The 144,179-nt window shown below is 42.3% G+C and overlaps 1 long non-coding RNA gene across 1 annotated transcript; it reads left to right on the top strand.

Moving 5' to 3' along the window:
* Positions 1-29,279: 29,279 nt before the first annotated feature.
* LOC309555145 lies at positions 29,280-85,243 on the top strand. Its single transcript, XR_014225253.1, has 5 exons — positions 29,280-29,422; positions 61,283-61,370; positions 74,987-75,058; positions 75,270-75,326; positions 84,790-85,243. It is a non-coding gene; the product is annotated as an uncharacterized lncRNA (long non-coding RNA).
* The last annotated feature ends 58,936 nt before the right edge of the window (positions 85,244-144,179 follow it).

Below are 144,179 nucleotides of genomic sequence, written 5' to 3'. Positions count from 1 at the left end.
AGAATAGGGCCTTGGGGGAAAACTGAACGTGCTCAGTTTGGTGTGTATTGCTAGAGAGCTTTTTCTTTTTTCTTGGGAGAGTTCATGTGATCAGCACAGGGCCAATCAGCACTGTCCAGACAGAGGGTCGGAGGTCCTGCAGCCTCGTAGGACAATCAGGGGTGAATGAAAACCCCTCCTACAAGCTTTAACTAGTGCTTGGCTGAACACTGATAGAAGTCACAAGACTGCTCTAACTACTGATGAGAAATGGTGTTTAGCAGTTTGTATTTACTACTGTAAATCTATTGTGTTTCCATGTTCTGTGTACTGTGGGAAGACCAGATATAGTGAATGCAGGCTCCTGGGTTTAATAACACTTTAAGTGGAGAAATAACTCAAATTCAATTATATGGACGTGGGCAGAGCCTACACAGAAAATGAGTCAGAATCAGACATATGATCGCATATACTAGCACATTATGTTAAACTTACCTGAAAATGAAGCGTTCCAGCGATGAGATGCCATTGCTGGAGGCAGCTTTCATCTCTACCCAGCCTTCATTCGGGGTTCGCGGCCCTGGGTCTGTGACTGGCCGGAGCTGCGATGACGTCACTCCCGCGCATGCGTGTGGGAGCCGCCAGTCACGGCGCACTGCTCTGAAGAAACGACACGGGTGGCTGTTCCTTCAGAGCGCATGCGCCAGCGACGTAACTGGCTGCTAGCTCAGTAAATATCTCCTAAACGTGCATGTTTAGGAAATGTTTACACTACCTATAGGTAAGCCTTAATATAGCTAGGCCTACCTATAGGTAAAACTTTAAGATGGAAGTTTACTTAAAGTTTACTTACTGCCTTAAAGAAGCGAATTGTAGCTTTTTTACAGCTATTAACCACTTACCAACCACCCTATAGCAATTTTACTGCTACAGGGCAGCCACACTGCGCAGGATCACGTATAAATATGTGATCCTGCACTTCGCTGGCTGCTCATTCTTGCTTTAATTCTACACAGCGGGTCCCACAGACCCGATGTCTACCGGCACCGCTGATCATTCAGGACAGAGGCAGAACAGCAATCTGCCTATGTAAACAAGGCAGATCGCTGTTCCGTCAGTAGGGAAGGCATTGATCCAGTGTTCTTGCAAAGCAGGAACCTGCATCAATGGGGACACCTGTTTTGGTGACAACTGTCTATAGTTGGAATTTCTTATACACTTAAATTAATTTTAATGCACACAAAGAAAATATAATACCCAATTTTTGGATAAAATATAAAACATGATGTTGCGTCCAGTCAAGTAAATAGATACCCAACATGTCAAGATGAAAAATGATGCACGCCTGTGAAATGGCGACAAACTAGGGTACCTAAAATTGTCCATAGGCGACACTTTAAAAGACTTTAACCACTTTACCACCGGAGGATTTTGCTGTCTTACGTCCAGGCCACTTTTTGCGATTCGGCGCTGTGCGACTTTAACTGACAATTGCGCGGTCGGGCGACGCCGTACCCAAATTAAATTTACGTCCTTTTTTTCCCACAAACAGAGCTTTCTTTTGGTGGTATTTGAAAAAAAAAAAGAGCGTTTATTTTGAAAAATAACAATATTTTTCACATTTTTTTTATATGAAATTCCCCCCCAAAAAAATGTAAAAATCAAAATCAATTTGTTTTATGCTACCTATGTTTGGTAAAAAAAAATCACAATAAGCGTATTTTGATTGGTTTGCGCAAAAGTTATTGTGTTTACAAACTAAGGGAAAGATTTCTGTCATTTTTGGTGTTTTTTTGTTAACGCATAATGGCGGCGATCTGCGTTTTTTTTTGCGGGACTGCGACATTGCGGCGGACAGATCGGTCCCTTGACTGACATTTTTTACACTTTTGGGGGTACCAGTGACATTACTACAGTAATCAGTGCTATATATATGCACTGTTACTGTAAAAATTACACTGGCAGGGAAGGGGTTAACTTTATTGGAGAGGGAGGGGTTAATGTATGCCTGGTGCTTACTAACGTGTGTGGGGGGAGGTGACTGAGTGACACAGGGACAGATCGCATGTTCAGCTATGCTGATCCATGCTATCTGTCCCTGCCTGTCACTTAGGAGATCCGCCCGCTCTGTTTACACAGGCGGGCAGATCTCCAAACTAGATTCCCCGACGATCGGGGAAGAGCAGCGGGAGCGAGCCTCCGGCGGTGCACGCGCGCCGCCCACAAGGGGTGGGGTCCAGCGACGTAGGTGTACGTCGCTGGACGATAACGAGCCACATTGCTGCAGTAGCAGCAATGTGAGCAGAGTTAAAGTGGTTAAAGGTTATCAGCTTAGAATTAAATGTAAGCATTGGGACTAGAATTATTGTTCTCACTCTAACATTTGGGGCGATACCTCACATGTGTCCAATCACTTTTTTATATGCATGCCAGACCTACATGCATGTATGTATTTGCGTGTAAGGGGTGCTTTTAATATTTATGTATTTATTTTCTGTGCATTTTTTTTTACATTTCTTTTTCTTTTTTTTTTTTATTAACTTTATTGCTATTACAAGGGGCCAATCTTTGTGATAGCATGGGGCAATAATAGATACTATTTATTGAATCATCAGGGGTCTATGAGATCCCCAACATTCCCCCTTCACTTCAAAGGATCTGATCAAACACAGATTGTTCGATCAGATGCTTCCCTGGCTGTACTGCTCAGAAAAAGAGAGCACGGAAATGGTAAGTGAAATAATCCTCAATGCTTCCAGCTTCATTCTTCACAAAAGAGATATGAGAATGGATGTTCTACCACCTCCCCTGTAGGCAGCCGACCCAAATTCCTAGGAACAGCAGCGGGCGAGGGGGGGGGGGGGGGGTTCCAAGCACTGTAAAAGTGATTGGATGGCTGAAAACCGTTCGCCGGATAAAAAACAACACCAGTATAATAGCTGCAGTCATGATCCTGGTATAACCTCTTGCTGCTAATGCTATATACTTTATACTGTATTTAGCCTCTGGGCCAGGGACGTACGTTCAGGGGTCGCAATTGGGATCCAGCCCCCTATACACCTGGATAGGAGGGGTGATGGAGGCGGCATATAGAGGAACCAATACCCTCCATTTTCCTCCTGCAGCTTTCAGCCCTATATGCCGCCCTGCTGCCTCTCCTATCCACCTCCTGCTGTGATCGGGCACCTGTGCTCTCCCCAGGCCTCCAGTCATTCCCTCATCTCCTCTCCTGCTGGCTGCTGCAGGGGATGTTTTCAGGGTGGGGAGCGGGGAAGGGGCCGGTAAATGTGTTATTCACCGACCCCTTTCTTGTCCTAATGAATAGAGTCAGTGATCCATACCGATCACTGACTCGGTTCATTCATAACCAGGGCAGCTGCCCTGCTTTAGCAATTGCTAGTTACTACAGCAGCAGCAACTAGAGTCTCGTTGGTTGGGGCCTGGATGACTGGGCCCCTCGGAATGATCCCATGTAAATGAGCTGTCCCCCCTGTTTATAGCTGAAGCATAGTAAACTGTGTTTGCTATGCTTCAGTTTGTGAATAAACGGCAAGCTCTGTACAGAGCTATTCCTGTCCATTCATTCTCTGCTGCTGAGACTGCAGAGCTGGAGATTGAGGACTGTGTCCTCAATCTCCTTTCTCTGTCACTAAGGTTAAACATCAGAGGTCTGTTTAGATCCCTGATATTTAACCAAAGCCCCTCAATGGGGCTCCTAAAAAAATGGAAAACAAAATACTAAAAAATAAAATTGTAATAAATAAATAAATAAAATGGTGGAAAAAAATACAAAAAAAATTAAATAACAAAAATAAAAAATTATTAACACCAGTGGCGGAACTACCAGAGTAGCAAAGGTCACTCTTGCGCTTGAACCCGGGCATTCTGCCACTGTGGGGGGGGGGGGGGGGCTGGCCAGTGGTGCTTTTTTACGACTCTGCTCTGGGCAGCAAGCAGTTAAGTTTGTTCAGGATCCTGATATGTTTTCCGGAATAATTATACATTTTTATTCTTCAGTTATAATCTGCAATAGCATATATAATGTTTTTTTCATTTCGGGTGTTAAGGGACACAAATAAACAATAAACTGTTCCTAGGTGAATTGTTTCATGTTGATGACAAGTAGCTGGTGAATCATAATTATATCCGGCACTGATGTGTCAGATATAATGCCTGCTTCAAAGGAGTCATCATAAATGCACTCCTAAAACAATAACATTCTATTGCAACACATTTGGGAGAAAAGCCTGACATTTATCATTCTGCACAATCGTTGGCACACTGGGAATAAATCATGGGTTACTGCAAAAAGTATGATGCCATGCCAGCCTTAAAATAAATAGAATTCTATTTAAGTGGAAGCAAAGGGTATCAGGGTAAGTAAAGGGTATCAGCACCCTGGAATTATTTGCCTAAGAAGATGACAGAAGCTGGGTTAATGAGCTTTCTGAAGCACAACTGACCTTTCACCTAAAACTGGCTAAACGATTATCCAATACATCAAAACTAGGGTGACCAGAGATTCTCGGTTTCTGAGGACAGCCCCCAGACTGAAAACACTGTCCCCGGACCAAGTCTGTCCCCAGTTTTGTCCCGGGACTCAGGGGCAGATTAACGTAGACAGGGCATCCCATGTTGGCTCAGAAACAGCCTGGTGGCTCGGATGCCACTGGCTGGACGATCTCACTGCTGCTCCTGATCAGTGGAGGAGAGGCAGAGCCAAAAATTGACTGCGTGGAGGGCTAAGACGGTGAGATAAGTAGATGGGGGGGGGGGGGTCTGTTTGTACACAGGTGAGGGCAGTGGGGGAGCAGGGGTCAGCTGCATGGAGAGATGGAGATTTTAGCTGTTGTGGGGAAGGGCTAAGAGATAGTTGCAGAGATAATCTGTGAGAGAAGGGTGCAGAGGTGAGCTATGGATGTGGGGGTAGAAGTGTCCTCTGTGCATAGCAAACCTCTAAACCTTGTACTCTATGCCTAACCCCCTCCTGTATATTATGTAGTCCTGAGCCCAGCACTCTGTGTATTATGCAGTCCTGTGCCCAGCGCCTCTGTGTATTATGTACTCCTGAACCCAGTGCTCTGTTTATTAAGTAGTCCTGCACCCAGCGCTCTGTGTATTATGCAGTCCTGCGCCCAGCTCTCTGTGTATTATGCAGTTTTGTGCCCAGCGCTCTGTGTAATATGCAGTCCTGTACCCAGCGCTCTATGTATTATGTAGTCCTATACCAAGCGCTCGGTGTATTATGCAGTCCTGTGCCCAGCGCTCTGTGTATTATGCAGTCCTGTGCCCAGCAATCAGTGTATTGTGTAGTCCTATACCCAGCGCTCTGTGTATTATGCAGTCCTGTGCCCAGCAATCTGTGTATTATGTAGTCCTATACCCAGCGCTCTTTGTATTATGCAGTCCTGTACCCAGCACTCTATGTATTATGTAGTTCTATACCCAGCGCTCTGTGTATTATGCAGCCCCTTGCCCAGTGCTCTGTATATTATGTAGTCCTGTGCCCAGCAATCTGTGTATTATGTAGTCCTATACCCAGCGCTCTGTGTATTATGCAGTCCTGTGCCCAGCAATCTGTGTATTATGAAGTCCTATACCCAGCGCTCTGTGTATTATGCAGTCCTGTGCCCAGCGCTCTGTGTATTATGCAGTCCTGTGCCATTTGTCAATTTAAAAAAAAAATATGTTCATTTAAAAATCTGGTCACCTTAATCAAAACGAACAAAATGTGTTCAAAGTGTCACAGTGTGTTTTATTTCGAAAGCTGCAAACAGCATGAGTAGAAAAGCCGTTCCCCTGCCAGCATGCTGCTAAATCTTGCTCTCATGGTGGTGGCAGTGCTCTTCTCTGCAGGGATCCAAAGCTTTGTTGATTGCAGGGCTATACGTTTGATTTAGCTGAAAAAGGAGGGGGGGCATAAGACTTCCGCTGAGAGACCAAAGTTTCCACACAGAGGACAGTGTCATTCTTTACAGAATGCTGGCAGGGTTCAGGATTTTTTACTCAAAGAAAATGAACTTACCTTTGATGCATCTGCAATGTATTTAGCTGATTTATATGGAAAGCTTAAAGAGCAACTGCACTTTTGTTGAGAACAAAAAAAAAGCATTTTTCTAGGTGAGCTATATACATTTCAGGGATTTTATTAACATTTTTTGTAGGTTTCTACCTTTTGTTATTCTGAAGAAATAGCTGTTTGTTTGCCCATGTACAAGTGCAAAATGAATTTGAATGGGAGTGACTTTATAATTATCAATCAGCTGCTGCACTTGCAGATTTCTAGGAAAGTTGCTGGGTCTGCATCTCTTTAGATGTGATTACCCTTTGGGTGTATCTCACCAAAAATGACATTTTTGTTGCAGGGATGCCCTAAAGCTGACTTTTTTACTGCAGACTTTTGGGAAAGTCTGTAAGCCAATCAGTAAGTCAATAACACAAGCAGGAAATTACATTTTGGGGGGGGGGGGGGCATTCTGTACAGAACACCTCCAAGTAGCCATATTGCATTGCATTATACAGAAAATTTTAGTGCTTGAAAAAGGAAAACATTTTTTTTAGTAACATTCAATTACAGTGTGACTTTTGTAGCAATTGTATGAGTTATATTATATTTTTTCAGAAGTTCTGCTTACCTGTGTTGAGACAGTGATTCAGTTAGGCCTTGTTCACATCAACGCATTGAGCAGTCCCACTAAGCGATTTTGTGTGTCGCATAGGGCCAGCCCACTTACTTGAATGGGCTACCCTACGCACCTTTATTGCCTGAAAAACAGCTCCTGCTCCTCTTCCAGCGACAAGCTTCACAAGATTTTCAAAAGCGGATAAGGGATAATGGCACCCAAACGGGCCTTGCACAGCGATTGCCACGTAATTTGGGATTATAGGCTGAATTGCGATTCTGTCTGCGATCCCAAATCGCGAGATGTGAACAGGACCTTATAATAACAGTTGATAATAGAAATACATCTTTTTACAAGCCCCTACTTTTGCCACCAAGAACTTGTTTCAATTTTTCGAATGGCCAATATGTATTCCCAGGACTTATTTCTCAGAGAATAGGTGAAGGAACTCACCTCTCCCAAGTCATCCTTTGTCCCCGCCCCCTACCCACCTCCAAGCACTTCCCAGTACCACCTATTTTAGAGAAAACAGAAGGTTTGTTCTGTGGTGCTAAGTAATCTGTATGGAATTTGGAAATTATAAAAAAAGAAGTAAAATGGATCCCATGTAGTCAGCAATAATAACCCCCACAAGCAAAAATAGACCCCCCCTGCATTAATATACACCTCCAACAATAATAGATCCCCCCAGCAACAATGGACCGCATGCAATAAAATACCATTTGACAACAGACCCGCCCCAGTAACATCAGACCCCACCAGCAACAATAGATCTCCCAGTAGCCAGCATTAATAGATCCTCCAGCAGCCAGCAACAATAGACCCCCTTCTCAACAGTAGATTGCTCCCAGCAACAATTGACCACCAGCAACACAAGACCCCCCCAGCAACAATAGACCCCTCCCTCAACAATAAACCCTCCCAACAGCAATAGATCCCCTAGCAGTCAGCAACAATAGATTCCCCCAGCAGCCAGCATTAATTGACAGTCCAGCAGCCAGCATTAATAGACCCCTCCTTCAACAGTAGATCCCTCCCAGCACAAATTGACCCAGTAGCAATTTAAGATGGGGGGGGGGGTTCTTATGTTGCTAGTGGGTCATTTCTTGCTGGGGGAGGGTCTATTGTTACAATAGATCCCCCGGCAGCTGGCTTCATTGGACCGCACTATCCCCTGCCACTGCATAAATTCAGTGCTGGAGGTGCCGGAACTGCATTGCCCCGTGTTCCCGCTGGAAAAAAAGCCCTGTGTATTCCATATGTCATTGGCTACTGATGAAGCATATAGCCATGATGCATAGCACACCTCCTTTTCAGGCAATGGATTTAGCAAAATCCACTGCACCATGCAATGTGTCCATGTGCACTGTGCTCTATGTGAATGGTACAGCTTTCCCCTCTAAAGTGTGGCCAAGGGGGCCCCAGATTTTTCACAATCATAACAACTTATGTTAACATCATGTCATAAGCTGAGATTCCCCTTAGGCTCATAACAATTGCACTAACGAAAAACAAAAACTTTGTTGGAATCATCATTTTATTTTACATTACATAATTGGATAACCTTGCGAATCTCCACAAACTAGGCCAAATCTCACGGCCAGTTGGATTGTTTTGCTCATCATTATTAAAAAGCTATTTTACACCATACATTATTTTCTCCAGAGAAAATAAATCCATTATGATTATAAAATAAAACCTTTTAAAAATAAAATTAACATAACACCTGATTTGTTTTTTTCACCCTAAATGTTTCTCATACTTTCTCCTGTCCTCCAACACTCTTCCAATATCAGCAATGTTTTTCTTGGTTGCATGTCTGGCATTCATTTTACAGAACATTTCACAAAATGTTATTTAAATGAAATAACTGAGCCAATATTATGTAGTTCCTAAAAGATATATTGACTAAAAATAAGCTTGTGGTTAGAAGACAGAAAAAAACTTGGCACATAGCTATACAGATTCCTTAGAGAGGATTAAGTGATCAAAGAACAATGCTTCAATACAAGTTCTCATGTTTAAGATCCAACTTCAAGATTTTCCTAAATGATCTATTTCATAATTGTTGTGTAATATTTACTACATTGAGCAAGCACATGACTAGGTACAAAAGATGTTTTCTCCCAGACTGCCTGACCACCACCCCACTGACCACTATAATAAATTAACCAGACATGACACCGACTGGAGTTTTAATGGCCATAGCAGCCTTTTATTAACCAAATATAAATAACATATTAAACATATTAACATATGAACACACATACAGTATTCCCAGGAGCCCCAAGGACCAGAGGTGGGGGACTTGAGTCACATGACTTGACTTAAGTCAGACTTAAGTCACAAGTTTGAGGACTTGAGACTTGCTTGACTAAAATTAATAAAAGACTCGACTTGACTTTGACTTGGTATTCATGACTTGAGACTTAACTTTGACTTAAGACATATGACTCGAAAAGACTTTACTTTTTTAAGTTATTAAATATTTGCATTTTCTCAAGATGTTTTAAAGCAAAATTAATGTGCCTGTTATGTTTCTGACACCACAATCACTTAAAACACCTCAGTGTGTTCTGATTTTTAGGACACTGGCTGTTTAACAATAGAAATACTTAACATGTTTTTAGTGACTGTGGTGTTGAAACATGACCGGACGAAGGATTTTGAGCTGTTTTGGCATTCAAAGTGTTTCTTTAATATGCCAAGAAAAAAGCACTAAGCAGTTTTGTTAATGTTGAAAATAAAACAAAACCTTTCCTGACCACTGACTTTTTACTGATTTAAAGGTGAAAATTGGGGAAGATCAGTATTTTGACTTGATTTGTGACTTGACCAAAATAAATGACTTTACTTGACTTACTTGACTTCTAGCAGGGACTCGACTTGACTTGCTTGCTTTTCACCACAGTAACTTGGGACTTGCTTGAGACTTGAAGGTTAAGACTTGAGACTTGCTTGTGACTTGCACATGTGTGACTTACTCCCATGTCTGCCAAGGACACTCTCAAGTACCTGCAAAAAAACACCATTATAGGCCTCCAGCAGCAGAAACACCAGCTCGGAGACAAACCAATATCGCAGGTACCACCAGCCAGAATAATGTATCCATGTCGGGTCCCTACAAATGTACCTTTTTGCACCTAATCATAACACATCCCAGGACCTTGTGCCTGGCCAGCCACTATGACAAAAATACCAAAAACCCAGAACTTGTAAATGACAAAACAAAGAACGAATCGTTATTAAAACCTTTAACTCCAAGGAGGGTGGGAAGTTGCCCTGTCCAGGCTCTCTCTGACTCCTCCCAACTACTTCCTACGCTTCCAACTTCTGAAGTCCCACCTGCTCCATACCTTCCACCAATCTGGTAAGTATCACCTCATTATTTACTTTTTCGCCCCAAAACTCCTTCTATTTCCAAACTGCTTTTAACCCAGTCATGCCGACCCTGGGTCTAGGCTTCTCTCTTCTACTCTGGGCCTAACTTTACATTAAGTAGTTGTAGCACTGCCCCCTAGAGGACTGCTGAGTATTTCAACTTTCTTGATTCCCCTGGGTTACCCTTAGCAACAGATAGCAGATAATTAGCATTAAAGTCCTTGGCTCAGTCAATAATCAATCCAGGGGATGTTGTTTTTTTTGTGTTTTTATTTGGAACTGGGATAGGAGAAGAGATGAGTGGAATACTCCAACTATGAACTATGCACAATCTTGAGGACAACTAGCTGTAGTGTGTGGCAAGGCCACTGCTTCACCTTGCCACTGAAGTGAAGATAGATATTGTTTTCCAGTTTGAATCACTCTTCAGGGTTCTAACTTGGCACCCCCTTTCTCACTTGCTGAGTGCGCTTACGCCTGTCCACTGACTCTCCACTGGAGTGGTCCCCTTTCTGGGAAGACCCCCGGCAAGCTTCCCGGTACTCACGGACACTGTTTTTCCCAAGGTTGCTCTGCCTCCAACTCCAATAGTTAGTTCTCCTGGACCTCCTGGCTCAGCTTCATGGTTTACCTTCACAAATTATCCTATTTTATAGCTTTTTTATATATTCTCTATTTCTACATAGCCAACATAGGTCTTGACCCAGGGGCAGCACTTGGCCACCCACAGGTCATGCTGCTGATGACTGCCATTAACGCATGCTGTTATTAATAAAAGGTTCCAGACCCTAATCCTGCCTATCTGTACATAACAGCTGGGTTCTCATTTTTGATGCCCCTCCAGAGTTGGCACATTTTTATTGGTGGAATAGTGTTCTGTGCATCTACATATTTACATTTTACCGCAGGGGTGGAAAGATAATTTATTCAGAGTGTGTAGCTGGGACTAAAGCCGGGTACACATAATCAGAATATCGTACAAAAAATATTGCTTTTCGAAACAATCGTACGATAATCTGATCGTTAGTACACAGCTTTCGTACAAAATTTTCCGAAGAGACAAACACCAAACTTTTTCTCATACGATACCAGATCGTACGATTTTCATTTAATCAGTACAGTTTTCATCTGAAAATACAATACAAATACATTACATCACTTATAAAATTTTGATTCTGTTGTACGAGAATTTTCATACTTTAGTAACCTATTTGTTTTGGAGACTAGTATGAAAAAGAAAATGTACGATCATGCGTCGCATAATCTCATTGTGTGTACTAGGCTTTTGGGATCTATATATATAAATGTGTCATGCAGCCTTGGTCACTTCTTGGCAGGTGAGAAGAGACAAGCATTCTTTATGATGCTCTAACTGGCTTGTAATTTCCAAGTGGCGTCAGGCAGAACTTTCTCTTACTTCCATACTGACTGGCACTGATTGATTCAGAAAGCTTCTACCATTTTCCTTTGACACTGTTTGGACTGAAAGAAAAGTGGTTCTTGTATACCACAATTTTATAGCATTGACCATAAAATATATCAGTATATCACAAAGGCATTTTTTCTATTTATGTGCTTGTCTATGTATGTGCTTGTCTATTTATCTATACACAGTGTATAAGTGTTGGTAGTTGGGCAATGATTGCATGGGGGGGTCCAAAGGTTGTTCCAACTGAAGTGTGAACGGTGGGATAACCTCTCGCCTTGGTCTTCTAGTAATCAGGTGTAGGTGCTAAGCCTAAACAGTGAACTGGGATAGGACAGTACATGGACAGATCTAGGCAGGGACGTGCGGTGAGGTCACGTGCTGGTGAGGCACTGGCTAGTTTTAGAGCCAGATACACACAGGTTACATATTCACAAGTTAAGTCCCTTTAAGATGGGCGCACCGCCCGATGGAGTCCGTTCTGCTCAGCGGGAGATCGATCCGCCGATCCACGCTGAGCAGGCAGATGACAGCTCAGTCTCCACTCTGTGTGCAGAGACGGAGCTGTCAGATCTCGGCTCTCCTCTATGGGGAGATCGGATGAGAACAGACCACCTGTCCGTTTTCATCCGATCCCATCCTCCAGACGGATGGAAAATAGGGTTTTTATCCGTACAGATTTCATGGACAGGATTGGAATCGGATAGCAGCGGGTGTCAGCGGAGATGTCAGAGCATCTGATCAGGTCCACCTAAAAAACTGACAGGTGGATCAGATTGGATCGCCCGTGTGAAAGGGGCCTAACCCATTTTTATTCTCATTATGTAGGCGATTGCAGTTCTACTAGTTATACTCATTTAACAAAAATATATACAAACGCTTTCCCTTTAATATGTTTTTCAGTCACCCTTTTTGTTGATGCTGGAAACAATATTACTAGCAAAGATGACAATAAAGATTTTAGAAAAAATAAAACATGTCTCTTCATTTTCTGAAGCCAGAAATAAAACAGCATTATTCAGTAATAATAAAGTATATATCTGGACACAAATTTGTCAAGCAGGATATCTCTGCGCTTGTTGGAGGAGTCAGTTCATTAACTGCTAAACTACAAACTGCTGCTACTTCACCAAATAACGATATATATTGGAAAACATAAATAAAAAGAATAGTAGCGCAAAAAGTCACTGGATGTGACTTTAGAAATGTAAAACAATAAAATCATACATAAAAAGGGTGTTACTAAAAACACTCTCATAAGGGTATAAAAGTCCTTTAAAGTCCATAAACCGTCCAGGAATAAGTGATGTTACTACTGGATCACCTTTTTTGACCACCACCAAGTGTCACACCAAGGGGTCAGCAGAAATGGCAACTCACCAGATAAAGTGGCTCAGGTGTTCTCACACAAGAGCAAAATGAGCAGATATCCAAGATACAGATGATGGGTGTAGACAAACGACCTGGATATGTCACCGCTGCACACACTTAATCAGACCTCCTTTCCCCAAATTCCACTCAGCATAGTGATCACATGCAAGGCAAAATAACCCCAATAGTGAAGTATTGTAAAACTCAGCTTTATTGAAAGATAGATTGCACTTACATTTGTAGGAAAAATCAGGCTTCTAAGTAGTAACAAAGCGGCCAGGAAAGGATCCACACTCGTGTAATTGCCCGGGTTGACTCCACGCCAGCCCCGATACTTCCGGGTGGGTTCTCTTCCGTGCCACGTGATGTCGGATGCATCGTCTGGTCACGCCCGCCGCGTTTCGTCATTTCCGACTTCAACTGGGGGCGTGACCAGACGTCGCCATCCACCATCTAAATACCTCCGCTGGAACGCACCGCGACCAATCGGCACAGCGGTGGGACGGCCGGAAGATAACCAGCGCTCACAACGGCGGAAGTAAACAAACACATCCCACTTCCGTGTATCCTCTGCATAGGGACAATCATCATGGCACCGCTGAGAAATTAAACAACGCCAGAAATGTCCAACCTAATATACAGAGGACACAAAGATGCTCATATATAAATCAAGCTTGATAGTGACAATAAGCACAATTGAAGCATTAATTTAAGGGTCTCCCCTATGCCGATCTTAGGTCTGCAGAGCATTACCAGCCGCATAACACACATAATACAATATCAGCAATTGAGCACATAGCAAATAACATAAGAACATGCATAAAAACTAATCAGTATATGTTAATATGGAATGACCCATATCATATAAACCCCAAATATACAAAGATAACACCCATATATAAAAAATATATATATAAAATATATATATAAAATATATTACTACAAAGTCACACCCATATAACATTGTAGTAGAGCTAAATAAAAAATCACTAACACCAAACATTGGTAATAATGATGATAATCCACAACCCAATAGTAAACTGGGGCTCACACACATAGAGGGTGACCCCAAAAAATAGTAAAAAGAATAAAAGAAAAGGATCTAGGCGAAAAGTCTCACGAATCACTAATATAGCAATTCAGATCCAATTCTATGTTTAACCCCATCGGGGCGAGGGCCTGGGTGAGGAAAATCCATTTGGTCTCACGCTTGGACAATTCCCTCACCCAATTCGCACCCCGCCACGACGGGGTAACACGCTCAATCCCCCAAAAGTGGAGACTCCTTGGGTCCCTCTGATGAAACTTTCGGAAATGTGCGGACACATTGTGTTCTCGCAAACCTTTCAAGATGTTGGTGATGTGCTCACCTATTCTCACCTTTAAGGCCCGCTTAGTGCGGCCTATGTACACCAGCTTGCAGGGGCACATTAATCCATAGACCACATGTGTAGTATCACATGTGATCAAACTTTTTATCTTGAATGTTTTGTCAATTGCCGGAACTGTGAAGGATTCTCTTCTCCTGAAGTTGGTCGGTGTAAAAGAGCAGGCCCTACATCTGCCACAGGTGAAGAAACCCTTCATGTCTGGGAAAAAAGAGACATTCGGGGGGTCTAAAACCTTTTTGACGATCTGATCACCAAAATTCGGGGATCGTCGATAAATAAATGAAGGTTTAGCAGGAAGAACTGGACCTAAAGTTCTATCCATTTGTAAGATGGGCCAATGCTGTCTAAAGATCTCCTCTAGCTTTTTATAGTCATTGGAGAAATCTGACAGAAAGCTCCATTGTTTGGGATCATCATTAACATTTACAGGTTTCACTGAAGGCCTTAGAGGTCTGGGAGCATTCTTGATTTTGATAATCTCCCTATCCAGACAAGATTCATCATATCCCTTGGCAATGAACCTGTCTTTCAGGACCTCTGCTTGCTCCATATAGTCAGTGACAGAGGTACAGTTACGCCTGACACGGACAAATTGGCCTCTCGGAATATTCCTGAGCCAGTTCGGATGGTGTCCGCTCTGGATCGCCAAATAACTGTTCCTGTCCGTGGTCTTGAAAAAAACTTTAGTAGTGAGTCTCTCACCCTCTCTCTTGATTATAACATCTAAAAAGTTAATTTCGTTCAGACTATAATGGAAATCTAACTTGATAATTTTCCGATTGGAATTTAGGTGTTCCGTAAAGCCAATCAGGCCTTCCTCTGATCCCTGCCAGATGAAGACAATATCATCTATGAAGCGCCTATACAGTAATAGCTCCTGCCGATCTTGATTGAAGACAAACTTGTCCTCCCACTCCGACATGAACAAGTTTGCCAAGCTCGGAGCGAACTTGGCGCCCATAGCAACACCTGTTTTTTGGCTGAAGAAGTCGCTCTGATGCCAAAAATAGTTATGGCTCAGACAGAAATCTAGAGCCCTGCCAATGAACACTTTCTGTTCCCTAGGCAGATCGTCCCTTTGACTGAGTGCCCAATTAAGGGATAATAAGGCATCCTCGTGCTGGATGATGGTGTACAGGGACGACACGTCGGCCGTAACAAGAAAGACCGACGAGTCCTCCCCCAGCACAACACCATCCAGCACGAGGAGAAGATCAGCAGTGTCCTTCAAAAAGGCCTTTGTCTTGACCACACTCTTTTGTAGGAACTGGTCCAAATATTGGCCCAAACGTGTACTCACCGAACCAATCCCATTGACAATTGGGCGTGGAGGTGGGTTGGTTGCGTCCTTGTGGACTTTGGGAAGCGTATACAGGATAGGGATGCGGCAAGCACTAGGTATTAGATAATTGCGTTCTTTTTTAGTTAGAACACCATCCCTAAAGCCTGATTCTACCAGACGTTTTAAATCTGCCACAAAATCGTTCGTGGGATCTCGAGATAATCTAGTATAAGTGGAGGTGTCACTCAACATGGTTTTAATTTGGTCATGGTAAAAACATTTATCCATGACTACCACTCCACCCCCCTTGTCGGCAGGGCGGATGATAATCTCTTTACGAGATTCCAATGAATCAAGGCCTTCATGTATATGCTTGTACTTCTTGCTGACCTCATACCCAGGTTCCAAAGATTGTAGATCACGCAAAACTAGACTCTTAAATACTTCCACATAGTGGTTGTTACTCACCGGTGGATTAAAGGTAGATTTATTGCGCAATCCACTATTGATCATCCCTCCACTACTCCTATTGCTGATGGGTGTAATGGGATTGTTTAAAAAGTGTTTCTTTAGATTCACTTTTCTTATATATTTATGTATGTCGATATAAGTATTGAACTTATTGACAGGTCTTTTGGGGGCACATTTAAGCCCTTGGTTCAGAATATGGAGTTCACTTTTGGTTAAACTTACACTGCTTATATTAAATATTCCCTCGTTTACCAGTCTCTCCTTCTTTTTTTGGAACTGTATCCTTCTTCCGGCCCGTACTCCTCTTCGGGGCGCGGATTTTCTCGGAACAGTTGCCTGTCGGGTTGTGGATATTTGTATGGTCGATTCCGACCCCTCCCCCTGCCCCTGCCCCGCCCCAAAAAAGGCTGCCTGGGTGGATTTGAGGGGGTTTTCGGGCCAGTGTCCTCTGTCCCTCCATTGGATCTATTGGCAAGGACCTGGTATTGGTTATGGGTGGGGATCCCAGTTCCCTGGAAATTGCCTCTTGACAGGCCCCTCTTGGTTTTATTTCCCCTATTAGTACCCTTAATAGGGGGTCCTGTCCATTCTAGCACAGGTCTAATAGGAATATGTGATACACCTGCCCTAGGGCGCACCACTGGGGTCTGATTTGAGGGAGCAGGTCCTTGACCGCCAACAGCTCCATTACTCACAGCCTCCATAGGTTCCTCTCTTACCGGGGCTTCTACAGGAATAGGTCCTGGTAACGTTGCTTGCCAGCAAAAAACCTGACCATTATTGAAATCCTGTCTGTCCCTCGTAAACTTTTTAACCTTTTTGAGGTGTGTTTCTTTATCTATTTTATCTAATTTAGATTTGGTGTTATTACTAAATTCTCTCACCTCAGGGGAATCACTTTTGGTTTCTATTTTAGTTTGTAGATCCTGGATCTTTTTATTCAAAAGGTCCATTTTCCTTTTCTTTCTTTTTAGAACCAAAGACTGTAGGTCGAGCCCCACTCGATGGAAAAAATCATACCACTCTGTCACAGAGAGGTCATCGTTTAAACCATCTTGTGGTGCTACATCCCATCGGAGACCCCGACTAATGATCCCCTCTGCTATATATGCCTCCAGGGTGGTGATATCCCACCATGCTCTCACTTGTTTTTCCAAAGTGAGAGATAGTGTCTTAAGTGTTACACTGATATCCTCATCCACTGGGGGTAAAGTATTATTGACAGAGAAAATACTTTTAACATCCAAAGTTCTAGTACTTAGAAATTTGATTGCCTCCATAGCTGCAAAGTGAGTAAAAAAAAACAATAAAGTATATATCTGGACACAAATTTGTCAAGCAGGATATCTCTGCGCTTGTTGGAGGAGTCAGTTCATTAACTGCTAAACTACAAACTGCTGCTACTTCACCAAATAACGATATATATTGGAAAACATAAATAAAAAGAATAGTAGCGCAAAAAGTCACTGGATGTGACTTTAGAAATGTAAAACAATAAAATCATACATAAAAAGGGTGTTACTAAAAACACTCTCATAAGGGTATAAAAGTCCTTTAAAGTCCATAAACCGTCCAGGAATAAGTGATGTTACTACTGGATCACCTTTTTTGACCACCACCAAGTGTCACACCAAGGGGTCAGCAGAAATGGCAACTCACCAGACAATAAAAAGAACGCAATTATCTAATACCTAGTGCTTGCCGCATCCCTATCCTGTATACGCTTCCCAAAGTCCACAAGGACGCAACCAACCCACCTCCACGCCCAATTGTCAATGGGATTGGTTCGGTGAGTGCACGTTTGGGCCAATATTTGGACCAGTTCCTACAAAAGAGTGTGGTCAAGACAAAGGCCTTTTTGAAGGACACTGCTGATCTTCTCCTCGTGCTGGATGGTGTTGTGCTGGGGGAGGACTCGTCGGTCTTTCTTGTTACGGCCGACGTGTCGTCCCTGTACACCATCATCCAGCACGAGGATGCCTTATTATCCCTTAATTGGGCACTCAGTCAAAGGGACGATCTGCCTAGGGAACAGAAAGTGTTCATTGGCAGGGCTCTAGATTTCTGTCTGAGCCATAACTATTTTTGGCATCAGAGCGACTTCTTCAGCCAAAAAACAGGTGTTGCTATGGGCGCCAAGTTCGCTCCGAGCTTGGCAAACTTGTTCATGTCGGAGTGGGAGGACAAGTTTGTCTTCAATCAAGATCGGCAGGAGCTATTACTGTATAGGCGCTTCATAGATGATATTGTCTTCATCTGGCAGGGATCAGAGGAAGGCCTGATTGGCTTTACGGAACACCTAAATTCCAATCGGAACAATATCAAGTTAGATTTCCATTATAGTCTGAACGAAATTAACTTTTTAGATGTTATAATCAAGAGAGAGGGTGAGAGACTCACTACTAAAGTTTTTTTCAAGACCACGGACAGGAACAGTTATTTGGCGATTCAGAGCGGACACCATCCGAACTGGCTCAGGAATATTCCGAGAGGCCAATTTGTCCGTGTCAGGCGTAACTGTACCTCTGTCACTGACTATATGGAGCAAGCAGAGGTCCTGAAAGACAGGTTCATTGCCAAGGGATATGATGAATCTTGTCTGGATAGGGAGATTATCAAAATCAAGAATGCTCCCAGACCTCTAAGGCCTTCAGTGAAACCTGTAAATGTTAATGATGATCCCAAACAATGGAGCTTTCTGTCAGATTTCTCCAATGACTATAAAAAGCTAGAGGAGATCTTTAGACAGCATTGGCCCATCTTACAAATGGATAGAACTTTAGGTCCAGTTCTTCCTGCTAAACCTTCATTTATTTATCGACGATCCCCGAATTTTGGTGATCAAATCGTCAAAAAGGTATTAGACCCCCCGAATGTCTCTTTTTTCCCAGACATGAAGGGTTTCTTCACCTGTGGCAGATGTAGGGCCTGCTCTTTTACACCGACCAACTTCAGGAGAAGAGAATCCTTCACAGTTCCGGCAATTGACAAAACGTTCAAGATAAAAAGTTTGATCACATGTGATACTACACATGTGGTCTATGGATTAATGTGCCCCTGCAAGCTGGTGTACATAGGCCGCACTAAGCGGGCCTTAAAGGTGAGAATAGGTGAGCACATCACCAACATCTTGAAAGGTTTGCGAGAACACAATGTGTCCGCACATTTCCGAACGTTTCATCAGAGGGACCCAAGGAGTCTCCACTTTTGGGGGATTGAGCGTGTTACCCCGTCGTGGCGGGGTGCGAATTGGGTGAGGGAATTGTCCAAGCGTGAGACCAAATGGATTTTCCTCAACCAGGCCCTCGCCCCGATGGGGTTAAACATAGAATTGGATCTGAATTGCTATATTAGTGATTCGTGAGACTTTTCGCCTAGATCCTTTTCTTTTATTCTTTTTACTATTTTTTGGGGTCACCCTCTATGTGTGTGAGCCCCAGTTTACTATTGGGTTGTGGATTATCATCATTATTACCAATGTTTGGTGTTAGCGATTTTTCATTTAGCTCTACTACAATTTTATATGGGTGTGACTTTGTAGTAATATATTTTATATATATATTTTATATATATATTTTTTATATATGGGTGTTATCTTTGTATATGTGGGGTTTATATGATATGGGTCATTCCATATTAACATATACTGATTAGTTTTTATGCATGTTCTTATGTTATTTGCTATGTGCTCAATTGCTGATATTGTATTATGTGTGTTATGCGGCTGGTAATGCTCTGCAGACCTAAGATCGGCATAGGGGAGACCCTTAAATTAATGCTTCAATTGTGCTTATTGTCACTATCAAGCTTGATTTATATATGAGCATCTTTGTGTCCTCTGTATATTAGGTTGGACATTTCTGGCGCTGTTTAATTTCTCAGCGGTGCCATGATGATTGTCCCTATGCAGAGGATACACGGAAGTGGGATGTGTTTGTTTACTTCCGCCATTGTGAGCGCTGGTTATCTTCCGGCCGTCCCACCGCTGTGCCGATTGGTCGCGGTGCGTTCCAGCGGAGGTATTTAGATGGTGGATGGCGACGTCTGGTCACGCCCCCAGTTGAAGTCGGAAATGACGAAACACGTCGGGGCGTGACCAGACGACGCATCCGACATCACGTGGCACGGAAGAGAACCCACCCGGAAGTATCGGGGCTGGCGTGGAGTCAACCCGGGCAATTACACGAGTGTGGATCCTTTCCTGGCCGCTTTGTTACTACTTAGAAGCCTGATTTTTCCTACAAATGTAAGTGCAATCTATCTTTCAATAAAGCTGAGTTTTACAATACTTCACTATTGGGGTTATTTTGCCTTGCATGTGATCACTATGCTGAGTGGAATTTGGGGAAAGGAGGTCTGATTAAGTGTGTGCAGCGGTGACATATCCAGGTCGTTTGTCTACACCCATCATCTGTATCTTGGATATCTGCTCATTTTGCTCTTGTGTGAGAACACCTGAGCCACTTTATCTGGTGAGTTGCCATTTCTGCTGACCCCTTGGTGTGACACTTGGTGGTGGTCAAAAAAGGTGATCCAGTAGTAACATCACTTATTCCTGGACGGTTTATGGACTTTAAAGGACTTTTATACCCTTATGAGAGTGTTTTTAGTAACACCCTTTTTATGTATGATTTTATTGTTTTACATTTCTAAAGTCACATCCAGTGACTTGTTGCGCTACTATTCTTTTTATTTATTATTCAGTAATAAACAAGTAAACAATAAAGGGTTCAGGGTTATTTACTAAAAGGTGAAATGCAGGAGAATTTAAAACAAATGGTAAAACAGTGAAACTGTCCAGCTAAAAAAATATATATAATGTTTGGGGGGTTCTGAGTAGTGTTGAGCGAACACGGACTGTATTGTTCGGGTCCGTACCGGATAATTGGATTTTTGTTACCCGGACACGGACCCGAAAACTATACTGTATGCTCGGGTTTAAAATCTTATTTCCTGTATGTAATGGCGCGGTTTTAATGGCGGGCTTTCAACAGCCAATCAACAAGCGTTTAACTGGTGTGCCTTAGAAGCCATCCCAGCCATGCCTACTAATGTATTAGTAGCTGTGATTGGCCAGCTGAAGCATGTGACCTAGGTCTTTATAAGCTCGAGAGACACAGCGCGGTGCATCAGTCTGCTGTAGTGTAGGGAGAGAGCACACAGAACGGTGCTGGCTGCTGCTGATTAGGGACAGACAGGGAAAAACAACATTGTGCCCGAAAAGAATGCAGGGACAGGTCGGAGTGTAGGCAGGGAAAGATATTTGAGCATTTTAGGGACAGGCTGGAGAGATTAGGCAGGGAGAGATTAGGAGACACAGGACAGAACAATCGTCCGTTAGCGATCTACATCGATTTTGCTGTGTAGGGGGTGGTGCAGTGAACAATCTTTTTGCCCTCACTTGAGACCACTGAGGAGGAGGGAGAATTTTTTTTTTTTTAACAGTCTGTTGTGTGCAGCGTTCAGCTATATTCTACTACAGAGTGCAGTTTTAATCTGCTATTTAAAAATTACTAATTTAAAGGGGAATTTTTTTAAGAGCACTTGGCATGCTCTTAACTACATTTTGCTGCCATTTGCAGCACTCTAGCCCTTTCCATTGGTTTTTTAGAGCCATTTTAGTGCCTTAAAGTTCGGCCGAACCCGCCGAACACGGACATCCAGGTGTCCGCTCAACTCTAGTTCTGAGTAATTTTCTATATAAAAAAAAAATGATGATTTTTACATGTAGGAGAGAAGTGTCAGAACTGGCCTGGTGGCAAGTGGTTAATTACCATAAGTAAATAATATACAAATAATTAGTATATATTGTTTTTAAGGTATGTTACTATATTTTTAAAAACTGTACTCAAGCAGGTGGCTTGACTTAACGGACAAAGTACTGAAGTTTGAAGTTATAACGTCAAACCAGTCATTTCACAGTAAATAGATAAATAATAAATTATGTTATAACATATTAAAATATTATATATAATAAAATATTATATTATATATAATAATATATAAACATATAATCATATATTATTTTCCTTTATTAAAAAAGTACCTTTTCAGCAGCAGCAGCAGACACTCTTATCTGTGTGAGAAAAACATGGGATAAACCTTATACCCATAAACCCATGTTTTTTCCTTGTAGTTAAGAGGACTGGGCTGGAAAGGAGCATTTATCTTTTAGACACATGCCCCCTTCTATGACACTGCAGTGAGAGGAGAGCCTCCACTGCAGCATTTTTATTGGACAGCTTGGACCAGAGGTGCTTTACCCTTGGTCCAAGGCTCCAAGCTGTCCATTGAGCTCAGTGCCTCTGACAAGAAGTCAGAGGCACTGTGAGCTGATTGTATTTAATCTGGCCGCGCTGTATGTAGCTTCTGACAGGCTGTGCAAGGAGCCCAGTATCTCCAGAACCATAGGTGCTAGAAGCCCAGTGGTGGGGTAGGACTTCAGCTACCTACCTCCAAAATTTGGGTCCTAGCCTCACCTGCCTCCCCTGACTGCACATATCTTTGATTTCTAAAAATCACTTTACTGCCTGTACTAGTGAAGCTTTGTGATACACATAGAAAAAGCAAAAAGGAGCAAATCTTTTACCTTTTTTTTATCCTTGCTCAGAAAAAATGGATCTATGCCTCTCCAACTCTCCTGTCTTAGACCTCATGCACAGTGGTTGTTTGACCATCTCTCCTAGATGCCTTTCCTCCTGGCAGCAGTGTTTTGGCAGAAAAAACACTTGACGCTTGCAAACACTTAAATGCTTGGGCGCTAATTAATTTAATTGGTCATAATATTTTATTCTGTCCTTTGAATTGAATTGATGCTGAAGCGTTCTAAATGTGCCCAGGGTTAACGTGTGTTTAGATGTGTTTACATGCATCACGCATTTGCTCCTGGAATCGCTGGCAGTGGGGTTCTGCCTCTAAACACCCCTGCCTCTAAATTCCTCTAAACGCCTCAGTGCGCATGGACATATAGGCTAAAATTCAGGGGAGTTTAGGGGCAGAACAAAAACCCCACCAGAATCAGCTAACAGCAGCGTTAAAAATGTCCAGTGTGCATGAGGCCCTATTGTATTTTATTTCCAAGGCAATGGGAAGACCACTTGCTGCTTTCCCTGCAAAGATTGGTGGACCACCATGCTGCTCTGGCACAGCTCCTATTTAAAGGGGTCAAAGCCCTTGTCCCCAAATGGGAAAGGTTCCAGGAGTTTTATTGTTTACTTCCTAAAGCCAACAGGGACACCTGACCCATACTGGATCTCAAGATGTTAAACAGCTGGAACATATATGTCAGACATTATATTTTTGTCATAGTTTCACTTTAATTCTGCACAGCTCTCAAACTATGTTTGTAGCACCCTCCTAGATAGGTGCTAGTGTTGGTGTATAACGTTTTAGGGTTCTCTGCTTAACAGGGAGACAGCCAGGTAATTCTAGGCACTGTCTGCCTAACAGAGAGCTATGATTCTTGTATAGAACCTGCACAGTGTGCTCTGATGCTGCTAATCCTGGCTTGATGTTTCACACTTATCCAATAGTAATACAATGTATTGGACAGTAAGGGGAAACCATGCAGATGAGAGCAAGGGATATCTGTACAGCCCTGGCCAGAAGGCACAGGAGGTGCCTTGGTGCATGCTGGGTGACTGTATTTATATCTAAGGGTGCACATGAGGCACCTGGTCTTCGACTGTAAAGCAGGGTCCAGGTGAGGAGGGGGCTGCTGCCTCTCCCCAGCACAGGCTGCGATGCGACCTCAGGTGGTCAACCTGAGGGCCAGAAACAAAGATGCTGAAACCCAGGTACTCTTTTGAGGGCTGACTGAGGGAGGATGTCCATGGATCTCATCTGGGAATTGTAAGTATAGACTTCCCACAGGGATCCTAGAGGCTGTTGCTGTTAAAACCCCCCTCTTGGTTAGAATCTAGAAAGTCAACGGCTGGGTGTAAGCAAAAGGGGATGCTTGATAGTGCCCTGAATATACTAAGTTCACTGAGTCTGCTGCTAACACAAGCAAAGGGCTTATTTTTCCCATGCAAGTCCTGTATGGTTCAGCAGAAGGTCTGCTATTCAGTTCCACTAAGTGAGGCCAAGTGAGAGTTTTCCTCACCTGTACAAAGTTGAATTTGGAGTATCCAACTAATCCCTTTTCCTATCCAAGTTCTCCAAATAAAACACCAAAAGCAGTGTGTAAAAATGCCCAGTATCTGGCAACAGGATAATAAGAGGGAGACCCAAGATAGTTCTATACGCAGTGGCCCCCTACGGGGGTAGTGCTACATGTTACAGAGATGTTTGTCTGTACAAATTTAGCTTATGTTTGAGCAAACTTCTGTTTGTGCTCTACCTGTTTGTTAAAAGTTCTATATACTAAAGTAATATCACAATGAAAAAGCTTGGTGGGGTGTGCTACTTATGATATTCCAATATAGTGTGGCTGTGCTGTGGTTCCTGTGCTGTACATGAAATATAACTGTGAATTTCCTTTAGATGTGCTTTAAAAATAAAAGTGCACTTTTTTTTAAATTTGAAATTAAGTTGCATATTTTCAGTATGATGCTCACATTCTGACATTGTATCACAACAAATAGCACTGGAGTCATGAAGTTTCTGGAACAATCACATTGCTGGTGCTGTGATGACGAATGACTCATCCACTCATCCACAAGGACTCATGTAAGAGGCTTCAGTCAATAGACATGATTGTCTGATATCTGCAGGTAATGGTGCGAATAAGCCTTCACAGCTATGTTATGACATTTATTACTAGGAGAGAAATAAAGGGCTTCAGATTGCTATCAATAACTTGTTCATAATCAACAGACTACATTAGCCAGCAAGTCAGGATTAAAGGTAATTTAAATGTATACAATTATGGGTAAGTAAAAAAAGGTAGCACTGCGATCTCTATTATAGGAAAGCTATACTAAGTCTGATATTGCTTTTTATATCATTTTAATTACCACTGCCTTCCTGTAAAGTCTTTTCTTTTGTTTTATTTCTTCAATGTTCACCTTGCAACATGGCTGGCTTATATCCTTCATTCTCTTTTCCTTGATTCCACCACTGCTCACCTCTGCACCCCAGACACCCATTGAATATTACTGCTTATCTCTGCACCCCTTACACCTCTTCTACCCCTCTACTCCACCAGAAATGTTAAGGCTTGAAGCCCTCTGGCCCCTCTCCCCACAGACAGACAGAGATAACGACAGACAACTACATAATGAAAAGCCCCCTGCAGGGGCTATTGTGCTGGATGTTTATAAGTGTAGGAAGGAGGTCCTTACACTTACAAACAATCCAACACAGAAGGATCCTGCACCTACATGTAGTGCCCCCTGTGACGGTGGCAGGTATCAGACCCCTGGCCTTTTCATCCAACTCGTGACCAAAGACCAGGCAATCTCACACCCTGCCGTCACTTGCGTAACAATGCCACTCTCAGCTGCACCCGCCACAAAGATTTTTTCAGCTTGCGGGACCACAATCTAGATGCCAGCAGGCTGAGAGCGATTGTCACCAGGCTAATTAAACAATTAACAATTTCTCTGCCACAACCGCTACGTTTAAGCCCAGCGGACGCTCGTAATTTTAGAAATACCAATTATGACTTTAGAATAATCATCTGTAACAGGTGTCACCGCAGACAGGAGTGTCCAGAGGATTTATTGTACACAGTAGCGCTCTTCAAGAGACAGGTTCGTTGTTAGCTTGCGTTAAGAGCTTAGAGAAAATTAACACTTTTCAAAATAAGGTTTAATTATAAAAAAGGTTAAAATTGGTGCAAATAAAAATATTTACAGAAAAATGTGTTACAAAGAAATAGAGACACAATTCAGCAATGTAGAAAAATCAGATAAAGAATTAGAAATGGAAATACTTGCATTCAAAGTCCCAAGTGTATCTTAGGTTCAGAAGCTGAGCATGTGTGATTGGTTCTCCAGCTTGATGTTTCTCCTTTGATGGTAAAATGAGAACTGAGAAACTCATCAGCTTCTCTCTTTTTCTCTGACCCGCAGGGGGTGTCACCAGAGGTCCTTGACCAATAAACACTGGGGCCATGGGCGGCCCTGAGGCTCAGCAAGATGCAAAGACACCTCCCGTTTAGACAGATTTATAACAGAATTCATATCTCGAAATATGTAATGGTTACATTCTTGAAACTGATATTTTATAACTCAGCACGTTATTTGCTTTTAAACTATATCAAACATGAATATATCTATCAGATAGGAAATATCTTATCGCTTTTTCTATCCTATGTGTGATAGGGGGATCATGCATGGTCTCGTTTCGTTCAGTATTTTATTTGGCATTCAAATATATACTTTCTAGAGACATATCTTGTTTGGGTTTAAAGCTCTGAAGTTGTGTGTAACTGTGGTCATTTTCCTAATGAACCATTTGCTGTGGAATACAACACAGCCTGTAGTGGACATTTGCCAGGATGTGCTTGAGATAAGGTTTGCTTCGTTTATGACCTGGCATCTGCCAGGATTTGTTAAGATAAGGCTTTCTTTTGAAGCTCTGCATACTAATGTTAAGTGACCCAGGGAGTTAATTAGCTCGAGGAGAGAAAGGGGGGGGGAAATATCTCTGAGTACACATTTGCTTGCTAGACTGTGTTACTGAACAACATGGATTCCCGTGGTGACAAAATGGTTGCTTGCGACGCTTTTAGGATACCCAGTGCACGATACCATTACACCCCCTAGAAGTCATGGTCAAGTTCCCCCAGGCAGTGGTCCACAGTAAAATCTGCATCATAGGTTCAAAGGTACAACACAGGAGCCAGGTTGTTAGGGCAGTTCCTGGTCCGAGCATTAAATCAGCTTTTCAGGGAAGGAGCAGCAAAGCCCAACCCCATCCCACTGGCTCTATTACAGTGGCAGGTTCCTAGCACATTGGGCCCAGGCCTGGTTTGTAGCATATATTATTTCACTATCCAAGTTGCAAGACCTTATGTTTTTGGTGGTTCCAGGTCTGGTCCCTAGGCTAGTCCTGCACCATACATTGCAGTAGCCTCATCATCTTAGTAAGTGCATCCATGAAACCTAATAAGCCACTCCAATAAGTGAACTACTGTCTCCAGACCACCACTGGTTCCTGATCCAAGCTAGTGGCTCCATGCACTCCCTAGGTATAAGCTGTGCTTCTCCTATCTCCAAGAGGCCCAAGACATTTTTCGCAGTATGTCACTTTTCCGTACGTACTTGCATCTATAGTTGGTAAAGAGGCAGTGCAGTGACTTTTATAAAACTTTACTGAACAGTATGTAAAACAACTCAAAGGTATGTGGCTGCATTGTGTGCAATACAGTCCCAAATAATTTAAAATCATGAGTCCAAATAACATGGCAAAACATCCAGAGACTGATCTTAAATGAGGTAGAAAGGTCCCACCAACTCTACTCAAGAGAGGATGCCCCCAGAGAGGGTTCACACAAAAGTTCACAAGATGCAACTTCAGGCCTTACGCCTCATGGTCTATTCTCCCCCCTCAAAGGGGGGGGGGGGGTTCTCCCACACCATACCTTCTTTTTGACTGCTCTCTGTAAACACGCATCCTGGTACAGCTTTTCCCCCAGATCCTATAGAGAAAGGACAACTTGCCCTGGGAGGAAGAAACTATGCAATAAAGGGAAACACCTCTTACACATCAGTCCAGGATTTTCCCAAGGGTATTATGGTGGACAGGTAGGTTGGAAGGTTGCCACAGCGGTCAGTTGACGTCCTGTCAGAAACATGGTTGCAACCCATAATTTTAAAAGTGCAGCTGTTAACAATTACATTAGGATTTAATTATGCCTTTTTATGGAAAATTAGCTCACAAATCAGTAAACCTGTGTTTACCACCAAATGTAGTACTGACTATCAAAATATGTTTGAGCATTCCTTTTTTCTTCTTCACATCCCATAAATAATTGTTCCACCAAAACAGGACACAGATATCATGTTACCCAAAAGATTTACAGTATGGGGCAGCAAACCAACATCAACTCCAAAATGCAAAAAAAAAAATCAAGTTAAGAAAATGGACCTGGACTGAACTGGGGGGTATTTTTGTTTGTTTTTCAGTCCTGATCACAGTGTTCATTCTTCTAAATATAAAAAGTAATTGATCATAAAATGTAAAAACAAAATATAAAAAGTAATTGATCTTAAAATGTTAAACTAAATATAAAAAGAAAAAATATATTATATTTATTTATTTATTTCAGGTACTTATATAATGCTGATAGTTTACGCAGCGCTTAACATATATATTGTACATTCACATCAGTCCCTGCCCTCAAGGAGCTTACTATCTAAGGTCCCTAAATCACATTCTTACATACACATAGTAAGGCCAATTTATACAGGATCAAATTAACCTACCAGCTTGTCTTATGTAAAAAGTAATTGATCATAAAATATAAAAAATAAATATAAAAAGAATAAAAAACTATAAAATGTAAAAGCTAAATCTAAAAAGTAATTGATCATAAAATGGAAAAAAGAAATATAAAAAGAAAGACGCTATATAAAAATGTAAAAAATAAATCTAAAAATGAATTGATCATAAAATGTAAAAACAAAATATAAAAAGAAAAAATCTATAGAAAATGTAAAAACTAAATCTAGAATGTAATTGATCATAAAATGTAAAAATGAAATAGAAAAAGAAAAAATCTATATAAAATGTAAAAACTAAATCTAAAAAGTAATTGATCATAAAATAAAAAAACTAAATATAAGAAGAAAAAATCTATAGAAAATGTAAAAACTAAATCTAAAATGTAATTGATCATAAAATGTAAAAACAAAATATAAAAAGAAAAAATCTATAGAAAATGTAAAAACTAAATCTAAAAAGTAATTGATCATAAAATGTAAAAATTAAATAGAAAAAGAAAAAATCTATAGAAAATGTAAAAACTAAATCTAAAAAGTAATTGATCATAAAATGTAAAAACAAAATATAAAAAGATAAAATCTATAGAAAATGTAAAAACTAAATCTAAAAAGTAATTGATCATAAAATGTAAAAACTAAATATAAGAAGAAAAAATCTATAGAAAATGTAAAAACTAAATCTAAAAAGTAATTGATCATAAAATGTAAAAATGAAATATAAAAAGAAAAAAATCTATATAAAATGTAAAAAACTAAATCTAAAAAGGAATTGATCATAAAATATAAGTGTGCCATGATATGATTACAGTAGACTATAGCTCTTCATTCCACTAGTCACTAGCTTAGGTGCACATTTTCAGCAGTAAAAAGATCATTGGAAATGACTGTATAAAAGTGTGATGCATTGTGCACTTGCGTGATGTGTAAAATGCCATGTGGCACTGCAGGTGTTAACTATAGTAAAGCCCATTGTGTTGGTTGGCTTGAAAAGGCCCACGTGACAGCCAAGAACCTGCCTGTGCTGTCTGCCAGCTGTATGCATAGCAATCTGCAAGAAGAATGCAGAAGAGAGCCAGCTGGAAACCTTAGGAAGAGCTCACTGACAGGTAAGGATGATCCAGGCACCTGTCACTACAACCTACCCAGTGGAAATGCTAAAGGAAACTGCTATAGCAATCACAACACAAGTCATATATAGATAGGGAATAGACTTCTTTGTTTGGGTGTTTGCTGACTTGTGGATTGCTTTTCATTCATTGTCACCAAATTGAAGACTCAAAGCCGTTCCATAGTGCAATCCATAGCGAACGCATATAGACAAGGCGAGCTGTATTCATTTAGATGGATACAGTCTAACATCTTTGTGACTGGAATGATATATGTATCACTTCTGATGATTTTTCTGCACAGCCCTGGCTGGGTCTGGGAAAGACTTTCCATCCCAGTAAATTAACAAGCAAGCATGTCATCTCAATTTATAACAAGCAGCCCCTCTATTAGTGCAACCGCTCACTCCCCTGCTGTTACTTGCGTTTGCTGGAAGATTAAGAAGAATGCATCAATTAGCATTCTGTAAGCTTCAATCTAGTTCTGGTTTTCGAATGGGATTGTATTCTTTTCTGTATCTGCAATGTCAGTTATAGAGTATTACAGAAATGGTGCGTTTTAATGCCTGTGGTTTTTCTTTTCACTGAAACCCATGCAATGATTTCTTCTAGAGGTAAAGTTTTTCTTTTTAAATGTATGTTATATTTAAAAAAATAAATAAATAAAAAAAAAATAAAGAACAGTTAAAGTGTTAATAATAAATAAATAAATAATAATAAATAAATAAATAAATAATAAATAAATAAATAATAATTAAAGTGTTACTAAACCCAGACCCTGCATTCACTATATCTGGTCTCCCATAGTACACAGAACATGGAAGTGCAATTATTTTAGTAAATATAAACCGCTAAATACCTTTTCTCATCAGCAGTATATAGCAATAGCATAGTCTTGTGACTTCAATCAGTGTCTGGTTAAAGCTTGAGAACAAGAAAAAAACAGGGAGCACACCGGCCTAAGGCATTATCTCAGATAAAACGGCTTTTTTAAAAGTAATTAAGATATACACTCACAAACAGAGATAAAAATAAGTCGCTACAAAGGACTTCATCACTGTGATAGGACAATCCAGATGCTGCGACTACATTATTGTTGATATGCCTTATTTTTATCTCAGTTTGTGAGTGTACAGCCTAATTACTTTTAATAAAGCCGTTTTATCTGAGATAATGCGCTAGACCGGTGCGCCCTCTGTTTTTGTTTTTGTTCTCAGTCTATCCAGACATCCCCAGTCTTGAGAGGACAGCAAGACAAGCGCGATTCTGGATGACTAGCATCTAAACCCTGAGAGCCTTGGTGTGTGAGGCCCACCTTCCAGCACAGGAGAGTAAAGTGTTTGGTCTGGTTAAAGTTTGTAGGAGGAGTTTTCATTCTCCTCTGACTGTCCTTTGGGGCTGTTGGACCCCTGACTTTCTGTCTGGACAGTGCTGATTGGCCCTGTGCTTATCACATGCACCAGCCCCCCCCCCAAAAAAAAATAAACAAATAAATAAAAACAACTCTCTAGCAATACACACTAAACTGAGCATGTGCAAAGTGCCCCCAAGGCTGTGTACTATCAGTAGATGGATTGGGGCAGTGGAAGAAGGGGAGGGTCAGAGAAGACAGGATCAAACATCCTTTTAACATAATGCAGAAGATTAACCCCTTAGGTTCCACAGTAAGTATAACAAGCATGCTTTACTGCATATACGGACTGATTTAACTGTTGTGGGTTAGTAACACTTTAAACTCCAATCTGAATATAAACTGTTCTGTAGTTCCAATGGCAGAGATATTTGCATTTCCAAATATATCATTTTCTCGAGCATGCAGGCTGATTAACAAATGATTTGATCTTCTAAAGCAGACAACCAAAATAATGTACTCTAGGTGTGCTTCCTCTGCTTAAAGCTCAGTGGGTTTCAGAAAGGAGGCATGTCGTGTCTGTGCCAATCACCTACAACTGTATAGAAGGTTGGAGTGACCATGCCCATCTCTTGTTTGAATGAGGTGAGTGTGTGATTGTTAAAGCGGAGTTCCACCCGTTTTTGTGTTTATTAAAAGTCAGCAGCTACAAAAAGTGTAGCTGCTGACTTTTAATAAACACACACTCACCTGTCCCACGGTCCAGCGATGTAGCCGGCGGGAGCCTCAGATCTCTCCCTCTTCTCCCTGAAGTGCCGACATCTCTAGTGTGGGCACCCGGCTGTGACAGCTTGTGGCTTCACAGCCGGGTGCGCACTGCACATGCGTGAGTCACGCTGCATGTCCTGAGTGGACGGGTAATCTTCTGGGACATGTGACGTGTCCCAGAAGTTTGCAGGGAGGGAGGGGGAGAACTTCTGTTTTAGCTGCCTAGGTGGCCCGAGCGGAAGTGGGAGCGGGTACCTGTCAAATCTAGGTACCCGCTTCCCCCCCAAAAAAAATGACTGTCAGGGGGTCAGGAGGCCTTAAAGCAGAAGTTCCCCAGCACCCAGAGAGCATAGGAAAAAGATTCACTTACCCGCTTCCCTGCACTGCTAACCTGGCCCTGCTGCGTCTTCTGCCTATGCTCATAAAATGTTACTAAACCCAGGATCCTGCATTCACTATATCTGGTCTCCCACAGTACACAGAACATGGAAATGCAATTATTTAAGTAAATATAAACTGCTAAATATCTTTTCTCAACAGCAGTATATAGCAGTCTTGTGACTATCAGTGTCTCTTATTAAAGCTTGTAGGAGGAGTTTTCATTCTTCTCTGACTGTCCTATGAGGCTGCAGTACCCCTGATGCTCTGCCTGGACAGTGCTGATTGGCCCTGTGGTGATCACATGCACTCTCCCAAGAAAAAAAAAATTCTCTCTAGCAATACACACCAAACCGAGCATGTGCAGAGTCCCCACAAGGCTCTGTACTATCAATAGATAAATGGGGACCGTGGAAGAAGGGGAGGATCAGAGGAGGCAGGATCAAACAGCCTTTTTACACAATGCAGATGATTAACTCCTTAGGTTCCACAGTGAGTATAGCAAGCATGCTTTACTGCATATGTAGACTGATTCTACTGTTGTGGGTTTAGTAACACGTTAAGGCCTTGACGTCACCAAGATTAATGCAAGTTTCGTAGCCCTGCATTGGACAGGATGACGCAAAGAGACAGCCCAACATCAGAGCATAGGGGAGAGCTGTTTGCCAGGGGAGCAGAGAATTGGGTAAGTAAAAGAGCTTTTACTCTCCCCTCAAATAAATGAGGCGTAAGCCCTTTCAGTGAGGGAGAATTTCAGATTTTCCAGGGTCTCACTTATGCTGGCCAAACACTATATGAAAAATCCGAAACTCTTTCATTTGAACAGTTAATGGGCATGAGTCGGTAATCAGTTGTGATGTATTTGAGCCGAAAATCGACGGACAAGTTTGGAAATTTTCTGCCGAATGAACGATAAATTGAAAGGTTAATGTGTTTCTCGTCCAAACTGTTTGCACAAGGTATATGTGACAAAACTAACAAAAAACGGTTTCATTTATGTCCATTGAATGAGTTATCGGTCATTACATGATGATCACGATCATTTGCTCTCACAGCCAAGTGTATGTTTTTCGAAAATGAGTTTTTGTATCTACGATTTTTTGTATAGTGTATGGCCAGCATTACTTTTTTATTTGTTCCTATTCCCCAGTGGACAAAGTCCATTTAGTGACGGTTCACACTGCATGTTCACATTGCATGTGATCTGCACCACACTGTTATGCAAATCACATGCAATGTCTTTGCGATGGATATTCAGCCATACAGATTGTATGACTGAATTCACATTGCATTTGGACCAAAGTCGTGCAGGACCTTTTTTTTGGTGCGCACCATAATGGGATCACATGGATGTGAATACCCATGTGATCCGATTCTGGTGTGGACCAAAAAAAAGGGTCCTGCACGACTTTGGTCCAAATGCGATGCGAATTCAGTCATACAATCTGATTCCTCGCAGAATTGACAGTTCGCATTGGAATATGCAAACTAATCTGGAGGTTTCATTAACTTTGTATTGACACTCCCAGCAGTTGGCATATGGCAGTGTGAACTGCCTGCGAGTTGGATGCGATGCGGGAACCCACAGTGGATTTGCCGGGGTTCCCGCATTGCACCAGTGTGAACCGGCACTTATTCCGTTCTTTCTAAATGGGTGCAGGGTGTACTGCTTGCATATGCTAGTTGCATGGTTGGACAGCATGCTCCCCCTCTTTCCACCATTGACTTTGTTTGAAGGGGCTTGTCTCCGGCTCCGTGAGCTTGTGCAAGACACGTGCTGTCACTTCAGGAATGCAAGGTAGTGGTTGTGTCTAATAAACCCTTCCAGGCGTGCTCACATTAGCTGTCTGTATAGATTATGGGGAAGGCTGGGATATTAGAATGAGGCTTCCTTCCACCGGAGGGAAGCTATTCAATAAAGCAGGCATTTTCTTCTAAAATACGATGAGGGATGTTTGTATAGACAAAGGAAGGTATCTGTACATGCACTTATGCATTAGTATTCTATTATTTACTAATCATCAGAGATCTTTAAAATACAGACTAAATGCACTAATAAGCCAGTTACTTTATGCATTAAAGGCAAGGAGACTCTATCAACAGTATTTGTTTTCACAGAAAAAGCTCTTTTTTTTCATGAATTGCTTTGGATTATTTTATGGGGTCACTTTAGAAATCTGTGAATGCTCTTTTTAAAATTAGGATAATTATGTATCAATAAATACACCAATTCCAATAGGGTTTCATTTAATGTCACTTTTTATATAGAATATTCAAAAGTAGAGAACTAGAACGTAAAGAAGAGAACTAGTAAATCAGAGGTAGGCAACCTTAAAGAGGTGGAGATCTACCTGTACAACATGGTAGAAGTCAAAGATCATGGTAGAACGTGTCACCCAGTGTCACCTCCTCACACCTAATTTAATTTAATCATTTATCATAATCATAAATAAAATAATAAATAAATTTGCAGATCGCTCGCCGCAGATGTACTGCGGCAGGCTGGCTCGGCTGCGCAAATCACTGTACCCATCTGTTCGCAAAAGGGGAAGCTGATCTCTGCGGGGCCGGCGGCTGCAATTGCTGCTGGGTACCCACGATCGCCCCCCGAAACCCCCCCCCCCCGGGAAGACAGAACGGCGGTCTGCTGTTGTAAACACGACAGACCGTTGTTCTGTCTGCAGGATAGGTGCTGTGAGACGACGGAAACCGGAACCGGAAGCAGGAACTTGTGTGTGTGTGTGTGTGTGCAGGCAGGCAGCGTGCAGTGCGTGCTGTGTGCTGAGAGAGGAGGAAGAGAAGGAGCTGCGGGGGGGAGCCGGTGCGGGTGCGGGAGATCTCGGGGGAACCGAGGTGACCGGTGACTGAAGGGGAGTATCATCTGAGCGGCAGCGGCGGAGGACCCAGAGGGACTGAAGGAGGACCAGGACGTGAGTAGGTGACCGATCAGCTAATCGGCCGCTGGGGGGAAGTCAGGGGGAATTGTTTGTGACTATAACTGTACTGTGACTGACTGTAACTGTACTGTGACTAACTGTACTGTGACTGTAACTGCTGTAACTGTACTGTGACTGTAACTGTACTGTGACTGACTGTGACTGTAACTGAACTGTAACTGACTGACTATAACTGTGGGTGTAGAGTAGTACCTGCGTATCTGTGAGTACCTATTACTACCTGAGTGTCTGTGAGTACCTATTACTGTGCTCTGTGACTGACTGTGCTCTGCGACTGACCATGCTCTGCGACTGACTGTGCTCTGTGAATGACTGTGTTCTGCCACTGACTGTGACCTGCGACTGACTGTGACCTGCAACTGACTGTGTCCTGCGACTGACTGTGTCCTGCGACTGACTGTGTCCTGCAAATGAACGTGCTCTGTGACTGACTGTGCTCTACGACTGACCGTGCTCTGCGACTGACTGTGCTCTGCGACTGACTGCTCTGCGACTGACAGTGGTCTGCGACTGACAGTGTTCTGCAACTGACAGTGCTCTGCGACTGATAGTGCTTTGCGGCTGACAGTGCTCTGTGACTGACAGTGCTCTGAGTACCAGTGAGTGTCTGGGAGTACCTGTGAGTGTCTGGGAGTATCTGTGAGTACCTGAGTGTCTGGAAGTGTCAGTGAGTGTAGCGGAGTACCAGAGGGTGAGAAAGCAGAGTTAGGAAGCTAGAAAACAGCCACACAGGATGGACTTAAATTACTGAATCCCCATTAGATTAGATTAGTGGGTACAATGCCTGGAGGGTGTGGAGATGCGATTTGGTGTACGTCTTGTGATATGTATGCGTTCCTCGATCATGCGATCGAGGGCGAATACAAATGCACAAAATGTAAGCACGTTGGTTCTCTGGAAGCTCAGGTCCTGAATCTAGGGAAGCAGCTGGCAACACTGAGACGAATGTCCATACCGAAGGAGAGCTGGGATCGTACCCGTCAGGTGCAGGCAGGGGCCTGCACAGAGGTGGGCAGAGAAACTGAGGTGCAGGCTTCAGAGCAGAGTAGATGGGTGACAGTTAGGAAGGGTAGAAGGGAAAAAGGCAAGGAGGCCGATCCTGGGCTGGAGCACCCCAATAAATACGCCCCGTTGCGTGATGTTGGGGAAACCAGTCAGGGACCAGCATTGCTGGAGCAGAACGATGACCCTGGCTGCTAGGGGAAGAACTCCTCCAGTGAGGCCGGGAGAAAGGGAAAGGAAAGACAGGTGCTGGTGGTAGGGGACTCAATCATTAGAAGGACAGACAGTGCAATCTGTCACAAAGACCGTGAGCGCCAAACAGTCTGTTGTTTACCGGGCACTCGGGTTCGGTACATCACGGATCGGGTGGACAGATTATTGGGTGGGGCTGGGGAAGACCCAGCTATCATGGTACACGTGGGTACCAATGACATAGGCAGAGGAAGATGGAGAGTCCTAAACAATTTCAGGGACTTAGGCGCTAAGTTGAGGAGTAGGACCTCCAAGGTAGTATTTTCAGAAATACTACCTGTACCTCTAGCCACACCAGAGAGGCAGCAGGAGATTAGGGAAGTTAACAAGTGGGCTGAGGAGCTGGTGTAGTAAGGAGGGTTTCGGGTTCCTGGAGAACTGGGGCGACTTCTCAGTCGGCCACCAGCTCTTTGGTAGGGGCAGATTGCACCTAAATGGGGAGGGTGCAGCCGTACTAGGTGAGAGGATGGCCATAAAGTTAGAGGGGCTTTTAACCTAGGTGATGGGGGGGAGGGTACAGATGTAGAATTAGCCAGTGGGGAGCAAGATTCAGAGGGCAAAAATGGGGACATTAGCGGTAGGGTGTTCAGAGCTCCTATACCCAAGGTGGGTATGGGGAAAAATCACAAGAGCAGCCTAAAAACAACATCAAACGAGGATATATGCAACCGGTCAGAATTACAAGGTTTGTATACCAATGCCAGAAGCCTGGTCAACAAGATGGGAGAGCTGGAGCTGCTGATGTTTGAGGAGGACTTTTGTGGGGATAACAGAGACTTGGTTCGACAGCTCTCATGATTGGATGGTGACCATTCAGGGGTATTCCCTTTATCACAGGGATAGAGAAGGTAAAAGGGGGAGGGGTATGTCTGTATATTAAGAACAATGTACAGGTAAATATGAGGGATGATATTAATAATGGAGCTATGGACGAGGCGGAATCCCTATGGGTAGAACTTAAAAGGGAAGGCACTGTAGGGAAGGTAATATTGGGCGTATGCTATAGGCCCCCCAACCAGAGGGAGGAGGGGGAGGCGGACCTCCTTTTACAGATAGGATTGGCAGCAAGGATGGGTAATGTCATTATAATGGGGGACTTTAATTATCCAGATATATATGGGCAGAAGGAACCGTGCATTCAGCCAAGGCTCGGCAGTTCCTAAATGTTTTGCAGGACAATTTCATGAGTCAGATGGTGAACAAACCGACAAGAAACAATGTGGTACTTGACCTACTGATTACCAACAATACAGACCTGCTCACGGATATAGAAATATGGGACAACTTAGGAAACAGTGACCATAGGTCAATTATTTTCAGTATTAATCATAGTAATAGGAAACACAAGGGTAATATAAGGACACTGAATTTCAAAAGAGCCAATTTCCCAAAACTGCACTCTCTGCTAGAAAATATCAAATGGGATAGAACCCTGGGAACAAAGAACACGGAGGAAAAATGGGAGTGCTTCAAGAGCATACTAAACAAAGGGATTGGCCAGTGCATTCCAAAGGGAAACACATTTAAAAGAGCAAAACTGAACCCTGGGTGGCTAAACTCCATCATAAAAATGCATATTAAAACTAAAGAAAAGGCCTTCAAAAAATACAAGGCTGAGGGGTCATTGGCAGCATTCAAGCATTACAAAAAGTGTAATAAGAAATGTAAACACAAAATCAAGGTGGTTAAAATAAAACACTAGAGACATATAGCGGAAGAGAGTAAAAAGAACCCCAAGAAATTCTTTAAGTATATAAACAGTAAGAAAGCGAGGCCAGAACACATTGGCCCCATAAAAGACGACAAAGGAAATATGGCCACAGAGGACAGAGAAAAGGCGGAAGTGTTAAATAATTTCTTCTCTTCAGTCTTCACAAAAGAATCGGGGGGGCTACACTAACCCATCTTGTAATGCTAAACTAAATAATACACCTCATGGCTAACAGAAGATAGACTTAGAACTAAACTAGAGAAACTTAACATAAATAAATCACCGGGACCGGGTGGCTTGCACCCGAGGGTTCTTAAAGAGCTCAGCCAGGTGATTGCCAGACCATTATTCTTGATCTTTAAGGATAGTCTACAGACAGGTATGGTGCCAGCTGAATGGAAAAAAACAACATGATACCAATATTTAAAAAAGGGCCTAGATATATCCCGGGTAACTATAGGCCGGTTAGCCTAACATCAGTAGTCTGCAACATTTTGGAGGGGATGTTAAGGGACCACATACAGGACATTAGTAATGAAAACGGTATTATTAGTAGTAATCAGCATGGATTCATGAAAAATCATTCTTGCCAAACCAATCTTTTAACCTTTTACGATGAATTGAGCTGCCATCTAGATAAAGGCAAGCCTGTGGATGTGGTGTATCTGGATTTTGAAAATGCCTTTGACTCCTGTTCAGGAGGGGATTCACTCCAGAAATAAAGAGATTATTCTCCCACTCTACAAGACTCTGGTCCGGCCACATCTGGAGTATGCTGTCCAGTTCTGGGCACCGGTCCTCAGGAAGGATGTGCTGGAACTGGAGAGAGTCCAGAGAAGGGCAACAAAAATAATTAGGGGAATGGAGAACATCAGCTATGAGGAAAGACTACAAGCACTGAACTTATTCTCTCTGGAGAAGAGACGATTGAGGGGGGATATGATATCAATGTACAAATACTGTACTGGCGACCCTAGCATATGGAACAAACTTTTCAGAGAAAGGAAATACAATAAGACACGTGGCCACTCACTAAAACTAGAGGAAAAACGGTTTAACCTTAAAATACGTAAGGGGTTCTTCACTGTCAGAGCAGTAAGGATGTGGAATTCTCTTCCACAAGCAGTCGTATCAGCAGGGAGCATCGATAGTTTCAAAAAACTATTAGATGGGCACCTTAAAGACCACAACATACAGGGGTATACAATGTACGGTTAACAGCAAACACAAACACATCATAGGTTGAACTGGATGGACTGATGTATTTTTTCAACCTCACAAACTATGTATGTAAGACTATGTATGTATCATCACAGGGCTCCTGTGTTCCTCCTTCTTAGGAACACAGGTCCCTGTGTTTGATCGCCCCTCGGTTAACCCCTTCCCTGCCGGTGTCATTATTACAGTAACAGTGGATATTTTTAGCACTGATTACTGTAGTAATGTCACTGGTCCCTCCAAAAGAGTCAAAAATGTCAGTTAGGGGTCCAATCTGCCACAGCCCCGTTAAAAATCGCTGATCATCGCTGTAACGGATTAACCGGCACCCCGACTGGATGATGGATCCGTTGACGGATGCTCCTAGTGCTTTCTGAGGGCTCCAAGCACGCCACCAGACATCATCACCAGCTTGGTTTGGGTCTTGCTGTCCCCTACCCACCCTGGACCTACGACAAGGCTCTAGGTTCCCGTGGGTGAACCTCTCTTTCCCCAGAGAGTGAAGCAGAACAAGCTCTTACAAGAGCTTAGTGATTATCCAAGGGAGTATGAACAGCATAGCAATCCCTCGTAGCATATTCCCCCCAAACATGGATCGAGACTTCATTAAGGGAAAAAACAGACTGTTTATTCAAACACATGCACAAAGAGATATACACTGTGGGACAATCCCCCCTCCCCCTTAGCAGCCAATCCACATACACATATACATCCCATAATAAGTTTATCTTAAGGCAGACATAAACGAATTACCAATAACAAACCCCACCCCATCTCACTATCTAGCAATCTGAAAAATCAAACCATTCATCTTCCTACATTTCCTGAGAGATATTGCTGACAAATATTACTGTCCTATCTGAAGCAATTCAAACCATTAATTATCTGTCTTTCACTCCCAGTGACGGTGAACACTGTCACAATCGCCATTACTAGTAATCCTCCTCCCTCACCTTCTCTTTCTCCCCCCCCCACCCTCTCTCCCCCCTCTCTGTTTATCTCTCTTCCCCCTCTCTCTTTCTCTCTCTCTCTCCCTTTCTCTCTCCCTTCTCCTCCTTCCCCCTTTCTCTCTCTCCCCCTTGCTCCTCCCTCGCCATCTCTCTCTCCCCTTCTCTCTCTTCCCTCTCCTCCCTCACCCTCTCTCTCTCTCCCCCTCTCTCTCTTCCTCCCTCTCTCTCTCTCCACCCTCTCCCCTGACACTCTCCCCCCTCTCTCCTCCCGCTCTCTCCCCTCTTTCTCCCCACTCCCTCTCTCTCCCTATCCTGCTCTCTTTCCTCTCTCTCTCTCTCTTCCCTCTCCTCCCTCACCCTCTCTCTCCCCACCTCTTACCCTCTCTCCCCTGACACTCTCCCCCTCTACCTCCCCCCCCTCTCTCCTTCCGCTCTCTCCCCTCTTTCTCCCCACTCCCTCTCTCTCCCTATCCTGCCCTCTCCCCTCTCTCCTCCCTCCTTCTCTCTCTCTTTCCCCCCTCCCCTCCCTCATCCTCTCTCTCTCTCTCTCTCTCTCTCTCTCTGCCCTCTCTCTCCTTTCTCTCTGCCCCCTTCTCCCTCACCCTCTTTCTCGAATCCCTCACCCGCTCTCTCCCCTCTATTTCTCTCTCTCCCTGTCTCTCTCCCCCTCCTCCCTCAACCTCTCTCTCCCCTCTCTACCCCCTCACCCTCTCTCTCCCCCTCTCCTCCCTCCCCCTCTCTCACTCTCCCCTCTCCTCTCGTTTTCCCCCTCACCCAACCTCTCTCTCTCTCGAATTCAAATAATTGTATTGGACTAATTACATTTTAGCACTGCCATGGCAGTTGAGTTTGCATGGGAGGGGGGGGGGGGGGTTGTAATGGGTAATATGAAGGGGGGTGTGTTTAAGTCCACGGTTTTAATACCCCTCTCAGTCTGTGACATGTTATTACATATTGTGCAGCTATTTTCGCCTCTTTCTCTCTCCTTCTTCTCTCTCCCCTCTTTCTCTCCTCTCCCTCTCCCCCTTGCTCTCTCTCCCTCTTTCTCTCTCTCCTCTCTCTCTCTCTCTCTCTCTCCCTATCTTTCTCCTCCCTCACCCTCTTTCTCTCTTGTCATCCCTCTCTCTCCCCTCCCTTTCTCTCACCCCCTCCCTTCTCATTCTCTCTCTCTCCCCCCCTCTCCCTATCCCTCTCTTTCTCCCCTCTTTCCCCCTCTCCTCCCTCTCCTTCCTCACCCTATCTCCTCTCTCTCCCTTTACCTCTCTCTTTCTCCCCCCTCTCCCACCTCAATTTTTCCTCTCTCTCTCTCCCCTCCTACTTCACCCTCTCTTTCTCTCCCCACTCTCTCTCTCCCCTCTCTTGCTCTCTCTCCCCCTCCCTAACCCTCTTTCTCCCCCTCTCTCTTTCTCTCTCCCTTTCTCTTTTCCCTCCTCTCCAGCACCCTTTCTCTCTCCCCCTCTCTCCTCCCTCGCCCTCTCTCTCTCTTTCTCCCTCCCTCCCCCTCTCTCCTCTCTCCCCCTCTTTCTCCCCCCTCGTCCCTCACCCTTTCTCTCTGCCCTCTCTCTCTCACTCCCTCCTCTCTCTCCCCCTCCCCCACCCTCTCCTCCTTCCCCCTCTCTTTCTCTCCCCACTCTGTCCCCTCTGCCCTCTCTCTCTCTTTCTCTCTCCCCCCTCTCTCCTCTCTCCCCCTCTTTCTCCCATCTCTCCCCCTTGTCCCTCACCCTCTCTCTCTCACCCCCTCTCTCTCTCCCTCCCTCTCTCTCTCCCTCCCTCTCTCTCTCCCTCCCTCTCTCTCCCCTACCCTCTCCTCCCTCACCCTCTCTGTAATGGAACCGCGACCCACACTGTGTTTGTGGGCTTCCGTCAGTATACGGCTTCCTTCAGTCTTGAACATAGATATCAAATATTCCAGCCGTCCCCATACAAAGCTAGCCAACAACTTAGCTTGTACAAGTTAAGGAACCTTCTCTTTTATTGAACAGTTTCACACAGTTTATATACAGCAATGACATCCCCCTCCTAATCAGATTACTACATTAGGTCAGGGGTGCCTGAATACATTATCATATGCAGATGAAATTGTATACAGAAATAGAATTAACCTGAACTAATTGTCTAGCCATCTGGACAGAAACAACATGTGAGTTCATTAACAATTAACAATGGGACAGACAGGCTTAACAAAATACACATCACACCTCAATACAACAGACAACAGGAAGCGACCGCCAGTGACATATTGTCTGTCTCTCACATTGAAGTACAATACACATTATCATAAGTGTAAACACATAACCCATTTGAAGCAATCCAAACCATATTTTCAGTGTCCATCAAGCATCCATCTCTTACTCCCAGCGATGGTGGGCACTGTCACACTCTCTATCTCCTCTCTATCTCTCCCCTCTTTCTTCCCCACTCTCTCTCCCTATTTCTCTCCTCCTCTCTCTTTCCTGACACTCTCTCCCCTCTTTCTCCCCTCTTCCTCTATCTTTTTTTCTCTCTCCCCTCCTTCCTCACCCCCTCTCGCTCCTCTCCCTTTCCCTCTCTTTCTCCCTCTCCCTCCTCTCCTCCCTCACTCTCTCTCTCCTCTCTTTCTCTTTCTTCCCTCTCCCTCCCCCTCTCTCTTTCTCTCTCCCCTCCTACCCCTCCTCCTCCTTCACCCTCTCGTTTTATCCCACTCTCTCCCTCTCTTCCCTCTCTTGCTCTCTCTCCCCCCTCTCTTCCCCTTGCTCTTTCTCTCTCCCCTTCTCCACCACACTTTCTCTCCCCCCCACTCTCTCTCCCTCCCCCCCTCTCTCTCCCTTCTCTTTCCTCTCTCCCTCCCCCTTTCTCCCCTCTCTCCCCCCTCATCCATCACTCTCTCTCCTCCCTCACCCTCTCTCTCTGCCTTCTCTCTCTCACTCCCCCCTCTCTCCCCTCCCTCACCCTCTCTATCTCCTCTCTATCTCTCCCCTCTTTCTTCCCCACTCTCCCCCTCTCTCTCCCTTTCTCTCTCCTACCTACCCCTCTCTCTCTTCTCTTTCTTTCCCCTCTACCCCCCTTCTCCCTCACCCTCTCTCTCTCCCCTTTTTTCCCTCTCTCTGTCTCCCCCCCCCTCTTTAGCTCTCATCTATTCCCCTCTCTCCCCCTCTCTTTCTCCCCTCCTCCCTCACCCTCTCTCTCCTCTCTCTTTCTCTCTGTCTCTCTCTCCCTGTCTTTCTCCCCTTCCTCCCTCAACCTCTCTGGCCCCTCTGTCTCTCCCCACCCCCTCCCCCTCTGTCTCCCCTCCTTCTCTCTCTCTCTCCATCTCTCTTTCCTGCCACTCTCTTCCCTCTTTCTCCCCTCTCCTTCTCTCTTTTCCTCTCTCCCCCCTCCTTCCTCACCCCCTCTCCCTATCCCTCTCTTTCTCCCCTCTCTTTCTCCCCTCTCCTCCCTCACCCACTCTCCTCTCTCTCCCTCACTCCCCCTCTCTCTTTCTCTCTCCCCTCCTATCCCTCCTTCTCCCACTTCACCCTCTATTTTTCTCCCACTCTCTCTTCCCCCTCTTGCTCTCTCTCTCCCCCTCTCTCCCCCGCTCTCTTTCTCTCTCCCCTTCTCTTTCCCCTTTTCTCCACCACACTTTCTTTCTCTCCCCCCATGCTCTCTCTCCCTCCCTCCCCCTCTCTCTCCCTTCTCTCTCCTCTCTCTCCCCTCCCCCTCTCTATATCCCTCTCGCTCTCTCCATTCTCTCCCCCCTCACTCTCTCCCTCTCTCCTCCCTTACCCATTCTCCTTCCTCACCCTATCCTCTCTCTCCACTCTCACTCTCTCCCTCCCCCTCTCTCTCTTTCTTCCTCCCCCCTATCTCTCCCCTCCCCCCAACCTCTCCCCTCCCATCCCCCAACCTCTCCCTCTATCTCTCCCATCTTTCTTCCCCACTCTCTTTCCCCCTATCTCTCTCTCTGTTTCTCTCTCCCCACCCTCTCTCTCTCTCTCTCCCCTCTCTATCTCTCCTCTCTTTATCTCCCATCTTTCTCCCCCTCTCTCTTCTCTCTCCCTTTTTCTCTTCGCTCTTTCCCTTTCTCTCTCCCCCCTCCTCCCTCACCCTCTCTTTCCCCTCTCTTTATCTCTCTTCCTGTCTCTTTCACCCTCCTCCCTTTAATTCTTTCTTCCCCCTCTTTCCCCCCTCACCCTCTCTACCCCTCTTTCTCTCTCCTCTCTCTCTCTCCCTCTCTCCCCGCCTCTCTCCCCCTCTCTCTTTTGCTCTCTCCCCGCTCTCCTCCCCCACTCTCTCTCTCCCTACCCTGCTCTCTCCACCCCCTCTCTCCTCCCTCACCCTCCCTCTCTCCCTCCCCCCCTTCTCCCCCCCTCCCTCAATCTCGCTCTCTCCTCCCCTGTCTCTGGCTGGCTGTGTATACACACACACACACACACATACTCTGTTCATTGGTCTTGATTAGTGACATATTTAACATAGGCGATTATTTACTCATACACAGCCCTGGTGTTTGCTTAACTATAAAGAAAAGCTTTTCAGAGTTTTCCTCTCTTTCTCAGGTCTGAAGCATAACCTGAGGAAAACTCTTTAAAGCTTGTCCTTTAACCACTTAAGCCCCGGAGGATTTTTCTGCTCAAAGACCAGGGCCTATTTTGCGATTCGGCACTGCCGAACGGACAATTGCGCAGTCATGCGACGCTGTACCCAAATGAAATTGATGTCCTTTTTTTCCCATAAACAGAGCTTTCTTTTGGTGGTATTTGATCACCTGTGCGATTTTTTTACTTTTTGCGCTATAAACAAAAAAAGAGCGACAATTTTGAAAAAATAACAATATTTTTCAAATTTTTTTATATGAAATTTTCAAAAAAAAAAAGGTAAAAATCTAAATTTTTTAACATTTTAGGCCAATTTGTTTTCTGCTACATATTTTGGTAAAAAAAAATCGCAATAAGCGTATTTTGATTGGCTTTGCAAAATGTATTGCGTTTAATAACTACGGGAAAGATTTATGTCATTTTTATTGTTTTTTGGTTTTTTTTTAACGAGTAATGGCGGCGAGCTGCAATTTTTTTGCGGGACTGCGACATTGCGGCAGACAGATCGGACCCTTGACTGACATTTTTGACACCTTTGGGAGTACCAGTGACATTACTACAGTAATCAGTGCTATACATATGCATTGTTACTGTAAAAATGACACTGGCAGGGAAGGGGTTAACTTTATTAGAGATCCAGGGGTTAAGTGTGTCCCTAGGGGCGTGCTTCCAACTGTCAAGGGGCGTGGCTTTTTATGTAACCACAGAGACATACGATCCTACATAGCAGGATCGTATGATCTCTGCTGTTACACCAGGGAGAATGACAAGCGGCTTTGTTTACATCAGCCGCCTGCCTTTCTCCTTCTCCAGCGGAAGATCGCGAGTGACCGGCGGACATCGGAGCCACCGGTCACTCGCGCGGGGACCTCAGTGAACGAGCGGGGGCGAGATCGCTCACCCCCTACAGGCTCCTGGGCGAGCGACGTAGTACTACGTCACTTTGCCCAGGAGGGGCTGACCGCCGCAGTAAATGTACTTGCAGCGGTCGGCAAGTGGTTAAGTGTTAGGTTAGTACAATTAAATGTATCCTTGCATACCACATTACTCTCGTATTTTGTAATCATATTTATATATACTTATTTAGTTTTTTCTGTGGTATGATTTAGTGGTGAAAATTATTAGTGCACCCCCAGTTTTTACTGTAGTATCTTATATGCCCCCCTATATACTGTTTAGTCGCCACTGCAACATGTGTACACCCTTGGCTGCTGCAGCTAATTGGGGTGCAGTTGGGGCGGGGTTGGTAAAAACACTTCTTAACTATGAGGTTTTACAAACCCTTAACTACAAATGTTAATGAACCCTTACTGTTCTGAGCCCCCTATAAGGCTGCTTTCACACTGATGTGCTGGGGTTTACCTGTACCGTGGGTGCAGGGCAGTGCATCGGAAACTTTCCTGGGTTTGCTGCGCTTTTTCATAGACATCTATTATATCCTACAGGTGTGGTGCAATTTCTGAAAGCACACCAAAACTCCTGCATTCAGAAAGTGCACCAAACCCACATGATATAATAGAAGTCTCTGGCTAAGCGCAGCAAACCCACAGGAAAGCTGCAGGTATGCTGCACTGCACCCGCGGTGTGGGTAAACAGCAGCACATTAGTGTGAAAGCAGCCCAATACTATTATGCCCAGTGTAGTGCTTCACACTGATCTGAAGATCTCTTCTTTCCTGCTGCTGCCACCACTCTGGAGACCACTAGCTGGGATAAGAGGTGGAGTGCAGTTGGTATCGATCCACATGGGACAGGAGCCAGCACTACAGAGGAGACATTGGCTTATGTGGCTCTTGCTCCCTACTACAGCTCCAACTTTACAAGTAGTCCCTCTGCATTGCACTCTGTTTGATGCTCTGGGATGGGGGGTCAGCAAGCCCAGACAGTGATACACCAGTCACCTGGTCGGGATCTATGGGTTACTGACTCCCAGAGTAAATTATCTAAAATGCTATGTATTGGATATTGTATGTGTAGCAGGTTTTCCAGGCATTGGGCCTGATGTGGGTCTGCCATGGTTACCGGTGACAACTTCAGCCCATTTAAGCTGAATACCCAAGTGTGAGATTGGAGACAATGACCATTCCGGCATCTTTGGTTTGTTTTGTTTATTTGATAATGGGGATGGGAGAAGGGAATGAGTGGAATACTCCTCTGGTTCAACTAGGTACAACTGGGACACTTTGCAGAAAAATGCCTGTTAGCAATGTCTTGACGCCAGCTGAATGCCGACCAACGCTTGCTGGTGCTTAAGAAATACTGACTTGCTGAACTGTGCTTGAACTTGACTTTTTTGACACTCTGGTTAGCTAAAAAAGTCCTGGACTATACTGAGACTTGACTCTTGACACTCTGGTTTGCTCAAAAGCCCTGTAAACAGCTTCCCCCAGCCCTTAAATGACTGAGGTAGCTCTTTGTAACTGCTTGTGCTTTCTGCAACTCTCAACACTGTACACTGCACACTGTACACTTTAACTCTTCAGGGCCCAACCGCTGGTGCCCCCTTTACACTTCAGGGTCCTCTCACTAGGCACCCCCTCTGAACTTCAGGGTCCTCTCACTAGGCACCCCCTCTACACTTCAGGGTCCTCTCACTAGGCATCCCCTCTACACTTCAGGGTCCTCTCACTACGCACCCCCTCTACACTTCAGGGTCAACACTGGCACCCCCCTTTCAGCTAGCTGGCTCCTGGATCCCTTGGACCTTCACTGGAGTGGTCTCCTCTGCTAGGCAGACCCCCAGGGGCAGTTTACAGTACTCACGAACTGGGAATGCTTTCCTGAAACTGGATCCTCTCTGCTCTGCTGGTCCTCGGCACACCGGATCCTCTCTGCAGCTATGCTCAATCCGTCCCCTCAGGCAAGCCACCCTGGGACACCCGATCCTGCTGACAGGAGGAGAGACAGCCATACTCTCCCTCCTGGGACTCTGCTTCCCACCAAAGACGCTGCGTCAGTCGCTCCCTTCAAACTTATACCCACTCCCAGAATCCCGTGCGGCAGAATCTGCCTTTCTGGGGTAGATACAGGCCTGAGTGTGCCATAGGCTGGGTTTCCTCCACTGCCCAATGAGAACCCTCCCATGGAGCCAGTGGGGAGACTCACCAGTCTCAACAGCTACACTTGGGAGACATGACAGCCCAGCTGAAAATCATGGCCCTGCTGTTAGGCAGCCAGGGCCCATTATACTTTACCTAGCACCTACCTTGTAGGGTGCTACATATGTAAATGATGTAATAGATAAAAGAGTCCAAATTTAAAACACATAAGATTTTGGGGGTTGGTAGAGTTTAACCGCTTAAGAACCGCCTCATGTACATATATTGCAGCAGCGCCGCCCTTAAGCTCAAAATAACGTCCCTCTACATGATCTCTTTCTTTGGGACTAGAGCACGTGCGTGCGCGCCGCCGGCGACCTGCTCTCGCTGTGATTGGACGCAGCGGGAGTCCGATGTTTGCTGTCACCTGGCGATTCTTACCGAGACAGGCAGTACGGCGCTCTTCCTATGTAAACAAGGCACATTGCCGTTCTGTCTGGAGGAAAGATGGAGATATTGTGTTTCTGCTAAGCAGGAAAACGAATTTCTGTCTTTCCCCAGTTAAAGCATCCCCCACACAGTTAGCAAGCCCTGCCAGGGAACACATTTAATCCTTTGATCACCTCTGATTGTAACTCCTTCCCTGCCAGTGTAATTAGTACAGTGACAGTGCATTTTTTTTAGCACTGATCACTGTATTGGTGTCACTGGTCCCCAAATAGTGTCACGGGTAGTGTCAGATTTGTCTCCTGCAATGTCGCAGTCCTGCTAAAAATCGCTGATTGCTGCCATTGCTAGTAAAAAAATAAAAAAGTCCCATAGTTTGAAGACGCTAAAACGTTTGGCAAACCAATCAATATACGATTTTTGGGATTTTTTTTAGCAGAATACTTATTGGCCTAAATTTATAAAGAAATTTGATTTTTTACAGTTTTTTATTGGATGTGTTTTATAGCAGAAAGTAAAACATATATATACTGTATATATATTTTTTTAAATTGTCAGTCTTTTTTTTGATTATAGAGCAAAAAATAAAAACTGCATAGGTAAACAAATACCACCAAAAGAAAGCTCTATTTGTGGGAAAAGAAGGACATCAATTTTATTTTGATACAGCGTCGCATGACCATGCAATTGTCAATTAAAGTAACGCAGTGCCGTATCGCAAAAAATGCCCTGGTCAGGAAGGGGGGGTGAACCTTCCGGAACTGAAATGGTTAAAGTAGATGTTAACCAAATTACTACAACCTTATTTAGGCCTCTGCGCACTGGTTTATTGTATAACGCTGTTTCTGCTTAAAACAGCTCAGCGTTAAAGCGAGTTTAGCAGCGTTTGGTGTTTCGGCATTTATTTATTTTACTGGCCATATTTTTTATTTATTCTGGCTATTGAAATTAATAAAAGCTGAAGTGCTAAATGTGCCTAGTGTTTATGCGTGTTTAGATGTCTTTAGCAGCGTTTAGCAGCATCAGGCGTTTTTTTTTTTGCCAAAACTCTGCTGCTCCTGGCAGTGTTTTTTTTTTTCTGCCCCTAAACTCTCCTGCTAGTAAACACTTCTAAAGCCTATGTGTGCATGAATACATAGGCTAACATGCAGGGGAGTTTAGAGTAAGGTGACCAGATTTTCCAAATTAAATCCAGGGACGTATTTATTTATTTTTTTATTGACAAACAGCACAGGACTGCAAATTACACAGAGTGCTGGGCACATGACTAAATATTACACAGAGCACTGGGCACAGGACTGCACAATACACAGAGTACTGGGCACAGGACTGCATAATACACAGAGCTCTGGGCAAGGACTGTATAATACACAGTGCGCTGGGAACAAGACTGCATAATATACAGAGCGCTGGGCACAGGACTGCATAATACACAGAGCGCTGGGCACAGGACTGCATAATACACAGAGTGCTGGGCACAGGACTGCATAATACCCAGAACGCTGGGCACAGGACTGCACAACACACAAAGTGCTGGGCACAGGACTGCATAATACACAGAGAGCTGGGCACAGGACTGAATAATACACAGAGCGCTGGGCACTGGACTGCATAATACAGAGAGCGCAGGGCACAGGACTGCATATTACACAGAGTGCTGGTTACAGGATTGCATAATACACAGAGCGCTGGGCACAGGACTGTAAAATACACAGAGCGCTGGGCACAGGACTGTATCATACACAGAGCGCTGGGCACAGGAGTACATAATACACAGAGAGTTGGGCACAGGACTGTATAATACACAGAGCATTGGGCACAGGACTGTATAATGCATAGAGCGCTGGACACAGAACTGTATAATACACAGGGCGCTGGGCACAGGACTGTATAATACACAGAGCACTGGGCACAGGACTATATAATACACAGAGCACTGGGTAAAGGACTGCATAATACACAGAACTTTGAGCACAGGACTGCATAATACACAGAGTGCTGGGCACAGGACTGCATAATACACAGAATGCTGGGCATAGGACTGCATAATACACAGAATGCTGGGCATAGGACTGCATAATACACAGAGCGCTGGGCACAGGACAGCATAATACACAGAGCACTGGGCACAGGACTGCAGAATGCACAGAGCGCTGGGCACAGGACTGTTTAAGACACAAAGCGCTGGGCACAGGAGTACATAATACACAGAACGTTGGGCACAGGACTGTATAATAACAGATCGCTGGGCACAGGACTGTATAATACACAGAGCACTGAGCACAGGGCTACATAATACACAGAGCGCTGGGTGCAGGACTGCATAATACACAGAGCGCTGGGCACAGGACTACATATTACACAAAGTGCCGGGCACAGGACTACATCATATAGAGAGCGCTGGTCACATGACTACATACTACATGGAGTACTGGGCACATGACTACAAAATACACAGAGCACTGGGCACAGGACTGCACAATACACAGAGTGCTGGGCACAGGACTACATAATACACAGAGCGCTGGGCAGGGTTCAGAGGTTTGCTATGCACAAAGGACACTTTTGCCCCCTCATCCATAGCTCACCTCTGCACCCTTCTCTCACAGATTACCTCTGCAGCCACCTCTTAGCCCTTCACCCACAACAGCTAAATGCTCCATCTCTCCATACAGCTGCAACAGCTCTGACCCCTGCCCCAACCCCCCCCCCCCCTGCCCTCACCTGTGTACAAACAGATTCCACCTCTTCTGCTCACCCCCAGTCTCAGCCCTCCACACAGTCAATTTATGACTCTGCCTCTCCTCCCCTAAACAGCAGCAGGAACAGCACTGAGATCATCCAGCACGGGGCGTCGTCATCTGAGCCACCAGGCTGTTTCCCAGCCAGCATGGGATGCCCTGTCTACATTAATCTGGCCCTTAACCAGGGACAGACTGGGTCCAGGGACAGTCTCCTCATTCTGGAAACGGGGAAACCAGAGGCATCTGGTCACCCTAGTTTAGAGGCAGGAAATAAAATGCCAAACGCCCTTAGAGGCAGCTGGTAAATAGTCCAGTGAGGCCTTAATCTTTAACATTTTTATTTTTTACAATAAAATCTTTTATCTTGCCCTTCCTGTTATGAAGTGACAACATTCGGACCTTGTCTCCCTACTGTTCTCCTGCATTATTGCCCTGCCACTTGTAATTCAAGTAGCAGTGCTGATGTTCCTTGTGCAGTCATGTTCTGCCATTATCAAAATCAGGAAGCTTGCATTGAGAGAACATGCACATAGGCAGAAATTGGCTGCAAAGAGGCTGTAAGGGATCAACAACAATAGGATAAAAAAAAATGCAAAAAAAGGGGGAAAACAGCATTTCCTAAAATATATAGTAATTTCATTCTGTTAGAGTATACATCTCCTTTAAACATAATAATTGAAAAAAATGCATTCTAAATGCACTGTCAATTAAATTACCTTTAATAAATTATCTCTGCAACTCCTAATCAATTATCTCCAATATGGACATCCCTGATTAATTTACTGATACATTGCTTGGGATTTGTTTTTATGTGATTGATCATAGTGCAGCTACTGCATACAAAGAGGAATTAAAAAAAATTCCTTTGCACATGATTGCTTGATATAAAGCTTTAGGAGCTTTAAATATGTTCAGCCTCAAGCTGATTGAAGTGGGATAATTTATTATACATAACTGAAAACCAGCTATGGAGTGGTAAGATTTGAGAAGGCAAAATATGATGTAAAGGTCAGTTGTTTATCAGAAAGGTACTTCATTTAGAGTTGAACTCTGGGAAAAAAAAATTCTGGGTTATTTGGTGTAAAAACAAATTACCGCTGTAAGCAGGTTGTAGTTATACTGGTTTAGTGAGTTTGCAGCTTGCCCAGGCTGGGGAGGATTAGGGGTTAAGTTATGTGTGCTCAGTTCCCAGGCTTTTTGGTCCCAGCCAGCCCACCTGTGGTATAAAAAGGGGGAGGTCCAGGGGTTCTGTTCCTGCTCTCAGCTTGCGTTACTAGAGCTGCTGCGCCATACAGTCCGCTGATGGCACAGGGGTTTCCAGAGGATATCCAAGCCATGCAGAATACCAGCATGGGCTATCACCCTAATGGAGGTATGTCTGGGCAGCCATACAACTGTAGTCAGTGTTAAGAATTGGACTTATTCATATTGGACTGTAATGCTGAAGTCTCTCCAGTAAAGTTACATTAACTGTTCCAAGCCTGGTCTGAAGAACCAGGGTCTGTAAAGCACAAAGCGGTATGAAGCTCAGCTACTACAGAAGGTTTAACTCAGCAAGTCAAGCAGGAGGATTGTAGTTGCTAGGAATAACCAAGCACAAGTTTAAGACACAAAGAAACCAGTTTTTAGTACCTGGTAAGGTCACAGGTCCTCCAGTAGTGAGGGGATCATTGTCTGGCTCCCTCCCTTGTAATCAGTATCCAATAGCAACCAGATCTGAACCTGCGTTACGGAGATCTTTGGCCTAGTCACGAGTCTGTCTGTAGGCAGGAGCAGTTAGCTGGCTGGCAACTCGATGGCTCTATTACTATTATAGCCTGTATAGAGAAAAGTTATAAGCAAGTGATAGCTTCCCTTTTAGCTAGAGCCCTCCTGTAATCATGTCATGGGTTGGTCAGTGCCCATATAGAAGGAAGGCTGGGAGGAGCCTTAGTGCACTTGGGTCATGGGAGCTAAACACCCCACACCAATGTGGATGTAGCCAGCGTGCATAGGCCCTGGAGAGGGCAGCAGGCAGGTAAAAAGTAGACCTGCACTCAGGAAAACCTGGCTGTGGTCTTTCTGTCCCTTATGGAGGTTGGGGCTAGGGCAAGTTACAAAAGGCATTTCAGGCCAGGCCAAGAGTTCACTGTGTGAGGCTGCTTCCCATGAGGATCCTGGGACAGGTGTACCTATGGAAGAGAGCACAGCCCTGTGTGTAATAATGACCCAGGGGTGGAGGAAAGACTGTAGGAGGAAGGTGGCTGCCAAGGTGCTATATATGCTTTCACATTTGACAACTGCAGTCTGTCCACTAAACGTGATTGACTGTGTGATGTCAAGTGACTGCAGAATGTATGTCAAAGCAATGTAACTGTTATGCCATTTCCAGAATTCCAACAGCAGAATGCAGCAACTACTTTATGTGTGGATACCTTCATTTGAGGGTGTAAAGGCCAATGGCTTTGGAATGTTGTGTGGCAGCCTCTAACATGGATTGGGGGACAATATGGCGGAGGGTTCGGATGGAAGAAAAGGGCATTTAGTGCAACTAAGGAATGGGACAATGTTACTTCGTCTATAAGTCGCTGATCACTGCCATTTCTGGTTTGTAAATACTATAATGTTTATGCAAACTAATCAATATACACTTATTGGGATTTTTTTCTGCCGCAGGTTTCCTGATATGGCGCCCTTTTGCATTTCCACTGCGGGTGTCCCAATATGTCCCCTACGACATCTTCCGTTTTTTTTCTTTTGTAAGTGATGTCACCCAACATAATGTCGGCGACTTAGCTGATGCTTTATGGTGGTGCTAGAGGTGCAGAGCTCCACGTTGCTAGGTCTACATTTCTACACGTGGATTTAATTGGCGAGATGCGGGGGGAAGAGGGGCCCCAGGTGCTGATCCTCATTGGTGGGAGTATATATAGAGGCCCACTTACATTGGTTTTTGGTTGATGAAGCTGACTTGGTCTATGGCAGACGAGATTTATTATAGTATGTCAGGAACTATGACTTCTTGTCCCTTAGAATTTTATTACTGGGTATTTCTTGCACATTTTTAAGCAGTGCCTGTCTGGTTATCATTGTTTATTTAGAGCACGCCCTTGTGAGCTACACAACAAGGTTGGGCATTTGTTCCCCATTTTTTTATATGAGGAATCCACAGCTCCCTGGAAGATGGAATTATCAGAAACAAAACTGATAAGGTGTGTTATGGTTTTCATAATTTGTTGGGAGTTATAATATCTATGTATACAGGGCTTTTTTCATCTGCCCGTCTCCTGTATTATAACATGTTGGCAGGGGATGTTCTTTCTATATATCTTTATTGATCCACAAGGGAGGAGTATTTTAGATTTTTGGATATGTAACCATACAATTTTAAGTTTAGTATTATTATTTGCTTTTCAGATTAATGTATTTGTTATTCATAATTTCATCATTGTGTCCTTTGGGGCATCTGCTGAGCTCTGGAGGCTCTATATTCTCCTCCTGGGTGGCCTGGTGGGCTCCCTTGCTGTTAATATACAGGACATAGATTTATGTCCTTTTTTTATCCTTCTCTCTTGGGTTCTTAGGTCCCCTGTGGTTAATTATGTTATGTATTTATGCATTTTTGTTTAGGGTTTTGCTAAGTTTTTTTCATATATTTTCAGTTGCCATTTTCAAGCATGAATCCTGAAGAAGCAAATATATAACAATACATTTTGGCCTAAATTTATGAAGAAATTTGATTTTTTTTTTAAATTTTCCTGGATATGTTTTATAGCAGAAAGTAAAAAATATTGGTTTTTTTTTTCAAGATTTTCAATCTTTTTTGGTTTATATAATGCAAAAAAAAAAAAAAAACAGCGTTAATCAAATACCACCAAAAATAAGCTCTATTTGTGTGAAAAAATATATAAATTTTATTTGGGTACAGTGTTGCATTGCCGATTACCAATTCCTGTCTGACCATAGCCTATAGATGGCAGACAGGAAGTAGCGCTGATTTGGGTTAAAGGCAACTCGCTTTGGCGCACCAGCGTGGCTCATAGAGCGCACACCCGGGAGCCCTATAATACAAGTGTTCCCCGGACACAGGGGATCACATTACCGCTGTGTCCAGGTGATTATGTGGTCTTGTACCATGTGATCCCTGTGTCCAATCACACAGTTCTCAATATTAACTGGATGTAAACATCAGTCCTCTCTGTTCTCACACAGATCAGCTGTGAGAGAAAAGAAAACAGATACAGCAGCCTGTCACACTGCATGTACACTCACAGACTGCAGTGCCAGTCTGCCCCACTGTCCCTGATCTCTGCCCCCAGTGTCCCCAGTAAAAACAACAATACCATGTGCAGCCAGCCCCTGTCATTTGTCCAATTCTCACACCATTCACCATACCAACGTCCCAATGACCGCCATACCAATGCCCTGATTACTGCCATACCCCATAGCAGTGTCCTGATCACCACCATACACCATACCAGCACCACGATGACCTCCATCCTCTATACTAGCATCTTGATCACCACAATATCCCATACCCTGCAGAAAATATCAGAATATTGGCAGCTCAGCTGCAGCTGCAGAAACAGTGGCATCTTTATATTGCCAGTGCACTGGAATAAGCTTTAGGGCCCAATGCAAGATTTACCCTGCAGCAAATATAGATTTGGCAGCTGAGGTACAGTTGCAGAAACACTTGGAACCTTTACAGATTCAAAGCATTGAAATATGCGGCAAGACATGGTGGTCTTGTCCCAGGATTAGGAGCTTTTGGAACAAAATCTTCCCCCTCATTTGCACGATCACAGGTATCCCACTACCTCAAACCCCTCAATCTGCTTTCTTACTTGAAAAACTCCCGGGCACTCCCAAACACTCTCTATCCTTGGTATTTTTTATTTTGCTGGGAGCTAAACTCACGGTGGCCAAAGCGTGGAAGCAACCCTCAGTTTCATATAGTGCCCCCAAGCACAAAATATCCTGGATCATGGCTCAGGAAAAAATGGTGGCTATCCTGCAGGATAAAGTTTCCAAATTTGAACTTATTTGGGAACCGTGTGCTAGACTAAATCATATATCGATTTCATAGATGATCCTACCATAACTCAAAGTTCCCCGGTGATCCTACCCATTTTCTCCTCCTCCTTCTCCCCTACCTCTCCTCTCCACCCTCTCTCTCCTTTCCCTCTCTACCCCTCTCATGCTACCTTCTTAACTATGATCCCACAGGGCCGTTTCCTCTTTCCTCTAAGGTGCCACAGGGCCGTTTCCTCTTTCCTCTAAGGTGCCACAGGGCCGTTTCCTCTTTCCTCTAAGGTGCATCTTCATGCTCCCTCTATTGACTCCAGCTGAGAACATGGGTTTCCTCACTCCGGAGGAACTCCGATACCCTATCTAATTGGTTGCCTGTCCTGGTTCCCCAATGTTTCGCAGCCTCTGTCAGGTGCTGGGGACCCGAGACGTCAACTAAGTGTACGACGCTCTCAGGGGTTAGAAATTCAAGCTGTTTTTTCTTTATTTTCGTTGCCAGAATTTACCTGCACCTGAATATTTGATTAGAGTCATTCTTTCCTTATTCCTTTATGTCTTCTGTTTTATTTTTTTGCTTTTTTAGTACTCACGATACTGTAGTTCTAGTACTGTGTCATGCTTCCATAGCAGGGTGATGATTCCCCATTTTTTGCTTCCGGCTTTACCTGGTCGGTCGTTGATAGGGTTCTATAGTACGTGCCCTGCACTGTTTAACAGGCACAAATTGTTTTTTTTTTGTTCATGCAGCGAGGTAGTGTTACTGTCTCTCGAATGCTGTGTCACATGTTGTTTTTATACTGTATTACCTTGTTCATTTTTTCTCAATAAAAACTTATTGAAAACTGAAATATGCTGCAAACTTTTAGGTACAACACATAATTTTTCCCAGCAGCAAACATTGGAAACTTGGCAACTGAGGTCCAGCTGCACAAACATAATCTTTATGTGCCAGAGCATTGGAATAGGCCACATTTATGAATAAGCCAGTCCATTTTTTGATAATGAGTGTCATTTATCCTGTAGCATCACCAGTAGTGGTTTTGAAGTTGTTGGTAATCCAAGACTGCTTCATTCTCATGAAAGTGAGCCAGTCCATGTTGTCAGGGGACAGATCAATTTGCCTTTATATAAGGAGCTGGTACAAAAACAAAGCCCTTTTAAGCCAGATAACCTATGTTCAAATGATATGCATTTAGGTTACAAAGATTTCAGCCCACTGAATTCCCACATTAATTAGAGAGGACCACAAACCTCAAACACATATGTTTAGCCTTAAACTCATGGTAGCTGTGAATCCGAACCTTATCCCTTATAAGAACCCTTTGATTTTCCCAGCGAAATGTAAGACTGAAAAGGCGGACAAGGTTAAAGCTAAGATGTTGATCAATGCTGAGGAAGATATTTCCCACATGATGCTGTGAAGATATCTGAAATTCATGCCCACAGCCTTGTCTGAGCTGAAAAAACACAGACATGTAAGACAAGTAAGCATCCACAGTTTGATGTAATGAATAATGGAAGAGCTGAAAGAGCGCCTGTGATTTGGATTAGAGGTTAGAAAAGAAGAACGTTTTGGGTAGAGACAGTATTCCTGACATCATTAATAAATATAACATAATAGATAGATTATTTATAACACACCTGTAATTAACGGTACTTGCAAGAAGCACTAATCACAGGAGCAGAAGGTGAGCTAGGAGTGCCATCATCGAAGTCCTTCATCTATCATAGTAATGCAATATTTTGTCACTGACATCTATAATGAGGAACAAATGACAGTGCTTACTCATTGATGTGCAGGATCTCCCCCTAGGTATATAAGAAACATCTAAATGTGCCAGGAGGATCACAGGAAATGCTCACAGGACATTTGCACAAAAAATATTCCATGTACTTAAAGCAGAACTCTAGGCAATATATGGAACTCAGGAACAGATATGTAAGATGTGAAGCTATGTTATCCAATGTGTTTTTGAATGCAGGAGATGTGTTGTGACCCCAGGATGTGAGGTCCTGCTTTAAAATACAAGCCAACATGCAGACAAACAGCTTGCCTGACCCAATGTATGCCAGCAACCAGCACAAAGCATCATTGGATGTGTAGTCCTGGCAAATACATTGATGCACATTATGGAAGTGGCCAGTGTTGGGGGTAACTAGTTACAAAGTAACTGATTACAGTAACTACATTACTTTTTTTGGGAACTAAGTAATGTAACTAGTTACAATACTAATATTGGTAACTACACTACTTTACTAGGCTATAGGAGGTAACTACACTACTTTACTAGGCTATAGGAACGCGCTTTCCTGCGTTACCCAAGCCGTGCGATACAATCGTTATTTCGAAGAATAGAGAGGGATGAAGTTTATGAATTTTTTTTGCACTTTATGTTTTATTCTGTTTTTTCAGGTTTTGTTCTCATGTTTCCCAAAGCCTGTGTTTATACAATAAACTCTATGCAGAAAGAGTGTCATGTATCTTCTCCTTCACGGTCAATTAAGAAAGAGGAAGGTAAAGTAATAAGTAGTGAAGTTACTTTTCAAATGCAGTAACTAGTAAAGTAATCTCATTACAATTTACAGAAGTAACTAGTAACTAGTAACTAGTTACATTTTTTGAGTAACTACCCCAACACTGGAAGTGCCCCCTGGGACCTGCAGAACTGTGCACATTGCATGGATTTGAATTTAAAGCCAATTAATCACTAGATTTAAAAAAAATAATAATAGGTGATCCTATTAAATTGGTAATACTCCACAGTTAAACAAAAATTGTGGTTCCCCTAGGGTGGGACTTTACAGGCACGACAAAATGTTGATATCAAAAAAGGTTGTATTAAAATGCTATAATTTATTAACATATATAATATACAAAAAATAAGACAATTATAATTATAGCAGTTATATAGTTAATTATAACAATTGTATAATTGTCTTCTTTTTTGTATATTATATATGTTAATAAATTATAGCATTTTAATACAACCTTTTTTGATATCAATATTTTGCCGTGCCTATAAAGTCCCACCCTAGGGGAACCACAATTTTTGCTTTCCAATAAGGGATGTGGCACACTTTTTAGAGGACCACAACGGGAGCACACACAGACTTTACTCCACAGTTAAAAGTGATTTTCATGAGTGTTTAATTATAACTTAAACTGATTTAACAAAAATATTATACTTACCTGCTCTGTGCGATAGTTTTATATAGATCAGCCCCGATCCTCCTCTTATAGGGTCCCCAACTTTCGCACCTGGCTCCTACCCCCTGCCGAGTGCTCTCATAGCAAGATGCTTGCTTTGGGGGCATGCGTATGGACTAAATCCCAGTATGCGCTCTGTATTTCCATTGACACACAGAGTGCTACTCAGCCCTGCCCCCCACTCTCTGCTCACTGGCTGTGATTGAAAGCCGCAGAAGCCAATGGCTCCCGCTGCTGCCACTCTGTCCAGTGAGGATAGAAAGAGAAATGAGAGAGGTCTCGAGCTCTCGGGCACAGTGCTGGATCAAGATCGAGCTTAGGTAACTATGAGGGGGAGGAGATGGGGGGAAACTGCATACAGAACGTTTTTTTACCTGAACGCAGATAATGCGTAATAATTTTTAACATGTACTTTCAGGTAAGTCTGTAATAAGGCTTACCTGTAGGTACAGTAAATATCTCCTAAACTTGCACTGTTTAGGAAATATTCGCAGAGCATGTAGCAGTGACCTCACCAGTACATGCATTCTGAAGAGATGGCATGCCTGAGTCTTACCGTTAGAGCTCTGTGCAGGAGCCCCCGCACGTATTTTCTAGGCTAGCATTCTTTAGTGCAAGCAACCAGCATCTTAATAAATGCCTCCCAAGAGGGGATCCCCACTTCTTTCCAACCCTTAGGCCCAAAGGCCTGGGGAGAGAGACAGATATTTCACAACATTCTCACAGGCCGAACGTCCATGAGGGAAGAGACAGGACTCGTCTCAAATATTGCAGTTGCATCTTCTAGGCTAGGATTCTTTAGCGCAAGAAACCAGCATCTTTATAAATACCTCCCAAGAGGGGATCCCTACTTCCTTCCAACCCTTAGGCCCAAAGGCCTGGGAGAGAGACAGATCTTTCACAACATTCTCACAGGCCGAACATCTATAAGGGAAAATTAGTTCTGAGGTTCACATATGCTGACTGCAGTGTCCTACAGAATCATAAAAATACAAAAAGGTAATTGATCAAAAATATTTCAACCCTACATTAACTTTTTCACAGCATGTATACAATTATAAACTAGGGCTGCACACTTAAATGTTTACTAACCCAGTAATAAAATTGCTAGCGATGGAACTCCAGGAATAGCAATCAGTTGCTAAACAGATTGGATGACAAATTTCCTACTGTGCATTACATGACTGTAAAATCTCCCTTAGATCTACTAACAGCTAATCAGGGCAAGGGAATGTCTGAGTAAATGTCTAGCATGTAGCAGAAACGAATCTTGATGATGATCACAATGCTGCGTGACTACATGCTACAGTTTTCAGGTTGTATAACTTATGGCCGGAATACACGATAAGAAAATCGGCCGAAAATTTCCGTTCAGCGAAGGATCGGCCAATATTCTACTCGTTAATGCCCAGCCATCAGTGACCGATATCGATATAGTGAACGAAAAATCCCGTTTGAAAAAAACGAAAAATTCTGTCGTCTCGTTTGCGAACGAACGATATTCTATACGTTGGTGTTAAGGTCGTTCATTTAAAATCTGTAGAACATAATCACGCATGCATTGTTTCTATGGTTGGCGGTCAAACGGTCGGGCGATATTCGGCCTGTGTATGTTGGCAACGTTTTTGACCAAGGAACACTTTTTCATAAGTCGGTGGTCGAATGATCGGGCGATATTCGGCCCGTGTATTCCAGCCATTACACCAGGGGTCTCCAAACTTTTCAAACAAAGGGCCAGTTTGTTGTCCTTCAGACTTTAGGAGGGCTGGATTGTGCCCAGCAGAGGCGGACAATGTCCCAGGCCAGGCATCAGTGAGAATAATAATGGCCTCAGGGTTGGGGGTCCAATGGGAGGAGGATTAGTGCCCCTAATACTAAGAGGAATAGTATCCCATCATTGGTATCTGTCGAAGAAATACTGCTCCATTGTTGGTGTCAGTGAGAGGAATAGTGCCTCATTTCAGTGGGAGGAATAGTGCCCCAAAGGCTGGATAAAAGCTAGCAAAGGGCCACAGTTTGGAGACCCCTGACATATACCATTTGTTCTATCAATCAAGTTTCACTAATGACAATTAATCACTAGGCATTTTTGTAAATTAAGGTGTTTGCAGTTGCATGGAGTTCTTTAAAACTATTCACTATTTAGAAGATGTTGTAAAAATGACCTAGACTATAATTGACAAATGTTTAATTAGCAATAGATTACATCTAATTTGCTTTTCTGAACAGTGTAATTGAAATAAGCTTTGCCTTCTTTCTTTTTATGGAAAGCAAAAGGTCCTTGTCTGGACATCTGAAGTCACCGTGGTCACATAATTGGCTCCGTTGTGAGACTGCCAGCTTGGAAATGGACCCAAAGGTGAGACAGGCCTCGCTATTATTTCTGACACACAGGAACTAATGTCCTCTTCACATTTATTATACATTGGCAGAATGTTAGAAAGACTTCATTTAGAAATTATAATCTGTTAGTAGGATCACCAGCGTCTACACAATTCTAAGACTAATACGTTTTTAATGAAGGAACTCAAATCCAGCTGATTCTAGTGGTAATTTGCTTTAAATATTTAATGACTGTAGATTCTGTGTGTTTTATGTACATCTGTCAGCTCTATAACAAGAGTTGATGAAGGGGAAGGGTGCATTCATATAAAGAGCGCATATTCTGACCCCATCTTGTATTAACTAAACATGGCACTCAGGTGACATACATTATGCAATAGTTTTGTCTCCCACATAAGCTGCTGTATTACCATTGCAAACCTTCTTTGAAGGACTATTTTACTTTCACGCAATGAATTTGTGTATCATTTAGAATATCGATTCCTTTTTTATGTAATATGCCTCTATTATATTTTGCTCCACATTCAAATTCAGACCAAACTCTCCAGCAAGCATGACAATGACAAGGTTTTGAACAAGGGGTGCCTAAATTATATTTTTTTCTTTAAAGGGCAACTTCACATTTGTGGGGGAAAAAAATAGCAAAAAAAAAAAACATAGTATATACAAATAAGATACAGATCTCATTGTAATTGAATGTTAATAAAAATGACCTTTCCTTTTAAATCTGCATCTCTATGATTTTCTGTAAAATGCAATGCAATATGGCTACCTGGAGGTGTTCTGTACACAGAATGTGTACTGACCACACCCCAGAAACATCATTTCCTGCTTGTGTGATTTTCATGCATGTGTGTGATGTTAAAATCCTTGTAATGTACATTGAACACCCAGAGGGGAAGATTCTTTTCTCAGCAAAAGTAGAATTACTCTTTAAGTACACACTGAATTAAGCTTAAACTTTTTTATTTCCTGTGTGTGTCTTTGGAGAGATTTCCCTCCACTTGCTAATACACCATGAACTTATGGCTCGTCTCGTCAAAGAGAGGGAATATCTTCTTTAAGTTGTAACTAAAAAGGTATCCACATTGGAAGAGTTCCCATAGCCACCTTGTAGGCAGGTGCAGGTTGACCTCCCTACACAGGTAGCGTTCATCCAATTTGCAGGGAGAGTGGAAGAAAGGTGGAATACCCATTCCTCTCAGGCCTCCAGGTGTCAACAGGTGGACTGCTGTCAGATTGGACACTGCAACCAAGATGACCTCTTCAGCCATCTTAAGTGAGGGCAGAACTTACAAAAAGCCCTAGCCCACTGCAGTTGGCGCACATTCTGCGTGTGGCTAGGTTAAGAACAGGAACCCGTCTGTTAGGGAGAATGTGCCTAGCGGTTCCAGAGGAAGAGGGACAGCATAGTCATCTGAGCTCCTTGGGGAACTTCTCTGCTACTTGTGCTTACTGCATCTACATTCCCCATGCCAGGTGTCTCTGCACATCACTCTCTCTCCCTGCAAGTCCTGCATACTGCTGTGAGTGTTGCTGCTTGTTTATTACTGTTGGAAAGACTCTGTTACTGTACCTGGAATGTTCTGACAATATAACTTTGTATTTTTAACCACTGCATATGAGTGCCTTACCTCTAGGTGCCTCGTCTGGGCTTCCCCCTGCACCTCAGTCTATACCCTGATCTGGTGACCAATTAAAGTTTTGGATTTTCAGACACTTTCTAGCTTGGTCTCAGTGGTTATCAGAATAAATAGAAAGTGTGCACCTACCCAGCAGGGGCAACGACAGCAATATAAACTTTATTGGTTTTATTCATCCCTAAGGTTTAATTTACACTTTGCAAACCTGTGGATTGCTGCAGATGAACTGACAGATGTGTGCCAAGAGCTGTGGCTATTCAGCTAATACAAAACAATGCCAGGCTGAAGGCAACAACAAATATTCATGGCTGTTTGTAGCAGTTCTTACAGCCAGTGATTACCTGTGATTAGGGACAGACAATCCTGGCTGGGCGCAGATGGTCATTTCCATCTATGATCTTCTGTCCCTAACCTCAGGTAATCTGTAGTGTAGGTAATCCATACAATGCAAAGATAGGCAATATTAGACAGCCTATCATAAAATTGTATGGACTCAGTGTCCACAGCTCTTCACATTCACCTGTCATTCTGGCAATGAGAATCCATAGATCCTTGCAGTTGGTAATTGCAGTGTGTGCTAATTGCAGTATGTAAATGAGGCCTTACTCTGTCCACAAAGTTTTGACTCAAACAGAAACTTGACCCATAGCAGTTTGATAACCATTAATGTTCTTTTACAAAAGAACATACATTCCACATGAAAAAGTATACTACCAAAATTAGTGTGTGCCGTAAATTGCCTCCAGCACTGCACCTTCCTCTTCTTGCTGGAGGCTGACATTTTGTTGAAGCCCAGAGCAGTCACTTTCTTTTTCTCAAACTCTCCACTTTTCCTCTGTCTCAAAAACTATATTTCACCTTCTGTAAATAAAATGTGTGCATTTTCAGCCTTGATTGTCTTGGTTCAGCCAAAGAGGAAGGCTGAAAGAAGCTTTAAAGTGCTGACGTTCACAGGCAGAAAATTAGGGAGATAAGATGTTATCCTTGTAAGTTTAACGCTCATTTGTCTTCCATGCAGCAGGGTTTATCCTGTCACCTCTTCTGCTCTTCTTTTCTCTTTCCCAAATCTGTCATACCTAAGCATAGTCTGTGTCATTGACAGTAGTGGGAGCCAACCCCTCCCACTGTTGTATCTCAGCAAATGTGGAGCGAAAAACCTGAGAAAGTCTTGGCTCTTGTGCACATTTCTGGATCGGGATCAGGCTCAGCTATGTATTTGGAGGGGGGGGGGGGGACTGTGTGGGGAGCTACATGCAGAAGGTTTTTTTACCTTACTGCATCGAATGCAGTAAGGTAATTAACCTTCCACCTTTAGAACCACATTGATGCAGAATGCGGAAGTCAGTAGAAGGTAGTGCAGAAGGCATAGATAAGTATGTAGGGCAGCGTATAGACATCAGTAGCAACACAGAAGGCAGATATTAGTGGTAATTAGGGCAGAGGTCAGTAAGAAGGAAGGCAGGGTTCAGAAGTAAGGCCCCTTTCACACATACAGTCCGTTCAGTTCATCAGTTCAGTCACGTCAAATGTATCAGTTTTTCATCCGTTTTTCATCAGTTTTTCATCCGTTTTTCGTCAGTTGTCATCAGTTTTTCATCCGTTTTTCGTCAGTTGTTATCCGTTTTTCATCCGTTTTTCATCCGTTGTCGTCCGTTTTTCATCCGTTGTCATCAGTTGACATCAGTTTTTCATCCGTTGTCATCCGTTGACATCAGTTTTTCATCCGTTGTCATCAGTTGACATCCGTTTTTCGTCCGATCTGTTTTTTTGACGGATGAAAAATAGGGCATTCATCCGTTCAAAAAAACGGACATTGACGGAAGTGGATGAAAACGGATGTTAACTGATGATCATCAGTTGTCATCCGTTTTTACATAGAGATGCATTGATGTCCGTTTTTCATCCGTCAACGGATGGATGAAAAACGGACAAACGGACAGCATGTGTGAAAGGGGCCTAAGTAGTAAGTAATGCAAAGTTCAGGTGTCAGCAGTAACGCAGAGGGCAGAGGGCAGTAGTAAGTAATGCAGAGAGCAGAGGAGGAGTATGTAGTGCAAAGTGCAAGGGTCAGTAGTAAATAATTATCGCATAAGACAGGGGTCTGTAGTTATGCACAGTTTGGAGGTCAGTAGTAAGTAATGTGCAGTTCAGTAGTCAGTAGTAAGTAACAAGGAGGGCAAAGCTCATTATTAAATACGATCAAGCTCAGAGGTCAGTATTATGTAATGCACAGGGCAGAACTAAGTATAAAGAAAGGCAGAGAGCAGATAGAAGAGGTCAATAGTAAGTAAGGCAGAGGGCAAAGGTAAGTATTAAGTAAAGCAGATGTCAGTAGCATGTAATGCAAAGGTCAGAGATCAGATTACTGATCCGTACACAGTCGCACACAGGCAGACCCTGGTCCCCTCGTCCAGTTTACTTACTGACACACAAGCAAGCAAGGCAGAAACTCTTCCTAGGCTTCTCACTTTCCTGAGCTGGAGGTGATATATTTAAACCAGGGACTAAAACAGGGACACTTTGAAGTTGGGGACAGTCTCTGCAAATCTTGGACTGTCACCCTACTGTAAAGTGGCTGTATATAGTACGGTACAAGGCGTATACTTGGTCCCCTTGTCTATTAACATAACTCTGATGGTGGGAAGGTGCCACATCCAACAAACACAAGGCGTTGTTTAAAAAAAAAAAAATATATATATATACACTGTATATATATATATATATATATATATATATATATATATATATATATATATATATATATAATTTTTCATATCACATAAGCAAAGCATAAGCATTTTAAACTGTTTTTTTATTTTTTTATTTTTTCTTGAGTACAGATATAGGGCACAAACCAACGCATCAAGGAAAATCAAGATTTTCTTACCTGATTTATTTAAAAGTCCTTGTATATTTACATATTCATATAGGGACAGTCATTATTTACTTAAACTGATACTTGAAGTAGAACTATAGGCAAAACTTTTTTTCACATTGGATAGAGAAAGGGAGGGCTATAACCCCTGTCAGTTTATTTTTAGTCATCTGTGTCCCATTGCGGAGATTTCCCTTCACTTCCTGTCCTATAGTCAAACAGGAAGTGAGAGGAAAATCCCTGTAAACTAAATTCTTTGGGGACCCCCAGGTCACCAGAACTAGTGACCCCATTGGAAGAGTTCCCCTCTATTACTTTTCTGAGGACAATCCAAAAGTTTGTATTTTCTTTTATTTTCATTTTCAATGATAATGGTAAACAGGACAAATAGAGAGGGTGAACAGAGGCACAGACAGCAATAAAAACTGACAGGGGCTCTAATCCCTCTCCACATTATCTAGAACTAAAAAAAAGTTTTGCCTTTAGTTATACCTGATGCAGAGAAATTGCTTAGTCATAAATCCATATATGTATACTCTGTCTTCCTGTCCTCGCTGACATTTTAATGATATACAGTTTCTCACAAAAGTAAGCACACTCCTATTTTTTGTAAATATTTTATTAAAACTTTTCATGTGACAACATTGAAGAAGTGACACTTTGCTACAATGTGAAGCAGTGAGTGTACAGCTTGTATAACAGTGTACATTTGCTGTCCCCTCAAAATAATTCAACACACAGTCATTAATGTCTAAACTGCTGGCAACAAAAGTGAGTACACCCCTAAGTTAAAATGTCCAAACTGGTCCCAATTAGCCATTTTCCCTCCCCTTGTCATGTGATTTGTTAGTGTTACAAGGACTTAGGTGTGAATGGGGAGTAGGTGTGTTAAATTTGATGTTATAGCTCTCTCATACGGGTCACTGGAAGTTCAACATGGCACCTTATGGCAAAGAACTCTCTGAGGAACTGGAAAAAAAGTATTGTTGCTCTACATAAAGATGACCTAGGCTATAAGAAGATTGCCAAGACCCCGAGACTGAGCTGCAGCATGGTGGCCAAGACCACACAGTGGTTTAACAGGACAGGTTCCACTCAGAGCAGGCCTGCCATGGTTGACCAAAAAGTTGAGAGCATAAAATTGGTCTGCATGGCTGTAATTCCGGAAGGGAGCCTAAAGAGGATGCACAACCATGTCCTGTGGTCTGATGAGAACATGATAAACTTATTTGATTCAGTTGGTATCAAGCATGTGTGTCGGCAACCAGGTGAGGAGTACAAAGTGTGTGTGCCTACAGTTAAGCATGGTGGTGGGGGTGTCATGGTCTGGTGCTGCATGAGTGCTGCCGGTACTGGGGAGATACAGTTCATTGAGGGAACTATGAATGCCAACATGTACTGTGACATACTGAAGAAGAGCATGATCCTCTCCCTTTGGAGACTGGGCCGCAGGGCAGTATTCCAACATGATAACAACCCCAAACACACCTCCAAGGCAACCACTGCCTTACTTAAGAAGCTGAGGGTAAAGGTGATGGACTGGCCAAGCATGTCTCCAGACCTAAACCCTATTGAGCATCTGTGGGGCATCCTCAAATGAAAGGTCGAGGAGTGCAATGTCTCTAACATCCACCAGCTCCGTGATATCATCATGGAGGAGTGGAAGAGGACTCCAGTGTGAAGCTCTGGTGAACTCCATGCTCAAGAGTTTTAAGGCAGTGCTGGAAAATAATGGTGGCCACATAAAATATTGACACTTTGGGCTGAATTTGGACATTTCCACTTGGGGTGTACTCACTTTTGTTGCCAGCGGTTTAGACATTAATGGGTGTGTGTTGAGCTATTTTGAGGGGACAGCAAATTTACACTGTTACACAAGCTGTACACTCACTACATTGCAGCAAGTGTCAATTCTTCAGTGTTGTCACATGAAAAGTTTTAATAAAATATTTACAAAAATGTGAAGGGTGTACTCACTTTTGTGAGATACTGTGTATATATATATATATATATTTTTTTTTCCTATTTTAATTTCGATTGCTGATTAATGTATGTCAGGCCTTCTCATTTACATTTATATCATGTACAAAGAGCCAACATTAGGCACATAGAAATCTAACATGTACCATATGTTCCTAAAACAAAATCCTTAAATAATACAAAATTTTAATTATACAGGAACTGTTAAGAACACAACTATGACGTAAATCAACAAGCCCTGTACATAAAATTTTGACCATATTTGTACAAGCTCTATTATCTAGAAACTATTGTATGGTTTCATAGAACAACAGTGACATAAACATGACCTTACAAGGAAGAAAGTCACGTTTTCAGACTCCTCAGGGAAAAATCAAGATTTTCTTACCTGATTTATTTAAAAGTCCTTGTATATTTACATGTTCAAATAAGAACATTTGTTGTTTACTTAAACTGCTACTAAATTGCAGAGAAATTGCTTAGTCAAAAATGCATTATTTTAGTTCACCAAGCACACCTTAATATTTAGGGCACAAGAAGTGTATTTAAGGCAAATGATAAGTTCATATATTTTAAACTGATGTATGTTTCTTTAACTATTTCTAAGAATACGAAATGTTATAAATAAAAGGCAAGACAAGACAAGATGCACTCATGTTCTGTTTCAAGCACCACTTTATGCATTGACACACCTTCTTTAGACCTTGGTCTATCCAGTCAGTATGGTCACCTACTGATTAAGTATGCTCAACAGATAACTAAACTCTCCAATAAGACATGGCAATTTAATAAGTTTACTTCCTAAAATGCAGTACATGGAATGTCCACCAGTCATTTGAAGGTTAAAGAGACTATAATTTTCTCAGTCTTATGCCTGCTATAAAGGCTGGTACTGAAGGAACATGAAGAAGAAAGGGATGGATCCATCTAAAAACTAAACTAACTAGCCCGAACATACAGGAAAGTGGGATTTTACCATTAACAAATATGGAAAAAACTTATTGTAATTAAACTGAGTTGCCACTGGATGTCAGCACCAAGATATGAATACATACATAACGTAATTCCATGCCACAGTAGTTGATACACAAAAAGTATTCCAGAACAAACAATCACACTGTTTTTTCAAAGCAGCATGGGTTTTGTAGAGACAGAGCACAGCAGTCGTTTTTCCTTTCAGTGTGTCTCTGTGATTGAGCTGAAGCTATTGGTCTCTTTATACAACAGGCTTTTTTTTTTAACAAAGAAAGCCAGAATAGCCTGGAAAACATGTGAAGGAAGCCTAGACTTTCACTTGCTTCCTAGAAATAACTATGAAATATTAATGAGCAATATTTAATGTCTGCTTGGCTTAAAAGATGAGCAATCAAGTGTATGGTTTAGTCTTAAACATAAATAAATAACACACAAATGCACTACAAATTGCATTTAAGCCATTTGAATAGATGTAACGCCCTGCTGCCAGGCTGCTAGGTTTTTGGGTTAGGTAAATTTAGTTTTGTTCTCCTGTAACCAGCACAGTTGTGTGTGCAATTGTTGCAGTTTGCTCTGTGCGCTACAGGCTGCTAGTCTGGCTGCTCCCCCCTGTTTTCTGGAGCTTTCGAGAACATAGTGGATGGAAGGGCCAGAGAGGCACCCTGAATATTTATGCAGCCCCAGCCAAACCCTGGAGACGTGTATCCAGATGGTGGTTGGGGATTGTATAAATAGTCTGGAGCCCAGAGCCTGGGGTTCCTGTCCAGGGGGAGAATTTCCAAGCCAGGGAGGGCTTCCTGCCTTCCTGGCTGTATTTCTGAAGGCCCAACCTGCTCATCAGGATCCCAGCCATTGCTGAGAGGGTCTGTGCATTCACAAATCCTTTCAGGGACCAAGAGGGGTGCCACTGAAGACCTGCCTTGGGAGTACACAGGTTGAGCCTGACTGCTGGAATCAGAGTTGCATTCTATGCTGGAAGGACACTGTGAGTACTGATCCAGAAGGGCGTGAGGATATCAGTGACAGTTCAGTTTGGTTTTTATCACCCCTACTGCTCAAAGTAGGGGTGCTGTTTGCCTGGCTGTTGCACTAGTAGGAATAGAACCTGGGACTTTGAAACTGTGGTCCTACATGAGGGTAGGGAAGCTGAACTGGGCTTGAGCCACAGTATTTGTGTTCCCAAGGCCTCTGCATGTAGTCTTTCTACTTTTGGAGAGAGCTAGCACAACATCGAAAGTCAGTGAATTTTCATGATCAAGATCATTGATCAAGAGATACTTTACAGGATCTCAACATTTTCTTGTGAATGCTTTCTTAAAAGAGCAGATTACAGAAAAATTGCATGCTATTATTAGTATTGGTGTATCCAAAAGATATGACATAATGTACCCTGAAAAGGTATACCATTTGAGGCAAAGATTAAAGCAGTAATAAACCTAAAAGCAAACATTTATAATAATACCAATTCTTAGATGTGGTGGGTGACTAGTTTTTTTTTCAGGCTTTCTCACCTTTATTTTCATCTGGTGATCCAGCCAACAAGTCTTTTTGTTTTTCAAAAGCACAAGCTCTCCATCAGAATGTATCAGTTTACATAGATGAGACAAATCATTTAACCATGGCAGGGGTGCTTACAATCTGCTTTTATTTATTATGTAAAACCTTTATCCCAAAAGAAAGCAATACTGTTTGCTGTAGCTGATTATAAAGCATGAGGTGGAGTTTGGCTTCAATTTGTGTATTAAAAACCTGGTAATACATTTAACACTACCCTCCCCCCAGGCTGACAATGCTGCTGTCTGCTGTGCCTCCTGTGTTCATTCATCCATAATGAAGGCACTCTAATACAGGAGGCGTGTTACTGGCTGGTTCACCAGGTGAAAACAGAGGGGGGGAAAAGCCAAGGAAAAGAAACCTGATGCAGCCACCACATCTAATAATTGGTAAGCTGCAATATAATACATTTTTGATTTTGGGTTTAATATTGCTTTAAAGAAACTTTCTTTAATTCTAAAGTGTGATATAATATGAATATGAATGATATAATATGAATATTTCTTAGGAACTCAAAACCACATATGTTTAAAATAGTTGATTTCTTCCAGTCCTCCTAAGGCAGCACAGTAATACTTTCCATTTTACATATACCCTCACCGGCCACAATTGCTTGATAACACAAATTGCTAATCAGCCAATCACATAGTAGCAACCTAATGCATTTAGGCATCTAGACGCGGTGAAAAAGGTCCAAAAAAGAGAAAATATCCAGTGAGCGGCAGTTATGTGAACGAAAATGCATTGTTCATGTCAGAGGTCAGAGGAGAACTCTGGCAACTGAAATTTAATGTGGATAAGTGCAAGATAATGCACCTGGGGCATAAAAACCCAAGGGCAGAATATAGAATATTTGACACAGTTCTGACCTCAGTATCTGAGGAAAGGGATTTAGGAGTAATTATTTCAGAAGACTTAAAGGTGGGAAGACAATGTAATAGAGCAGCACGAAATGCCAGCAGAATGCTTGGATGTATAGGGAGAGGTATAAGCAGTAGAAAGAGAGAAGTGCTTATGCCGCTGTACAGAACACTGGTGAGACCTCACTTGGAGTATTGTGCGCAGTACTGGAGGCCATATCTCCAGAAGGATATAGATACTCTACAGAGAGTTCAGAGAAGAGCTACTAAACTAGTACATGGATTGCAGGAAAAAACTTACCAGGAAAGGTTAAAGGACCTTAACATGTATAGCTTGGAAGAAAGAAGAGACAGAGGGGATATGATAGAAACTTTTAAATACATAAAGGGAATCAACTCGGTAAAGGAGGAGAGCATATTTAAAAGAAGAAAAACTACCACAAGAGGACACAGTTTTAAATTAGAGGGGCAAAGGTTTAAAAGTAATATGAGGAAGTATTACTTTACTGAGAGAGTAGTGGATGCATGGAATAACCTTCCTGCAGAAGTGGTAGCTGCAAATACAGTGAAGGAGTTTAAGCATGCATGGGATAGGCATAAGGCTATCCTTCATATAAGATAGGGCCAGGGACTATTCATAGGATTCAGATATATTGGGCAGACTAGATGGGCCAAATGGTTCTTATCTGCCGACACATTCTATGTTTCTATGAGAATTGGCAAACTGATTTGTGATGATCGAAAGACAACAGTAACTCAAATAACCACTCGTTATAACCAAAATATGCAGAATACCATCTCTGGACGCACAACACATTGAACCTTGAAGCAGATGTGCTACAGCAGCAGAAGACCACACAGGGTGCCACTCCTGTCAGCTAAGAACAGGAAATGGAGGCTACAATTCACACAGGTTCACCAAAATTGGACAATAGAAGATTGGAAAAATGTTGCCTAATCTGATGGGTCTCGATTTCAGCTGCGATGTTCAGATGGTAGGGTAAGAATTTGGCATAAACAACATAAAAGCATTTATCCATCTTGCCTTGTATCAGTGGTTCAGGCTGGTGGTGGTGGTGTAATGGTGTGGGGGATATTTCTTTGGCACACTTTGAGCCCCTTAGCACCAAATGAGCATTGAGTATTGTTGCTGACCCTGTCCATCAATCCCTTTATGACTACAGTGTACCCATCTTCTAAAGGCTACTTCCAGCAGGATAATGCACCATGTCACAAAGCTCAAATCATCTCACAACTGGTTTCTTGAACATGACAATGAGTTCAGTGTACTCCAATGGCCTCCACAGTCACCAGATCTCAGTCCAATAGAGAACCTTTGGGATGTGGTGGAACAGGAGATTCGCCTCATGGATGTGCAGCCAACAAATCTGCAGCAACTACGTGATGCCATCATGTCAATATGGACCAAAATCTCTGAGGAATGTTTCCAACACCTTGTTGAATCTATGCCATGAAGAATAAGGCAAAAAAGTAAAAATGATTCCTCCTGTGTATGTGGGACTATAAAACGTCAGCTCAAACACCCATGTTAATATAAAATCATGTATTTATTGGTATATATAATATTGTTTATACATATACATAACAAGAGGTTTCTAAAAACATATTGCACAACTGCATGAGTATGTGATCACAAAGAGATAGAATAATTCTCCAAAGAACATGTTGCGTTTCAGGACTGTGCCTTTCTTCAGGAGTCATATAGAGGAGATTTAACAATTCAAAAGATATTCCTATGAAACAAAAAAGATATAGAAAACATTGTAAGAAGTGCAAAACAGTGACATATTTCTCCTGATTGGGATGTCCAGCTGAACTATACATACATCAAAATGTTCATACAAAACATCAGGCTGTGTGGATAGAATTTAAATTAGAAGTCAGCGCTTTGCAACACAGCTCATCACCCTGAACACACCATCCCCCTGTCAAACATGGTGGTGGCAGCATCATGGTTTGGGCCTGCTTTTCTTCAGCAGGGACAGTGAAGATGGTTAAAATTGATGGGAAGATGGATGGAGCCAAATACAGGACCATTCTGGAAGAAAACCTGATGGAGTCTGCAAAAGACTTGAGACTGGGACAGAGATTTGTCTTCCAACAAGACAATGATCCAAAACATAAAGCAAAATCTAAAATGGAATTGTTCACAAATAAACATATCCAGGTGTTAGAATGGCCAAGTGAAAATCCAGACCTGAATCCAATCGAGAATCTGTGGAAAGAACTGAAAACTGCTGTTCACAAACGCTCTCCATCCAACCTCACTGAGCTCGAGCTGTTTTACAAGGAGGAATGGGCAAAAATGTCAGTCTCTCGATTTGCAAAACTGATAGAGATATACCCCAAGCGACTTACAGCTGTAATCGCAGCAAAAGTTGGCGTTACAAAGTATTAACTTAAGGGGGCTGAATAATTTTGCACGCCCAATTTTTCAGTTTTTTTATTTGTTAAATAAGTTTGAAATATCCAATAAATTTCGTTCCATTTCATGACTGTGTCCCGCTTGTTGTTGATTCTTCACAAAAAATTACAGTTTTATATCTTTATGTTTGAAGCCTGAAATGTGGCAAAAGGTCAAAAAGTTCAAGGGGGTGAATACTTTCGCAAGGCACTGTACATATTTGCCATTCTACTTTTATCTGTAATATGACTGATCTCTCCCACCTCTGTTTTTTATCATTGAAAACCAGTGACAGCTGGTGGTAAACTTTTTTTTTGGGGGGCAGCAAACAACCCCCCGCCCCCCATGTCTGCACTTACCACTCAACGGTCCCCCCGTGGCTTCTCCTCCTGGCCAACCCAATCTGTCCTGATTGGCCGGAAGAAGAAGCCAGAAGACAAAAGCGAATATTGAGTCGCTAGTGTGACAAGTGGGTGAGTTCACTGCGCCCCAAACCCAGCCTTTTTCAAGACAATTAGTACATGATTGTGTCCCACTTGTTGGTTCTTCACAAAAAATTACAGTTTTATATCTTTATGTTTGAAGCCTGAAATGTGCCAAAAGGTTGCAAAGTTCAAGGGGGGCGAATACTTTCACAAGGCACTGTAGATAGTAATAAAAAGTTTAAGCATTCACAAGCACAATAAAACATTTAGCCTACCATATCCATTACTTAGGTGTAGAAGTGTGGAAGTCCATGCTCATCGTTACCTTGCAGGTCCAGAAGACTGCTTCAGCCACTCTTTTAACCAACAAATAATCTTCAAATAGTTCTTGTTTGTCATTATAATGAACTCTTGTGCTGGGAATTTACTCTCTATGTGTAAACAAGCACAAATTAATTAATCAGTAATGTTTCAGATTGGATTAAAAAGAGATATGTATCTGCCAGTTAGATTTGGGAAAGCTAGACAGAAAATATCATTTTAATGGGAAAGAACATTTTAACAGCAAGACTCCATTATTATGTAGGACGTTGCTGGAAACACAGAGGACTCCAAGTCCAAATAAATGAAATACAGACATCTAGGGAGACTTGGCAGGTTTTCCTTTCTGGGTGAATGCTGACTGACTGCTGGAAGGGACCTTAGATCATTTGGCATAAACATCACCCAGGCTGTGAAGTGTATTCAGCAAGCACACTGGAATACTTAGTATTTGCATCATACGGGACCTATGTGTAAGAAATCATGAACACTATTGGCAGTGAATTTTACAAATTTACCGCTATCGACATGCTCCTTGATGGAGTCCTAATAGTGTATAATTCTCTCTCTCCAGGCTTCATCTCCGCATAAGCAGGTCGTCAAAGGACGTTCAAAATCCACAGAAGAGATACAGCAGGCAAAAAAGGTGATGATATCATCATAAGCCATTTATCAAAGACGTGCAAAAATCAGTAGCCGTGTGCAAAGTTCAGGAACCATACCAGATTTCCAATTGCTGTAGTTTGACAAATCAAACATATTCTATTTGGTTGTGATAGGGTACAGTACTCTATACACTGCTCTTTGCTTAACTAAAATTGTATGCAAACAAGTTTTATTTTTATTTTTCTTTATAGGCTTTCCATACACCTCAGAAATCTCTGCCAAGTACAAGAGAGGAGAGCAATGTGCAGGTAAAATTATTTATAGCTACATTACTATTTAAAATAGGACATACTTGAAAAGGAGCTAATGCTGCATTCTACTAAGGAGAGAAATTCACTTTTTTTTTTTTTAAACATTTTACTGAAAATTTTTATAGGCATACAGGTAAGGTCACATTGAATGCACATACAAAATTTAGAGAAAACCAAAATGCAGTTTAAACAAACCTCAGTAGTTGTAGCAATATAGCAATAACACGTGACAAGCGGCACATAGTCAACAACAAAGAACCTATTGAAACGTATAAAAGAGAAGAGGCACATGAGCTAGTCCAGAAAGTCAAGACAATATGAGCAATAGGGAAAGCGTTTGAGTAACGAGAAGGGTTCGGACTGATAGGGAATGCACGCCCTGAAGGCGAAAGGCACAGTGGGATCCCTTGGCTGTATGAGAGAGAAATGTGGTCCATGCGATGGAAACTTAGGAGGCCCCTGGGTACACGAACAGGGGGGGCAGACACCCCCAAGGGGAACACACTGTGTCCGCGGTCCCCTAACGTGCGCCCGAGGGGGGCTGTGAGAGGACCATGCTCGGAGATAGAGGGAAAATGGGGATCAAGCAGAAGGGAATGTTGGAGAGGGCGGATAATTGGTAGGTGCATGTGTACTCCCCCCCTGCTATAAAATATCTGTATTGTGTAGGTTACCAATAATAGTACCTGCAGCATTAAAGGAGATAAAGAGTTTATAAAGAGTGACAGCGCGAGAATTTCACCAACCTATTGTACATGTGGACTACTAGGTCGTCCACAATATTTTAGTGGATAACTTTTTTTTTTTTAGCTCCACTGTAGTAGTGATAAAGTTTTGATGTAGGGTCATCTAACGAAGATGTTACCTGTAGTAAATCTAAGTGAATTTATATTTCCATTTATAGCTGGTCAAAGGCAGTCAATGCAAGGATTTTTATACCATCAAAAGATCCTTTTGAAAAAGTAAGGCAGGCCATAGACAGTGCAAATTTCTTTCCTGCAACTATGCCTGCTGGGAGAATACAGTGATTATTGCTAGTGGCTATAGTAGCCGCTAGCAATAATCATAAGTGAATCCGGCAGTCTGGTTGTACCCACGTTGATCAATCAATCAACTTGGTACATTCAGCCTGCCAACACATAGTTTGAATCTCAGCCAATTCCTGATGAACCGGCCGAGGTTCGAACCGTCTATGGCTGGCCTTAGTTCACCAAAAAACTTCCTATGCAGATAAGCATTGTCTGTTAATAAAAACACACTGGAGTTGATTTACTAAAAAGTGGAGAGTACAAAATCTGGTGCAGCTCTGCATAGAAACCAATCCGCTTCCAGGTTTATTTTTTTTTTTGACAAAGCTTATTTGAACAAGCTGAAGTTAGAAGCTTCTTGGCTACCATGCCCAGCTGCAACAGATTTTGCACTCTGTAGTTTTAATAAATCGATCCCACTGTGCAGGTTTGACTAAAATTGCATAATGCACTTTCCATAGGTCTTGATCATTTAGGTACTTCCCAAACCCTGACTAAAAAACTCCCAGAGATGGCATCATCCCATCCTGCTTCATTGCTAGTACACTGTTAGGTTGCTCCCAGCTGTTACTGTTCACCCTCCTCATAAAAGGATATATATATAGACAGAGCTTGTCCCTGTAACAGTGAGGGTGAGCAGTAATGACTGTGAGCATCTTGGCAACATCTTGGGGAGTTTGTCAGCCAGGCTTTCGGAGGTATGTAAATGGCCTACACCTATAGCAAGGGCATTATTTAACATTGGTCATAACTACACTGTTAGTTTTTATCTAGAGATGCCCCTGAAGCCTAGTACACACAGGCCGAATGTTGAGCGGTATCAGCTAGTTCAATAGGAACTGGCTGACATTTGGCCCGTGTGTGTTGCAGCTGGTCTGACAGAAGCCAGTCATGTCTGAAAAAAGTCTGCCGATCAGCATCTGATCAGTGCTCTCAGCCAATGGCTGAGAGCGCTGACCGGTGTGTTCTTGGGGGAGGGGGCTGTCCCCCTGTCAGAACACAATAGCACAGCGAGGGAGATTGTTGTACTAACATCGGATTGTTAGTACAGGATCTCCTCCTGAGCTCTTCAGTTTTTTTTTTTTCAGCCCGCTGGGTTGGAAAAAAAAAAAAAAAAAACACAGATAGTGTGTTCTAGGCTTTACCTACATTGACAGATTTTTTGGAAAAGATAAACTAACCCCTTAAATACAGTCTACATAAATATTTTTGGAAAAGATAAACTAACCCCTTAAATACAGTCTACTAGAAATATATATCATCATAGCTTTAAAGCAATTCTTTGGTGTTAAACAAATCATTAGGGAACAAGAGTTTAAATGTATTCCTGTATGCTCCTATGTATAGAATGATACACTATATTACCAAAAGTATTGTGACGCCTAACTTTACACGCACATAAACTATAATGGCATCCCCGTCTTAGTCCGTAGGATTTAATATTGAGTTGGCCCACCCTTTGCAGCTATAACAGCTTCAACTCTTCTGGAAAAACTGTCCGCAAGGTTTAGGAGTGTGTTTATGGGAATATTTGACCATTCTTCCAGAAGTGCATTTGTGAGGTCAGACACTGATATGGACAAGAACAAGGTCCATAAAGACATGGATGAGCGAGTTTGGGGTGGAGGAACATGACTGGCCTGCACAGAGTCCTGACCTTAACCCAATAGAACACCTTTGCGATGAATTAGACCTGCGAGCCAGGCCCTCTCATTCAGCATCAGTGCCTGACCTCACAAATGCACTTCTGGAAGAATGGCCAAACATTCCCATAGACACACTCCTAAACCTTGTGGACAGCCTTCTCAGAAGAGTTGAAGCTGTTATAGCTGAAAAGGGTGGACCAACTCAATATTGAACCCTACTGACATTCATGTGCCTGTAAAGGTAGGTGCCCCAATACTTTTGATATTTTTATAGAACTATACACCATGAAAAAAAAAAAAAAAAAAACCTTCTGAACCAACATGTTCTACTTAAGCACTTATAAGCATCAAACCTGCTCTAAAAGGTAAAACTTGCTTACCATATGTGACCCTGTTGAGGAGATATCCCTTTGCTTCCTGTCTTGTATGACACTCATCAGATAGAATGCAGGGAGATTTTTCCTCACTTTCTGTTCTGTCTAACAACTGTCAAATAGGCATAAGGCAAGGACAAATGGGGACACAGATAGCAGTACAGAGTTAACAGAAGTTTCAAACCTTCCAAATTCTGTTCAAAACTAATGAAAAATAGTTTTGGCTGGGCATATGTCACCATTTAGCTGTGGGAAAATTCTTAGCAAGAACAGATTGATACATAAGGCCATGATTGATACATTCCTCTCAACTTGCAGGAGAAGGATCCAGCTATACAACATTCCCGGAGAAAACATTTCAGGGCACAATAGATAAGGAACACACATAGGGGTTGATTTATCGTAATGGCTGCTCCCTTCACAAAATGTATGTTCATTTCGCAAAATTAATGCCAGTGAATTATGTAGTTATGCTAGTGGGGCCACACCACAACCACATTCAATGCATGGAGTTTCAGTACGGTAGTATGGGTTTTTACATGTTAAAACAGGCAGTGAGGATGCATCATATCATCACTAGGGATGATCGAACGGTTCGGGTCCACCATCGGTTCGGCCCGAACATTGGGTGTTCGAGGTTCGGCCGAATTTAGAACTTTTTGCCCAAAAAGTTCGGAATTCGGCAACCAGAACCGCCCAAAATGCAATGCTTCAGGAAATGGGCTTTAAAAGCCCGTGATTGGACCAGAACCATTAGCAAAAGCCAATTGAGGGGGCAGGAGAATGCTAGGAATGTGATTGGAGTGACTAGGGGGTCCCTAGACCAATCATTAGTGAATACGCCCCCCAGTATATAAGATCGCCCCCGCCATATTCCCAGCATTGTTATACTGGACATGGAAGAGAGTGGAAGCAGTTCTGTTAATTTTACTTTAAAAGTGTCATTTAGCTATTTATTAGTGTGAGGAAAGGGATATCTAGTGTAGTTAGAGTGCTCCTTTACACTTAAGTTAGCTTCAAAAATTTAGTTTCTGTAGGGAAAGTGTTAAGTGTCAGGGGACCGTAGTGTAGTGTAGGGTTAACTGACAGTGACTGCTATGGCAGGGTGACAAAACCCTTCCATAGCAGGGTGACCGCTATAGAGAAATGATCATTTCTCTGCTTCGGGACAGGTATGTGGCTTCTCACCAGCAAGCATTTTTTAATGCTGCAGGGGCTGCCACTGCCAGTGCTTTTTTGAGGACATGTTTGATGTCAGACATGACATCTGAATATGTGTATAGGGTGTATATATAGGCATATATGTCTGAATATATACCCCTAGACATATATAGGTGTGATAGTAGCAGAAATAAATGCTTGCGCTAATGAAATCATTTACAGTAATATATTTCTGCTACTATCACACCTATATATGTCTAGGGGTATATATTCAGACATATATGCCTATATATACCCCCTATACACATGTTCAGATGTTTTGCCTGCCTCAAAAGAACCCCAAAAAATGCCAAAAAAACGCTAGTGTCAAAAAAAAAAAATGCCCAGGTGTGTTTTTGCTGGCATTTTTTGGGGGGTTTTGGAGGCAGGCAAAACATCAGAACTTGTGCACAGTACCACTATACACAAGTTCAGATGTTTTGCCTGCCTCAAAAGAACCCCAAAAAATGCCAAAAAAAACGCTAGCGTCAAAAAAAAAATGCCCAGGTGTGTTTTTGCTGGCATTTTTTGGGGGGTTTTGGAGGCAGGCAAAACATCAGAACTTGTGCACAGTACCACTATACACAAGTTCAGATGTTTTTCCTGACTGCAAAGAACCCAAAAAAATGCCTGCTATTAAACCGGCAAGGTGTTACAGCAGAGAAGCCATATTCCTGTGCTTAAAGTTTTCTAATACAAACGATCTTTTTTTTTATGGTTCTGGACATGCTACAGAGCTGAAACTTCACAGGTACACCTTTTAGACCCCCCAGACACAAAATCACACAAAAAAAGTTCTTAAAAATTGTCATTTTTGATAAAAAAAGCCAATTATTGAAAAATTTAAAAAAAAAAAAAAAAAAAGAGATTTTTTGATTTTTACTTTGGATTTAGTATCTGGGGGGTCTAAAAAGTGTACATGTGAAGTTTCAGCTCTGTAGCATGTCCAGAACCCCCCAAAAATTAGCATTTTCTTATAATTTTTATTAGAACAGGAATACGGCTTCTCTACGGCGCTTTTTCTTGCATTTATCGGGCATTTTTGGAGGCAGGCATGACTTTTTTTGGATTTAGTGTCTGGGGGGTCTAAAAAGTGTACCTGTGAAGTTTCAGCTCTGTAGCATGTCCAGAACCAGAAAAAAAGATAATTTTTCAGTAGAGCAGGGATGGTGGGACCCCTCTTTTACACTTATATGATCTTTTTTTGGGGTTCTGGACATGCTACAGAGCTGAAACTTCACAGGTACACCTTTTAGACCCCCCAGACACAAAATCACACAAAAAAAGTTCTTAAAAATTGTCATTTTTGATAAAAAAGCCAATTATTGAAAAATTAAAAAAAAAAAAAAAAAGAGATTTTTTGATTTTTACTTTGGATTTAGTATCTGGGGGGTCTAAAAAGTGTACATGTGAAGTTTCAGCTCTGTAGCATGTCCAGAACCATAAAAAAAAAAGATCGTTTGTATTAGAAAACTTTAAGCACAGGAATATGGCTTCTCTGCTGTAACACCTTGCCGGTTTAATAGCAGGCATTTTTTTGGGTTCTTTGCAGTCAGGAAAAACATCTGAACTTGTGTATAGTGGTACTGTGCACAAGTTCTGATGTTTTGCCCGCCTCCAAAATCCCCAAAAAATGCCAGCAAAAACACACCTGGGCATTTTTTTTTTTTGACGCTAGCGTTTTTTTTGGCATTTTTTGGGGTTCTTTTGAGGCAGGCAAAACATCTGAACATGTGTATAGGGTGTATATATAGGCATATATGTCTGAATATATACCCCTAGACATATATAGGTGTGATAGTAGCAGAAATATATTACTGTAAATGATTTCATTAGCGCAAGCATTTATTTCTGCTACTATCACACCTATATATGTCTAGGGGTATATATTCAGACATATATGTCTATATATCCCCCCTATACACATGTTCAGATGTTTTGCCTGCCTCAAAAGAACCCCAAAAAATGCCAAAAAAAAACGCTAGCGTCAAAAAAAAAAATGCCCAGGTGTGTTTTTGCTGGCATTTTTTGGGGAATTTTGGAGGCAGGCAAAACATCAGAACTTGTGCACAGTACTACTATACACAAGTTCAGATGTTTTTCCTGACTGCAAAGAACCCAAAAAAATGCCTGCTATTAAACCGGCAAGGTGTTACAGCAGAGAAGCCATATTCCTGTGCTTAGAGTTTTCTAATACAAACGATCTTTTTTTTTCTGGTTCTGGACATGCTACAGACCTGAAACTTCACATGCACACCTTTTAGACCCCCCAGATACTAAATCCAAAGTAAAAATCAAAAAATCTCTTTTTTTTTTTTTTTTTTTTTAATTTTTCAATAATTGGCTTTTTTATCAAAAATGACAATTTTTAAGAACTTTTTTTGTGTGATTTTGTGTCTGGGGGGTCTAAAAGGTGTACCTGTGAAGTTTCAGCTCTGTAGCATGTCCAGAACCAGAAAAAAAGATCATATAGGTGTTAAAGTTAAAGGAGGCTCCCGAACCACATCCCTGTTCTACTGAAAAATTATCTTTTTTTTTTCATGGTTCTGGACATGCTACAGAGCTGAAACTTCACATGCACACCTTTTAGACCCCCCAGATACTAAATCCAAAGTAAAAATCAAAAAAATCTCTCTTTTTTTTTTTTTTAATTTTTCAATAATTGGCTTTTTTATCAAAAATGACAATTTTTAAGAACTTTTTTTTGTGTGATTAATAGTTAATGGGGCATGACCCAGAACCCTAGGCACTTTTTAGGGGCATTTATTGGGTTTTAGGGCTTAAAAATGGTGTTTTTTGATTACAGAAGTTCGGGTCCCATTGATTTCAATGGGGTTCTGAAATCCGGGCCGAACTTTCGTGAAGTTCGGGTGTTCTGGTCGAACCGAACTTTTCAAAAGTTCGATCATCCCTAATCATCACTCCACTGTCAAATGCCCTCAGAAAAGTGACTCACTGTAGATCGCTGTCCAGAAGGTGACGCTATTATAAACAAACCTTTACAAGAGGTTCTGCAGCAGCCTCGGTACAGAGCACCCAAGACCCTCTATTGTGTCCAAGAATTTTAATCCTATTAATTAGATTTATCAGCTGATTATCTACGTTGTCACCAAGCCCTGTACTTTCCTGAGGTTTGGCAGAGTTTTAAAGCTTTAGTTTGTGACCATTGCTATCCTAAGGGGTTCTATAGCTACCAATTCCCTCTTATAATACTGAATACTCTTCCTTGCATTAATTCTGATACCAACATTTTCTGCACAGTGCTTTTTTTCTCAGACAATAGGTGCAGGAACTCAACCAGGTCCCCTGCGGGGGGCAGGGGCTGAGCACACCACATGAAAGAGTGGGTATGGCTAAATTGCACTAACAATGGGAGGGCCTTACAGAGGCATTGTTAAATACCATGAGTGCATTATGCACGGGGTTCAGAAGTACACTACATAGAGAGTGCAGGGTTCAGGTGTGTGCTACATATAGGGTGCAGGGCTCATGAGTGGGCTACGTATAGGTTGCAGGACTCAGGAGTGGGCTACATACAGGTTGCAAGACTCATGAGTGGGATACGTACAGGTTGTATTACTCAGGAGTGGACTAAGTACAGGGGGCAGGGTTCAGAAGTGGGCTGCATACAGGGTGCAGGACCCAGGAGTGGGCTGTGTAAAGGGTGCAGGACCCCCCTCCTCTTCCCCAGTACAGAACTTCTCCCCTTCCATTGCAAAGCTGTCTTTTCTCACTCACAACCTCCCCCACCTAGATAGTACCAGAGATAGGAGAGAGTGGCTGCTGCCAAAAAGGAGCTACAACTTACAGTTAGAGAGTGTGTGCAGCCTGCATGCACAAGCTTTAGAAGGAGCTGCCCTGGGACAGAAGAGTAGATGTGCACAGTCCCTGCCCCCTCTCTCCTCTGCTCTAATAGGGATGGAGCAGGGAGGGTTGCACGCAAGTGACAGCAGGGAGCATCATGTAAGCAAGCAGTTATCGCTGGAGGTGTTGGAACAGCACATTCCGGATGAAAGAAACCCAGGTTCTGCAGCAACTGAGCCCCTCTTCTGTATCTAAGCACTATGATATCAGCTACTCTATTTTTCTCCTGTCATAGAGCCTGTTCCCCAGAAGCTGCAACCATCTTTTTACCATCAGAATTCTTTGGCATGGAATGCCACACACAGAAGTAGACATTTTGTAGTAGTCATTTCTGTGCAGAATGCAAGTACATATCTTTTAGGTATCTTTCCTCCACATCTGCACTCCTTTCCTTGGGAGCACCAAGGAGACCAAAGGGACCACTTTCCCATGTAATGCAGTCCATCGCATTTAGCCTCCATTACCAAGTAGGATCAAGGTACCCTCATTGGTATATGAGTCCATCCCCTATGTCCCTTCTTTAGCTCTGCCCAGCCAGGCATGCTCCAAGATGGCACAATCATTCACAGGCTTCATGATTACTCACATCATAGGACTGTGGCCTGGCTGCCATGGCTTTATAAACCCCACTGCAGGACCTGCAGAAGAAGGTCATGGGAAACAGGGCAACTACAGTTGTTCCTATAGTGTTCTGTACTATCTCACCTGGGACTTCAACCCTGAAAAGTGCCCTTTTGATCAGTACTGCACTCTCCAGTTTTAGTAAATCAACCCCAGTGGATGGAGACACTTGCAAACTACAGATATTAGAGCATTCTTACTCTTTATGTTTTTTAAAGGCCTGTCATGACAGAATTATAAAGCCTGCTGATCCCTTTCTAAAATATATATATATTTATGCCATCAAACAAAAAGACACATCGCTCAGAACAGTGGAACCATCAGGTGAATGGAAACGTCTGTTAGGTGCACAGGCCGCGGTAATCTCTCCAACACCATAAGACTGAAATATCAAGCAAGAGGACAGCACACTGTTGTGACCAAGGCTCTTCGCCGAAACGCGTTAGCCACTCTGTCTGTGTACTCACTGGGATGTGACAATAAAGCATTGGAAGTTTTCCAGAGTTGCCAGCTGTTTTCTTGCTTGCTATATATATTTTTTATTATGAAATATGAGAACATAAGTTAAAGATGATAGTGTAAGATGACTCCCGTGCATTACACTCACACACATATGTAGATCTATAAGGTGTTGTGATTGTAAAGGAATTGGAATTATCTTAAACTGTCATGTTTTTGCATCTGATGTGACACCTTCATCGTTGTTCTGTGTGTTCTTTTCCTGTAGGATTCTGCTGCTACAGATGAAAATTCTCCAAAGACGAGAACAAGTGAAGGTCAAACGCAGATCTGATATGAGGGAGTGCGTGTGATAAAACAGCAATGAGGCTTTCCAGCCTGTTATCACTCAGTCTGTTTGTTCCTTGCTGTAACTTTGTGTGTGTGTGTCTCTTGTAGACATGGGTACATGTAATGTATGTATCTGTTAAATGTATGTACCTATCATATTATTTCTATTCTTCTGATGACCAAAAGGCTTCTACTGCGTGTTTGATTATTAGATGTCTTGATGTTTGTCATTTTAAAAAAAGAAAATCTGTCCATATGAACTAATGTTTAATTGGGACCATTTTACCTGTAATCAGTGTTAATTTTTTATGTATTGTTATTAAACATTGGTACTTTTATATTGAATATGTTAGTTGTAGAAATACATTAAAGATATCTGAAAATGTATTTTATTCACTTTGTAGACCTTTAATAGTTGCTAATGCTACTTATACCATTGCTCAGTGGTAAATTCCAACTACCCTAAAGGTTGAAAACAAAATAAGAACCAGGACTTAATGTTATTATATTAGTGATTCCATCCATACACATATGATTGATGCGATGTAGCCCCTGAGTATGAAAGTGTGAGAAATATTTGCTTGGTGCAATGAAAGAGAAAGGTTAAGTATGGATTAGTACTGGCCACTGGAGCTTGCAGTTGTTGATTCTTCTTCTGCACTTGATGCTAGGTCACTGGTACTACTTTGAAATGTATAAAATTGAACATTGCATTTCTTTTTTTTTTTTTTTGTGTCACCATGTCCTAGTTATGAAGGTATATTTACTTTACTATTGGGTAAAACAAATCACAGCTTGGATAAGACCTGGTTGTCTAATCAACCAACAATCGTCCAGGTTAAACATAAATTGGCCTGGTACTTGGTTAACAAGAAAATGGCAGCTATCTTAGGTAAGTCTGTGAGCAAATGTAAAAACCTGAATACCATGGATAAATCTGCTATTAGCCAAATGAATTTGGAAAAACTCTACAGACACTCTAACCACCATCAAATCCAAACCTCTTTTTCTGAGTACACTACGGTCCTATGGGGTGGTTCGTAAAAAGGTTCTAATCTCTTTCCCTCCTTAATTTCCCACCTTTCTTATTTTATCTTTTCCACTTACAATGATCAGATTCAGACCTATGATATGTTTCTCCCTCACCACCTAATTTAACTTTGTAAATGGTGCACCATGCAAAATCATGTGCATTGCACATGGTTCCTGAGAGGTTGTGGCATAGCTCTGTTAACTTCGGATATGCTGTTTAATTTCTGCTGCGACATGTATACAGCCCTGAGTAACTGCATGTCTGTGTTCAGGTGGGCGATCAGTGTGTGGGGGGGGGGGGTTAAACAGAGGCTCAACTGATTGGCTTTAACCCCCTAGCTGCACGGGTAATAGAGCTGTGGGCAGCACAGTGGCTAATTGGTTAGCACTTCCACCTATCAGCATTAGGGTTGTTCGTTTGAATCCTAACCATGGCACTACCTGCCTGGAGTTAGCATATTACGAAGGCTGCTGCCAAGCTTATACACCTTACTAACCGATCCGTGACTGCTGCTCTTCTCTGCCAATCTCTCCACTGGCTTCTACAAGCAAATTGTGTAAAATTCAAAATACTAACCACAACGTAAAAGCCATCCACAAATCCCCCCCAGCTTTATCACCAACCTCATCTGCAGATATCAGCCAAATTGTCCTCTCCACTCTTCCCGGGAGGTCTTGCTCTCTACCTCTCTTGTTACATACTGCCATGCTCTCCTCCAGGACTTTTCAAGAACCTCTCTCATCCTCTGGAACTCCATACCCCAGTATGTCTGGTCAGCTTTTACCCTGTTCTTTTTTAGGCGATCCTTAAACTCTTATATTCATGGAAGCCTACCCCACCTCCAACTTAAAAGCCATACTTGAGTCACCTCCATCAGATTATCCCCTGCAGCTTCTACCTTTTGTACCATCACCCTCTCCCTTTAGATTGTATGCTCCATAAACAGTGCCCTCCTATTCCTTCTGTATTGAACTGTATTGTACTTATACTGTCCCCCGTTATGTTGTAAAGCGCTGCACCAACTTTTGGCGCTATAAATCCTGTATTATAATAATAATAATAATAATGTGCTTCCTGTGCCTGCATGGGTTTGCTCCGGGTACTCCCGTTTCCTCCCACACTGAAGATATATTGGTAGGTTAATTGGCTCCTATCTAAATTGGGCGGTGTATGTATAAATGTTAGGGACCTTAGATTGTAAGCTCTTTTTGAACAGGGACTGATGGTAATGTATAATATATATGTAACGCGCTGCATAAAATGATGGTTCTATATAGGTGCCTGTATACTGATCAAAAGTCTAGTACTGGATGTAACAAGTAGGCTTGCACCCCTATTTTTAATGCAGGTGGGGACCTTGGTGTTTCCCAACCTGTTATTTATGTGTAATAATCTTCTCTACCTATTTTGTACACCTTTTAATCCACACCGACAACAGGCTTTGTTTGTTCTTTACAAAATATTGCATCTTGACTGTGTAATAACCCAACAATAAAAAACTAGTGAAACAGAAAATCACACCCTTGGGTATTGCAGATAAACATTTCCACACGCCAAAATTATTTTCTGCATGCTTTATTAAAGAGTATGGTTTGATACTCCACTGGGTTTTTGATTCAATAACCAGAGAGGGATCACTTCTACTTCTTCCATGCATCCAAGGCTTTTCAGCCAACTTATTTATTTTGCCAATCTAAGTTCAGTTTTTGCTCATAAAGAATTATGTACTTTCTGCGCTAAATTTTATATAGAAAAATTAATAAAACATCTCATTGTACTAAATTCAGCTTAAACCTATGAAAAATTAAGCAGAGGCTCCTAGACCCTGCTCTGCTGGAACTTAGCGTGAGGTTTTGAAATAATAAAGGTCAACACTGAAAAACAGGCACTGTTCTTGAATTGTTCTTTTTGGAACCCAAACCCAAAAGGTTCCCACGAAACAGTCTCCAGGAGCCCTGACAACTACTTCCTACAGCAACTAGAACTGGAAATCTGTTACTGTTTGCAGATAGCACCTGCCTGTGCATAATAGTTACCAGACAATATAAGGTTTTTTTTGCAGTTAAAGCAAACCCTACAATTAAAATCTTATCATATCACTTTCTTGGCTAAACTCTCAGTAGTCTTCCTTCCAGTGCTCATTTTAAGTTTTCCTTGGTGCCGGTCCATAAAACAAATCTTTTGAAATACCGTAATATAGTTTGCCTTTTTGTCATACTAATTAAATTATGTTTCTAATCAGTTTATATTTTTAGCAAACTTTTAATCATAGCTTGGTTATTATGTTTTCCAAATCAGTGTTTGGCACCCCTATGGATAAACATTTTATTTTATAACTTTACAGCTCCATAAGGAATTCTCTGCTATAGTGTAATGTTCTGCCAAAGATTGTGTTCCCTGTCAGAGGGTTAATCCCAAAGATGTTTCACATTATTATGTTACATAGGCCTTAGTTTATTGGAGTGTTTTCCATTGCAAAACAAGTAAAGAATTTTTTTTTTCCCTTCCAAAAACTTCAACTATTGTCAATGGGACATAGATAGCTATAGTACTAGTTATTTGCTAGATTTAATTCAGGATGTATCTGTTATCTAAATTCCACATGACTAGGGTATAAAAGATGCTTTGCTCTCCCAACTGCTTGACCACCACTCCTTCACTAACCATTTTTCAAGAATAACAACACTAGACTCAGGATGGAGTACAATGACCATAGCAGCCTTTTATTAACCAATTATAAATAACTTATAAACATATCAACATATAAACATATGCAACATATGAACATCCAGTACATTATGCCAAAAATAGGAGTCACAAGGTCCTTGTGAGCATCAATTACTCATACCTGCTTAACCACTGAAAATTTTTAGGCCTCCAGCCGCAAAAAACACTGACTCAGAGACAAACAACTACATGCAGGTACCACCGACCATAATAATGGGAGCCGTACCCAGGACGGGTCCCTACCTATGTAAATATTCTTTATACTCAAAAAGCCTATAGCAGGACCTTGTACCCTGTCATAGGATTCACAAGGTCCTTGTGGGTATCAATTACTCATGCAGGTAGATAAAACTGTGCTACCCCTATATTGAAAAAATATATATTGCGTGGTGCTAATGTGACAATAAATATGTCTTAAAACAAATTATGTGTACCATCCATAGGTAATTGGTTATAAAGTGCAATAAATGAATCAACAGTAAGCTATCACCATACATATACCTATTCCTTTCAAATAATATAAAGTGCAATGTGCTATTATTGATTGCTCAATAAATAGATGATACAATATAAAAGTGAAAATGTGAATAAAAAGGTGAATAAAAACCAGCCCAATATGCTCTAAAAAATTCCAACGTGAAAAAACATTTTCTAAAAAAAAATATATAAAATATATAAAGTGCAGGAAGAAGAAATGGTATCCTACAAATCAATCATGCATAAAATTCATAAAGTCCATAATACAATAGTGCTGATACGAGATAGTGCAAATGTGCAATGAACAAAAGTCTTTTCATGTGACTATTAAAAGTGCCGGTGCCGGTGCATACATATATGCAACAGTGGTGTGACCCTCCGCTTCGGTGTAGGATGGTAAGAATTCCCACTTACCAGATCTGGTGGATTCCAGGTGGCATACACCTGTACTCTATCAGTGTCCACTATCAAGTAGATATAGGAGGAGTCCCTTGTAGTGCAGTAGCACATCTCTCCCAGCAAGGAGTGTTGTCTCCAAGGGTTAGAGAGGCTGGATTCATCCTTTTTTTTATGGATAGTGTAGGACCCACTGACAATGGGGTACTTTGACATAGTGGTGGGCTTGAGCACTATATGGCCATATGGTGGGACCAAATCCCCATTTTTATTTATGGATTGTCTTCATATTTGATAGTCATTTCTTTTGCATGTGTACGCTATTCTTTTTTAATATGCATGTCGCTTGGTTCATAGCTGCACCAGCTTTAGAAATACATGTTCAGGGTATGCTCCCCCAACATTTTGCTTGTTTATACTAAACTTTAGTGTGTGTGTTGTAATGTTTAGTGTGTGTGTGGTGTAATGCTGGTTGCGTTGTTTTTACCATCATTATGGATGGCCAGAGACTAGATGATTGAAAGTGTCCCGTTCCTGTCACTGCCATTTTGTCTCCTATGGTTGACTACTAATGGAGGATATACCAAAGCCTATGTGACCTTTCATAAGACAAAAAAGTCAGTAAGTCAGTGCTCACTGTTCTACAATGGGAGGTAAAATGCATAAAAACATATAAACATAAAAATGGTAAGGCAAAAAAAGGGGGGGGGGGGGAATACAAACAGGTCAATGATGGGAGTGCAAAAACCTCATCTGTGAACAAAGTCTTTCCCCAGTTCTGTGATAATCACAATGTAGACAGTTCCTTGTAGTGGATGGTCATAGGGTCCAAATCGGGGTATATGTGGCATATAATGTGCAGGCAGCTCCTCAAGAGGTAAGGGACCCTCCAGGCATGTAGCAGAAAAAGAGAAGAAAAATGGCGCCAAGTCACAATATAGAATGAAAAAGTGACAATTTATTGCAGCAACTTACATGTAAAAACGATCCAGAATACAACCAATGAGACATAAATAGCAGTACCCACAGTGGGACACATCGGGGATGATCAGATCCAGGGACCTGCTTGACAGTCTTGTGCTGTGTGTCAGTGTCTAAGTTTCAGGTGACGGCTGCTGCTGTGAGCGGTGTGGGCTCCCTGGATGGGCAGCCTCGCAGATGTCTGTGTGCAGCGGAGCCGGTGTTCCGTGAAAAAACCATACCCGTGAGAAAACCATACCCTCGTCACTTCCGGTTCCGCTACGGAGGGTATGGATTTCTCACGGTAGTTAAACTTGCGGCGGGTACATTAAAACACTTCGGGTGCAACATAAATCATGTCCTCTCCTATCGCTGTAACTTCCCTCATCTCTGGTAATAAATATAAAAGCGGATCACGGAGCCGCGATCGCCGTCACATTTACGTCTCATACACCCGCCGCCGCTTTTATATTTATTACCGGAGATGAGGGAAGTTACAGCGATAGGAGAGGACATGATTTATGTTGCACCCGAAGTGTTTTAATGTACCCGCCGCAAGTATAACATTAGAGACAGTGCCGTGATAATTTCATGCCCACCGGGCATGCGCACTTCTCAAATTCTTTCTTCTTCAATCAAGTATCCGGGGCTCTGAGCATGCGCACTACTGCGCTGCTCAGCTGTTTCAGACCAGAAGTGACGAGGGTATGGTTTCTTCACAGGGTATGGTTTTTTAACGTTACACCGGCAAGAGCAGTAACCCGGAACCGGAAGTGACGTGGGTGACCTGTCGGTTCCTCCACGGAGTCCGACAGGGATCAGAAAACTGGATAGAGTGTGAAGACATTTATATGGAAAACACAGGCAGGGAAGCCTATTGAGTAAATGATGACTATGATTGGCCGCAATAAAAATCAATATCAATCAATAATTAAAACCATTGAAATAGAAAGGTACAACCCTGTCTATGGACTACACAGAAGATTATTCAACAAATATAACACTTATAAACATAGTGGAGAGCACTGTGTTTCTCTATCCTGAACAAACACCAATAATCTAAATTACATAGATATACTTAAAAATATCATAATGGATGCTTGTTTTTTGTGACCTTTCATAATAGAGCGTCCATACTCTTTTGTAAGAATACATCTTTACCTAAGGTCATGAAGATTTCACGTGGTAAAGGGATTACACTTTAAAAAAGTGAACACAAGACTCTTCTCTTTGTTTTTTCATCAATTGGTTGTCACATCATTGAACTCCACATTTTTCTAATTTTTACATTTTTTTCACATTTTTCTTGTGTTTTAACCCTTGAACGTTTTATGATTCACTTGGATTTATTTATTGCTTTATATAGCGCAACATAAATATTGTATTATTGGCTGCAAGTGCTGATCAGATGCCGATCAGCTGGTTTTCCAGCATGCTCATTCGGTCAAATGAGTAAATGTACACACCGCTGCCGAACTGACGGTTTTCAGCCAATTTTCGGCCCGTGTGTACTTAGCATAAGACACAGTTAATTGTTTCTTTCTCCAAATTAGAAGACTTTTGAGATTAATCTACAAGAGTAGTAGAAGAGTAGAGTGGTTTTGGCTCTGTCTGCTTATCAGAGGAGCAGCAGGCAAAATCTATATTGTTCTCTGCTTAACAGGGAGCAGGATCTGTGAGTCAGGTCTGCTCAGTGTGTGATTCATATGGTCTGAGGGAGTGTCCCCACTGTGCCCAATGGGGAGGCATGTTGGACAGTGGAGGAAACCTGCCCAATGACACACAGGCTTTGTTACAGCCCCAGGGATTGGCACAGATAGTTGTGCATTGTGTGGCAGAGTATATAAATCCATGGGCACATGATGAGGTAGAGGTCTTTGGTGGGAAGCAGAGTCCAAGAAGGAGGGTGGTGGCTGCCTCCTCTTCTGCAGCAGTTGGTGATGGTCACAGGAAGTCGGCCTGGTGCACCCTCAGTGTGGAGCTGAACTCAGAGGTCCAGGAGAACTGACTGAGGAGTTGGGACACTGCGAGACTCTGGAAAAACAGTATCGTGAGTACAGAGGATCTTGCCCAGGGATCTGCCCAGGAAGGGAACCACTCCGGGTAGTGCAGTCAGTGGATGGGTGTCGACTAGTACAGAGAAAGGGGGTACTGGGGGAGTACCCTGAAGAGAAACCTAAATAGGAGCACTTACCTCAGCTTCATGCAAGTGGCAGGACGAATTAGCGGCATTGCCGCATTCTCAAGTTAGAATTCCTCTGAAATGTGAATAGTTAACTGTTGGAGTATCTCACTCATCTCTTCTTCCATCCCAATATAAATAAAACAACAAAAACAACAACCCCTAGACTAATCATTGACTGAGCCAAGAACTTAAAGTGTTGAGATTTCTGCAAGCAGTTGCTACAGGTAACCCAGGGGAATCCAAAATTGCAATTCTTCAGCAGTCCTCTAGGGAGCAGTGCTACATTAATTTACTATATATCCTCATTCCTCTTTGAAATAATCTATTAAACAAATTGATAATGCAAAAAAAAAAATGTAGATTTATTGGGGGCTGTATTTTGATGCAGGGAAAGACGTGATCAATCTTAACCCTGCAGCTGACAGTATAAAAAAACAAATAAATTTCAGAAATACAATAAAATAAATGCATTCAGCACATACAATGCAAGTAGTGTGTCACAGTCAAGTAATGAGCAAACCCCCCGCTCCTGCTCCCTCTCCCATCCCCGCTTTAGAGAAAACCTTCATTTTAGCTGCAGTGTACTGTATGTCATCTCCCTATAGAGAGGCAAACATATTGTGATCCTTTTCAACCCTTGAAAAAACCTTCCAAGCTCATGGAAGTTAATAAATAATGTGTCTACTCTCATGGTACATTAGTGTGATGACCACTAAGAAGAGAATTACATTTGTGGTCATTGGGAGGAATCCCACCCTTATTTAAACGATCATCGGTGTCAGAGTTTACTCCAAGAAGCAGAAGTTTCCCATTACTCAAGGAACCCTTTGCAACATCTGGAGGAACCCTAGTTGAAAAAAGGCTGACCTAGTATGTGTAGCACAATTCCCAGCATAGGTGCTGGCTGTGGGTCCCCCTGGGTCACCGGGTGCAAGAAAAGTACCTTTGAACATGTTTCTCCAAGTGTGAGCACTGAGACAAGAACCAGTCCAGTATCTTTGGGTTTTTAGGTTTATTTAGGAACTTGGATGGCAGAAGGGATGAGTGGGATACTCCTGCAATTGAACTATACACAACTTGACAGGGACTCTGAATAAATGCTGCTTGATGCTGGTTAATGCTGGCCGAATGCCGGTTAACGCTGACTTGATGGTGTAACTTTCCTTTTAGCTCCCTTTGCTGCACTGCTAAAAGCTTCAGGGCCCACACGTGCACCCCCTTTCACTCCCCTATCTTCAGGGCTTTGAACACTTGGCACCCCCTTTCACTGCCAATACTACTGGTTAGCTGGCTCCTGGATCCCCTTGACCTTCTGGAGTGGTCCCCTTTCCTAGGCAGTTCCCCTGGGCAGATCTTGAGTACTCACGATACAGTTTTTCCTGAAGACTTCTGCCCAGCAGCTCCACTCCGTCAGCAACACTCTGGATCCCTCTCTGCAGCACAGCTCAACCTCTGGTCCCCGTAGGCCGACTGCCTGGACCACCTTCACTCTCTGACAGGAGGAGAGACAGCCATCACCTCTTCCTGAGACTGATGCTCCTGCCAAAAGATGCTCTGTCACATGCTCCCCACAGATTTATATCCAATTCCAGGGTGCATTGCGTTAAACCCCGCCCAGTGAGACAGACATAAACCCTGGTGTTCTATTGGCTATGTTTCCTCCACTGACCAGCAAGTTCCTTAATTGGATACAGTGGGGAGACTCCCCAGACTCAACAGACACACCTGGAAACATGTGACAGCTAGCTAACAATTCAGCCCCCCTTATAGCAGACAGGGCCACATATGAATTTTCCTAGTGTTACCCGGAAGATATGAGATTTAATTTACCTCAGACAATATTCGGGTTAAAGGAACATGAGTAACAGCTTCAAAACAGCAATATGAATTTATTGATAAGTAGCCTTGAAGCCTAAATTAATTCACAACAATTTTATCTCTAGTACATACAAAAAGGACAATATTCAAATTTTAACTGAACACATATAGCGCATGGGATTCAAATTATTATGATATGAACTGCAAGACAGACAACAAATACTACAAACATGTATACATTTTAAGTGCTAGGAGGTGTCCTGATATTTACCAGTGGTTTAAGATGATATGGGGTCCCCTTCTCAGGTCCATGGCTCCTACCTCCTCTCTGCTCATCTTGCAATAATATATACCTCTATCCCATAGACTTGTATTGGGCTATTCTGATTGATACAGCTATCCTTCCCTGTTCCTCCCTCTGGGCATATCTCTTTCAGGATTGGACAACTTCCTCCTTGCCTAGCTTAGCATAATTCAGCCCCTTGCTAACCCCTCCTCTCTGTTGGAGGGAGAATTTAATTATACATGTTGATTTGCTCTGAAATTGAAATTTAAGATATGAAAGGTCATATCCTGGGCAGATTGTCCAACCCTTAACTATCTTAATGAGAGTTCTTTGATATGGAGGCTGAATTTAAGAGAGGACATGACATGGTCTATTCACCCTATTGCATTGGCCCCAGGATGTCTGGCTCACAGGAACGTATTGGCAGGGTGATACTATTTTGCATATCAGTATGTGTAAATAGCAGGCCACCTCCCGGGTAGTAAACAGCTCGCCCTTCAAACAGACTTATCCTTTTATGTGTTTAAGTGTAAATAGCAGACTGGCATTTCAAACAGACTTGTTAAATTGGATTAATACTACTGATCCGACTGGTTCACACCGCTTAACCTTCTACCATCATATTCACCTTGAAATCAATACTCAGTATCTTGAAACATTTATATTTACATCCATCTATTTACAATTACTAATGGAGATTACACATAAACTCCTCATAAGGCAACACTAGCACCTACCTAGGAGGGTGCTACATATGTAAGAGGTTTTACTTTACCGTAGCTTTCTGTTTGAAAAGAATATAAGTTCAAAAAGTTTGGCATATAAATAATAGAAACACAATGTATTACCAAAGTTTCATTTTAGTTACAAGAATAATATGTAGCTGTTTCAATTTCTAATCTAAAGGCATGGTCTTGTGACAAGCAGCGGCTTCTCTTGTTAAGCTGAGCAGTCATTGCATCTACTCCCCTTTGCACAAGTGATTGGTCACCCAGCAAGCCCTTTGCAATTTACAAGGGCAGGGTGGGACATTAGGGCTCTGGAAACTATGAAAGAATCCTTAAAGATCTATGAAAGTAAATATCCATTATCACATCTATGGAGGCAATCACAAAATTGATCTGTTGAGAGGGACACTGAGAGTAGGATGGCAGCAAGGTCATTGCTAAACCCTGGCACCCAGGGCACATTCCCCAGGCCTTCTACTAAGTGCTCCAGGTCTCCTTTTCACTGTAATAGTTGTCATGATCGCAAAAATGAGCCTCTAGATAAATATACTTCAATCTTTGTTGATCTTTGGTTATGTTCCCACATCTCCACCAGTAATTGCATTTTTCCTTTCAATCTTTTATAACTGTTTTTTTGTAGGCAATTTAGTGAATTTGAGAACCTGGAATTTTTAATGAATTACAGGATTCCTACATGTACCTGTACATTGCATTCATAATTCTTTTTCACCCGATTAATTGACCAACAATGACATTTTACATTATATGCACAATATGCTTTTGGACCATCAAGAGGATCATCTACTGTTCAATTATTATTTCTTTGTTTTTAAGCACCTCTTTTGATTTCAGTCAAGTCTTAATATTTGTAAATTTATAGATCTCACACAAAAACAAAAACATTCAGGCTCCGTTCACATCTAGGCGTTTTGGGGCGTTTTTGGGGAGTTTTTCTGCTCTAGGATCAGCTCTCAGGCTGCATTCACATGTCAGCTTATAATCGCGGGCAGAACCACCGCGGTTCCGCCCGCGATTCGGAGATTTATTGCAAATCGCGGGATGCCTAGCGTTGCCCGTTGATTTGCAATAGCCCCCCAAACGCCGAGCGATGTTGCCGCGATTTACGCCCGCCGAATCGCGGCAACATCGCGCAAACAAAATCGCGGGACGCAATACGCTCCAAAAAAGTACAAGATCTTCTTTGGAGCGTATTGCGTCCCGCGATTTTGTTTGCGCGATGTTTCCGCGATTCGGCGGGCGTAAATCGCGGCAACATTGCTCGGCGTTTGGGGGGCTATTGCAAATCAACGGGCAACGCTAGGCGTCCCGCGATTTGCAATAAATCTCCGAATCGCGGGCGGAACCGCGGCGGTTCTGCCCGCGATCATACGCTGACATGTGAATGCAGCCTAAATAGTAATAATAATAATAAAATAAACAGTATAAATCATGATGGAAGCAGTGGCATTATTTCCGGTGTCTTTCCAGGTGCCATATTTTCTGGCCTGGGGCTGCTGTCTAGGTGCCCAGGGGTGTCCTAGATCCTTTTGGACTGTAGGAAAACCAGTGGGTGGCAGCCAGCATCTACATTACCAGAATGTGACATAGACACTATCAGTAACACTTCTAAGTATGAAAAAAGGAGAATTCCCCTTGTTGATGGCTGATGATGGCTCCAGATTAGAAAATGGGGGATATCAAAGATGATATTTCAAATATAAAATTCCAGAGCGGGTGGGAGGATATCAAATGTGTGTTTTTATTTTTTTTTTCTTCTGCACACAGTTCATCTTTAATTTTGAATAATGAGAATGAAAGCAGATTTGTACACAGAGAGTTTTTGGCTGAGAACACACAAGCTGATACTGCTCTGTGTATGATGTTAGAATCCTCAGTGACAGTACTGAACATGGCTTATCAGTGTCTCTGCACTTCCATCATCTCCCATATGGTGTCTCTCATTACCTGTTTCCTAACACTTGCTATGCTATTCATGTGAGCTATATTAGAGATTGCTGCTTGTTTCTGTCTGCAATTATTTAAGCTGCCTTTCTTGTAAATAGACATTTCTTATGTACCATTTAACAACCGTATACAAAGATGCCCTTGTTGATGTGTTGCCCATCCACGTAGAACAATAGGCAGCACTCTGTGGATACAGAAAAATAATACCAGAAACACAGCATTACATTTAAGGTGCACATTATTTCCTACATTAATAAATATGTCATAGTATATTTTGCCAGTGGCTGGCTCATCTATTCAATGTATATACCATAATAGATCAATTTAACCTTTTCATTACTGGTAGTTTCACTGGCTAACTGCTGAAGATATGCCTTTACTACTACGCCACTGCTTTTCCTTGTTATATTGGGCTTCATTCAGAAAAGCAGACCGCATTCGGTATTTAGGTGTCCAGACACATTTTCCCTAAATACTGCATGAAATCCTGAAACTGTCAATTTACTATGTCATTCTGTAGCATTTACCACAAAACGCTGAAAGCGCTTGGTAAATAACGAATGAACAGGCATTAAACTTAATTCACAGAAGGAAATAAATAATTAAATGTATGCGGTAATTAAGTAGCGGTTGAGGCATGCAGTATTTTAGGAAAATGTACTGGTTGTTAAGGAGCGGGCAACCATCAGGGTCTCTAACAACGAATAACTGACAAGGTTGTTAAGGAGCAGACGACTGCCGCATCCTTAACCTCCCTGGCGGTATGATTATGTCAGGAATTACATACCAAAAGCGGTACAATTCTTTTCATGGAAATTTGGCGTTATGTATTATAGGCCTACAATTCTTAGTAATTACTGACTTAAACCTGACCAAAATAAGACTCTAGTAGACATCCCAGATGTGATAAATTTGAAACACAAACACGTGAATTATAATCGAATCAATAATATTATTTTATTATTTAATATATAATATATATAATAAAATTATATTATTGATTAGATTATAATTCATGCATTATATATTATATATAGATATATGTGTGTGTGTGTATATATATATATATATATATATATATATATATATATATATATACACACACATATGTATTATATATATATATATATATATATAAAATATATAACGCATGAATTATAATTGAATCAATAATATAATTTTATATATATATATATATGTGTGTGTGTGTGCATATATATATATATATATATATATATATATACACACACACACACATATATATGCATATATATATATACCGGTATATATATATATATATATATATATATATATGCGCATATATATATATATATATATATATATATATATATATATATATATATGCATATATATATGCATATATATATAATATAAATTGTGTTTTGTGCAACGTTTTTTTTTTTTTTTTTTTTAATTTCCCTCCCTAGTTCCGCTCCCATGCAGCATTGCTGCTGCAGGGAACGGAACTAGGAAGTGATCAGACCGACGGAGGACGGAGGAGCGGCGGGACTCTCGGCTGGCGGTCACAGCAATGAGAGATCATCGCTGGATCGCCAGGATAAGGTAAGAGAACACCGCTGCGCTCTCTGCAATCCACCCCGAGCGTGACTCGGGGTTACCGCTCCTGATATGAAAAATCAACCCCGAGTCATGCTCGGGATTACCGCCAAGGTGGTTAAAGGGGCTGCAAATCCAGAAGGTTTTCCATGAAGTGTGTGAATAAGCGGTTGGTAATGAAAAAAATAGAATCACTGGTAGAAAAAAAAACAGGTTTAATGATACATGTAAACTTGTATAACATTGCATTGATTGCATAGTACATACATATAATGCTCAAAACCATAATACAGTACAGGGCATGATAATGAAGGCACATAATAAGATAGTAAAAAATGTACCTAAAATCAAAAGTAACTCTATGTATGCAGTTGTAAAGTCCATATAAATGGTATAGTAGATGCATCGATAATATGCTCGATGCGTTTCGTGGGCAACTCCACTTTATCAAGAGCAAGTGCATCATGGGTATATAAAATGGTAGGTCAATACAAGATATAAAAACCTCCTTTTTTTTGGCTCCATTGCCTGTTTATTTTAAACAAAAAAAACAGACTTTAGCTAATGAGTCATCAGCTGTCAACGGGGTTCCCCGCTGACAGCTGAATGTAAAGTGAGAATTACCGGCATTCAAAAAATGGTGTGGGTTCCCCCCAAACCATACCAGGCCCTTCAGCTGTTCAGCAGGGAACCCCACTGACAGCTGATGACTTGTTGATTGTTAAGAACATGGTGGCCACCTGCTCCTTTACAACCATGAAATTACTGGTTGTTAAGGACACCGGCGGTTGCCCGCTCCTGAAAAACCATGAGGTTACTGGTTTTTAAGGACACCAGCGGCTGCCCACTCCTTAACAACCATTAGGTTACTGGTTGTTAAGGACACGGACGGCTGCCCGCTCCTTAACAACCATGAAGTTGCTAGTTGTTAAGAATGCCAGCGGCCACTGGAGTTAATTTAACGTAAGGTTTCACTACTAAAATACTGCATCACTTCCTAAAATGATATGCGGCATTTTAGTGGAATTTTTTAGCACATAAAAAAATGTTTTATTTTTTTTTTTTTTAAATGCTGTGCTTTATCTTACTGCATACTCGGATGCGGTAAGATACTGCTTTGTGAATGGAGCCCATTGTAGCTAAGCTTGTATGTGTTTCATCTAATTTTGTATCCTTTTTGTTTCCAAAATAAAAATACAAATTTCTGCTTTTAAAAATAAGTAAGTCTTAATTTCATGAGCAAATTCATGATGAAATAAATCAGAGCACTGTAATACAAATTTAATCCATTCACCAAATTGCCCTGGGTTCAGGTAGCCATTCTCCATTCCAAACAGCAGGGGACCCGTGAACAGAGCCGAACAGAATGGTGTCATTTTTTGTGCCATGTTTAATGCTTGGAGGCATATGTGGTTGAAGACAAGGATACTGTGAAACTGACGAGGCTGTGATCAGAGAAAGGAAAGGGGGTGTTGTTAAGGTTGTCAGGAGTGCAGAGATATAGGGAATACAAGGTCAACAGTATTACCTTAGGAGAAAGTGGAAGTGTGTGTTCATAGTGTTAGGTCAAAAGATGAGGTTAAGAGATCTAGCTGGGCTGCTAACTTTAAAAGGAGTGTTAAAGTCACCAAGAATGATGAGGGGTATTTCAGAGGAGAGAAGGTAGGGTAACCAGGCAGAAAGGTCATCAAAAACATGTGATACTGGTTTAGGAGACTGATAAATTATGGCAATCCTCAGAGAAATTGGAGAAAAGAGAAGAACACATTGGGTCCTAAAAGAGGAGAGGGAGAGAAAGGGAGGGGCAAGAAGGACTTTAACGGTGCTCAGTGGGGAGAGAGGGAATCCAACTCCACCTCCTTTCCTTTCACTGGGTCTAAGTGAGTGAGTCCAGTGGACACAACCATGGTAGAGGGCAGCAGGAGAAGCAAAGTCATACTTCTGAAGACAGGTTTCAGTAATCCCGAGTATGTTAAAGCAATGGGAGATAAATGGACATGCACAGATGTGACAGATTGCTACAGATAGAGTGGGCATTCCAAGGGGCACATGAGATTGGAGGGCTAGTTTTTGGAAGCAGGGGGTAGAATTTAAACCGAGGGGATTGTGGCTGTTGCTAAAGGAGGAATGGTGAGGAATACTGGGGTTGTAGTTAAAAATGGAGGGCCAGGATTGGGGGAAATGTCTCCGAGATTAGGAGAAGAAGGAGGGTGAGGAAAGTAAGATGGGAATGGGATGTATATGAGCGCACATACCTCACTGTCCTGCTCTTTAGGTCAGCATGTGGGTTCAGTATTTGCAGGTGGTGATGGGTGCAGCAATAGGGAGAGGGTAGGAGTAAGGGTGATATATTATAAGCTGCGGGGTAGAGTAGAGGGAAAAAGTAAGGACAATTTGAGGACAGAGAACACTAATGTGAGAAGGAAGAGTAGAAGGAGCATATTAAAGGAAAAAGACTGTGCGAATCAGACTTTATGAGAAATGATTTAAAAAAATGTGGGGTTGCTTGCAGTTTTTCCAGAGAGGAGCAAAGTTCTTTTTGTTGGATCTTCTTACTGCTTTAGTTAAACTGTTGTGTTAAAACTGCTTTAACAGTCATTCAGACAAAAATATGCTATCTTTAATGCATCATGTTTAGGTGCATCCATCTACATCCTGTTACCTCTAATCCTTCAGGTTTAGGTCTACCCATCTACATCCTTTTACCTCCAATCCAACACCATTAGGTCCATTTGCTTATATTCTTTTCCTCCAAGCCATCATGTTTAGACCTGAAATAACAGAAAAGGATACAAAGATTTTACATTTCACTCAAAGGTTATCAGATGTAAATGGGCACACTTCCATTTACTATCACCTGCCATAGACTGACTGAAACTTCTGATCAGATTCACCTGATAAACTCACAGTCGGATTTGAATGGACCATTCATTTGAAAGGACCATTAAAATTGACCTTTCAGTAATTTGACAAATTTGTGTAAATAAATACAATATATAGCACAATATAATTTTAGAAAATGGTGTCCTTGACTCCAGGCAGTGACTTTGACTTGGCTAAGATGATTTTACCTTATGTAGTCACAAGGAAACATTTCTCTCCCCCAGTAATCAGATCCAAACTTTGTAGCGAGTTACAAGCTGAGAGACTGCCACTTCTACTTTTGTATCGATTATCAAAATATTTTTTTATTGTAAGGCCCCTTTCACACGGGCGATCCGATCTGATCCGCCTGTCAGTTTTTTAGGCGGACCTGATCGGATGCTCCATGCATCCCTATGGGGCTGCGGGTGTCAGCAGAGACATCTCCGCTGACACCCGCTGATATCCGATCCCATCCTGTCCGTGAAATCCGGACGGATGGAAATCCTATTTTTCATCCGTCTGGAGGATCTGATCGGATGGGATCGGATGAGAATGGACAGGCGGTCCGATCTCCCCATAGAGGATAGCGGGGATCTGACAGCTCAGTCTCTGCACACAAAGCGGAGACGGGCTGTTATCCGCCTGCTCAGCGGGGATCGGTGGAACGATCCCCCGCTGAGCAGAACGGGCTCCGTCGGGCGCACCACCCGTGTGAAAGAGCCCTAACAGCCAGGTATTATCAAAATGGTTTCAAGCTATCTCTGGTGTTCCACCCTAAATAAACAGCTGCTGCTGATTGGGGCAGTTTGCAAATTCAATCTATCAGATCATTATCATAATACTGAATATCCCAAAATTTAAAGTACATGACTGATCTAGTGCTCACTTCTCCCTTCTCATGAACATTACTTTAAATAACGAAACCGACAAAATAATTCTTTTGACTCTTTTGATACTTTTATTGAATATTGGCCACAGCTTGATACAGCATATGAATAATTAACCAATAACCAGTAAACAAAAGAACATGACTAAATCCAGAATCCCTTTTGCAGTGCTCCTTCACAGACAATTTATAACAGGTGCCAATTCAGAACCCAGCCACCAAGGTTAGGCTCAGAGACTTACTTACGCTTCCAGCTACCAGTTCTGCTGAAGACTCAGTGCCTAACCAAGTAAATGGCCCAATGTAAGATTGCACTGACTCTAGAGATCGACTTTATACAGACTCCATCAGCTTCCCGCCACCTCAACCCACAAAGGGGATACCCAAAAGCTGTGATATGGAAAAGCATGCCATACAAACATAGGCAAATTACAATGACACATGTATTCAGGAAGACACATGTGATGAGGAAAAGGGAAGCAGCCATTTTGTTTATCAAATATTTACTTATGATTATCGGGCATGGATTTGTGATTAAGCAGATATATTGGATTTATGTTTTGTGAGAGGTCGTATTGTATGGCAGCTGTTGCGTTCAGGAGCCATTTGCAGCTCCAGCTGTTAAGATTGCTATCTCTGCCTCTGTAGACCTGTTTAGCCAACAAGTTTTGGAAGTGACACATTTATGTTAAATGTCCATTTCGCATATCAAAGAATGTCATCAAAGACTGAGATGGAACTTCAAAGAAACTTAGATAGATAGGTGCCACCCACTTCAGAATGTATAAAATTGTAAAACAAGTCTTTAGGAGGTTAGAGCAATGTTCATTAAGCCAACAGAATGAATGGAAAAAGGGAAAGGGGTTTCAAGGGACCCCATTTTCCTACTTTTTCCTCATGGGAGGGCTGCAGATAGGCAGTTTCTAGCTCCCCCCTGTAGGGAGCGTCTAGGCGGGAGATACGGAGGTTGGAGGATTCTGATTGGCTAAAAATAGCTGCCTGCGGTAGGTCAGGTGACCGAAGTTTCTGGAACCGAGGCAGGCTATATATAGGAGTGGGAGCGAGGGCGTGGAGTCAGTCGCCTCAGAAGATCAGCCGGAGCGGAGCTTCAGGATGAAGACGTTACTTCGCCAGCTACTGGAGAAGGCTGAAGCTGAGGGAGGAGTGAAGTGGCTGCGGCGCTGCTTGGAGCTGACGGCAGAAGAAGAGACGGAAGAAGGACGGCCTGAAGAAAAGAAGAGGACAGCGGAAGAAGAAGCCAGCGGTGACGGAGGAAGAGGCAGAAAGAGAGGCAGGCCAAGCGGAGGACGGCGGGGCAAAAAGGAGGCGACTACAGGAGAAATCATGACAGACCGGAACGCTACAGGACCGGGACTGGAACAACAAGAGAGTGCCGCAACTACTGAAGAGCGGCTGAAGAGAAGAAGGACACCAAGAAGACAATACAGCCCACCGGTGGAAGAACGGAAGGCTGGAAGAAGGCGGGGAGGTCAAGAAGCAGCGAGAGAAGAAGAGGCGGGTGCAGCGTCTTGGCAACAGGAAGCAACAGAGGCCGGAGCTGTCGGAGGGAGGTCCACTGCTGGCCTCAGTGGCAGCTGCCGGAGGAGCGAGAGAGAAGACAGCCCTTTGTATTGGCCGGCAGAAGAAATGCAGGTTTTGGAAGAACCGGGTACTGCCAGGCCGGGTGAGTTAAATGTGGCTATATTTGAAAACTTGAACCAGTCCTTAAATCTTATAGTCAATTCCTTAAATAGTCTACACAGTAAAGTACAACCTGGGAATGTATCTTCAGTGTGGCAAAACCCTGAGGAGGGGAAATTGGTGCCAGAGAAATCAACAGGTTTCAGAGAGAAAGTACCTGAAATTGTGTTGAAGGAAAGTATGCCCTGTTCACCTTCTCCTCTGGGCTTTCACCTGGGTGCAGGAATTAAAGAAAGGATTTGGAATGGGGAATTCTTGGATATCTTATCCCTACTTCCATCTAGCAAGGAATTTCTAAAGCCGGAGAAAAATGATGAGGATAGACGAAGACCGGTTGCTAAAACTTTTAGTAACTGGCTGCAGGCTTTCTGCATATTTGCAGGTGTATTGTGTGAAAAACAGCCTAGTAAAGCAGTGGGCCTTTTCCATCATGTAGAAATCATTCTGGAGACATACAAGAATTTTGGAGGCTTTGGTTGGTTTTCATACGATGAATCTTTCCGACAAAAGTTGTCTGTGCATAAAGAGCTTCAGTGGGGTTGTAAAGATGTGGGTCTATGGCTTAACATTTTAATCCCACAGAGACCACAAATTGCCAGACCAGTGAGTATGGGAGCAAATCAAGTCACAAGTTATAAGAAAGGTATATGCTTTGCATTTAATGATTCTACTTGTAAGTGGCTACATAATTGTCGTTTTAGACACGAGTGTGCTTTTTGCGCTGGAGCGCATAGCGTGTCTAAATGTTTTAAAAAGATGGCAGCCAATACTCAATCAGGAAAAGAGCCATTTCTTAAGGGGCAAGCTCCTGGTGAACCTGCAAGAAATGCAAACATGGCTGTGCAAATACCCAGATCAACAGAGGGCCAACATACTTTATGAAGGTTTTACGGAGGGTTTTAGACTACCTATCTTTGAAGGAAAAGGTTGTATAAAGGTGAGAAATTTAAAGTCAATTGAGGAATTACCGCATATAGTAGAAGATAAAATAAATAAAGAAATTGCAGCCGGAAGGGTTGCAGGCCCATTCTGTAATCCACCATTTAATAATTTTAGAATTTCTCCTTTGGGTATCCTGCCGAAGAAAGAGCCGAATAAATTTAGGCTAATCCATCACTTATCTTTTCCCTTGGGCAGTTCCCTTAATGACCAGATAGACCCGAACGATTGTTCGGTGGAATATGCTTCATTCTAACAGGCGATAGTTTTGTTGAGGGAACTGGGCAAGGGAGCACTGATGAGCAAAGCTGATATTTTGTCAGCATTTAGGTTGTTACCCATTCACCCGAGTTGTTTCAACTCGCTAGGTTTCATGTTTAAAGATACATTTTATTTTGGCATGTTTCTACCTATGGGGTGCTCATTATCGTGTGCATATTTTGAAACATTCGCCACCTTTCTGGAATGGGTTTTGAAAGAAAAATCAGGTTCCAGATATACAATGCATTATCTGGACGATTTTTTATTTCTGGGCCCAAAAAATTCTAGTGGCTGTTTACAGCTATTAAACTCGTTCAGAGATATTTGTGCCCAGTTCAACATCCCACTAGCTGAAGAAAAAACGGTACCTCCTTCTCAAAAATTAGAATTTATGGGAATTTTGATAGATGCAAATAGCATGGAATTTAGATTACCTAAGAACAAGTTGGATAAAATTTACAATCTCATCTTAATACTGATTAGGAAGAAAAAGGTTTTGCTGAAAGAACTGCAAAAGCTTTTGGGTAATCTGGCCTTTGCTACTAGAATCTTGCCAGTTGGGAGAATATACTCAAGGCGTATGTATCTTAAAATGGCAGGATTGAAAAGTCCATTTTCGCATATTAGGATGACTCAGGATATTCGTGAGGATATGCTGATATGGACACAATTTTTGCAAACATTCAATGGTAGAACAGTGATCCAAGAAGAATTCATTACAGACTCACAATTCTGTTTGTTCACGGATGCAGCAGGTTCTATCGGGTTCTCGGCCATTTGGAGAAATGAGTGGTGTGCAGAGAGATGGCCGGAAAAATGGAAAGTAAAAGGTTTGTTACAAAACATTGTTTTGTTGGAAATATTCCCAGTCATAGTGGCTGTAGAGATTTGGGGACCGAGGTTTCAGAACAGGAGAATCCTATTGAGTACGGATAATAAGGGAGTATTATTCGCAATAAATTGTTTAAATTCTAGATCACAACCAGTTATTTCAATGATTCGATATTTAGTTTCCAGGTGCCTGTTGTATAACATTTGGTTAAAAGCTCGCTATATTCCAGGTAAACTAAATGTTATTGCTGACGCTCTCTCACGTTTACAGATGAGCAAATTCTTCGAACTGGTGCCGGAGGCCAACAAAGTGGGTATGAAATGTCCCGGGCATCTATGGGACTTAGTTTAGTTCAAGAGAATATTCGAAACTCCCTGGCGTACTCAACATGGAAAAGCTATTGCAGCTCCTGGTCACTGTGGTTAACATTCTTACATGAGACCAATAATGGACGGATGGCAATTTCAGAGAGATTGGTATTGTGTTTCCTCGAATCTTTACTTCAAAAGAAATGGTCTTGGTCACATGTTAACAAAACCTTATATGGAGTATCGTATTTTATGAAACTGAAGGGTTTTGAGTCTATATTATCCTTCTTTTCGGTACAACAAGCTTTAAAAGGATACAAAAAGAAACAAACTAGGATAAATTATCAAGGCCCAATCTCTGTGAATAACCTAATAGATATTTGTAAATATGCTGATAGAGTATGTTTTTCAGAATATGAAGTTAAATTGTTGAGAGCGGCATTTTCTGTTTGTTTTTTTGCAGCCTTTCGAATATCGGAATTGGTTCCTAGATCGAAAAGAGATGAGGGTGGTTTGTTATTTGAGGATGTAGTTTTTGAAAAGGATAAATTAAAATTATTTTTGCGCAAGTCTAAGACAGACCAGTCAGGTAAGGGGACATGGATATTACTAGGAAAGTGTACAGTGGAATCCATATGCCCGATAAAAACATTGAAGACATACTTGGAGGTGAGGCCTGGAAAGGAGGCACGGCTCTTTATTCATAAAGATTCGTCTCCTCTGACTAAGTTTCAGTTTCGAAGGATCTTCGGAAAAATTTTAGCTGTCTTAGGGCTGTGCAATAAAGGCTTATCTTGCCACTCATTCAGAATTGGGGCAGCCACGGCTGCGGCAAACTTAGGAATGGGAGGTGATAACATAAAGAAAATTGGCAGGTGGAAGTCAAATGTCTATCAGAGATATGTCAGATCTAACTATGTGCATTCTAATTCTAGGTAAGAAGTTAATAGTTTGGATCGTTGGGCACTCTTATGTCCGCTGGGCCCACAAAAGAGCTGCAGAAAGAATTTATGGAACCAATCTGGATCTGGACCCAAGTTTATTTGAATTATATTGGTGTGGTAAGGGAGGGATGATCTGGGACAATCTGATGACCGAGCTAGGTAGACTGAGTTATGGTTGGCCATTACCGGACATACTGTTAATCCACCTAGGAGGTAATGACATTGGGAGAATAAAAACAGTGAGACTATTCTTTAAAATATGTTTTGTTATCAAAAAATGGAAGGCCTTTTCTCCTGGTACGGTTGTAGTATTTTCTGAGATCATCCCTCTACTTATTTGGTTGCAAGATAACGTAGGAAAGGTGTTTGAGAAGATGAGGAGAAAAATCAATCATAGAATAGAGAAATTCATGAGTATAGGTTATGGCATATCTTTTAGGCATATGGACTTGGAAGGGGGTATTCCGGGCCTGTATTGGAAAGATGGGATACATCTTTCGGATGTAGGTTTGGATATAATGAATTTAGGCTTACAGACAGCTATAGAATTGGCCGCGGGCTGGTGGGGTAGTCAGGAGGTTAGTACCTCCTGACTTAGTGGAGGTGTCTTTATATGGTTAAGTGATAACCCGAGCGTCAAAGCTGGGTAGTGGTGTTATGTATTGCAAAGTTATGCTAATGGTAAAAGTGAAAAATTATTGACTGATGGATTAATGAGTTAATTAATTTATAAACCAATAAATAAAGGCCGTGGCCAAGTTATTATCCAAGAAAGCTGTCTGGTGTAAGTTATTTATTAAATCTTTAATATAGATGCTTGCCATCCCATGAATGGAAAAAGGGAAAGGGGTTTCAAGGGACCCCATTTTCCTACTTTTTCCTCATGGGAGGGCTGCAGATAGGCAGTTTCTAGCTCCCCCCTGTAGGGAGCGTCTAGGCGGGAGATACGGAGGTTGGAGGATTCTGATTGGCTAAAAATAGCTGCCTGCGGTAGGTCAGGTGACCGAAGTGTCTGGAACCGAGGCAGGCAATATATAGGAGTGGGAGCGAGGGCGTGGAGTCAGTCGCCTCAGAAGATCAGCCGGAGCGGAGCTTCCCGCCCGCCCAAATATAAAATATTAAGTCACGGCCTTATAAATTTATGTGGTAGGGTCACCTTTTTCGAAAGGGGGACAAAAATATGGAGGTGTCTTTATATGGTTAAGTGATAACCCGAGCGTCAAAGCTGGGTAGTGGTGTTATGTATTGCAAAGTTATGCTAATGGTAAAAGTGAAAAATTATTGACTGATGGATTAATGAGTTAATTAATTTATAAACCAATAAATAAAGGCCGTGGCCAAGTTATTATCCAAGAAAGCTGTCTGGTGTAAGTTATTTATTAAATCTTTAATATAGATGCTTGCCATCCCATGTAATGTGATTGACTTGCTCTCCAAACATGTCATTTTATCTACAGTACATGTTTGTCTAAATAAATATAATTTTCAATCTGGCTTCAACAGTCAAAATGTTATTGAAACCCGTGAGTTTTGGGATTACCCTTACACATGTATTCAGGAATTTAATATGGTCAAAACTTTTTTTTTCTTTTGTTTTGAACCCCAGCATAGGAACATTAAATACACAAGGGTGGGAGTTTGGGGACTTGTTCTTTTGTTGAAAACATGCAGACTGAGGGGTATTACTGTAACAACATGGCTTAACCACTTTACTACCAGTCACGTAACCTCTACGTCGGCTGACTTTGAGTGGTTATACCGGGATGATGCCTCTAGCTAGAGGCATCATCCCGGTACCGTTGTTTGAAGCCGACGGTCGGCTTTCCGTCGGTAACGATCGATGCGGCTCGGGAGCCGCTCGATCGTTACCCGGGGGGGCGGGAGGGGACGTCCCCCCCCTCCCGCCGCCTTCCGCGGCTTTGCTCGGGGCTACCGTCCCACCGGGAGCCCCGAGCACCCAGCCGGCACGTCCGCCGGCTGGATGGAGTCCCGATGAATGCCGGAAACGGCATCGATCGGGTCTCCGATGACGTAACCCGGAGGCGGCGTCCATGACGTCACGTCCGGGTTACTGTGCTGCAAAAGGCGGCAGATTTGAAAAACGGCTGTATGCAAAAATGCCGTTTTCGGCGTTTTGCATACAGGGAAGTGTAGTGGAGGGGTCTAGGGTCTTTTAGACCCTCGATCCCTCCATAAAGTGTACCTGTCACGACATATTGCTGTCACCAGGGATGTTTACATTGCTTGTGACAGCAATAAAAGTGATCAGATTTTTTTTTTTTTTAAAAACATGTAATAAAGTTTAAAAAAAAAAAATTTAGTCGTCCCCGTCACCGTTAGCTCGCGCACAAAAAAAAACGTATACGCAAGTCGAGCCGCAAATGAAATCGCTGTTCAAACCACACATGTGAGGTATCGCCGCGATCGCCAGAGCGTGGGCAATAATTAAAAAAAAAGAGCTACACTCTAACTCTAAACTGGTAACCGTTAAATAAATTTAAAGCGTCGCAGATTGAGATCTCTATTGACCGTAGTTTGTCGCCATCCCACGGGGGGGCGCAATTTTAAACCGTAACATGTTTGGTATCTATTTACTCGGCATGACATCATCTTTCACAATATACAAAAAAAATGGGCTAACTTTACTGTTTAGTATTTTTTAAATGCAGTGAAATGTGATTTTTCAAATTTTTTCCAAAAAAATGGCGTTTTAAAGACCGCTGCGCAAATACCGCGTGACAAAAAATTTTGCAATGACCGACATTTTATTCTCCAGAGTCTTTGCTAAAAAAATATATATAATGTTTGGGGGTTCTAAGTAGTTTTCTAGGAAAAAATACTGGTTTTAACTTGTGAACAAAAAGTGTCCGAAATAGGGCTGGGGCTAAAGTGGTTAAATCCCTCACTTTTTCTTCCCTACCAAAAACCTGGTACCTTTTTCCTATGTCACCCACAATATTATTCTAAATCCTTAACCCATTATTGCCCTAAATCCTTATCCAGAAGAAACAGGCTCCAGTCATGTTGCCGTCTGTGTTTAATACACAGGGCATTGATTTATAGCATTATTTTATAGAGTGGGGTGCGTTATCTGCACGAATCACATTCATAAAATCATTTATGTGTTATTAGGCTCTAGTAAAGTGAGTAACATATTTTCCTGGTGTTCAGGCTAAGCAAAACAGTGGCATGTCTGTAAAACAAATAGTCACACTTGACATTTCTAAATATAGTAGGTGTCATACATTGTATATAGCCTGCATTATGTATCTTAAGAACCCACTTATCATCTCTAAGTATGTCATGGAATATATTGTGCATTGGGCAACAGGTCACTATATTCCACTTACAGAGAAAGATCAATAGTATCATAATGTCATTGGATAACCGCTACAAAATAGGCTGTATTTCTGAACATACATTTTTTTTTTATCATAGTCCCTCCCATGGTGGTTTGTCTGCAATCAGTGCTCTGGAAATCTCTCTGGTTTTAAACAACCAAAAAAAAAAGAATATATATTATTTCTGCATAGTGGTGAATAATGTAGAAAAAGAATCAACAACTGAAGAAAGCATACTATTGCATTGCTCAGTCACTATTCTTAACACCTAGTTAAACGGATCTGAACAAACATATTTAAATCTGCTATGTCAACAATTTTTCATTTTTACATCTCTGATATGGTTGTTGCTAGTAGACAATTTCCATTGTGTATAGTAGAGGCTCCTGCTGCTAGTCTAGATATTGGCACTACCTTTTTCTTGCCAGTGCTTGCATAGTTTAATGCAGCAGAGGTTGCGAAAAAAAAGTTGCATTGCAGAGTGGTGGAAGGCCCTTTACTTAAGCCCCGTACACACGATCAGATTATCGAACGATCTGTCATCCGTTTTTTGTGGCATGCTAGTCTGATGTGGAAAGTGAAGAGGTTATTTTCATACGAATTTTCCCCTACGACAGAATTCTACTTCAAAAGTGATGTTATGTGTTGGATTGTTTTGTATGTGTTCTTTCGTCTCTGAGCATGCCTAGTCTTGCTCTTAAGATTTTTTTCCGTCAAAATCTGTACTAATGATGAGACGAAAATCGGACGTTGTTTTGACGGACGACAAAAATGATATAAGCTGGATACACACTATCCAACTTTTGTGGTAAGATTTCCTTCAGATTTACCTTTTCTATGTAGTGCAAGGGCCTGCCTGATTGAACACAAACTGAAAGTGTTTAGGTTTGACCTCATATTATATGGTTTTGGTAAGTCTAAAGGAAAAAGTCTTCAGAAAATCTTATAGTGTGTATGGCCCAATAGCCTGCACATCAGGATTTTGTCAGCCGAATTTTGTCGGAGTCAGCTGTCGAAAGCACCATACTAACAATCCGAAAATCGACAGATCGGTCATTGGACTAATTTTCCCTACAGATTTTCTTATCGTGTGTACGGGCCTTTACACTATGACTTGGAGCCAACTTGGAAATTTACAATGTCGTAGCTCCCAATTGTCCCTCATTTGGAGGGACTGTGCCTCTTTTGGAACCCAATCTCTCTCTCCCTCTTTCCTTCTTTAGTCGTCCTTGTTTAGTCTAATAAATAGACTTTTATAAAAATGTATTATTTATTTTCCTAAAGCATTGTACTACACTAAGCCTACTGTACATACTTTTTGCTGAAAACTGTCCTTATGTGATCTCAGATAGTTGAGAGGTATGCAATGAATCTTTCCTTTCAGCAAATTAAAAACAAATGTAATTTATTTTGTTACTAAAACATGGTTCCAAAAGCCTGGATGTCCAATACTCTTTCCTGTGTTTAACACTGTTGAAACTCTTAAAGAGGAAGTAAACCCTCCTCAGGAAGTTGTACCTATAGGTAAGCCTATGTTAAGGCTTACCTATAGGTACTGTAAATATCTCCTAAACATGTACCGTTTAGGAGATATTTACATTTGATGCAGCCAGTGACGTCACTGGCGCATGCGCTCTGAAGGAACGGCAGATCGTGCCGTTCCTTCAGAGCCCTGTGCCGTGACCGTCGGCTCCCGCGCATGCGCGGGAGTGACGTCACCGCGGCTCCGGCAAATCAGATGGCCGGATGCCGCGATCCTGGAAGACGGGCGACTGTACATGTCGCCCGTCATAGAGGTAAGAGAGCGGTGCGGCGAGGGCTCGTTCTAAGGTAAGTATTTGATAATGAGCTAGTATGCGATGCATACTAGCTCCTTATGTCTTTATCTTTCAGGATGTAAAGAAAAGAAAAAAAAATTATCGGTTTACAACCTCTTTAATCAATCAATACTTCAATCAAGTGTAATACTCCCTTACCTGTGGGAGATAGTTGAAGGCCTGCAGGTGGCTCCCTGAACTAGCATTTCCAACCTCAGTGGAGAATTCTTGACTCCTTGTGAGATAGAATAAATTGGGCACCAGTTACTTTAGAACATTTAAAGTGCATATTACAACACAATTAAAATGACAATCCTGCCAAAGATATTGTACACTTTTCAAATGCTCCTAAAATATATATACCCCAAAGATATTTAAAAATATTGGAAACAATAATATCAAAATAGAAAGCCAAGAATACGGTTCTCAGTTCTAGCTAGGGATAAATCACGCGGGGGATTAGCTGCACCTGATTTCTGAAGATATTATAAAGCAGTAATTCTGACAAGAATGGTTGAATGGACAAAGAACATGAGTGAGAAAAGATGGGTAGAAAATTCACTGAGTAATGCCTCGTACACACGCAACGATTATCGGCCGACCGATCGTCCGACTTTTGTCCAGAGTGGTGTTTTGTTGGTTGGAATTTGCCTAGACTGCGCACGATTTTTGTCGCCCAACAAAAATCTACTTCAGAAGTGATGTCATGTGCTGGTTAACTTTCCGTGTGTGTTTTTTCTTCTCTGAGCATGCCCAGTCTTGATCTTCAGATTTTTGTCTGGCGAAATCTGTACTGACTGACGGAAAATTGGCCGTTGTGGTGACGGCCAACAAAAATTTTATAGCCTACACACCAGATTTTTTTCGGCCGAAAAGTCGGAGTCGGTTGTCGGAAGCATCATACTAACAAGCCGAAAATTGGCAGATCAGACGTTGGCCGAAAATTCCCGGCCAATAATCGATGCGTGTGTACGAGGCTTAAGACATGACTGGGAAATAATATATGGGTTCCAAGAAAGTTTAGAATGTTAGATGTAAATACACATGAAAGAACTAAAAATGTTTTTAAAATATGGGATGAGATTTATAAACAATTTAATTGAAAATATAATTCACCGTTAATTGCACTTGTGGGAACAAAATTTTTTCCCCCGGGGAAGGAGACCCAATTTGGAAAATGGATTTAGGATAAAAATGCACAAATAAAAGATATAATGAAAAAAGGGGAAATGTATACTTTTTAGAAATGGTACAAAAATGATATAATGTTAATAAATGAACGGCGGTATATATCTACAATTAAAGCACTTTGTGACATCTTTGCAGCAACCAATTAAAACAGAAGATGAATATCTTCCAATGGAGCATCTGGCTAGTTCACAGACAGTCTCAAAAAGTAACATTTCTCGAATTTACAAGATCCTCACAGATTGCGAAACATTGGAGAGGCCGCCATTCATTACTAAATGGGAAAATTAACTTGGAAACATGTTAGGAGAGCAACAAATAAATAAAATTCTGAGAGCAGTTCATACTCTGGCTAGAGAAATTAATACAATAGAAATGAACTATAAGTGTATTGCAAGGTGATATACTGTATAACTCCAGAAAGGATATCCAGAGAAATCGTCAATTTGTTGGAGGAAATGTGATAAAAAGGGAACGATGGCTCATATTTGGTGGGCCTGCCCAAAGATAAAAAATTTTTGGCAGGACATACGACAATTTATAAAATAGATTTCAGGAGAGAAAACTGCTGATGATCCGTGGCTATGTCTATTCCATAATACAGAAACTCCATTAAAGCAATATAAGAACACATTAATCCCTTTTCTCTCTTTTCTCTCTTTTTTGGAACTATCCCAAAAAAATGGTTAGAGGTAGAAAGTCCCACTTTAAAGGATTGGTTTGTGAGGTTTGAATATACATATAAAATGGAACAACAAGGTAATCAAGAAGGTGCCCAAGTAGAGAAAATCAATAACATATGGAAAAGATGGAAGGAGTTTTAAAAAAACACAATTTACTCAAAGTGGAGTTCCACTCGTTTTTATGTTTAGTAAAAGCCAGCAGCTACAAAAAGTGTAGCTACGGCTGTGAGTTCACAGCCGGGTGCACACTGCGCATGCGCGAGTCACACTGCGCATGCGCGAGTCACACTGCGCGACGTCAGGCAATCTTCTTCGACCTCTGACGTGTCCCAGAAGATTGCAGGGAGTGAGGGGGAGAGGAGAACTTCCACTTGAGCTGCCTAAGTGGCCCGAGTGGAGGTGGGAGCGGGTACCTGCCAGATCTAGGTACCCGCCCCCCCCCCCCCAAAAAAACATGACATGCCAAATGTAGCATGTCAGGGGGTCAGGAGTATTTAAAGCGGAAGTTCCACTTTTATGTGGAACTCTGCTTTAAGGAAAGAGGGTTAGGGCACAGGATACCCAAAAACCTAGATCCAAGCAGACCTGGGAGGTATCAACCTCCAAACACAGCCTATTCTGGAAACAGCCCAAGAGGTAAGAAAGTTTCTGAAAGGTCACCCTAAATATGTATATCCTTCTCCAGCATGCACCACTGCCAATAAACTTCCAAGTGGTTGGCCAGGGAGACATAAATATTTATAATATTGCTCTATTGCCAGGGAAACTCCTCAACAACAGGAAGAAGCACATAATATACTGAACTCAGAGAGGCTCCAACAAACGTAGACTACAACAATCCAAGCTCAGGCTGACTACAGCCAAGCTGCCACATTCAATTTAGACTAGGGACACTTCTGCTTTGGGCAGAGTCCCTACAAAACCATATAGGTTGCCATACATTGTCTGATTCTGCAGCTGAATTATTTAGTAGGAAAAGGACAACCATGCATTATCATCATTATCACTTCTGACACCTCTGCTAAACAGTGGATCATTCTTGTAAATAAAGTTGAATGACAGTAACCTTGCTTCTACTGAAAAAAATGACCTTAATCATCCACCTCCACTATCTTTTGCCCTGTATCCTTGCAAAGGCCTTTCTAAAAGCAAATAGTGTGGTGAGCTTAATGCTGAAATAGTTTTTTTTTATTATTTGGGTGCACAAATACTATTTTTCTAAAATAAAATTCTGCTCATTTGTACTTGCTGACAAATATGATCACTGCTTTCACTAACCTCAGTGGAGTCACGTGTCATAGGCTGTGTTCAAAGAAGTACATATACCCTGCTTTGCTCTTATTAACTGTTTTCATTGTTTATAAAGGCAACATCCCAAATCAGCTAGTGCAAGGGAAGTCAGTTATATCCTTAAAAAAAAAAAAAAAAAACAGGATAGAGAAATCCCTAGCCCCTGTCAGATTTTAATTGCCAATTGTGTCCCATTGAAGGAGAGAATTCACTTTACTTCCTGTCCCAGAGTCTTAACAGGAGAAGAAATCTCTCCCACCTATTCATGTTCTGTTAATCACTCACAATTTGGGTTTTCTGTCACTTTATATTTAAACAGTCACCAAGATAAATAGAGAAGGTAAATCTCTCTAAGTCTCCATTCACACTAATACGACTTGTCAGGCGACTTGTCAGCCTGACAAGTCGCGGCCCGTCGCGGTCCGTTGTGTGGTACGGGAACCGTTCTAATAGGATCGACACAAGTCGCTCCGACTTAGAAAAAGGGTCCTGTACTACTTCGGGGCAACCAGGAGCGACTTGCATAGACATTCATTCTGTGAAGTCCTTGCAAGTCGCGCCAAAGTCGCAGTGCACGTGACTTCACAGGTCGCCTCCGAAGTCGTGTCGCTTCAGTGTGAACCGGCACTGATAGGGACACAAACTGCAAGTCTTTTCGTGAACTTGGAGTAAAAATAACAAATGTTTGCATATGGTCAGATTATGCATGCACCTTAGGACAATAAACCACTAACATCCAAATGTATCTACTTCTGCATGGTTTTCTACATCCACTGGCTGGTTGATAGTCTTTAATTGTACTGATATGATTTTTTTATACACGATGTCCAATATACTAAGTAGTTATCTCTAGAAAATATATGGGACTTTATTGCTTTGTCAAAGATGTCATCAGCATAAAAGGTCAATTCATTCTTTGCAGTATTTTATTCTTAAAAATGAAGTAACTTACTTTTGCACTCTGGTGACCTAGAGTCAGCTGAGAGCAAACTAAAGCCTGCTGTTGGCTGATGTCACAGAACCGCTCCAGGCTCTAAAAGGATCCCAACCATATTGCCAGGATCCACCCAGCTGACTGGTTGACAGCTGACTCTCCCTGTGCTTAACTGAGAGCTGAAGCCAGCTGCGCCCACACCCTCTCCAGCCCGGTGTTTCAGTGAGCACTGGGGGGAGGTTGTCATTTCACTATACTCTGCGCTACTCTGAGATCTGAGTGATCAGCAGTCATGTGATCGCTCAGCTCTCATGCTTAGAGCTGGTGGAGTACAGCTGCAGCAATAGACAAATGCTGCAGAATGGAGGTTATTATGTATGTTTTTTTTTTTGGAACTCCAAACTTCTCCTTTAATTGTATTTTATAATTTCACCACTCTGTTCCTTATTCCCTGTTTGGCTCTGTTATACCTCTGCACATCTCTCTCCTTGTTTCCTTCCTCATATGCTCCGACCGATGTATCACAATGCAATATTCTAACTCATCATTAGGAATTCAATTATAACCTGATATTGCAGTTGGAGGGGAGTGAGAACTCTGACAATCTGTACTGTGTTCCAAGATAGAAAATATAGAGTATGCCGATGAAACGTCAGAGATCCCATATCTCGCAAGAGTCTTTTAATGAAAGAAAGTCATGAATACATCACAAACTAATATGTGATAACGTGTCACTTTCCAAAGTTTTCTCTTCTGCTGGAAGACTAGCAATTAATGTCTGAGAGTAACAATCCTTTCATAGAGACATGTTATAAATGACACCCATAAACCCATGTCAGTGCCATGGGTGCTCATTAGTACACAATTCTATATTGCCCCCATCTTTTTCTATTGAAAAGTTTTCAATATCAGCAACATAAGGTGAAAGCTTGGCAAAAGATAGCAATGTTTCCTATTTTAGCAAATGTAACACCGTGGGAAACACAATCAGACCTATTCAGCCATTTTGAGGGGTCTTTCATATGGACAGTAGTGTTTACACCATCTGAAAAGTGATGTACAGTGGACAGGTGGGGGGATTCTGTATTAAAATACCACACTGCAAACTCAAGCCAAGTGTTTGTCTTGCGTGTCTCAACCTCATTGGCCTTAATGGGTGTGTTCGACCTGCAGTACTGCTTGTCATACTCTGCAAAGTCAAGTTAAATTTGCCGCAGCCTCAAATCAAGGCATTGCAGCCAAAGCATATGAACCGCTCTAGTCCAGTGTCCTGTCATGATCGACGATCTGTCAAGATTAGGTAGCGGAAGTGACGTTCCGTCACCTGAATACTTTCTGCGCATGCATAGCAGGTTTGCTAATGTGACAGAACACCTGCAGTCAGAAGGCGGCAGCAGACATGTTACTACATCCAGCTATGTCTTGAATTTCACAGTCACTTTACCAATAAACTAATATAAATAAATATAGTATATTATTTTTTTTATTATTATACAGGATTTATATAGCGCCAACAGTTTGCGCAGCGCTTTACAATGTGGACATCCATGATGCTGTTTCAAATGTTAAATTTTTAATGAAGCTGGACACCAGCAGTAGGAAGGTGGCGGAGGCCATCTTGGTACACCCTGCACTAATCAGCGGTAAACCTTTAGGCATTTAAAATGTAACATGAAAACAGCTTGGCAGATCTCAATATACCATATTGATTCATATACGCTCACTTTATTCATTAAATGACTAAGAAATAAATACCTAGCTGGGTGTAGTAAGATGTCCGTTGGCGCCTTATGACTGCAGCTGTTCTGTAAGATTAGCAAACCTGCACATGCGTAGTAAGTATTCAGGTGACGGAACGTCACTTCCATTACCTATTCTGAGGGGTAGTCAATTCTGACGGAGCACCGGCTACAATACCAGACTTTAGCTGGGTGGTCAGGGAGCAGTGAGATTGCAGCTCAACTGCCTGTTTTACCATCCTTTGGTTACCTGTGTGAAAGAGCCCAAAAGGTGTACTCCAGTGAAAATGGAAAATTTAACACTGAAATGCATGCAAGCAACACAACCTATTGGAAGAATACTTCCGTTCTTTTATTATTCTAGGCAGTACACCAAGCAACCCTGGTCCCTTTTTTCAATAATCTGATAACCACTGTTTGTAATGCAGGGGAACTAACTTCCCAAACACACCCAAATGCATGTGCTTTGCTGTTGGACACATACAACTTTAAAGAAAAACATATGCCGTTACTAAGGTATTTTTTACAGACACCAATCAGAACCACACATGCATTGGAAGATAGGTAATACAGGAAGCAGGGGGAGGAGACTTTAGGAATTACACTCCTTCACTAAGAGTTAAATAACGGCAAATAAAATGCGATAAAATAACGCATGTGATAATTCAGTTGTGAAAGTTCAATTCACCAAGAATTTAGCGTTAAATAACGTATGCGGTATTTTTTCAATTTTTTAGTAACTACCACATTTTTTCATGCGGTAATTTATCGCACGTTTCAATGGTTAAGGTTTTAATATACTGTGTTTTTCACGCTTTATAGTGTGTGGACTGCTGCTGGGATATAAGGTGGATATTCCTCTTCCTCTCAGGTGTTTTAACCATATAGTGTTTAATATGTATCTCTATATATTATTCATGCAAAAACACAATATTTAGATCACAATACATAATACTTGTAAAAGAATGAAAGATAAAGTGAAATTAGTGGAAAAAATGTGCATGAACTATAAGTCCTTTAAAGTGCTTGTTATCTTATTCTTCCAGTGCCAGTATGATCCAACAGGTGCCATTGTGCTCCCCTCTAGTGTTGAGCGAACACGGACTGTATTATTCGTGTTCGTACCGAATAATTGGATTTTTTGTACCCGAACACGGACACGGACACTTTACTGTATGTTCGGGTAAAAATCCGCGTTCGGTCGTTTTATTTCCGGGTTTTGCATGCTTTGGCGCTCTTTTCATGGCGGGCTTTCAACAGCCAATCAACAATCGTTTAACTGGTGTGCCTTAAGCCATCCCAGCCATGCCTGCAAATGTCTCAGTAGCTGTGATTGGCCGTCTGAAGCATGTGACCAAGTCTTTATAAGTTCCAGGCAGCCGCAGCGTCTTCATTCTGCTCCTTAGATCAGGGACAGATCAGGGACAGAGCACACATCAACGTGCTGGCTGCTGATTAGGGAAAGACAGGCAGGAAAAAACCATTTGTGTCCGGATAGAATTGAGGGACAGGTCGGAGTGTTTAGGCAGGTCGAGTTGTAGGCATTTTAGGGATAGAGTCTGCTGAATTATAGGGTCAGTGTCTTCAACAAAGTACAATCGATATTGCTGTGTGGGGGGTGGGGTGACTCTGCACTCAATCCTGATCTACGATCTCTTCTCAATCCTGTTAGGGAGAGGCTGCTGCTGAATTTTAGGGAAACTGTGTTCTACAAACTACAATCGATATTGCTGTGTGGTGTGGGATAGGAGATAGGCAGGTGTCAGTGATCCACATCCATTTTTCTGTGTGTGAGCTGCAGTGAACACAATCTTTTTGGGCTGCAGTGAACACAATCTTTTTGGGGTGCAGTGAACAACGTCCTTTTTGGGGTGCAGTGAACAAAATCTTTTTGGGGTGCAGTGAACAAAATCCTTTGTGGGGTGCAGTGAACACAATCTTTGTGGGGTGCAGTGAACACAATCTTTTTGGGGTGCAGTGAACAAAATCCTTTTTGGGGTGTAGTGAACAACATCCTTTTTGGGGTGCAGTGAACAAAATCCTTTTTGGGGTGCAGTGAACAACATCCTTTTTGGGGTGCAGTGAACAAAATCCTTTTAGGGTGCAGTGAACACAATCTTTGTGGGGTACAGTGAACAGAATCTTTGTGGGGTGCAGTGAACACAATCTTTGGGGGTACAGTGAACACAATCTTTTTGGGGTGCAGTGAACAAAATCCTTTGTGGGGTGCAGTGAACACAATCTTTGTGGGGTGCAGTGAACACAATCTTTTTGGGGTGCAGTGAACAAAATCCTTTATGGGGTGCAGTGAACACAATCTTTGTGGGGTGCAGTGAACACAATCTTTTTGGGGTGCAGTGAACAAAATCCTTTTTGGGGTGCAGTGAACACAATCTTTGTGGGGTGCAGTGAACACAATCTTTTTGGGGTCGAGTGAACAACATCCTTTTTGGGGTGCAGTGAACAACATCCTTTTTGGGGTGCAGTGAACAAAATCCTTTTTGGGGTGCAGTGAACACAATCTTTGTGGGGTGCAGTGAACACAATCTTTTTGGGGTGCAGTGAACAAAATCATTTTTGGAGTGCAGTGAACAACATCCTTTTTGGGGTGCAGTGAACAAAATCCTTTTTGGGGTGCAGTGAACACAATCTTTTTGGGGTGCAGTGAACAAAATCCTTTGTGGGGTGCAGTAAACACAATCTTTGTGGGGTACAGTGAACAGAATCTTTGTGGGGTGCAGTGAACACAATCTTTGGGGGGTACAGTGAACACAATCTTTTTGGGGTGCAGTGAACAAAATCCTTTGTGGGGTGCAGTGAACACAATCTTTGGGGGGTAGAGTGAACACAATCTTTTTGGGGTGCAGTGAACAAAATCCTTTGTGGGGTGCAGTGAACACAATCTTTGTGGGGTGCAGTGAACACAATCTTTTTGGGGTGCAGTGAACAAAATCCTTTTTGGGGTGCAGTGAACAAAATCCTTTTTGGGGTGCAGTGAACACAATCTTTTTGGGGTGCAGTGAACAAAATCCTTTGTGGGGTGCAGTGAACACAATCTTTGTGGGGTACAGTGAACAGAATCTTTGTGGGGTGCAGTGAACACAATCTTTGGGGGGTACAGTGAACACAATCTTTTTGGGGTGCAGTGAACAAAATCCTTTGTGGGGTGCAGTGAACACAATCTTTGGGGGGTACAGTGAACACAATCTTTTTGGGGTGCAGTGAACAAAATCCTTTGTGGGGTGCAGTGAACACAATCTTTGTGGGGTGCAGTGAACACAATCTTTTTGGGGTGCAGTGAACAAAATCCTTTTTGGGGTGCAGTGAACAACATCCTTTTGGGGTGCAGTGAACACAATCTTTTTGGGGTGCAGTGAACAAAATCCTTTGTGGGGTGCAGTGAACACAATCTTTGTGGGGTACAGGGAACAGAATCTTTGTGGGGTGCAGTGAACACAATCTTTGGGGGGTACAGTGAACACAATCTTTTTAGGGTGCAGTGAACAACATCCTTTTAGGGTGCAGTGAACACAATCTTTGTGGGGTGCAGTGAACAAAATCCTTTTTGAGGTGCAGTGAACACAATCTTTGTGGGGTGCAGTGAACACAATCTTTGTGGGGTACAGTGAACACAATCTCATACTTCTGAACATTTGAGGGTGCTGCCTGTTCCATACTCCTCCTCCTACTGCTCAACCATCCTTTTAGGGGTACAAACAATAGTAATTGGGGCCTAGTGTGGTGGTGTACGTGTGAGATACATACACTTTCTTTTTGATCATATTTTCTATTCCGCTATTCAATTAAATCCTTTGGGGATCAATTAAATTGCGTGATAGTCTGTGTCGGTACGTGTGAGATCCTCCTTTCCAAGTTTTTGGGGTTCATCTCATACTTCTGAAGATTTGAGGGTGCTGCCTGTTCCATACTCCTCCTCCTACTGCTCAACCATCCTTTTAGGGGTACAAACAATAGTAATTGGGGCCTAGTGTGGTGGTGTACGTGTGAGATACATAAACTTTCTTTTTGATCATATTTTCTATTCCGCTATTCAATTAAAACCTTTGGGGATCAATTAAATTGCGTGATAGTCTGTGTCGGTACGTGTGAGATCCACCTTTCCAAGTTTTTGGGGTTCATCTCATACTTCTGAAGATTTGAGGGTGCTGCCTGTTCCATACTCCTCCTCCTACTGCTCAACCATCCTTTTAGGGGTACAAACAATAGTAATTGGGGCCTAGTGTGATGGTGTACGTGTGAGATACATACACTTTCTTTTTGATCATATTTTCTATTCCGCTATTCAATTAAATCCTTTGGGGATCAATTAAATTGCGTGATAGTCTGTGTCGGTACGTGTGAGATCCACCTTTCCAAGTTTTTGGGGTTCATCTCATACTTCTGAAGATTTGAGGGTGCTGCCTGTTCCATACTCCTCCTCCTACTGCTCAACCATCCTTTTAGGGGTACAAACAATAGTAATTGGGGCCTAGTGTGGTGGTGTATGTGTGAGATACATACACTTTCTTTTTGATCATATTTTCTATTCCGCTATTCAATTAAAACCTTTGGGGATCAATTAAATTGCGTGATAGTCTGTGTCGGTACGTGTGAGATCCACCTTTCCAAGTTTTTGGGGTTCATCTCATACTTCTGAAGATTTGAGGGTGCTGCCTGTTCCATACTCCTCCTCCTACTGCTCAACCATCCTTTTAGGGGTACAAACAATAGTAATTGGGGCCTAGTGTGGTGGTGTACGTGTGAGATACATACACTTTCTTTTTGATCATATTTTCTATTCCGCTATTCAATTAAAACCTTTGGGGATCAATTAAATTGCGTGATAGTCTGTGTCGGTACGTGTGAGATCCACCTTTCCAAGTTTTTGGGGTTCATCTCATACTTCTGAAGATTTGAGGGTGCTGCCTGTTCCATACTCCTCCTCCTACTGCTCCACCATCCTTTTAGGGGTACAAACAATAGTAATTGGGGCCTAGTGTGGTGGTGTACGTGTGAGATACATACACTTTCTTTTTGATCATATTTTCTATTCCGCTATTCAATTAAAACCTTTGGGGATCAATTAAATTGCGTGATAGTCTGTGTCGGTACGTGTGAGATCCACCTTTCCAAGTTTTTGGGGTTCATCTCATACTTCTGAAGATTTGAGGGTGCTGCCTGTTCCATATTCCTCCTCCTACTCCTCAACCATCCTTTTAGGGGTACAAACAATAGTAATTGGGGCCTAGTGTGGTGGTGTACGTGTGAGATACATACACTTTCTTTTTGATCATATTTTCTATTCCGCTATTCAATTAAAACCTTTGGGGATCAATTAAATTGCGTGATAGTCTGTGTCGGTACGTGTGAGATCCACCTTTCCAAGTTTTTGGGGTTCATCTCATACTTCTGAAGATTTGAGGGTGCTGCCTGTTCCATACTCCTCCTCCTACTGCTCAACCATCCTTTTAGGGGTACAAACAATAGTAATTGGGGCCTAGTGTGGTGGTGTATGTGTGAGATACATACACTTTCTTTTTGATCATATTTTCTATTCCGCTATTCAATTAAATCCTTTTGGGATCAATTAAATTGCGTGATAGTCTGTGTCGGTACGTGTGAGATCCACCTTTCCAAGTTTTTGGGGTTCATCTCATACTTCTGAAGATTTGAGGGTGCTGCCTGTTCCATACTCCTCCTCCTACTGCTCAACCATCCTTTTAGGGGTACAAACAATAGTAATTGGGGCCTAGTGTGGTGGTGTACGTGTGAGATACATACACTTTCTTTTTGATCATATTTTCTATTCCGCTATTCAATTAAATCCTTTGGGGATCAATTAAATTGCGTGATAGTCTGTGTCGGTACGTGTGAGATCCACCTTTCCAAGTTTTTGGGGTTCATCTCATACTTCTGAAGATTTGAGGGTGCTGCCTGTTCCATACTCCTCCTCCTACTGCTCAACCATCCTTTTAGGGGTACAAACAATAGTAATTGGGGCCTAGTGTGGTGGTGTACGTGTGAGATACATACACTTTCTCTTTGATCATATTTTCTATTCCGCTATTCAATTAAAACCTTTGGGGATCAATTAAATTGCGTGATAGTCTGTGTCGGTACGTGTGAGATCAACCTTTCCAAGTTTTTGGGGTTCATCTCATACTTCTGAAGATTTGAGGGTGCTGCCTGTTCCATACTCCTCCTCCTACTGCTCAACCATCCTTTTAGGGGTACAAACAATAGTAATTGGGGCCTAGTGTGGTGGTGTACGTGTGAGATACATACACTTTCTTTTTGATCATATTTTCTATTCCGCTATTCAATTAAAACCTTTGGGGATCAATTAAATTGCGTGATAGTCTGTGTCGGTACGTGTGAGATCCACCTTTCCAAGTTTTTGGGGTTCATCTCATACTTCTGAAGATTTGAGGGTGCTGCCTGTTCCATACTCCTCCTCCTACTCCTCAACCATCCTTTTAGGGGTACAAACAATAGTAATTGGGGCCTAGTGTGGTGGTGTACGTGCGAGATACATACACTTTTTTTGATCATATTTCCTATTCCGCTATTCAATAAAAACCTTTGAGGATCAATTGAATTGCGGGATAGTCTGTGTCGGTACGTGTGAGATCCACCTTTCCAAGTTTTTGAGGTTCATCTCATACTTCTGAAGATTTGAGGGTGCTGTCTGTTCCATACTCCTCCTACTCCTCATCCATCCTTTTAGGGGTAGAAACAATAGTAATTGGGGCCTAGTGTGGTTTTGTACGTGCGAGATACATACACTTTTTTGGATCATATTTCCTATTCCGCTATTCAATAAAAACCTTTCTAGGGCAAGATCTTAAATTACAGAAATATGAGGAGACCGTCAAATAAGGGCCGTGGCCTGGGTCGTGGTGCTGCTGGTAGAGCTCCTGTTGCAAGGAGAGGACGTGGTCGATCTGTGCCAGCTACACGCACAAGTGAAACACCTTCCTCAAGTGTGAGTAGGCGACAGAACCTGCATCAGTATTTGGTAGGGCATCATACGCCCCTAGAAGTGATGAGGCCAGAACAAGTGGAGGCGATAGTAGATTGGTTTGCTGCTGACAGTGCCTCCAGTTCCTTCACATTGTCTCCCACCCAGTCTACTGCAGAAAGGTCACAGTTGGCACCTGCAGCCGATGTCCAACCGTCTTTCACCTCACCCCCTTGCAAATCAGGCAAGCAGTCTGAGCCCCAAGCCATACAGCAGACTCTTCTTCTTTTTGATGACTCTGTCAGCAGGGTTTCCCAGGGCCATCCACCTAGCCCTGCCCCAGAAGTGGAAGAGATTGAGTGCAGCGATGCCCAACCACTTATTTCTCAAGATGAGTACATGCAAGGATCATCGCAGCACGTCTCCGATGATGACGAAACGCAGGTGCCAACTGCTGCGGCGTTCAGCATTGTGGAGACCGACAAGGAGGGCAGGGGTGAAGACTGGGTGGAAGATGATGTGGAGGACGATGAGGTCCTCGACCCCACATGGAATGAACGTCATGCAGGTGACCTGAGTAGTTTGGAGGAAGAGGCGGTGGTCGCACAGAGCCACCAGCACAGCAGAAGAGGGAGCAGGGTGCAGAAGCGGAGCGGCCGTGCCCTAGACACTACGCCCGCTACTGCCCAACGCAGCAAGGGAACGAGCGCACCAAAGTCAGCTCAAAGGAGTTCTCTAGCGTGGAAGTTCTTTAGAAAATGTGCTGATGACAGGACACGAGTGGTTTGCACCCTGTGCAATCAGAGCTTGAAGCGAGGCATAAACCTTCTCAACCTGAGCACAACCTGCATGATCAGGCATCTAAGTGCAAAGCACGAGCTGCAGTGGAGTACACACCTTCAAAACCAAGAAACGTCTCTGGCTCATCCTGCTTCCTCTTCTGCTGCAGTCTCGGCCGCTCCAGCCACATCTGTAGTGATACCGGCACCTGCCACCCCGCAAACAGACGATCTTTCAGCAACACCACCACCTGGGTCACCAACAACCATCTCCACAATGTCCCGTGGAAGCGTTCAGCTTTCCATCTCCCAAACACTTGAGAGGAAGAGGAAGTACCCCCCTACCCACCCGCGATCCCTGGCCCTGAATGCCAGCATTTCAAAATTATTGGCCTTTGAAATGCTGTCATTCCGTCTGGTGGAGACGCACAGTTTTAAAAACCTTATGTCGGTGGCTGTCCCACAGTACGTCGTGCCCAGCCGCCACTACTTTTCCAGGCAAGCCATCCCTTCCCTGCACAACCAAGTGAGGGAAAAAATCAGGTGTGCACTGCGCAACGCCATCTGTGCCAAGGTCCACCTAACTACCGATACGTGGACCAGTAAGCACGGTCAGGGGCGTTATATCTCCCTAACGGCACACTGGGTAAATGCAGTGGCGGATGGGCCTGAGGCGGATAGTAATTTGGCGCATGTCCTTCCACCACCGAGGATTGCAGGGCGCTTCAGTTTGCCTCCTGTTCCTAACTCCTCCTACTCCACTTCCTCATCCTCTACCGCCTCCTCATCCGGACAGCGTAACACCTTCACCACCAACTTCAGCACGGCCAGGGGTAAACGACAGCAGGCAGTTTTACAACTTGCCTGTTTGGGGGACAAACCACACACCGCGCAGGAGTTGTGGAGGAGCATGGAACAGCAGACAAATGAGTGGTTGCTGCCAGCGAGCCTCAAGCCCGGCCTGGGCGAAATCTCATAGCAGCTCTGGGCCTAGCCAGTTTGACGCACATCCCTTGCCTGGCGCATGTGCTGAATTTGGTGGTGCAGAGGTTCCTTAAAAACGACCCCGATATGTCAGAGCTGCTGCAGAAAGTGCGGGCCGTTTGTGCGCACTTTCGGCGTTCTCACCCTGCTGCTGCTCGCCTGGCAGCGCTGCAGCGTAACTTCGGCCTTCCCGCTCACCGCCTCATATGTGACGTGCCCACAAGGTGGAACTCCACCTTGCACATGCTGGAAAGACTGTGCGAGCAGCAGCAGGCCATAGTGGAGTTTCAGCTGCAGCACGCACGCGTGAGTCGCTCTGCGGAACAGCACCACTTCACCACCAATAACTGGGCCTCCATGCGAGACCTGTGTGCCTTGTTGCGCTGTTTTGAGTACTCCACCAACATGGCCAGTGGCAATGACGCCGTTCTCAGCTTAACTATCCCACTTCTATGCCTCCTTGAAAAAACAATTCGGGCGATGATGGAAGAGGATGTGGCACAGGATGAGGAGGAGGAGGAGGATGAAGAGGTAACATTTCCAAGGCTTTCAGGGCAGTCATTCGCAAGGGGCTCCGAGGGTGGGTTCCTGCACACACAAACGCCAGGGACACAATTGTCCAGCAGGGGCACAGTTCTGGAGGATGAGGAGGAGGAGGAGCTGGAGGAGGAGATGGAACCATGTTCACAGCAGGGTGGCACCCAGGCCAGCTCATGGCCATCACTGGTGCGTGGCTGGGGGGATACAGAGGACACGGACGATACACCTCCCACAGAGGACAGCCTTTCGTTGCCTCTGGGCAGCCTGGCACACATGAGCGATTACATGCTGCAGTGTCTCCACAACGACCGCCGAGTTGCCCACATTCTAACTTGTGCTGATTACTGGGTGGCCACGCTGCTGGATCCCCGTTACAAGGACAACGTACCATCCTTAATTCACTCACTGGAGCGCGATCGCAAGATGCGCGAGTACAAGCGCCCGCTGGTAGACGCCATGCTGCTGGCATTCCCATCTGACAGCGGGGCCGCAGTGGAAGCACAAGGCAGAGGAGGAGGAGGAGGAGGTCGCCAACGCAACCAGGGCACCGCCAGCACCTCAGAAGGCAGGGTTAGCATGGCCGAAATGTGGAAAAGCTTTGTCAGCACGCCACAACAAACAGCAGCACCAGCAGCTCAGATGGAACGTCTTAGCAGGAGGCAGCATTTTACCAACATGGTGGAGCAGTATGTGTGCACACGCCTACATGTAGTGAATGAGGGGTCTGCCCCCTTCAACTTCTGGGTCTCCAAATTGGGCACATGGCCTGAGCTTGCCCTTTACGCCTTGGAGGTGCTGGCGTGCCCTGCAGCCAGTGTATTATCTGAACGGGTATTTAGCACGGCTGGGGGCGTTATAACAGACAAGCGCAGCCGCCTGTCCAGAGACAATGTGGACAAGCTCACGTTCATTAAAATGAACCAGGCATGGATCCCACGGGACTTTTCCGTACCTTATGCAGAATAGCAATGGATACCGACCTTACCCACCCATTGTTCCATTTTTGCTCTTTCTCACTCTTTTGGGGTGTACCCTCATTTAAAATTTGTGAAAAGAAGCAGTGTTGGCTACCTCGTCCTCCTCCTCAGGGCCAGATTAACGTAGGGGCTATTGGAGCTGCAGCTCCAGGCCCCTACCTTTTATATAGGCCCCGGGTTGGCCATATTCACTGTTACCGCTCTTCTGTCACTTGTAAACACAGAAGTCTGGCTTCTATGCTCGCTTCCCCAGGCAGCACCCTCAGAACCTCCCCACACAGCGCGAAGGCCGGACAAGGAGGGACAGTTGCCGATGCATGGATGTGTTTATGGGCTTCAGAGACAGCATCCCATGTTGAATTAGGCATGCATGGCTGCACCCTTCCTCCTCTGGGTGCATGGCAAGGCACGGCCCTTAAGGCCCTTCAAAATCCTCAGCACCAAGCCCATGATGCTCTTAATCCGGCCCTGGTCCTCCTCCACCGCCGCTTCCACCTACACCGCCCATAGGTGTGCGCAGCCTATTGCATTAAGGTGTGCACCCCAAAGTTGAAATACACATGCATGTGTTTGCCAGCAGGGAGAGTAATGTATCGGGGCCATGTACCTGTAGGCAAAGAGAAATAGAGCAGAGCAGGTCCGAGGGAGATCTTTCCCATCTCCTCACTGGCAATGCTATGTGCCCTAGGTGATTAGGGTGTGCCCAGGCACACCCGGCACACCCTGTGCGCATGCCTATGTCACCGCCACATCCACCACCACCTCAACCTCTCTCCTACTCCATATGGGCCTCGTCCTTCAGAGATGAAGAAGAACATTGTTTTATTTTTCTGTTTTTTTTTTTGTTGTTTTAAGTTATTTCCCTATCCACATTTGTTTGCAGAGCACTTGCCATGCTCTTAATTACGTTTTGCTGCCATTTGCAGCACTCTAGCCCTTTCCTTTGGTGTTTTAGAGCCATTTTAGTGCCTTAAAGTTCGGGTCCCCATTGACTTCAATGGGGTTCGGTGTCCGGGAAAAGTTCGGTAAAAGTCCGGGACACGGACCCGGACTTTTTTTTAAAGTTCGGCCGAACCCGTCGAACACGGACATCTAGGTGTCCGCTCAACCCTACTCCCCTCCTAATATGCCCTTACTCACCGACTAGCGATGGGTTAAACACCTGTGTTTCAAAAATAATCCTCCAGTGGCAAGGAATGATTTTTTTTCTTTCTTTTGTGACTCCAGCAGGTCCGTCATATGAATGTAGGGAGATAGAGAGAGAAATTCATAGTGTAATTATGTTTTTATTATTAAAAAAAAACTATCCTCTTGCATGTGAGCATGTAATGACGGTGTTCTGGAATTCAAAAATCGCGGTTTGTGTTCCAAAAAATGGATGTGACGTAACTGGAAGTATCCACCCGCTTAATGCACCCAGGAAGTGTCCTCAGAAGCTGGGGGATTCCGGTATCTGATTCCATATTTATATGGTTAGCACCTCCTACTGCACCCATCACTACTTCCTCCTTTACCTTTTACACCCATATTTACTCCTTCCTGTTTGCTCGATTATTTCCCTCCCATCTGCAGCCACTTCCTCCCCATACTGCGTGACTACATGATATGGATTTTCTTTTGTGCCACTATTAGTTATTTCTATGGCTCTGCCTTCCTATCTTTTCCCCAAAGTTCTGTCCTTGGACCTCTTCTCTTCTCCATCTACACCTCCTCCTCTTGCATTACTAACTTATTTACTATTATTATTAACATATCAGCATGGACGTCACACCACTTCTTCAAACTCTGTCTTTCTAAAACCAAGCTCATAATACCCCCCCCCCCCTCCCTTCATGCTAGGGTGCTAGATATAGTCCTTGACTCTGGCCTGTCCTTTCTGCCCCATATCCAATCTCTGTCCAATTCTTATAGACATCTCCTTAGTAACATCCCCAAAATAAACCACTTTTTAAACACCAAGCAACTCATTCACTCCAGTGATATCTTTTGCCTTGACTATTGCAAGATCCTCATCATAGGCCCGTCTCTATGCAGGCTAACTCAGTCTATCATAAATTCTGCTACAAGACAAAGACGTTTACAATTCTGCCCCAAGCTACATCTCCAATCTTGTTTCAATATACTGTATCACCCAAACCACCTTCTCTGCTCCTCCTAAGACTTCCTGCGCTCTAGTTTCCTTGTCTTTTCCTCCCATGCTTATCTCCAGGACTTCTCCAGAGCCTCTCTCATGCTTTGGAACTCTCTACCTCAATCTGTCTGGCTATCTTCTACTCTGCCCACTTTTAGGCAAACCCTGTAAACCATGGGTACTCAACCTGTGGCCCTCCAGCTGTTGCGGATCTACAACTCCCATCATGCCTTTACCTTTGAGAGTCATGCTTTGAACTGTCAGCCCTGCAATGCCTCTTGGGACTTGTAGCTCCACAACAGCTGGAGGGCCACAGGTTGAGCACCCATGATGTAAACTCATCTCCTCAGGGAAGCCTATCCAGCCTTCAGATGACAACTAAATCTCCAAATCTTTTATTTCTCTCAACAGCTCATCCTGCACAGCTATTACTTTTTGTTCCACTTGTCACCCTCTCTATTAGATTGTAAGTTCTCAGGATCAGAGCCCTCCTAACCCTCATGTAGTGAATTGTATTGTTACTGTATTGTCTCACTTTATAATGTAAAGCACTGCGCAAACTGTTGGCACTATATAAGTCCTGTATAATAATAATGATAACAACAGCTGGAGAAATCCAAGGACAAAGGGCCACACCACTAGAACTAGAGTTCTCTGGTAGCAATCAGGTAGGGGGGTTCCCCTCAGTAGTTGGATCTTTTGGAGAAGCTGTGTGCTATTAGGCTCCTTTCTGGCTACTCGCACACTTTTTTAGACAGATCACTTGCCAAGCTACCTATGCCTCATCACTCAGGTGTGATCACTCTGAGCTGCTCAGGGAGAGAAGTAGAAGCATTTATACTCCCTGGACTTGTTCAGGAAACCAGAGAGTTGTTGGAAATGGAGTTAGGCCCCTTTCACACGGGCTGTCCAAACAGGACCCTGCATTCACCCCTATCGTGCAGTGGATGTCAGCGATGACGTCCGCTGACATCCACCAATATCCGATCCAATCGTATCCGCCAAATCCAGACAGATGGTGGTCTTATTTTCCATCCATCTGGTGGATCGGATATGATTGGGTGAATGGGGAGAGCGAGGCTGTGTGGGACTATGTCCGTCTCTGCTCTGCACAGTGAGCAGTAACGGACCTGTCATCAGCCTGCTCTGGGGGGATCAGTGGAGCGATCCCCCGCCGAGCAAACAAAGTCTGTGCAACAGAGGCGGTTGTGTGAGAGGGTTCTTAAAGGGGACTTCATATGCATCTGAGCATGGTTAGTAAATAAATAGGCAGTTCACTACAGTAATAGTACACAAATAATGATCAAAAATACACACACAACCCCCCCCCCCCAACCAAATAAAGAACATTAAATTAAATAAACTAAACTACCCTAAATATCCTACAAAACCCACATCCTTTAAATAATAAAAGCAAATTTTCCTAAGCATTTCAATGAAACTTAGTATTTGCGCAAATACTCTTTACGCAGTCTTGTCACTATCAAGAAGGTTGGCTGAAAAATGCTAGAGTGCATGCATGTAGATAAGAAGTGGCTGTAGTAAGACTGCAGATGATCAGCAGCACTGAGATGCAAAAATAATAATAAAATAAGTAAACAATATGTTCTAAAAGAAAAAGAACATAATTTATGACAGCATTACTTAGTTAGTGTTTACATCTACTTGAAATCAAACATGCATTGATGGGCTAACAATACTGCAGTTTAAATAATTGATAAGGTGACATCATTACATCCCACGTGGTGACATTGCAATGGATGACATAAGTGATGTGATGACAACAAGTATTGTAAGTCATAAAACAATAGATGATATAATTAATGACATGACCTTTACAACATAAGGTGACCAAACAAAGATGAAATCATTAATTCTATCATTCCCAGTGATGTAAACCCACTGTAATATCACAAACACATCTACTAATCAAGTCACTGTCTATGTGCGTCATTATAATCATTAGCTGCTATCAATTTGGTGGCATTTGTGAAAACAATGCAAAGAAAGACTTTGCCTATGACTTAAACATGAGCTGCCAAAGCAGAGATTTTAAGGCTACAATTAAATTCACCAGACCTGAGATCTGGTGATTATTTAAAGTTCAACTAAACTCTCTCAGTCAACATTAACTATATTTAATCCTTATGCTGCTTGGTAATTTTTTTTTATTTTATGTAACTTTTTTATTTTTTACATTCTTTCAGTTGCTTCCTGGTTTCTGGCCTAGGCCAGAATGATGTCATACATTCCAGAAGTATTCGTGGGCATTTTTTTTCTTTTATCTGGAGGTGGGGACAAAGGGCATTCTCCGCCAAGCACACCCTCCTGCCTGCAGCACTGAACTAAGGGCAGATGGATTCCAGGAAGTAAATGCTACATGAATCAACTGCCCTTTCTCAAGATGACTGCAGCTATACATGCTCGGAGGGTGTTTTGCAAAGTAATTTAAAGCAAAGCTCGTAAAAAAAAGCATAAAGACATGGATGGATGGATGGACAAGTTTGCTTTAAATATTAAAAATTAAATAGTGTTTTCAGTTTATGGTGCTCAGATACAGTTTAGTTCCGCTTTTTAGAATACTGTGTATTAAATGTGGGAAGGAAACAGCATTTTAAATTATTACTGCCTTTTTCTCTATTTCACTTCAGTGCATAAATTCCCTTCTTTATTCATCCAGCATGTATAGTTATCAGTAGGAATGAGTGCAGTCATTTTGTCAAAATTGATTTTGCAATGAAATTAGACTTTCCTGCTAGCAAAATCTGGCAGAGGCATGAAACTCTCACTGAACTTTGCGGGTGATTTGTTGATTTAATCCAGAGTTTATTTTTTTTTCTTTTATATGCCTTTGGATATTATTTCTGTACTATTACTTTAAATGTTTTATCTTATCTTATCTATCTTACATACGTAATGAAGGTGAGGAGGGGCAGTTGATTTGCAAAAGAACAGTTCCATGATAAGTCAGTTCGGTACACACTATCCTAAAATCGGCCAGTACAGCAGGAACCAAACTTTCTGGGCGGCACAGTGGTTAGCACTTTCACCTAGCAGCAAGAGGGTTGGTGGTTCAAATCCCAACCACGACACCACCTGCCTGGAGTTTGCATGTTCTCCCTGTGCCTGCGTGGGTTTCCTCCGGGTACTCCGGTTTCCTCTCACACTCCAAAGACATGCTGGTAGGTCAATTGGATCCTGTATAACTAAAAAAATTAGCCCTACTGTGTATGTATGTGAGTTAGGGACCTTAGATTGTAAGCTCCTTGAGGGCAGGGACTGATGTGAATGTGCAATGTATATGTAAAGCGCTGCGTAAATTGACAGCGCTATATAAGTACCTGAAATAAATAAATAAACTTTCTGTCCATGTGTACAGCTGTCTGTTCTACAGAAGGCAGCCTAACGAGTGCTGATCAGTGTATTTTGGCGTGGCAGTGATTTGTCAGATTTTTTTCATTCAACCTGCTGGTTCAAAAAAAAAAGAAAAAAGTGTGTACCCAGCAAAAGATAAAAGACCACCTAACTGCCAGGAGCCATTTAGAGAGCATTACACCATTAATAAAACATCAAAAACTAATGGAATTAGGAATTATGTGTTTAGGAAATTATGTAGAATGGAATGGATCTAAGTTGCATACTGTGACAATAAAGTATCATCCCTATTTTTGTTGAAATGGCTAGAGAGAACATTGGATGTGGGACTTTGAGTATACTTCTATTGTCACACTAATTAAGAGAGAGAGAAAAAAATGATGATAGAAATGAATAAAAGTATATAACTTTTACTCAACATACTAATGACAGATTTATACATTCTTACAATCTGTATATAGAATATATTCAATAGTAGTTAACATAACATATCCTTATAGGATTCAAAAAAAGAACATTTTCCATGTGTAGAAAAATCACAACAAGGCAATTTTAATAAATGAATATTTACTCACATCATTGCACTACAAGAAAGAGGGCAAGCAGGGTGATATCAGAGAAAGGAAGGTACACGAGCACCACATACGACTAACGGCCCATGGGAGGAAAGACCTCAAGGTGCAAGGATATATAAGGAAAGTTGTTCAAAAAAACTTACTATAAAGGTTTATTACAAAACTACTGTAATTTTTGTTGATTCAAAATGGTTTTTGATGTTTTTATCTTTAATTTTTCTTATTCAGAATCAATTATGTGGATTATTCAGGGACCCTATGTGCATGATCCCGTCCCTCCTCTACCTTGCCACTGATTTATTTACTTCTTATCTTATGTCTAAACTATCCTTTGGTTACTAGGGTGCGTTGCTGGCCATCTTGGTACACCTGCGTTGATGGCGGGTGTACACACGAGGAGCGGCAATTATGCCCTGTGGCAGCCATTCTCCCCCCAGACATCGGCTATTTGCCTGTCCTGAGGGAGGGGGATGGTGGAAGAAGGGGAGAGGCCCTCCGGCATTGACATGGGCAGTTATGGGACCCCTGAATAGTGGCCCCCACCCACGCCATACCCGGCGGCCCTTGGAGTATATAAGGAGTATTACATCATTAGTCAGTGCTGCAGCCTTCCTCACCGGAGGTGGACAATTAAGCTTTTAACTCTTGGATTAAGATAATACACACAGCCTTTTTGGACTTTTTACAATCACCTTAGTATGGCAAGTTTTGCTAATATAGTTCCTTTATGCATCCTTACTAGTGATATATACCTTCTCTTCAACCGTTTATAGGTATATACCGGCATCTTTTCTTTTCAATGTAAGAATCTACTCTACTCTGGAGGTATTACCTTATACCTTTGAGCCCAGTATATTTCTTCTCCTCCCCCTTTTTTCAGGGAAGGGTATACTCTATTTTACCAACAATGGGTAAGTGTGGCTCAAATGTTTTGGATAGTAAATTAAGTAGCAATAGATTATTGTTTGTACTTTAAAGGGACAATTCTAATTAATTGTCCTCCTCATTTAATTAGTTCCACCTTCTTCAGTCTGAACACTCTTTGCAGTTGTAACTATCTGAACAATATTCTTGAATTTGGAGAAAGATATATAATAGATAGATACTCAGCAATATCCCTATATATATATATAGTAGCGCAAACTTGTCAAGAAGCAAGTGCCAAAAAAATACTGTGCCCCCTGCACAAAAGTCCGAAATGCAATAGATGTCACATAGGCAGCAGGAAAAAGTTCAGAAATGACTCAAACAGTCCATAATCCTTCACTCTATCTCCTGGGATGATAATGTACGAAGACGTGTTTCTCAAAAGGATCACCACCACCACCGTGCTCCAAGGGGGAGGAGAATTGCCCACTCACCAGATGCTGTGGCCCAACCCACTTTCGTGTTTGAGCATTCAGGCTTATAATGATGGTCACTGGTCCAGAGTATCCACAACAGGAATCGCACCAGCGCAGTCAAAAAAAAGCTCAGCAGCATATGGGGAGGAGAGAACATGATCCCAATAGCGTGATACCGTTTAAAAGGGTTTTATTAAATAAAAATAAAACATAAGGTAACACACTCACATGTCTTGTATGTCATCAAACGCAAAAAAACAGTCACGAATAGGGGAGGGATGCCCTTCGGGAGATGATGTCCAGGCTCCACGCCATGGACGCCGCGCCTTCTGGGTAATCCGAACTCCTCTTACACAACCTGGTTACACCGCCTGGTCACGCCCGACGCGTTTCGTGATTTCCACTTCTTCCCCGGGAGCGTGCTAAGAAGAAGAAGAAATCACGAAACGCGTCGGGGCGTGACCAGGCGGTGTAACCAGGCTGTGTAAGAGGAGTTCGGATTACCCAGAAGGCGCGGCGTCCACGGCGTGGAGCCTGGACATCATCTCCCGAAGGGCATCCCTCCCCTATTCGTGACTGTTTTTTTGCGTTTGATGACATACAAGACATGTGAGTGTGTTACCTTATGTTTTATTTTTATTTAATAAAACCCTTTTAAACGGTATCACGCTATTGGGATCATGTTCTCTCCTCCCCATATGCTGCTGAGCTTTTTTTGACTGCGCTGGTGCGATTCCTGTTGTGGATACTCTGGACCAGTGACCATCATTATAAGCCTGAATGCTCAAACACGAAAGTGGGTTGGGCCACAGCATCTGGTGAGTGGGCAATTCTCCTCCCCCCTTGGAGCACGGTGGTGGTGGTGATCCTTTTGAGAAACACGTCTTCGTACATTATCATCCCAGGAGATAGAGTGAAGGATTATGGACTGTTTGAGTCATTTCTGAACTTTTTCCTGCTGCCTATGTGACATCTATTGCATTTCGGACTTTTGTGCAGTGGGCACAGTATTTTTTTGGCACTTGCTTCTTGACAAGTTTGCGCTACTATATATATATAGGGATATTGCTGAGTATCTATCTATTATATATCTTTCTCCATATGTTTTAGTTAAGTAGCTGCATAGCCAATTTATTTATTGGTGAGTGGTCCTCATTTGAAGCGCTTGGGATAGCTTATACCTTTATTTGGTTTTCGTTGGGCATTTAAGCTGTCATATTATAATATTCTTGAATTTGTTTACCTTGGCACTGATGGGGAAGTTTAACCTACTAGGTGAGATGTGCTGTTTAACAGTTACCTCCGTTTTTTGATGTTCTGGGCCCTCTATATTGAAACTTTTAGATATCTAATCTAAAATCCCATATAATTTTTTTTTAACAGCTTTCCTTATACAACTTTGTACCTTGAGGTCTTTCCTCCCATGGGCCATTAGTCGTATGTGGTGCTCGTGTACCTTCCTTTCTCTGATATCACCCTGCCTGCCCTCTTTCTTGTAGTGCAATGATTGAGTAAATATTAAGTTATTAAAATTGCCCTTTTGTGGTTTTTCTACACATGGAAAATGTTCTTTACTGAATCCTATATGGATATGGTATGTTAACTACTATTGAATATGGACACAAAGAGCAGCAGGGGCACCTGACAGGAGGCAGGAGCCAGAAGCGTCGGCAGGGGGACCCAAGAAGAGGAGGATCCGGGCCATTCTGTGCAAAATCACTGCATAGAGCAGGTAAATATAACATGTTTATTATTTTAATAAAAAAAAAAAAATTAAAGCTTTACAATCACCTTAAGAAAATACCTGGCTAATACCCCTGAAAGCTGGAAATCACTGAAGTAGACACCGCTACTTCAGTGACGTCCACTTGCTTCTAAGTCCTGTGCTAAGCAGAGATGTATAGTAACTAAGTAGAACTACTTCACTACTGTACTTAAATACCGAAAGGCGGTATCTGTACTTTCCTGGAGTAGAATTTTTTTCTCCTACTTCCACTTTAACTTCACTACATTTTTTCGATGATTTCAATACTTCTACTCCGATATTTTTTTTTTGTGCTGCATAGTTACTCGTTACAATTATAAAAATTACCACTGCCAGAACAGTAGATGGCAGTTTTCATGACGTTCAAAAAAATGTGTATAATGTCATGTGTAAATCAGCGCATACGAAAATAAATGCTACTGTATGTATAAATAAAATGGTCTACATATCTGCTGTTAAGGGGAAAGAGAACCTCCCCCAACCAGGGAGAGTCACAAGCGTACATAGACCTTTTTTCTGGTAAGAGGCTGATTTTGCTTTTTTCACTGGAAGTTGAGAGCACAGGTTTTGCAGTTTTGTTTCACTGGAAGAGTCTATTTGGATATTATTTTGCACTTACCTTCATCCGCCAGGTAAGGGGGAAATCCATAAGGTGGTGGGAGTCTGCACCTATTATTTGGAATAGCACCTGTTTGATTCCTGCACCTTTGAAAATATATTCATCTTGTTTTGTCACATATATATGGTATTATGGCATTATATATATATGGACTTTTTATTGACTTTGATTTCATACACTCTTCCTTTTTTTCCTTATTGGAATATATTGTTGTATATCACATTGATTTATATATGATTTTGCGTACCAATAAGCTGTGGAGAAAAAAAAACATGCAGGGAAGAGAAGGAGGGATGTTTTAAAGGGGGAAGGGAGGGACATACTTTATCTGTTTTTGTTTACAAAAAGTTACAGCCAAAGCAATTGTGATTGTCCTTTAGGCTAATCATTTGAAATAATAAAAAACAATATGATGTTCTAACTTTTGACTTCTTTCATTAATAACTACATAACACAGTACTTGTACTTTTACTTTCAGTACTTGAGTAGCAATTTTTTTTTAAAAACTACTGGTACTTTTACTTTCAGTACTTGAGTAGCAAAATTTAAAAAAAAACTACTTGCAATACTTAAGTACAAAAAATGTTGAATACTTTAGTACTCAAGTCACTTTTTGATAGAGCACTTCCACTTCTACTCAAGTCACTTTTTGATCGAGCACTTGTACTTTTACTCAAGTATGGGTTTCGAGTATTTTATACAAGTGTGGTGCTAAGTGGGCAGTTTGATGCATTGTGAACACAGGAGGTCAACTGCTTGGTACAGGCACCCTTCAGAGAATGGTGCGATAGTGCAAGAATTGGGGTGATCTGAGGTGTGATAGTGCAGGAATTGGGGTGATCTGAGGTGTGATAGTGCAGGAATTGGGGTGATCTTAAGTGTGATAGTGCAGGAATTGGGGTGATCTGAGGTGTGAAGGTGCAGGAATTGGAGTGATCTGAGGTGTGAAGGTGCAGGAATTCACAGTATGAAGCAGCACAAGATGAGGGTTTCTCTAATCAAGGGGTAGACAACCTTTTTGGGTACAGTGTGCCGAAAAATGTTTTCAAAGAAATTGGGAGTGCCAGATACATAAAAACAACTGTCAACTTCATATAAAGTAACTGCTGTAAACCGCTTGAATAATAGTAATAAATCAAGTGAGCTTTGCACCTTCACAAATCAGATCAGCCCCAATTCCTGCACCTTCACAAATCAGATCAGCCCCAATTCCTGCACCTTCACACATCAGATCACCCCAATTCCTGCACCATCACACCTCAGATCACCCCAATTCCTACACCTTCACTCCTCAGATCATCCCAATTCCTGCATCTTCACACATCAGATCACCCCAATTCCTGCATCTTCACACATCAGATCACCCCAATTCCTGCACCTTCACTCCTCAGATCACCCCAATTCCTGCACTATCACACCTCAGATCACCCCAATTCCTGCACCTTCACTCCTCAGATCACCCCAATTCCTGCACACGCGAATCGCAGATCGCCGCCATTACTAGTAAAAAAAAAAACAATAAAAATGACATAAATCTTTCCCGTAGTTAAACGCCATAACTTTTGCGCAAACCAAACAAAATACGCTTATTGCGATTTTTAATAACCAAAAATATGTAGCAGAAAACATATTGGCCTAAAATGTTAAAACATTTTGATTTTTTTTTTTTTTTTGAGAATTTCATATAAAAAAATTAAAAAAATATATTTATATTTTCAAAATTGTCACACTTTTTTGTTTATAGCGCAATAAATAAAAGTCGCACAGATGATCAAATACCACCAAAAGAAAGCTCTATTTGTGGGAAGGACATCAATTTGGGTACAGCGTCGCATGACCGCGCAATTGTCCATTAAAATCACGCAGTACCAAATCGCAAAATAGGTCCTGGTCATTGAGCAGCCAAATCCTCCGGGGCTAAAGTGGTTAAAGTATGTAAAAAACAAACAAATTTAAAAAATATTAAGACATTTAATAAAAATATTATTTACTTTCATTTTTTTTAACATACTCTCAACAGTCAGTATCCCTGGCTACCACCACACCAGTCATAGGATGACGCTTGACTGCACTGGTGACAGTATGTAATATATGTAATATGTATATATACTTATTGGGATTTTTGTTTTACCAAAGATATGTAGCAGAATACATTTTGGCCTAAATTTATAAATACATTTTATATTTTTTGGATATGTTTTCTAACAGAAAGTAGAAAATATTGTTTTTTTCTTTTCAACATTTTTGGTCTTTTTTTATTTATAGAGCAAAACATAAAAAACCCACTGGAGATCAAATACCACCAAAACAATTTGTGTGAAAACATTTCATTTGAATACAGTGTTGCATGAGCAATTGTCAGTTAAAGAAACGCAGTGCTAAATAGCAAAAAATGGCTTGGTCATGAAGGGGGTAAAACCTTTTCTTCAAGCCAAATTGGAACACTTTAGCGGTGCAATGCAAAGTTTTTTTTTTTTTTTTGTAGTATTCACTATACACTATAGTATATACTATAGGATTGTAAAAGGCATGGGACACCTTTGGGTGCCCTAAGGAGAGCAGTAAAACGGCACACGTCCAGTGGGTGTGGCCACATTGCGCCAACAGTGGGAAGGGCTTAAAAGGGCATGGTTTAATTTAAAAAAAACATTCTTACCCATAAAATATGCTTAAAGCGCTGTGCTACAATTAGGAGTCTCACAGACATGTATAAACCTCAGCACAATCATTTTTAAAGAAATGAATACTCTTCCATTACATTTGATTTTGAATACGCTGAAAAATATTTAGAGAGCTGATACTTTGTCTGAGCATACCCTAACTACTTCTGGAATGGAAGGTTTTACCTCCTTAATGACCAGGCCATTTTTTGTGATACGGCACTGCGTTAATTTAACTGACAATTGCGGTCGTGCGAAGCTGTACCCAAATAAAATTGATGTCCATTTTCCCCCCACAAATAGAGCTTTCTTTTGGTGGTATTTGATTACCTCTGTGATTTATATTTTTTGCGCTATAAAAAAAAAGCAACAATTCTGAAAAAAAAAAAAACAATATTTTTTACATTCTGCTATAAAATATTCCCAATAAAAAGAAAAATTTCAAAATTAAATTTTTTCATCATTTTAGGCCAATATGTATTCTGCTACATATTTTTGGTAAAAAAAATCCCAATAAGTGTATATTGATTGGTTTGTGCAAAAATTATCATGTCTACAAGCTAGGTGAAAGATTTATGTCTTTTTTATTTATTTATTTATATTTTTACTAGCGATCAGCGATTTTTATTGGGACTGTGACATTACGGCAGACAGATCGGACACATAACTGCCATTTTTGACACTTTTGGGGGGAACAGTGACATTACTGCAATAATCAGTGCTAAAAATATGCACTGTTACTGTACTAATGACACAGACAGGGAAGGGGTTAACGCTAGGGGCGATCAAAGGGTTAAATGTGTCCCTAGGATGTGTTTTCTAATGGTGTGGGGGATGGACTTGCTAAATGAACACAGAGACCTGTGTTTGGAAATAGGAGGAGCAGAGGATCCCTGTGCTCATCATTGACAGAACAGCGGTCTGCCGCATTTACATCGGCAGACCACAGTTCTGTCTCCATGGTGAGCGATCGGGGTGCCCGGCAGACATGGCATCTGCCTGACCCGCTGATTGGCTCCCCCTGTGGCCAATCGGCGTTCGTGCGCCCCCCACTAGCTGTCTCACCAAGCAACGTACAGGTACGTCGTTTCGTGGGACAGAGCCGACCTGATAAGTACAGCGGCTGGACGGCAAATGTTTAAAGAAGAACTCTATTAACATAGTCATGGACCGCTTAGCAAACAGCAACTGTGGAGACAATGGTCAATTTAGTGAAGTATATAATGTACAATTTATTACATATAGTGCAGCACTTTGTTAAACTGGGCATAGATAGTTTTTCTCTAATCCAGCCAATGGGCTCTATCTGCACAATTTGGGTGGATGGAGGAATCCTTTCTACAAAAACACAGTCTGTCCTCCAGTACAACCTCCCAGGTCAGTTTGCCCTCTCCAGTATGACCCCCCCAGGTCATTCTTTGCCAAAGTTCAAAGCTCTATCCAGGAGAGGGGTGTTCCCCATTGAGGGAATCCCTGTCCAGAGGCCAGGACAATGGCTGCAGTGAGCAGTGTGTGAATCCCATTCCAAAATTTCTCATACGACAGAATAAAAATTTGGAAGTAATGTAATGTATTTGATTGTATTTTCGGACGAAAATTGTTGTGATTAAACAAAAATCCTACAAACTGTTATTATATATAAAATAGTGTGTCTATAATGGTGTGCCATTTTAGACATAGAGGTACCAGCTTGGGATCAGGGTGCACCATGGTGTGCCAGTGACAGAGAACAACAGAGACCGAGGTGAATGAGAACAGTGAATTCGATAAACCCAGCAATGTACAATTAGGCTCAGTTGGTAGGCACAGCAGACCGGAGCCAATTACTAAACAGTAACAGGAACATTATCTTGAAATGATGCAGACAGCTTCTGCAGCCAGGAGCAGGAATGCGGCCTGGCTGGTCCACACCCAAATGGGAGACTTTCTGAGAGGAGATAGCATAGTCCCTGCACTTTCCCTATTCCTCTGGAACCCCTCCCTGCCACTATGCACTGTCTTAGACAGATAGGGAACCTTTACACTACCCACTCACACAATGTGCCACACAATGAGTCTTTACACTAACCACTTACACAATGTGCCAAATAAAGGGGCCAGGGCCTTAAATATTCTCTGCCCTCACCCAAGATGGCCGTAGAGGTCATGATGGTCACCAGCAACCAATCAGACAGCTGTTTCCCTGGTGACTGCAGGAATCATAGAGGAACCCAGTTCCTCACAACTTCCTTCCACTTTTGCATTGCTGCTATGGTTGAGCATCACCTACGGAGTAATCTACAGACTGCACCTGCCAACAAGATCATAAGTCTAATGCACATAAAAAAGTAAAAACAATAAAGCCAATATACCAACTCAGGTGATATTCATGAATATCTGCCAGCTGCAAATCAGTCTTATTCAGGTCAAATGTTGACCCTGCCTGGTGAGTTCTTTCATCTCTAATTACAATAATTGTTGTGTCTATCTAAAAATGTTTCCTGACTGTACAAGAATCATTTCATGTCCATTAGCATCTTTACTTTTGTGCTTCAGTAACCATGATTTACCAAGCTGAAATTTTAAATGAATTTGTAATACATATATATTTCATGAAGCAAGACCATCTGTACAAACATTTATTTTTCATATGTACAATGGAACGTTACGGAAAATATAATGAAGAACTGAACTGTAAAACAGAATAAACTGAACACGGCTCAGAGGTCTTATACGGTACATCTGCTAGGAGAAAGATA

Source organism: Pelophylax lessonae (assembly GCF_965119305.1).
Source record: "Pelophylax lessonae genome assembly, chromosome: 4".
Taxonomy (NCBI): Eukaryota; Metazoa; Chordata; class Amphibia; order Anura; family Ranidae; genus Pelophylax; species Pelophylax lessonae.
This window is presented reverse-complemented; position numbering and strand designations above follow the sequence as displayed.